This window comes from Gracilinanus agilis, chromosome 3 (genome assembly GCF_016433145.1).
Source record: "Gracilinanus agilis isolate LMUSP501 chromosome 3, AgileGrace, whole genome shotgun sequence".
Taxonomy (NCBI): Eukaryota; Metazoa; Chordata; class Mammalia; order Didelphimorphia; family Didelphidae; genus Gracilinanus; species Gracilinanus agilis.
Window position 1 is genome coordinate 494,491,475 of NC_058132.1, and position 123,895 is coordinate 494,615,369.

Below are 123,895 nucleotides of genomic sequence, written 5' to 3' on the forward strand. Positions count from 1 at the left end.
ATAGGGAAGGTCAGGGAGATCCAGAGGAATTAGCTAAGCTACAAATCTTAAGAGAAAAGCTGTAGAATCAAGGGCAGGTTTTCAGCCCCAAAGATCTAGCTCAGTTGACACTTCTACTCTCACTGAGCCTCCAGGATCAACTGCCTCTAGTCAGGGCTCTAAACCCTTTTCAACTATCAGAAATTCTGCAGTAAGGCTTTGCAGGGTTGATTTGCACTTTCTGCACCACAATATATATATGTAGTATTCAATAGTAAAACAAGTTTTAAGCTTGTAGTAACAGTTGCTTAGTTGCAATGCACAATCGTAGTTGTTAAATGTTATTGACTTATGTTTGCAAATGTGTTATTGTTACAATGCATGTCCCTGTTATGTAAAACCCCACCTTTCCCCAAATGTTTCTTTCCTTTTTCCCTGCCTTAGACAGAATAGAAAGTAGATTAGTTAGGGCATAGAAAGTGATAGATTTATTATTTTGTGGAGGGGGGTAGACATAGATAGGAAAACATAATTCATAGTTAGCATAGAATTAGAGTAAGTAGATATACACATAGGAAATTTTTAGGTTAAAAATTCCCAGAGACAAAATGGGCATTATTAATGTAAGTTAAGTTTTGCAAGGATTTGCAAGAAGCCATGCCTGTGGGCAGGGTTTCCAATTGGACACTTGGAATCTTGGGAGATTCCTGATGCCATCCTCGGGCATGAGACCAATCATCGCTTGGGCTGTGCCCTATATAAGGGAGGGAGAGACCGGACCCTTGGACTCATTCTGGAGCCAGGGATCCAGGGTGGTTGGGGTCAAACCTTTCTCTCCTCATTTTATTGGTCTAGTCGAATATCAACCAGCATACCTGAAGGTTACAGAATTAATACTGAGCTTTAGGTTCAATTAACATTATTCAATAAATTGTTACAGAAGATCTATCCATCTATTTATCTTCAATCAAGCTGCCATCTAATTTGTCCTTAGGCAGGCAGTGTCCGGTAAAGAGGGCCAGATCCATCGGTGACCTGACTGGGCCAGTGGGCCTGGTTAGTTCAGCTATCAACATTCTGAAGCTCTTAGATTTAGTACTTAGAGCTAAGATCATACTTCATTTAGGGATTCCTGAAACCCTCTTCCCTTCTATCAGTTTCCCTTATTGTTTGATTGCCTCAAGTAAAAGTTTTGTTTATAAAAACATCAAAGCAGCTACTGACCTTTTGTTAGTTGACTTGGCAATAGGACAGCCTCAAGGAAATTCTAGGGCAATTTGAAGGGACAGAGTAGGATCCAGTCTTACTCCCTGAAGTTGAGTTTAACTACCATCATTACTATTAATTAGTCAGATGCATTATTGATCATCATTGTTATTTTAATAATATTGATTTAGTTAAACGGTAGTGAAACATCAGTTGATGCCAGAAGGCTGGTCTTCCTGAAGAAATATGTTGTGATTGGTTGAGGGAATTCTACAGGAAGTTTAGTTGTATTATTTGATTTCCTATTTATACCTAAGGTGGGTTTAAAGTTCCTTTACCATCCAGGGTTTTCTGCTTTACCTTTCTTAATAATTACACTGTTTCAATCAGGTCCCCCAAACATCATAACACTTTGTGACTGAGATATCCCTTTGTAATACTAACCACCTTCCTCCCATTGCTTAGTTCCTTTTAAGACATCCATTTTGGTGATAAGTCCAGGATAACTATCATTCCCCTTCTGGCTATGCTTTTTTAAAAACCCTTACCTTTTGTCTTGGAGTCAATACTGTGTATAGGCTCCAAGGCAGAAGAGTGGTAAGGGTGGGCAATGGAGGTTAAGTGACTTGCCCAGGGTCACATAGCTGGGAAGTGTCTGAGGCCAGATTTGAACTTAGGCCCTCCCATCACTAGGCCTGGCTCTCCATCCACTGAACCACCCAGCTGCCCCCCTGGCTATGCTTTTGATTCTATGAACTTTGCTGCCATGACTCAACAGTCCTCTCACCCTCAAAATTGTCTCTGTTTTTTTTTTTTCTCACTGTTATTTCCCTATGCTATGTTGGTATCCTCCTTCCACTAATAAGTACCTTTGGGGGTTCCAGTTTTAAAGTAGGGGTTGTCAGCTATGCTTCATTTTGAACTCAGCTTTGCTTTTGTCTCAAAGGACTTTGCCAACATACTCTACACTCAGTGGATACTATTATCCCCTCCCTTTCATTTTTCTTTTATGTATTATCTTTCCCCATTACAATGGAAACTGAAAACTGAGACTATCTTCTTGTTTATATTTGTATCCCTAGCACTTGGGCCCAGCACCCGGCACATATTATGTGCTTAATAAATGCTTTTTATCTGCTGACCTCTAGGAGACTTCAATGATTCTTTTGTTGCAGGTAAGCTCCAGGAATTGGTGATAATAATGAAAATGGCAATATACAGTATTTATATAATCCTTGTATCAGAGACTCATGACAAATAGGATCAAAGCGTACCTTCAGGAGTTTTCATACTCTCTTGTTTTATAATCCTTGCCCTGGAAACCTGGGAAAACATAGTTGTGCCCAGGCTGTTGCTGATCAGTCATATCTGAGTCTCTGTGATCCCATGGACCGTGGTTATGCATGAGGGTTTTTGGCAAGGAAAATGGAGTGGTTTGTCATTTCCTTCGGAGGATCATTTTGTCCTGCAATTAAATAACTTGGTGAGGATCACACATCTAGGAAGTATCTGAGACTGAATTTGAACTCAGGTCTTCTTGCCTCCAAACCTAGCATTCTATCCACTGAACCATCCAGCAGCCTTCCATGTGTGCCCCACTGCTGACATATTGAGATTATTCCTTCTGAAAGCACATGATGATAATAAGGAAAGGATAGATTGATTAAAAGGTTAGAGACAACAAAACTCTTTCTATAGAGCTCTTAGAAAAAGAAGAGACCCCCCCCGGATGAACAGTTCATTTCCCAGATTCTTTCTTCCCTTAGTCAACTGCAAGCAAAAGTAGGTAGCTTCAGCAGCTTCAGATTTAGTTGTTATTTCCCATGCTGGCTCCTGCAGACCCGAGCAGTTCCCAGCAGGTGGCACCAGGTGTCAATCCCAGACACAACCAAGTTGTCTTTCTCAGCACATCAGTGCTGCCAGCTGCCTCTAATATTCCCTTTCTTGTGGATGATACAGGTCTCCAGGTATTCTAGCAGACTAGCATTCTCATTTTTCAGATCCTTTTTTAGGACCCCATACAAACTCCTGCCAGAGAGCAGAACCGTTGCCATTCTTAATTCCAAAACAATCCCAGTCACCAACATCAAGTTTGGATATGTAAACTACAAATGTCAGCATACCTTCTCCCTAAAAATAACCTCTTTCCTCTTAAATATTTCTCTTAAATCCCATAAAATATGAGGAAATTAGGCTGAATTATCCAAATCATGTAGGCTATTATTACACAGTCCTAAGGTGGAGAGACTACAGACCACCACATTTACAAAATAACTCTAGAAAGTGTTTCTTATAAAGGCATTGGGCATTTTAGATGCAAAATTCAACCATAAGGAAATTACCTCTACCTATTTGCTTTCTGTTTCCTTTTTTCTCCCACAAATTAAACTGATTTGAGTAAAATTCAATTCTCTCAAAATACTTTTATTATAGCTTAGTCCCCAAGAAGGTCCCCTTTAGCTCTTTTATTTAAGTGAATCTTAAATTACCTCCTCAGTTACCAGACTTTGACCCTCCAGACATTCAGGGCTTTTAACAATGAGAAAAGGATTTTAAACAACATAAATTTTCAACATATTTTACAGATCTCAGACAAGTAGTGTTATTTATTGAAGCAAATGGAATTCTTTGATTTCTACATTTTAAAGAGTAAAATTTCAGTCCCTTGAAACTAAGCAATTATGCTAGACTTTGAGACATTTTACTCTGAATTTTTAAATTTTGGTTTACAACCCAAAACCATGAATCTGCTTTAAAAAAAAAAAGAATGAGAAGCAGGAACTCTCTTTAAAACCTTAAACAATTTGTAAAAATTCATCATGTGATGGTTCATGTAACTAATTTGCTGCTGTTGGATTCCTATCCCATAATGATAATAGATTCATTTTTAGAATTTTATCCTGATTTCCAAAAAGTTAAGAACTAGTTGCATAATCTTACTAAAAGCAAAGTATAGTAGGAACAAAAGAGTAAGTCCACCATTACCTATCTGCTCATTAAATTATCACTTAAATAAACTATTACAATGGAAGGTTTTTGCTAATATAATACTTTGTCAGAAAAGATGAAAATAATATTTTTTAATTTGAAAAATTTTATTTAATAAATTTAGAATATTTTTTATTGATTACATGATTCATGTTCTTTCCCTCCCCTCCTTCCATCCCCCTCCCTTACCCAATGAGCAAATCCACTGAGTTTTACTTATGTCATTGATCAAGACCTATTTCCATATTATTAATATTTGCATTAGGGTGATTGCTTAGAGGCTACATCCCCAATCATATCCCCATCGACTCATGTGATCAAGCAGTTGTTTTTCTTCTGTGTTTCTACTCCCACAGTTCTTTCTCTGGATGTGGATACCGTTCTTTCTCATAAGTCCCTCAGAATTGTCCTGGATCATTGCATTGCTGCTAGTAGAGGAGTCCATTACATTCATTTGTGCTGCAGTGTATCAGTCTCTGTGTATAAGGTTCTCCTGGTTCTGCTTCTTTCACTCTGCATCAGTTGCTGGAGGTTGTTCCAGTTCACATAGAATTCCTCCAGATGAACAGAATATTTCATATTATCCACTAGTTTCATTTGGAGCCAGCATCCCATTCTCCTTTCCCTTTTCCTCCTTTTTGTCTTCCCCCTTCCTCATTCTCACTTCCTTCTGTGATTTCATAAGCATTAGGATCTCTCTATGTGAAAACTCCTTCAGCAGATGTAAGGCTATGAAGTGTTCAGGAAGGAATAGCACTTCTGGTATAAGGGCTTCCTGAGCTTTTTTTTAGGGCTGCTCATTCCTCTTTGGTGTCCACTTTTCATTTAGTCTGTAGCTCCAAGAAGCTGTACCATGCTCAGTGGCTATATCTTAGTTGGTTATTATCTTCCTACTGGAATAGGACCAAAATGAGATCAATTGGTGATGTCTTTTGACTCAAGAATAAATTGGATTTTCAGAATGGCAATAAAAAAGTCCAGTAGTTATACAAAAGTCAGGATGACTGGGGATGAAGCAGATAACCCATCTGCACAGTTCATGCTATAGCTTCTTAGAGTCACATGTGAGAATTGGGTAAAAGGTAGATACCAAAGGTGAATGAGCAGCCCTAAAAAGGATTCAGCAAGCTCTCACACTAGAAGTACTAGTCTTCTTTGAACCTCCCCAATGCCTAGTCACATGCTAAGAAACCTATCTTGGTAGACAGGCTAAGTCTGGCTGGGGTAACTGATAAGCCTCAAACCAATTGATGAGTTGAGAGTGTTTACTCCAAGGATTTGAAGGCTTTCCCAGATGGAATGGACAGATAAGAACAGTTTGTTCCAAGAGCCATGAAGGAGGCTGAAGCAGGCACTGTAGAACTCTCAGAGTTTGGCCAAATATTGAAGATACTAAACAAGGTCATCCACTGCATTCTAGACCACTGCCAGTCACCTTAACTTTTGTCTTGCTACTATACTTGGATAACTCTGGAAGAGCTAATGAGGCTGACAACTTTGTACAGTGCTGCCTCATTTAAATCCATTCTCATGATGTCATTGGTATAATTCAAAAATGGACAGACAAAAACAGTGTGGTTTTGGGTGTTGCCTTGGTGAGGTGGGGTGGTGGCTGCCAAGAGGTTAAGTGATTTGCCTAAGGTCTCTCCTCTACTGTGTGTCAAAGGCAATACTGAATCCAAGAGTTTCAGATTTCAAGGTCAGCCCTAAAAACACTATTCCTCTGGCTCTCTTTTTCTTCCCTTTTCTTCCTTGTAAATCTCCCATTGTTGAGTTCTTCCCAGAAAATATATTTTAAGAAAATACCCAACCTGGTCATCTTTCATTTTCTAGACTTTACCTCAATTACTCTTTGAGGGTATTTCTCTCTTGCTTTTCACTTTTTAGCTCCCTTTTATGTATTTTTCCCCATTAGAAAGTAAGCTCTTGGAAGGCAGGGACTGTCTTTTAATACTTGCTTTCATATCCCTAGATCCAAACACATTACCCAAAACATAGCAAGCATTTAATAAATGCTTGTTGACTTATCAAGGAGATTTTATTCTTCCTTGGAAGGTAAGAGAAATGTTCCTGGAGTATATGTCATTTTTTTTAATGTTGTGGTTCATTCAGTAAAAATTCACTGTTTTACCTCCCCCTCCACCAACTGAGAACAAAAGAAAAATAAAGCCTATTACAGACATGTATGGTCAACCGAAATATATTTTCATATTGGCCATGTCCAAAAAATATTTGTCTCAATCTCTGTTTTGAGTCCTTTACCTCCCTTTCAGGAGATAGCTAGCTTGTTTCCATTTTAGGCCTCTGGAATCCTGGCTGATCATTTCAAAGATTGGAGTTTGTAGTTAAACTTCTTTCTCCTTTCACTGATGTGTTCAAATGATCTCTAAACACACCTCATCTTGGGATATTTTAAATGATTTACATANGAGAGAGAGAGAGAGAGAGAGAGTGTGTGTGTGTGTGTGTGTGTGTGTATGAGAGAAAGGGGTGGGAGAGGGTTATTTACTCCTCTCTTTCTTGTAAGGGCTGTTTGTTGACTGAACAAACAAATGATGGTATGACGCCATTGGATTTATGAAGATTCTCATATGAGATGAGGAGGAAGTTTTCATCTAATCCAACCAAGTTTGTTGTTGTCAAGGTTCATTAACTAGTGCTCTAATTTTAAGGGGGTTAATCCTCCAAGTATATGCTTAAATTTAAGTAGACCTGCAGGGATGTGAAGGAGAACAAAGTGGAGCAGAACGAAGGGATTGCCAGTCAAGCTACAGTGGCTAAGCCAGCAGCTGTGCAGTGAATGGCTTCCCTAGAGTAGGACAGTTAGATACAATCTCACTTTAAAAAGATCACATTTATTTCCTTTTCATAGATGCCTAATTTGTATGTGATACTGAAGAACATTGGGTTTAGAATCAGAAGTATTCTATCATTTTTCAGTCCTATTCCTAATGATCCCAGGTGGAGTTTTCTTAGGAGAGATACTGGAGTGGTTTGCCATTTTCTTCAGCAGATCATTTTACAGATGAGGGGTCTAAGGAAAACAGGGTTATATGACTTGCCCAGGGTCATACAGTTAATAAATGTCAGAGGCTAGATTTGAACTCAAGAAAATGAGTCTAGGCTCAGGACTCTATCTACTCTAACTACTAGGTACCTAGGATCAGAAAACCTGGTTCATATGATCATACATCCAGAATTAAAAGGAATGTTTTAGATAATTAAATCAAATGCTTTCTTTCTACAGATGAGAATTTTGAAGCCTAGAAAGGTAAAGTGATGTACCTAGAAATATATAGCTATTATATATCTAATTTAGCCTTAAAATCTAGGTCTTCCTGACTCCAACTTTAGCATTTCATTCACTGAAAAGTACCATATTACCTCTTTATTTTCACAATTTTTTGTTGTGATTTTTAAACAAGCAAATTTCACATGACCAGGTGACCTTGAAAGGTCTGAGGAATATTTAAATACTGCTTTGGCTCTTTACTACCTGTATGATCTTGAGCATATCATTTATCTTTTCTGGAACTTACTTTCCTCATCTGTAAAATAAGGAATTTGAATTGGACTTCTAAATTCCTTTCCAGTTCATAATCTGTGTTTCTAATTAACATAAACTGGTCTGTCTCCCTTGTAGGGATGCTTAATACTTAATGCATCTGTTACACAGATGCATAGGATGAACTGAATTGGAAAGGAATGGGTTGAACCAAAAGAGGCCAGAGGTGATTAGGGGGTGGGGGAGGGAAGAGATGATTTTATTATAGAGAAACTGAAATTTTCAACCCAGATGCAGAAGGAATCAATACAACAATTGCTCAATGCTGCAGAAACAAATATCAGTTTAAATTACATGCCAAAATTAAATTATATGCAAGTTACATTAAAAAAAGGAAAAGAAACCTATTTATGACTTAGAAGCTCAAGCACAGAATCTTTTTATTCACCAATTTTCAAATGTGAATCATTTGACTTTTCTACTCAGGAAGGAACCCTTGTTGAACCATTTATGCTAAACACTTCCTTGCATTATGTGGAAACTTAAGAATAAATAAAATCAAAATTATAACCATTCATAATATATTAATATATAGGTGTGCTTCCCTTAATTCAATAACTGCATTTCTATAAGCGATTTGCCATGTAGTTTCTCATTTCCTAAATCCAATTATTTTTCTCTTGGACCTCCCTATCACAATCTCTGCAATGTTTTATCTTTTGATTGCCTTAACTAGAAGTGACTGAAGGCATTAAGTTCAAGATATTTAGTCTATATTTTCAAGTAAAATGATGATAAGTAAAGAGAAACAAGCAAACAAACAAACAATAGGAGTATGGGGTATAGGATATATTTTATCCTGGCAGGCAAGTGTATAATAACTGGTCCTAAAAAAGCAGGAATCACTTAAAAGATTAATCTGCATTATTAACATTTTCTCCTTTACTTTTTTAAGTCTAGACAAACAATAAAACAATAAATCCATCCTTGATTTATATTTTGCTGATTTCCAAGCATTTGCTCATATTTAAACTTAGCAATTTCCAAGCATTCCATGCTTGTATTTAACCTTAACAATCAACTCTAGCATTCTATTGGATCCTAGAACTGGACTTGTTTGTAGCCATAGTCAAGGTCAAAGCTCACCTGAGACATTTGCTTGACCCTGAACAAACCATTAAACCTCTTTGAACTTTGGATTTCTCTGTTTATAAAAAGGGACTGTAGAAAGATCATGAAGGATGCATACTGAAGAACTATTGGACATTGAGTTTGATTTCAGATTACTGACAAAATTCTAAATTCTAGAATGGATTACTTAAAAGAAGGAGATACATCTTTAAAAAGGAAATCATTGATAACCAAGTTTCATTGTGGATTCAGGGTATAGCACAGTGTTTGGCATATTGTACACACTTAATGAATGCTTATTGAATGATAAATTATTGATCAATTATAAGTCTTGGTAGACCAATTGCATTTCTCTTTTTTTTTTGATGAGGTCACTATACTAGCAGATGAGTGCATTTCTTTAAATATGATTTACCAAGTTATTATCAAAGTATTTGGTAAAATCTCTCATATTATTATTATTATTATTTTAAACCCTTGTACTTCGGTGTATTGTCTCATAGGTGGAAGATTGGTAAGGGTGGGCAATGGAGGTCAAGTGACTTGCCCAGGGTCACACAGCTGGGAAGTGGCTGAGGCCGGGTTTGAACCTAGGACCTCCTGTCTCTAGGCCTGACTCTCATTCCACTAAGCTATCCAGCTGCCCCCTCTCATATTATTATTATAGAAAATATGGGGAGGTGAGTTGGATCATTTGGTTTTTTTTTTGTTTGTTTTCTTTTTGCTTTAGCTTTTGGTAATCTTCCCCTCTTATTTTCAAAATTTCTATTTTGTTCTTTATTTGGGAACTTTTAGTTTATTGATTTGGGGGAGTAGATTTTTAGTTCAATTCAAAACTGATTGATTTGCTTTTTGTTTCTTTGATCGACTACAACAGTTAGAAATTAAAAAAAAATAAATGTAGCTGTAGTACTTGAAGTTTAAGGTCCCCTGCAGCTGTAAATGTGTCATCCTGTAAAGTTTTTTGGTAATGCAAATTTTTCATGATATAACTAGTCTCTCTTTATGGCTCACTCCCACCTTTTCAGATATTTTAGATTAAAGATATTTCTTTTGAGCTTAAAGGTTACTGTAATGCTATAATAAGGCTAAGCTAATGTAAAAGGTATATGTACAGATATATTTATTTGTTCAATTTTATCAGGGCTTAGTTTATAGAACTATGCATTTAAATTAATCTAGAGTCTAGTTACTTTGACATATAACTTATATAGTCATTCATTTAAATCAAGTAATACAATTGATGGTGATTTAACATTAAATGCTTAAAAATATAGATTAGAAATTTTACTTTTTAAAAGTAAGGCCCAAGATAACAATACTTTTAAATCCTGCCTGTGGCCACCAGATGTCACTGTTACGGAGAGGATTTCTTGTTCTATTTGAATGTCAGAATATAATATTATAGAAATATAGCATTTAAATCTGGAAGGTCAATGAATAGGTTTCAGGAGGGCCATGAACTTAGATGGGGAAAAATATGTCTCCATTTCAATATGATAGGTTTCCTTTGTAAATATCTTGCTTTTATAAAATTTAAGACATTATTCTAAGGAGGGGCCCATAGGCATCACCAGATTACCAAATATATCCATGATACAAAAAAAAAAAAAGCTTGAGAATTTTAGGTTTAAAGGGATCTTGAGGAAACTTCTCTAATTCCTTCCTTAAGTACCTACTTGAGAATACAGTACTGTGCTACAACTTAAAGCTAAGCTTTTCTCAAGGCTTAATGGTTGTAGATAATAAAATAGATAAATTTATAAAAGATATGTAGTTATAATAGAAAATAGATATAATAGATAATAAAATAGCTAAAATAGATTTTAAAAAGTAGATGATAAAAGAGATAACATTGAATTTACCTGGATTTTTACAGTTAAAAAAATAGTTTTCTCGTGTGAACTAAGGTAGCATAAGTATTATTTATTTTACCCATTTTACAGAAGGTAAAACTGCGATGTTGAGCACCTCAAAGACAAATGTAGCAGAACTACAAGCTGAATCCATGTTTCTAATCAGAGAGCCTTCAGCTATCTTTCTACTTCACAATGTTGCTCTTGAATAACCTTCAAAGGAGACTTTATTTTCTTAATCTTTCTACTCAGAATATTGATTACAGTTGTCCCTTGTTATATTGTGGTTCACTTATCATGACTTCATTGTATCATGTTTTTTTTTTTTTTAAATCGAATTCTGTATTTCAGAGTTTTCACTATAACATGGGATTTTGTGAATGAATACCATACTATACACAATGGAAATGCAGTATGCCCCTACCCCTAGGGGAAATTTGGCAATGTGAGACTGTACACGGCACACTATTGGCTGAAAGGTGGCCAACCATAGGACTGTGTTCTGTATCCTTGGTGCTGATTGGCTCAGTGTTTATAAGAGTGTGGGAAAGATTATAGGAGAGTGAGAAGGGTTTATAAAGCCTTAAAAAAATACACACACACACACACACACACACACACACACACACACACACAAACAATGCTACTTTGCAGATTTTCACCTATCGCGGGGATCTCTGGAACATAATTCTCACAGTCAGTGAGGGATCACTGTCCCAGTGTTTCCAGAGTTTTGACTCTTTAATGCTATTTAATTCCCCAGCTCTTCTTCCTTGTTTCTTCCTCTGAGGAGGCTAGTTGAAGACTAAGTTGTTGCTGTTTGTCCTTTGTTTTCAAAGAAGACGAATGACATCTGAGGTGATGACTTGTGAATGAAATGGATTTAAGTGAGGCAGCATTGCACAAAGTTGTCAGCCTCACTCTCTCTTCAGAAGTCATCGAAGTCCAGTGACAAGGCAGAAGTCAAAATTGCTAGAGATGGCCCGAGATGACCAGGGCGTTTTCGATGTCTGACCAAGTTCTAAGCATTCCACAGCACTTGCTTCAGCCCCCTTCCTGGCCACTGGAACAAATTGTTTTCATTCGCCCATTCTGTGGGCTGAGGTCTTAACATGCTTGGAGACTGAGCACATGTGGCACATATATTTTTACAATAAAAATAAAATAAAATCAACTTTGTCCTGAAAACCTCATGACATGGTATGAGATAGTTATATGGTAGAAATTTTTAACACCGGGAGTGTTTTAATTGTTTTATTTTGGCTCTATAACCCTATAACCTAAAGTTTTTAAGGCTTGTGCAAAGTTTCACCAATATCGGTGTAATCAAGAATTGACTCAGTCATCAGATAGAAGCTGGACTTCATACATATCCACTCTGTTCAGAGTAAAACAAAATGACTTACGTTATTTCCTCTAACTGCTTAATTTTGATTACCATTATCATAAAGTTATAGATTGATAAAAATTTTTCTTGTTTGAGAGTAATTTTAGGATAAGAAACTTGCTACCTCCCTGAATCAAGAAAGTGAACTTTTTGGAGAAGGCGTTATAAAGAAGCCTGAAGAAACCACACACTGTGCCAAAAGATCCAGAATGAACTTTGGGATGTAGTAAAATTGAACTGTGGGGGGTTGAATGCATTTATTTTGAATGTATGCTCTTCTGCCAAAGGGGAGTGCCCCCTAATTGGATTTTCGTCAATGCGCCTAACAATCATTGGTTCTGTTTTCTTTCTCTTTTATTTTCCTCTTATCCCCAAATTATTGTAATTTCCTCTTAGAAACTGCAATATTATACATACCTCCAGTTAAAGATCTTTAGAGATATAAGTTGGTTATGTGTATTGGTTCTTTGGGGAAACTAGGCAGGTAAATCTGGGAGATTTCTACATGCTCATTTTCCAATGGAATCACAGTGGGGTTTGCATAATTAGATTTTTCTCCCCAGGACTCTAAATCCCAACTTCCCATGTTCCTTCTCACATTATGTGCTAATGTAGGGAGGATATAAGTTTTGTGTGACCCTGCCCCTCTCTCTCTTATCCCCTGATTGAGCTGGGAAAGCAGACTTTATGCCAGGCAGGAGAATCTACACAGATGGATTTACTTTTTGTTAGATAATCAGGTTTGAACTATTTCTTTTAGTTTATTTTCTTTCTACTTCAAGTGATTATTAATAAACTTTATAAAATATAATACTTGGAGTTATTGGATATTAATTTAAATCTTACACCACACACTAGTTCCCTTTATGTATTAGATCAGTAATCCCTTAGATCTGAGTATCCCTTTCAATGAGGAAGATCTCAATTTCGCTATGCCTTTCCATCCCATGTAATAATTATCTGTATATTTCCATAAAACCTCTGTAAAGCATCTGCCCAACATCCTGGAGACCTTCCTTTGGCTCTTTTTTTTAAACCCTTACTTTTTATTTTAGAACCAATACTAAATATCAGTTCCAAGGCAGAGAGAGGTAAAGGCTAGGCCGTTGGGATTAAGTAATTTACAGAGGTTCACACATCCAGGAAACGTCTGAGGTTAGATTTGAATCCAGGTCCTTTAGGTCTTTCCATCTCTAGACCTGGCTTTTTATTCACTAAGCCTTGTAACTATCCCAATGATGAATGCTTTGATTCTTTTATTATATCAGGAATGTCTGTGTTGCACTGAGAAAGTGCATCTTCTGTCTTTTATGAATGGCTTGTTTACCTTCTTTTTATACCTGTCTTTGATAAGGAGAGATAGCATGAAGTTTTGGATAGCCAGTCATTAAAGAGCGACTCTAAAAAGTTGTAGCAAGCATGCTGGCCACACTTCGGTAAAAATGGTCTTGGCAGATGGGCTAAACCCAAATATGACTTCCCCCCAATGGAATGGATGGATGAAAACAATTTAGTCCAATTCATTTACCATGAAGGTGGCCAAAGCAGGTCCTGTGCAGCACCTCGAGCTTGGTCAGACATCAAAGAAGCCAAGGTCATCCTGACTTTTGTTTTGCCATTGGACTTCAGTGATTCTGGAAGGAAGAGAGAAACTGACAAATTTGTGTAATTCTCTTAAATACAACTCAAGACTTCAGCACCCACTATTATACTGCAGTATCATGATGTCATTGGTCCACTTTGAAAATGAAGACTGAACAACAACAACAATAATAACATTCAATATTAAGTGTCTGCTATGTGCCAAGTATTATGCTAAGTGGTGGGGGTGGTAGGGAAGGTAAGAGATAGCTCCCTAATTCAAAGAACTCATAATCTGATGGAGGAGACAATATACAAACAAGCTGTATTCAGGATAAATTAGAAATAATCAACAGAGGGGAGGCACTGTAATTAAAGGAAGTAAGGAAAGACTTCTTGGGATAACATGTTAGACTTGGAGTCAGAAAGATCGGACAAAGATGGGGACAATTTATATGAATGAACAGTGGTGAGAGACTGGAGGACCCTCTAAGGGAATAGTTAATTTTCTAATTCAGTTAGAATATAGAGAGTATGAAGTTTGAAAACAACATGAAATTGAACTAGAGATTTGGGTTGGAAGGGCAGAAGCTTTAAATGCTCTGCTAAAGAATATTTTAACTAAAGGTAATCAGGTGCCATAAGAAATGATGAACAGGCAGCATTCAGAAAAAATCTGGAAAGACTTATATGAACTGATGCAAAATGAAGTGAGCAGAACCAGAACAATGTATATAGTAATAGAAATATTGTACAATGTTCAGGTGTGAAGAATTAAACTATTATTGCCAAAACAAGATTCCAAGATAACCCCAAGTGACTCATGATTTAAAAAAAAAAAAAAACTACTACCCACAGCCAAAGAAGGAATTGTTGGAATCTGATTGCAGATCAAAACATGTTATCTTTCATATTATTTCCTTCATGAGTTTTCTGTTGTGATGTGTGATATGTGCCTTTAGTCAGAACATAGGGAATATGAAACTACCCATTGCATGAAAGTACCAGTATAACTTATATCAGACTATTTACCATGTAAGGGGTTGGAGGAAAAGGGAAGAGAGGGAGAGAGTTTGATTTGTGAAATGTCTGAAAACATTTGTCAAAAATCATTTCTAGGGGACAGCTGGGTAGCTCAGTGGATTGAGAGCCAGGCCTAGAGATGGGAGGTCCTAGGTTCAAATCTGGCCTCAGAAACTTCCCAGCTGTGTGACCCTGGGCAAGTCACTTGACCCCCATTGCCTAGCCCTTACCACTCTTCTGCCTTGGAGCCAGTACTGTGTATTGGCTCCAAGACAGAAGGTAAGGGTTTAAAAAAATTAAAAAAAACTCATTTCTACTTGTAATTGAAAAAATAATATCCCAATTTTAAAAAGCCATCAGGAGCCACTGCTTTTAAAAGCAGATAACAACATGGAATATTATTTTTGCAGCTATGTGAGTGGACCAGAGAGGGGAGAGGCTAGGTAGTGGGACTAGTAAGGAGATTCTTCTAAGAGTGCTGGCAAGAGGTGATGAGAATTCCAAGCAGGGTGATAACAATGAATGTGGAGGAGAGGTGGTGGATGTGAGAAATATGGGGTAGGAAGAATCAGTGGAAATTTATTACTGATTATATACAAAAGGTGAGAAAGTAGCAAAAGCCAAAGATGACTCCAAGGTTTTAAATCTGGGTGATAATAGTCTGTTTGGTGGCACAGTGGAAATGCCAGGCCTAGAGTCAGGGAGATTCATCTCTTTGAGTCAATCCACTGAGCTACATAGCTGCCTATTACTTTCATGCATTCCAACAATTAGATATCTGGTGATAGTTTAATGATTTGTTTCGGACAGATTAGAAGCTAATAGTCACACATATGGTCAACAGAATTGATTATACATCATCAAGTAACAGCCATTAATTTGATCTTTTAAAAACATCATCTGTAGCTTTCCCCCCACCCCCTAGGTAATGATATGGTCATTTCTTGTCTTTCTTGATTTATGTTTGTCCTTGTAATTATTCTATGGTTATGCTACAATAGATATGGAGCTTACTCCCTAAGAAAAGCCGCAACTAAGGAAGCAAAGCTTGGGTCATTAGCTTCAACTTCTGTCCCAAGTGATGGGATATATTTCCCAAGTTTTTGGAAATTCCTTGCATACTTCATGATTGGGAAGCCTAGGGCACAGAGTGTCTGTGTGTCTGGTAGCTTGAATGCCTATCTATCTTTTCTTTACTCTTTCCATTAAATAGTTCCAGCTTTGCCATTAATGTGTCGAATAATTCGTTTTACCAAATGATGAAAGACCATGATCATCTCACTTGAAACACAGTGAGAGAGTATGAAATCACCAAGGAACAGAGTATAAAGAGACAATGTGAGAAGAGAGGGGAAAAGAGGGGAGGAAAGGGGAGGAGAAGAGAAAGGGAAAGGGAAGGGAGAGTATAGACTTGGGGTCTATCTATTTACACTTAGTATTGAGAGGCAGCAGAGTAATAGGCTGAACTGTCCTTCCCCTTCCCCAAAAGGTCTTGTTGCAATAAGCATTATGTTCCAGGAGTGCAAAGTGGTCCTCTTTCTTTTTTGCCCTGAATGTCTACCCTTTGGCAAATCTCTTCTGGCATAGAGAATATCACTCCACCTTAGTTAAATTCTAGTCTTAAGTTGGCAATGGGGATGATAACTTTTTGAATCACCTTAGCTCCTGAAGACCCCTCTTACCTTTCCAGTTTTCTCATACTTTAGTCTCAGACACAATCTTTGACACGTATTCTTTGATCCAGTAAGACTGGCTTTTGTACTGTTTCACGAACAAGATATTTCATCTATTGGCTTTTGGGCATTCTCTCTGGCAGTCCTCCATACTTAGGATATTTCCTTTTCCTGCCTTTTAATCCCATCTAAAATCTGATCTTCTAGAGAAAGCCTTCTTCAGCCCTCCTTACTTCCGGTGCCTTTCTTCTTTTTATCATCTCCTATTGATTCTGTACATAACTTGTTTTCTATATATTTGTTTGCCTGTTGTCTCCCTCATTAGTCTGTAAGTTCTTCGAGGGTGGAGACTGTCTTTTGACTCCTTTTGTATTCCCAGTGCTTAATCCAGTGTCTGACACATAGTAGGCACTTAAATGTTGGTTGATTGATTTACTGAATTATAGAGCTGTGATTGTTGTGGGAGAGCTTTAAGGTAAAATCTTGGAGTTGGACAGGTTGCCCTTATCAAGAATGACAGACTCGAATAGCTAGTTTAAAAAAAGAGAGATCTATTAATTTGAAAGTAAATCAAATGGGATTACTGGGGGAGGCAGAGTAGGTGGAAAGCTGCCTCCTAGCAGAGATGTGTTCTGGATTTTTTAAACCATTTCATCAACAGGGCCAAGACTAGAGATGGAATAATGATAGTATATTTCTGGGTCTCTGGAAGCCAAGATGGGTCATGTGGTTATGTCCTATATCTCAAAGTCAAAAGGAAGTGAACTGTCCAGTTTAGAGGATAATCAGATATTTAGGATATAAAATAGATACTTATCAGGAGCAAACTGTAAGGTGCCTATTTGTGCTCATCAAGAATGAGGGGAGAGGCCAGTCACCTTCCCTAGCACTGCAAGAATGCAAGGAAAAATGAATCTTTTATGTACCCTTGACCTGGGACACTTACTGGGGTTTTGGGGTATCTAGGGGAAGCCTGTACCCCCATATCACAATCAGTTTCATTGGATCACGGTGTATTTTCTAGGCCTTTCCCCCTCACCCCCAAACAAGAGCTCCTTTCAGAAGCCAATCACCTTAATTTCTGGTACTTTTTTCTAGACAACTCTAACTAGACTCTTGCAAATAATTTTCAAAAACTCTTAGCTAGTAACAACTCTAAGACAGAAGGGCAAGTGCTAGGAAATGAGTTTAAATAACTTGCCCAGTGTACCCCAAAGAGATAATAGGGAAAAATACACAAACAAAAATATTCATAGCCATGCTCTTTGTGGTGGCAAAAAACTGGAAAATGAAGGGATGTCCATCGATTGGGAAACAGTTGAACAAATTGTGCTATCTATTGGTGATGGAATACTATTTGCTGAAAGGAATAATGAACTGGGGGAATTCCATGTGAACTTGAAAGACCTCCAGGAAGTGATGCAGAGCAAAAGGAGCAGGACCAGGAGAACATTGTACACAAAAACTGATATACAATGGCATAATCAAACATAATGGACTTCTCTACTAGCAGCAGTGCAATGACCTAGGACAATCCAGAGGGATTTATGAGAAAGAATGCTGTCCACATCCAGAGACAGAACTGTGGGAGTAGAAATGCAGAAGAAAAACATATGATTGATCACATGGTTTAGTAGGTACAGGATTTGGGGATTTGGGCTTTAAATGATCACTCTATTGCAAATATTAATAATATGGAAATAGATTTTGAACTATGAGACACATAAAACCCAGTGGAATTAGCAACAGCTCTGGGAGGGGGAGGGGAAAAGGGAGGGAAAGAACATGAATCATGTAACCATGGAAAAATATTCTAAATTAATTAAATAAAAAAAGGGAAAATGAAAAAAAAAAAAAAGACTTGCCTAGGGTCACACACCTAGGAAGTATCTGAGATCAGATTTGAACCCAGATCCTCCTGACTCTAGGCTTGGCTCTCTATCCACTCTGCCACCCTGCTGCCCCTTTGTAAGTAATTTAAAAGCCATGCCTCTTTTCAAATTAGAAAACTCTCCTGCCTTACATAGAGTTTTTACTTTTAAGATAGATATCTGAACATATATTGAGCATATCTAAATATCTACAAAATAACCAGTGGTATTTGTTTTAGAATCATCTGCTGAGTAAATACTTTTCATAAGAAAGGATGTCTCTAAATAAGTAAGAAATTAATTATAAGTTATTTTAAAGGTCAGATCATGCGTACCAGGAGAGGTCTTTGCAGTTTGTTTGTAACTGTGATTTATCCATCTTCGATGAACTTCTCAAATGTCTTCTGGGCTACCATTCAGTTCGTAGTGACTATTTTAAAATGAGAAAGGCTTGTTGAGTAAAGATTTTTTTTTTCTTTAAAAGACAGTCACACCTTTTGCTTTGCTCCCATTTCTTCTTCTTTCCATGCTTTATGGATGAATCAATTCCAATAATGATAATCTGAGATAGTGCCTGACACTAGATAGTCAGGGCAAGGTCAACTATTTTTGATCACTTACGATCCTCACTATCCCCCCTCCTTCCCCCGAGATGCTCCTCAATTAATGTCTTAAAATAGCTGGTCATTCTCAGCTGCCAGACTGGAGTCTGCCCAGAGGAGAGGAAAAAGTCAACTGAGAGTATAGGAGAAAAGTGACCAAAGACAAGAAAAGAGACACTCCTCAAGTAGATTGTGCTTCCTTGGGGGGAAAAATACCTCTTTCTTCTCCACTAGTGTATTGCTCCTGTCTTATTGGGCATCAGTATACAATTCTTATTGTAAAGGACTTTTAAAAACTTTTTAAAAAACTGAAACCAGTGGCTTAACAATGAAACGGAATATTGCAATCTTTTTTGGAGCTCTTTTTGGTGCTCTAGGAGTTTTGCTTTTTTTGGTGGCTTTTGGTTCAGATTATTGGCTGCTTGTGACTGAAGTTGGGAAATGTTCAGGTGAACATAATGTGCGTTTTCTTCTTCAGAATAATGATTTATTCTGTAGTCTCTAATATATCTTTCCCCTACTCTTATGAGTGAACAATCCATGGAAATCAGAGAATAGTGGGTCTAATGCTTGAATTCCTACATTGAAGAGATGATGTGATGATATAAATATAAGTTTATCAGTCAGCAATAGAAATATTTTTTTCTTTTTCCTAATGACTGAATGTGACTGTGTTGGTTACCCTAACCAATAATATGTTTTCTTGTGTTTTGGGCAGATAGAGAATGTCACTTTCCACCATGAAGGTTTCTTTTGGAGATGTTGGTTTAGTGGTGTTGCTGAGGAAAACACAGCCAACATTTGGAAATTCTGGTACAGTAAGTGAGATTTAATTTTATCTTTTTTCTATTATTTAAAAAATTGAACACCTTTTATGTGGAGCTATGTAAACATTTCACAGAGTTATTATAGCTTCTCAAGTAGTTGCATTTCCAGTACTTTTAGGGGATAATTTCTTTGGGAAGTACAATTTTTTGGAAAATGATTACTTAGGGGGGTGCATATATGTGTGTTTGGTGGTAGTGATGTATGTGTCAAAGTGGGCTGTTAGTAAGTACTTAAAGTGATACTTAATACCTTGGAGTTACCATCCAACCAAAGGCAATTTAGCTTTCTTCTCCCTGCCACCATCTGAAGTATCTGTTATTAGCATTATCTTGAAAATCAGTCTACTTTAAATCTTTAAAACCTTTTAACTATGGAAATTCTAGAAGGGAGCTTCTAATTTTTTTCATCCAGATCTCTGAAATTTTTGGTTATGTATATGTGGTAAACCATATAAAGAGAATAATAGTAGAAACGTGAAAATTTTTTTGAACTTATGTTGTATATACAGATGGACACATTTCCTTTTATGTAAGCATAGTTTTGAAATGTACATAGGATATTTTCTTGGTCCTACAGTTAGGTAGACTACCATTAATAAGACTTTTCCCCTAATGTATTTCATGTAATTTATATGAACTCAGAAATAAACTTACATTAAAGATAGTTGGCATCAAAGTAAAAATAGTCACTTAAAGAATGTTCATTTTTCCTGATTATGATTGAGAACTTCTCTTGCCGTATCTACAATAATAAATCTTTTGAAGCATGACAAGGGAAGTTATGTCCATACCAAGCAAACTTGTGGAATTTGTAATTAAGGCTAGAATCACTGAACACTTTAGCATCTTAATTTATTGGAGGGAAAGGCAAAATGGTTTTCATAAGATTGCAAACAAATAAGTAAGTTTAAATAAAAAAAGAGTGAAGTTGACTTTAAGAGACTTTATGAAAATTTTGAGATAGTAATATGGATGAAGGTAAATTGGTTAGCATGCTATATTTGGACTTCCACAAGGCCTTTGACAAAGATGAGTTGAATTTGGAGGGAGCTTTACTGTCTTGTACTTAAGAGACAAAAATAGAATTATATTTTATATTGATAATATGGGGAATGAAGTATAGATGATGGTATTTCCCTTAGTAGTAAATGTTGGCCCTATCATATTTTTAGAGGAAATCTTTAGTGAAATCTTTAGGTTTTCAGATCATAAATTCTTCCTTGTTGTCTTTATAAACAAGCAAATAATAAACATTCAATAGGTGATTTTTTTCAATATCATCATTTCTCTACAAATGGAGACCAAAAAAGTTATATAAAGTGAAAGTTCCATTAGTCGAATTCTGGATAGTTAAGGTTTTTCTATAATGTTGACGATAATAGAAGGATCTGTCTCCATTTTGAAGAATATGTCCAGTGGAACAATTGCCTAGTTGATTGCAATAGTAATTCATCTAACATTTAAGGAAATAGTAATCTATCTAGCATGCCTACTATGTACCAGGTTCTTTGCTAAGCACTCAGCATATGAAGAAAAAAAACCCAAAACAATCCCTCAGCCCAAGAAGCACAGTCTAATAGAAATGGCAACAGGTAAACAGCTATGTACAAACAAGATATAATCAGGATAAATGGGGGGGGGGGCGTGATCTCAAGAGGGAAGGCATTAACATTAAAGAAGATTGGGAAAGATTTCTTGGAGAAAATGGGATTTTAGTTGTGACTTGAAGGGAGCCAGAGAAACATAGAAAAGGAGGGACATCATTCTAGATATGACTGATAATAAGAGGAAATTCTCAGAGTTAGGAGATTGAGTGTCATATGGGAGGAACAGCAAGAAATCGAGTGTCATGGAAGGGAGTAAGAAAAAATAAGACTGGAAAGGTAGGAATGAACTATGAGTATGAAGGGTATTGAAAGCCAAATAGAGGATTTTAAATTTGTCCCTGGAAGTAAGAGGGAGAATTATAGATTCTACAAGTTTGCCTTCAATAAATTATGTGTATGACCTGGATATACCTGCATTTTAGGAAAATCAATCTGACAGTTTAGTGGAGGATATATCGAACTGGAGAAGGATTGAGATCTACCGGCAGGGTATTATGGGAGGCATAAAGTGAGGAGGGCCAGCTCCAGGGGGAAGGCAGAGTCAGAAAGAAGAAGTCTGAAGTATAAGAGATGTTATCAAGATGAAACCAAAGGGTCTTGACAATTTACTGGACTTGGGGGGGGATGCGGGATTGGAGAGAGAGAGGGGAGCTGAAGATGAGGCCCAGGTTCATTCTAGGTGACTAGGCAGATGGTGGTACCCTTGACAGTAAAAGGAAAGTTAAAAAAAAGTGAGGGTTTGAGGGAAAAGATGTTTAGATTTGGACATAGTGAATTTAAGATTTTTAAGAATTTAAGATTTAAGATAACAGTGAGCAAATAATGCTGAAATCTAGATGAAACATTATTCCATCTCCCTTTCCTCCCCTCCAAACCAAATAGTAGTAGCTCTGTGTGTGTGTGTGTGTGTGTGTTTGTGTGTGTGTGTGTGTATGTCTAGAATTTCCTGGATAATTGCTTTAATTGTCTCCTTTGTGTAATCCCAATTCTTATGTACCCTAAAAGCACTCTTTAAAAAAAAACAAGAACATCTCATCTTCTAAATAACAAAGATTTTTTTTAATTTTGATTCATTTCTAGCCAATCAGTCACCATCTAAGAACTGTACACATGCTTACCTCTCCCCATATCCCTTCTTGAGAGATGAACACAATTCGACCTCCTATGACTCTGCTGTCAGTAAGTACTTCACTTTCTCAAAATGCTTGCTTTAAAGAATAATTACCTAGACCTGGATGGCAAAGATTGTGGTTCATTTTTTAAAATCACTAAATGATTTGAAGTTAAGCATTTTCTTCCTCCAGAGAGAAATCACAAACTTAGAAATACAAGAAGCCCCCATTTCTATGAGAGATACATCCCAAGACCTACTGTGAATACCTGCTGACTCCCATGTATCTGTGCTCTCTCTCTCTCTCTCTCTCTCCCTGCTCCTGCCCCCTTGCTGGGTGCTCCATGACCTCCTAACCACACAACCCCACTCCCCAGATCTAGAAAAAAAAGTAAAAGGAGAAGTAGAAGTGATGGCAGATGCTATTATAGGCAGACTTCCAGAGTTTCATACTGACCCTAGATAACCGAAACCACAGAAAGCCAAACCTTGGAAAGCAAAAATCACAGGTAAGGGTCTTCTTGTATAGCTATGCGATGATATTTAACAGATTTTTTTTATCTTCTGATATTCTGTGGAAAGAATTAGGTTATAGAAAAAGAGAACCTTGGCTCAAATATTCCCTGCCATTTACTACATGAGTGACCTCAGACAAAATACATCACCTTGATGAGCCTCATTTCCTCATCCTTAAATAAGGAAGTTAGAATGATCTCTGAGGTCTCCTCTAGCTCTAACGCTGTGATCCTATGACTTTAAAGCTAATAGTATCCTTCCTTCCTTTTTTTCCTCCTTTTTTTCTTCCTTCCTTCCTTTTCTTTCTTCTCTCCTTTTCCTTTTCTCCTTCCTTCCTTCCTTCCTTCCTTCCTTCCTTCTTTTTGCCCTCCCTACCTCCCTCTCTCTTTCTTATATTTAGTATAATTTTCTAATATCAAAATTCTTTTAAAATACTTTAATGGTAGGAAAAATGGCTTCTCTAAAAGAATACAGTTTTAAGGACAACCTAAAACTCTTCCCAAAATTAAGAAGACTCATTTAATAAAAAAATGTCATTTTAAAATTTATTTTACAATTGGTTATTTGACTACTCATGAAAATGATGTTTTTCTGTTTTGTCTGCAAGATTGGTACAAGCAGCATAATTTTTCCAACTAGATTCTCAGAATAATTAACTAGAAGACATACTTATGTAACTTACTTTGTGTCTACTTAATCTCATTTGGTGAGTTTTAGAGAAAGCATAGAAACTTCATAGGTCTCTTACACTGTCAGCCTGATTGAACCAATACATAAATCAAGGGTGGTCATTCTGACCAAGGGTAAGAGTCAGAATTCACCAATGTCATCAATAAAGGCCACAATATTTTTATTTTCAAAATTTTAATGCCTAATTCATTTTTAAATTGAATAGACTTGACAAATGTTTATATTATCTATCCATTTATTCATTTGTATGTAAAATTGGTTTTGTTTCCATACTATAATATCACTTTAGGCCTTTTAAAGGAGGTAATATTGCATTTAATGACAGCATCAATACAATACTTAATGACAGTTCTTTTTTTTTCTCATACTTGCTTCAAGAGTTGCACACAAAGTTTTGAAGAATATAAGCCATTTACCACTGGCATAAATTAATCTCTGGGTAGGCCAAAATAGCAATAGTAACTCATCTAAGCAGGTTTTGGAACCTGACTCATTTGGGTAATTGCATAAAGGCCTGAATAGAAAGTAAGACATTTGAAGGTACAGCTCTCCAAGGCCACTACATTAAGTAGTCATGTTGTACATGTGGATGGATTTATTAAAGTTGTTTTTTTGCTATGCCACACTAGTTAATGAATGTAGATAATTGTACAGATAACTCTTGTCTCAATGGAAAACTGATAAATCCGTGGCTTAAAAGTTCAGGGAGAGAAACAGTTTATACCCAGGGAACATGAATTATAAGGTTAATGTGATCGCTAGTAAAATAAGGACTCATAGAGCTGGCAAGTCCCCTGTTATGGAAAACAGATGAATTAAAAAAAATTAGAACCTCATCTTTCCTTTACCCCCTTTCCATATTATATTTTTTACCCTTGAACAAAAAGGCATCTCTGTCTTGCTCCAGGCCTGCCAGAATAGTATATTTCTATAAATTAGGTTATGGTAGGGAATGAAGGTCTGGAACAACAGGGAGATGGATTGAGAGATGGAAGGGAACAAGAGGTCATTTAGTTCAACTCCTTCATTTTACTAATGAGGAAATTGAGAGCCTGGGGCTTACGTGACTTACCTCAGGTCATATAATCAGTCAACAATCATTTTATCAAGTGTTTTCTATGTGATCGGCACTATGCAAAGTTCTGTGAACAAAAAGAAAGGTAACATTAGTCCCTGCCCTCAAATAGTTCATATTATAATGCAGAAGAGAAAAACATAGAGAAATAACTAAAACATATAGAAATAACTAACTAGGTATATATAACATATGTGTGTATGTACATATATGTATGTATTTATAAACACATAGTAAATAGAAGGTGTTGTCAGAGAAGAATTCACTAGAACTAAAAGGTAAAGGTCTTTTGCAAAAGGTCAAATTTGATCTTAGAATTTAAGGAAGCCAGGGAAACTAAGAAGTGAAGATAAGGCGAGAGAGCAGGCTAGGTCTGGGGAACCTGTCAGTGCAAAGGCAGAGAGTAGATGGAGTGGTGTGAAAAGTGACAAATAGGTCAGCATAGTTAGATTCTATGAGTTTGTGGCGGGGAGTAGAGCTGAAAAAGATAGTAAAGGTTGAAAGAAATCAGGCTGTGTAGAGTTTTAAATGATAAACAGCATTTTTATTTGATCCTGATGGCAAAGTTACTAAAGGTTATTGAATGAGGGAGGATGGTGGTGTTGCTGCTGAATGATGAGTAGAGAATAAACTGGAGTGGGGAAGAGACTTGGGGAAAAGAAACCAAACTGAATTTGTTTTATTAGTCTAGGATAAAGGTGCCTGAATGAGGATGATGGCTATGTGAATAGAGGCAGGAAAATATATAAGAAATGTTGTGGAAGTATAAATAACACAAGTAAAAAAAAGTGTCCTGGCCAAGATTTGAACCCAGGTGCTCTAACCACTATTCATTCCAGTTCACTTTCCCCTGGATCATGCCAACTTTTCTTTATCCCCACCTTGTCTTTCCAGAAAGCCACAGAAAGCTCCTGAAAGCATTTCTAGGTATCAGAACAACTTACCCAAAGTCATACATCTATGAACATCTATAAATTGTTCTATGGAATAATGAGGATGACTTATAGTTCTCAAGGCAACTAGGTGGCACAGTGAATAGAGCATTAGACTTGGACTCAAAGTGACTTGTCTCCATGAGTTCAAATACGGCCTCAGACACTTACTTTTGTCTGATGTATGATCCTGGGCAAGTCACTTGACCCTGATTGCCTTAGTTTCCTCATCTGTCAAATGAGCTGGAGGCAGAAATGGCAAACCACCCTGGTATATTTGCCAAGAAAATGTCGAATGAGCTAGAGAAGGAAATGGCAAACCATTCTAATATCTTGCCAAGAAAACCCAAAAAGAGGTCACCAAAAGGGGTCATGAGGAGTTGGACATGACTGAAATGACTGAATAACAACAACAATGAACAGCTCTCTACCACTACGTGGTTTCATATACAAGATTTCATTTGATTACCACAACAATCCTTGTAAGATAGTCAGGGCAGATCTTGTTTCACAGTCAAGGATACTGTGGCTCATATATTAAACGATTTGCTAAAATGTCACATAATTACTGAATCTTAACATTCAGTGCTAGTGCTCTTTTTAATCTATCTATCTATCTATCTATCTATCTATCTATCTATCTATCTATCTATCTATCTATCTGTCTGTCTACCTATTTGTCTGTCTATCTGTCTACCTACCTATCTTTCTATCTATCTATCTGTCTGTCTAAGTTCTTAATGCCATCCAACATTTTTTCCCTACTATATTAGTTCCTCTCCTTAATGAGTATGAAAATTTCTCTCCCAGATAGATAGATATTCTCTGTTATCATATTACCACAATTTAGCCCATTTGGGATTTTCTTGGCAAAGATACTGGAATGGTTTCCTTCTCATGTTCATTTGACAGATGAGGAAATTGAGGTAAAGAGGGTGAAGTGATTTGCCCATGGTTGGAACAGTCACACAGCCAGTGTCTGAGGCCAGATTTGAACTTAGGAAGATGAGTCTTCCTGACTCTAGCTCTGGCATTCTATCCATAACACCACCTAGGTGTCCAATGTAGTTATAATTATAAGAACAGACTAAAAGGGGGAAAGAAAGTGATGTATAAAGTTTGGGAGCTCTATTTTTCTGCCTAATCACAGAATTCTGTATTTTTTTCTTTTCCTTCCTCTGTAGCCTTAGTATGAGGAGCTATTCATACCTGCTATTCAACTATATGGAGGTTGATTCCCCACCCTATTGTGAGAGGACACGAAATTTCCTCACATACCCTAATTAGAACCTACTTCTATGAACGTAGTTTTGGTGTGAACTCTCTTGCTAATGAGGGGAAGAATGTCTTGGGGAAGAATAGGGCAAATGCTTTTCTATTATTAAAAAAAAAAGATACCACTTGCTTGTCAGTCTTCTTTTTATAAGTGAACTCTAACATAATGAAGGGTTGTAACTCCAAGGGAGTTGGCTATGCATGCTATTATTATTTTTATTATGATTATTAATATTATAATTAATTTGTTGAGGTCTATATACAGGAGAGGTATTGTGTGGAGTTTACAGTCAGAATAAAAGTCTCTATATTGGGGGGGGGTCTTTACCTAAAAGAAATAGTGGAGAGTGTGAAAAACAAGGTAACATAATCCATGCATAATAATTATAGTGTAGATGGATAGTAAATACATGTCAGAAGAAATTGCACTGCAATTATACTTAGAATTATTATGTAGCTCCACGTATAATTACTATGTCATTTTTTGGATCTAATGACAAAACTATATTCCACATTTTTTATAATCAGACCCATCTCTGGCACACACGTAAGTAACTCCTTCATCACTTACAGCAACTTCATCAAATCCATATTCAGAACTCTCAGGAGTGCTGAGAAGGCTGAAGAACACTTTGTTGTGACAACAGAACCCTACCTGGAAAATAATTGCAGCGGTTGACTTTATTCTTTTTGCCATCACGTACCCAGACATCTGACCTTAAGTTTTGGTTGTGTTTGATTTGTTTTTCACTTTAGCTGCAAAGGACATCTAAAACTGTGCTGTCTAATTGGAATTAAATATTGTTCTGTGATTCTTGTTACTCTTAAATAATGTCACAACACGAATAATCTTGCACTGTATTACTTAGGTACATATTCACTCTATGAGTTGTATGTTCCCTTTTGAGAACATTATGTATGGGCTGACTTATTGGCAAAGAGAAAGGGATTATTTGCAAAAATGAGAGTACATAAGCATGGCAAATTATTTGCAGAATGCCATTGTGTCCTCCGTAGTTTGTGCAAATAATATGCTTCAGTTCGCTAGTATTGAAACAGGCTAAAAATAACAGTATCCTACTCTATTCTGGAACAATTATTTTGGAATGAATCATAGCATTTTAGAACTGGAAGGTATATTAGAGATCTAGTCCAATTTCCTCTTTTTACAGAGGAGGAGACTGAGGCTGGAAAAAAGTTAAGTTAAACACTGTGTGGCAGTTTATAAGTGGCAAAGCCAGTGGTAGAAACCAACTCTTTTTTTTTTTAGTTATATCATGCCTCTTCTCTCTCAGCTTCTCTACTTCTCCCTCTCCTTCTTTCCCTCTTCTTCCCTTCCTCTCCCTTTCCTCTCTCTCTCTTTCTCTCTCTCTCTCTCTCTCTCTCTCTCTCTCTCTCTCCCTCCCCTACCTCCTACAGTCACTCTTTCTCCCTCTCTTTATATATGTTTTTCTCTACATTCTCTTTCTCTTCTTCTCCTTGTGTTTGTTCCAGTCACTCTTTCTCTCTCACCCTCCCTCTTTTTTTCCTCTCTCACCTCTTTCCTTTTATGTTTTTCTTCAACAACATACTGTTTTCTCCACTCACTTTCACTCTTCCTCTCTTTATGTTTTCTTCTCTCTGTTTTTCTTCACCTACTTTTCTCTCCTCTGTTTTTCTTTACCTACTCTTTGCCTCCCTCCCTCCCCCTTTCTCTCTGTTTATATCTCTGTTTTCCTCTACCTGTTTTCTCTCTCTCTGTGTTGCTCTACCATCCTTTCTGTCTCTCAATTCTGAACCTAGTAATTTATTTACATGCTTTTACATTAGAACATAAACTTCTTGAGGGCAGGAATTATTTTTTCTTCTTATCTTAAAAGTGCTTTGTACTTAGTAAGCATTTAATAAGTGCTTGTTGACTGATTACAAATACAAGATGGGAATGATGTGTCTCCTTATGGTATAGTAGAAAGAGAATTAAACTTCATTCCACAGGATATAATTTCAACATGTAGCTCTGTCCTATATGACTACAGGTAAGGTTTTAAACTGCTTTTTAGTTGCAGGGCAAAGTGGATAGAGTGCTGGGCCTGGAGTTATTAAGACTTGAATTTAAGTTGGGCCTCAGACACTTAATAGCTTTAATAAGTCACTTAACCTCTGTTTGTCTCAGTTTCCTCAACTATAAAATGGGGATAATAATAACACCTCACAGGGTTGTTGTGAAGATTAAAAAGGAAAACATTTGTAAAGAGCTTAGCATGGGGCCTGGTACCTAGTAGGTGTTATATAAATGCTAACTATAATCTTATTACTGTTATATTCAGTTATCATTATTATTGTGGGAATTATAATTTTGGGCTTACAGGTATAGAGAAGTATTGCTCAACATATAAGGAGGAGCTTCTTGACAATCAGAACTATTTTAAAGTTGAATGGGTTACTTTTAGAGATAATGATTTCCTTAACTTTAAAGAAGTAACTGATTTCTCCTTAGGAATGCTCAAGGAAGGATTTATGCTTTAAAAAGGGAACAGACTAGGTGATCTTTAAGGTCTCTTCTAACTCTTTAAGAATATGTTCAATAACTAAAATAGTTACCCAAAAAACAACTTTTTTCCTACCAATTAAAGAAAGTCAAGCAAGATATTATGTGTTGGGAGAAGCACCAAAGCATTAAATTTAATTTGATTCTAAATGTAATGCATTTTAAGTTAAGTGACTAACAGTGGTATCTGTGGATTAGTGGATAGAAGGTCAGCATATTTTATGAATGAGGAAGTCGTGGGTTCAAGTCTCACCTCAGAAACCTACATTTTCTTTTCAAAACCCTAACCTTCTGTTTTGAATGAATACAAGTATTAGTTCCAATGCAGAAGAGCAGTAAGGACTAGGAAATTGGGGTTAAGTGACTTGCCCAGGGTAACACAACTGGGAAGTATTTGAGGTTAGATTTAAGCCTAGGCCTCCTGACTTCAGGCCTGGCATTCTATCCATTGATCCACCTAGATGCCCCTGATAGATACTTGTTGTGTGACTCAGGTTAAGTCACTTAATTTTTCAGTGCTTCAGGCTCTTTTAAAACTAAAAGTTGCTGAACTGCATTCATGAAGACAACTCACCATACCAATCCAATCACAAGTCCAATCCAAATAGAAAGTGACACATCAGAGAATTGCATAGGATTGCATCAGAGTGTTGGTGAACTTAGAGTTGTCTTCATGGGCAAACCAGAAATCTTTGGGAAAAGCTGGTTTTTATTTATGAAGATTATCTGTGGATGCATACTGAATTCAATGTGTACATTCCTTAAATTCACAAGACATTTCAGCAACCTTTTGTTATGCTTTGACTGTAGAAACAAATTGTGTATACACAACACTGAAATGTTCAGATAGAAAGTGAAAAATTCAGTCACTCATCCAGATGTTTTGTTTACAGAACATCAAATATCTGGGTGGTTAGAAACATCTGGATGATTGACTGAACTGTTTGCTGTTTATCCAGATGTTTGGCATTATATAGATGTTGTCATACTTACAGGCTTATACAACAGCAGTATCAGTCCTTGGTTGTTCACTGGCTTGTTATATGTGTTTCTAGCCTGGGCTTAATTTCAGTGTTCAATTTTGTGTGTCACTCACAGAGTGGCATTCTAAGTTTTCTCACATCATCACTCATGCTGGCGTGATCAACTTTTTACAGTTATAGGTTGCAGCTTCAAAACTGTAATTTTATAAAATCCTCTTTACAGTTGCTGTTATTTTATGTTCTCTGCACGTTCATTCTTGAAAGCACCATGTGCCTCTCAGGATTGATTGGCAGTTTACAATAACAGTGCCTGCTAATGGTAGGCAAATGCTTCCTGTGAAAGAGAGTGGTGTGTGACTCTTCTTACTGGTTTCAAGAGGATTTTCTCTGTATATAGGAGACTCAAAGAACTAGCAGGGCAACTAAAAGGCACAGTGTGTGTAGCACTGGGGCTGAAGTCAGGAAGACTCATCTTCTTGAGTTCAAATCCAGCCTCAGACACTTACTAGTTGTATGACTTTGGGTAAGTCACTTAACCCTGATTGCCTCAATTTTATCAACTGTAAAATGAACTGGAGAAGGAAATGGCAAACTATTTCAGTATATTTGCCAAGAAAATCTCAAATGGGGTCACAAAGAGTAGGACAAGACTGAAATAATTGAACAACAAACCAGAACTGAGAGAACCAGGAAGCCAAGTATTGCTAGCTCAAAAACTGTCATGAACATTTTTTTAGGCCATTTTATTCGAGTGACATGATAAACAAATAGTAGCTTGTTAATAAATGGTATAAAAGTAGTTTAAATGTTGCAGCTGCAGTTCAAAAAGTGGAGAGGGTGTTGGTACTGGGGGTGAGCATCACAACCAATGGAAGATGGACGTCTGAGTGATAAAAATTTACCAGTGACTGAAGATAGGAAATCTGAACCTCCCCTGGCAGAAGGGTACATCCTATATTCTCATCATATTTATCCCCTTGCCCTCTTTTTAAACTTTATCCATACAATATACACTCTTTTGTACCATTTTTGACATGCTACTTTTTTTATCATGTTACTTTGGAAGAAAATGTCCTTGACACCTATTTTTTGATCAAGTGACACTTGGCTTTCTAGCTCTTTTCACAAGCAAGACATTTCATCTCTTGACTCTGGGTATTCTCTGGCTGTCCCCCATGCTTGAAATGCTTTCCCTTCTCCATTACACTCACTGCTCTCCCTAGCTTCCTTTGAGTCCCAACTAAAATGTTACCTTCCATGGGAAGCCTTCTCCCACCTCTCTTAATTCTAGTACCTTCCCTCGGTAATCATTTCCTATTTATCCCTTTCTTTGTATATATTTGTTTGCATGTTGTCTCCCTTGTTGGGTGGTAAGCTTCTTGGGGGTAGGGACAGTCTTTTGCCTGCTTTTGTATGTCCAGTGCTTAGCATAGTACCTTTATAAATATTTATTGTAGTAAAGGTTAATACATTTTTATTGATTGATTAAATACAAGGAATGAATTCCTTTGAATAAGTCTTTGAAGATGAATTTGGGAGATTATGCAGGGTCATGCAAAGAGCACAGTACTGTTCTTAGAGTCAAGTATGTCCTTGGGTACCTAGTATGACCTTGGGTAAGTTCCAAGTGGAAGTAGGAGTGATAAAACCTACCATTGACTGTGAAGCCAGGAAATGTGTACCTCTACTGGCAGAAGGGTACATCCTATATTCTCATGGTATTCATCTCCTTGTCCTCCTTTCTAATTGTACCTACAAGGTATACACTTTTTTATACCATTTATTGACAGACTACTATTTGTTTATTATATCACTTTGGAATAATTTAACCTCCTAATTCCTAATCTCGACTTCAATTTCCTCATTTCTAAAATGAGAGATTTGGGCTAAATTGTCCCTGAGGTTCTTTCCAGCAAAGTATAAGTCAGGGCTAGCTGCCTGATTTTCATATCTGTAAAATATAATCCCATACCTAGAATTGGAAGGACCTCAGAGGCCATTTAGTCCATCCATTCCTTTATTTTAAAGATTAGGTAACTAGGATTAAATGTTAGAAAAGTTAATTCATTTGCCCAAGGTCATAGAGTCATCAAGTATAAGAAGTAGGATTTGAATCCAGGTCCTCCAACTCTTAATTTTTTTAATGTTAAACCCTTATCTTTTGTCTTATAATTGATAGTAAATATCAGTTCCAGAGCAGAAGAGAAGTAAGGGCTTGCCCACAGTCAAGTGTCTGAGGTCTGATTTGAATCCATGTCCTTCCATCTCTGGCTCTCTATCTGCTGAAGCATCTAGCTGTCCGCAGTGGTCTTCAAACTTTAAAGCTATTTAATAATAAATTTACTACTTGTCTCATGAGGTTGTTGAGGATACTTTATAAAACCTTAAAATACTGCAAATTTTGAATTATTAAAAGACAAAGTGTTCTCCAACTTTTCCATTTAGATCAATAGAATTGAAATAATGTGTGAGACATGATGAGGATGGGGATGATATTGTAATATTCAACCAATACATAATATTGGGGTCCCCAAGTAATAGGTAATTTACAAATGGATATTTGTGCACTTCCTTGTCTTTCAACCTATCTTTTAATATCTTTGCCTTCATCAAAAGGCAAAGCAATGCGACTGAGAGAATTGCCTAGTCCAGTACCTTTTCCTTGCCAAATCCCTCTTGCCACCTCTCATCCCAAGAAAATCATGAATATGCTTCACTTTCAGCTTTGTCTCTATGCTGATCCTTTACTTCAGGCAATCTTTCTCACTAATGGGAGAGAGACAGAGAGGGGGGAGAGAGAGAGAGAGAGAGAGAGAGAGAGAGAGAGAGAGAGAGAGAGAGAGAGAGAGAGAGGCAGAAAGACAGACAGACCGAGACAGAGAGAGACAGAGAGAGACAGAGACAGAGAGAGACAGAGACAGAGACAGAGACAGACAGACAGACAGACAGAGAGAAAGAGAGACAAGGAGAGAGACAGAGACAGATAGACAGACAGAGAGAGAAACAGAGAGAGGGAAAGAGGGAGAGAGGAGAGAGATTTTTCCTGAAATCATTGACCAGGAATGGAAGTTTTAAGGGAAAAAAAGAAGAGGTTTAAATTTCACCTTTTCAATCTGTGAGTCCTAAAAGTGACCTTGGTCAAAACTTAAAAGCATAAAAGAATATCATGCTATTGTTATCTCAAAGAAGGAAAGGAAAAGCTATACATTTTGACAAGATAGCAGACATAATAAGAACTGGTATCATCTACTTTTAAAATCCTTGAAAATGCCCCAAATATAATACCCCTAAGAAGCTCTACACAAAACTTCATCTTCCTTCTTATTTCATCCTATTTAAACTAGCTTTTGACCAAATATTGGCATTACAACAGAGGTTAGACAAAGCATTTATTAAGCTTTACTATTTACCAGGTCTAGTGCTAAGTTCTGGGAATACAAATACAATTTAAAAGAAAGTCAGTCCCTGCTCTCAAGGAGTTTACTTCTTAATGGATGAAGACTGTAGGAAATGAAAAATGCTTGGGGGTGGGGTAGGGGAGGGTGGATGGATGAATAAGAAGCCAAAGTGTAAAGAGCTCAACCAGCTAAGAAGTTAACAAGGCTGGTATAGGCATTTCCTGAAATGGAGGTAGCAAAAGGAGATTCATGAAACAAAAGGAAGACCACAAGAATGAGGCATCTCCAGCATGAGAAGGGCTCTGGGAACAAGCTAGAGAAACCCAGAGAATCAGTGGTTGACCCAAATCCTCAAACAATCATTATTTCTTCATTTTATTTTCAATCTTTTTTAATACCTATTTGTTGCAGTTGCATCTTTTGCTGCTATTTTAATGCAAAAGCCCAGAGTTTCAGCAGCATTTTGGATTACCCTGGAAACCCAACCACCTTTTATAATGGAGACATTCTGAATACAAAATAAACATTTGTGAAAGGGAAAAAGCATAATATGGCATAAAGCATAATGGTGTTGGACTTATAGGATCTAGATTTGATTCCCATCTTTGTAGTTTATTGCCTGTGTGACCTAGGCCTGGTCATTTAACCTTCCTTAGCTTTTTAGTTCCCTCATTTGTAATTTGTAATATGAGAAGATTGGATTGGATAACCTTAAAGGTTGATTCTAACTCTAAATCAATGATCCTATGAGCTTTTAGAAAGTTCCTGTTTATAAATTGTATATTGTTTCATACCACATTATTTTTCAGATCAGGTCTTGTTTACACAGGAAATAAGCAAAAAATTATTTGACCAGCAGTTCTAACCTGGGTTTAAATTTGGCAGACACTTCCCAGCTGTGAAATCTTGGGCAAGTCACTTAACCATGTTTGCCTAGCCCTTGCCTTTCTGTTTTAGAGTTGTTACTAAGACAGGAAGTAAGAGTTTTTTTAAAAAATCATTTGATCTACATATTTAAATAATTTCCCACTTCTTGATTTCCCTTTGTTTTGTCAAGGTCTGGTATTAGGAGGGACTCTTTTAACTCTAGGCAGCCAGGTAGCAGAGTGGATAGAATGCTGGACAGTTAAAACTGGCCTCAGATATTTATAAGCTTTGTGACCCTAATTTTTCACTGCCTCAGTTTCCTCAACTGTAAAATGGAGATTATTATACCATCTACTTCCCTGGGTTGACGTGAGGAGAAAATAAGATAATATTTCTAAAGGACTCTAATAAATACTATTATTATAAAACGTAAAGTGTTAGAAACTTATAATTGGTTATCTTAGACAATTTATCTAATGCTGAAGTTTAAATTGTTTTCTTCTATGCTTGATCAATATAAAAAAGTTTGATCCTCTAAATATTTATGAAATGGCATTTGAGGGACCGTGAGGTGGCACAGTGGATAGAGTGCCCGGCTTGGTGCCAGGAGAACTTGGGTTCAAATGTGACCTCAGACACTTCCTACTTATGTGACCCTGGACAAGTCACTTAACCTCAATTACCTATCCCTTACCACTCTTCTGACTTAGTACTGATACGAAAACAGAAGGTGAGTGTTTTTTTAAAATGGCATTTGAGTGAATTCAATCTTTTCACTCTATAAATTCCATTCACAAAGATACATAAATCATCCAACAATCACAATACCTTCTCCTGGCATAAAACTGAAACAGAGACTACTTGACGAAGTCCCATTTTATTAGAGAAATCAAAATGAAAGAAGTTAGGAATTTATGAGTGGCATGAAGTCTAGGCTATGAGATAAATAAACTTTTATTATGGAAAGCATGGAGTTAACTTATTTCCAGAGCAACAGCTGTTGTTATATAATATAGAGACATATTTACACTCAACAGCTTGCATGTATCTAGTAAAGGGAAGTCTTCCAACTCTTCACCCTCGCCTCACAAAATACACTAAATGAAGGAATGTATCAGCTATGGATATATTGTATTTCCTCCCATGCAAAGATTTTGAGTTAGGAAATGTTAATTCCCAGCAATGGGTGGAATTGAGCTCATCATTCTGGCTCCTTGAGCCCCAAATTGTCATCAGTTTTTAAATCCAAGGAGGCTATATCCTACATGGGAAAGATGGAGGATGATCCTTCAGCATTCCTGGGATTTTATGCAGAAGAGATTTATAAGAGAAGTTTCAGAAGAAATATTTAAATTTTACACAAAGGGAGCTAGTGGATAGAAGGCTAGGCCTGGAGTTGAGAGAACCTGGGTTCAAATTTGGCCTCAGATACTTCTTTTTTAGCTATGTGACTCTGGGCAAATCACTTAAGACCAGTTGCCTAGCCCTCACCGTACCATGCTTGGCTCTCAATCTCCTTTGCTACCTAGTTGCTCTTCTCTACTCATTTTCATAAAAATGAATACTAATACTTCACATCCCCAAGAGATACTAGAATGACTTAACTATTGCACTTAATAGAACATAATTTTGAATATAGCAAAGATAATGTTTTCTGAAAAGTGCAGAAAATGTTACTGTTCAGTCTGCCATGGACTCTTCACAGTCAAGGAAAGTGCCTAGAGGTATTCTCCAGCGTGAGGAGGAATGTTTGCCTCGCCAGACTTTCCTGCTATGCCCTCAGCTATCTTGTCTGTCCCTGAGAGATACTCATCTTACAGCATCTGAGCTATGTACTTACTGCTTTTGCACGTGATGCAGATCCTAAATTACGCAGGTCCTAGATTCCTGACAAGCAAAGTATTTCTCAAGTCATTTGCAACATCAACTCCTTTGCCCTCTCCTTTGACAACACACACACACACACACACACACACACACACGCACTCACATATACAGACATACATAAATATTCCCCATCATCTAATAGGTGCTCTCAGTTCTGTGTCTTTCTTAGTTCTGTGTCTCTCATAACTCAGCAGAAACCTTGGAATTAAATTTGTGGGATTTGGTCTGTTAGTTTATTTCTCCATCTCAAAGATAGTCCTATGTTTGAATCTGGCCTCAAACAATTACTAGCTTTGTGGCCCTGGGCAAGTCACTTAACCCATTTTGCTTCCATTTCCTCAGCTGTAACATGGTCTGGAGAAGGACATGGCAAACCACTCCAGTATCTTTGCCAAGAGAACCTCAAACAGGGGTAGCTAATTAGCACAGTGGATAATTAGCCAGGCATGAATTCAAGTTTGGTTTTAGACACTCCTACACCTGGGGCAAGCCACTTAACCCCAACTGCCTCGCCCTTACATGTCTTCTGCCTTGAAATCCATATGGTTAAGTATTTCCCATGGTGTCTCAGAGTTCGACACAACTGAATAATAATTCTTTGAATTATTGGGAACTATAATAAAATTGAGGACTGTAATAAAACTGACCAAGCATCTTTTTAACTCCTTAAAAACCATGTTGGATGGTAGCTATCACAAATATTATCATCCTCACTTTATGGATGAAGAAGCAGATGATCGGAGAAATGCCTAATCTGTGGTTGCACTTCTAGAAAGGGTATTTACTGGCTCAAATCCAAAGAGATCTTGTAACTCTGAAAGTGCTTCTCAATGTATTATGATATATCTCTTCCAATGTAATAATAAGATGTGTGTGCTCCCTCTATAAAATACTTATGTCTTTGTGAGATAGATAGGTAACTCAAGGGGAAGCATTGATGGATATCTCTGGAATCTTGCCTCTTCTCTTCAGGGAATATTGATACTATTCCCTTGAAGGGAGTAGGAAAGGGGGCAATGAGGTTAGCTGCTCTGTTTTTCTTTGGAAGAGAGCTAATGGACTAGACTTATATCAGTCTGCCCCCTAAATATTGCTGGTCTAGGGATATGAGATTGATTCAGAGCAAAAAGGTCTTTTTGGTTACTCTCTCTTAAATTTATATGTATTTGCTTGCCTCCTTCCCACCCAGTTCTGGTTACACAAAAGACTGTTAACAGATAGTGAATGGCAAGTAAGCCTATCTATCCAACCAAACAGCAAACAGAAATCAGAGAAATTCTATAGATTAAATATATCAGTAAGGGAGAATGAGTTCCTTAAATGTGAGTGAGAGGAGATTTCCAATCAACCAAGAGAAGGGGACAGATAACATCTGAAGTATCACTTAAAGTCTATACAGAGGCAATCATGGACTTGAGATGACTTCACATCCCTAAGAGATACCAGAATGCCTTAACTATTGCACTTAATAGAACATAATTTTGAATATAGAAAGATAATGTCTTTTTTTTTAAACCCTTACCTTCTGTCTTGGAGACAATACTGTGTATTGGTTCTAAGGCAGAAGAGTGGTAAGGGTAGGCAATGGGGGTCAAGTGACTTGCCCAGGGTCACACAGCTAGGAAGTATCTGAGGTCAGATTCGAACCTAGGGCCTTCTGTCTCTAGGCCTGGCTCTCAATCCACTGAGCTACCCAGCTGCCCCCCCCCACCATATGTCTTAAGACATTCTTTTTCTTTCCCTTTCCTGAAGTTGGTCCCAAAGAATCTGTAGCTACATCTCTCTCTGTCTCTATTTTTTCTGTCTCTTTGTGTATTTCTCTCTATATCTCTATCTCTAAATCTGTGTATCTCTCTCTGTCAGGGCTGAACAATGTCTTCCCTTTTTAAAGCTCTTATACCAACTCTACCATTTATACAAACAGACAGTGTTTTCCAGACAGTAATTTCTCTAACATTTCCTAGGGTCTCATATAAAATGCTCCAGGCTTGTCTAGAAACCTAGGTTACCTGATCTTTTCATTTCTTTTTGTATCTTCCTTTTTTGGTATGATGCAACTTAAGGAAGAAAAAAATAGATGTAGGCAACACAAAGGGCTGCAAAGAAGGGAATGCCTTCTGTGGTGTTTAAAAATTATTTTAATAAAAAGCAGATTTCATAGGATCATAAGACATAGCCACTTCATTTTGGACAGCTCTTTAATGATTAGTGGTTATTGACAGGATGAGGCTATGTTTTGACACAGGGCCAGTTTTGTTCAGATATTTTATTAAATTTTTCTAAATGTTTACAATGAAAAATCCATATGTGTACTGGCTTTAGTAAATATCTGTTAAGTCTTTCCTTAAAGCTCCCATAATATCTTTAGAAAGTGGAATTTTCCAGTATCTATCACTTCCTTTGTTGCATTCTTAGTCAGAATGTATATCTTTCTTGTTGTCCCTTTTTGAATTTCGATTCAGAAAGGAACGAAACTCTGTTTTACTCTTCACTTCCCTGAAAGGAAGATCAATGAACCTAGGGAGGAAATAGAACATTAAAAAAGTATGTACAAATCATGAAAGATATGTTTTTTAGGAAAGGGGGAATTATAGTGGTGCATTGCTTGAAGGGATATGTAAATAGAATCCTAAAGGTGTAGGTGTAGACACAACCAGTTAAAGAAAACATTTGCTGCAGTTGCATTCTATTTTCTGGGCAATAGAAAATTATAAAGGGAAAGATTTCATGTATTAACAGTAATGCATAGAAAAGAATATTATTCTTGTTTCATTGAGAATGGCAATAATAAAAATAATCGTCAGAATAGCTGATATTTATGTAACATGTTAAGGTTTACAAAGTGCTTTCCATTTATCACTTCTCTTCGTAGAAAAAGCATGTAAAATTCAGGGAAGGTAAAAGAGTGTATGAAAAAGTGTCTCTATACACTCAAATACTGCAGAAAGGAATCTGACAAGTGATAAGTCTATACAACCTGTGGACTCTGGTCTTAACTGTAGTTTTATTTTTATGTGGTAGATGGATAGTTAGCTAGAATGGCAAATAATATGATAAACTCAGAAGAAAAGAGAATTATAGTAATGCTTAAGAGCTAATATTCTAAGGAATATTTGAATATTTACTCTGTTGCTACTCAAATACTCTTCATAGTATTTGAAGGAATGTTATATGGAAAATGGGGCAGCTGATGGTGCAATATATAGAGCACTGGAGCCATCTTCCTGAGTTCAGAGGATGACCCTGACCAAGTCACTTACCCTTGTTTACACGTAGTTCCTCATTTTTAAAATGAACTAGAGAAGGAAATGGCAAACCATATCTTTGCCAAAAAAACTCCCAAATGGGATCATGAAGAGTAGGATGCAACTGTAATGACTGAACAACAACAAAACACATCAGAGTAGATTCTTGTTTTGGCCCCAGGGACAAAAGTAGGAACAATGGCTGAAAAGAGGTATGTTTAGGGTAGATGTCAGAAGAAGAACTTCCTAAGCATTAGACCAGTCCAAAACTGGGTGGACTCTCAAAGAGAAGTTGGGTGAGATCTTCAAAGAAAGACTGGATGAGAACTTACCGTTTTTGTTTTAGAAGAGTCTGATTTTCAGAGATGGTCCAGATTGGGAGGCCTTTGAGTTCCTTTCCAAAGCCAGAATTCTGTGATTCCTCTTATTTCATTCCTGGACTCTATTCTTCATCCTTTAGTTGCCCATTAGTAGTGATTTGATCCTTCGAGAGGTCATCAGGGAAATGATTTTATAGTTGTGATTTTGATAACTTCAGTTGTCACATAGTTCATAGCTTCACTGTGTTCTATTGCTCCAGACTGAACACTAATATCACCCCAAATTGTTTTACAAATGTATTCAAGGAAACTAAATGGCAAAAATATAGGTGACTTATTTTCAACATATAACTATCATTAGTAGAAAAACAAATCAAAAGTCATGGCCTATTAATAATGGCTAAGCAGAATAATTTTGTTATTAGTCCCATTTATTATTGATATTTGTAGGAGGAGGAAGACAAAGAAGAAGAGCTAGAGGAGATAGAGCAGTGTGTTTGGAATCAGGAAGACTCATCTTCCTAAGTTCAAATTTGGCTTCAGACATTTTCTTATCTGTGTGACCCTGGGCAAGTCACTTGACCCTGTTTGCCTCAGTTTCCTCATCTGTAAAATGAGCTAGAATAGGAAATGGCAAACCATTCCTATATCTTTGCCAAGAAAACCCTAAATCGAGTCACATAGACATGACTGAAATGACTGAACAACAACATAAACTTACTGAAAAGATTTAGCCTCATCTAGCAAGAATATTATAAAAAACACACAGTCCTTCAATTTGCCTCAGTTCCTCATTTGTAAAATGAGCTGGAAAAGAAAATAGCAAAGCTATTCTAGTATCTTTGTCAAGAGAACCCCAAATAGAGTCACAAAGAGTTGGGTGTGACTAAAAAATGACTGAACAGCAAAAGTAGTAGTATCCAAAACTCAGATTTATATTGCATTTTATGATTTACAGAGTATTATTTACTCATAATAGTTTTGAGACCAAGTATTATCTCCATGTCACAGATGAGTAAACTAAGGCTCAGAGAGCTAGAAAAGGGAAGAGCTAAGAGACATATCAGAATCTAGTGCAATTTTTTAAAAAATTATACATCATAGGGCTTAGAGTCAAAAAGATGTGAGTTGAAATCCCACCTCAGGCACTTAATAGCTGTGTGACCACAGGAAAGTCACTTAATCTTTTTCATCTTCATTTTCCTACTGTATAAAATAAGGGAATTGGACTTAATGGCCCCTAAGTCCTCAACAATCTCTAAAACTGTATTTCAAAAGACTTCATTTTAAGGTAGTATAATAACTTTTTTAGACTTCTAAATGTTCATTTCTTGATCTGGATTTTTAAAAAAATTGAATCTCTTAAGCCCCCAACAGATCACCAGAGAGTGACTTTAACACCAGGGAGAATTTGGCTCACTCTTTGAATAACTGTAGAACTCAGAAGCTGACATACTGTACAGCCTGTCCTTCTGTTTTGATCCAGGCATTACTGTATTTTTAGGTTCTCATGACATTGCCAAGACAAGTGGTATACTGAGATGAAGGGAAAGCTTGCTGGCCTGCGTAACAGACATGTTCTGTTTAAAGCGATTGCAACATATGCTGATGGCTGTGATTTGGGGGACCGTTGGGGGGGTTGTTTTGTTTTGGCTCAATTTAGAACGTTTTATAGCATACTTCACACTCGACATGCTTAGGAATGTGTTGAAACATAGGCCTAGATTTCTGAACTAGCTTGAGAGTTGTCTAAAGCAATTTAGAGAAAAAAATTGAAATAGATAACCTTTACATTTGTTTTTCCATTGAATTAGAAATAAAATATTTACTCAAGTTAATTATGTAACAAAAAATTTTAAATTTCAATGTTATTAATTTAGAACCTATTTTTATTGGGATTGAAGTTCACTCTTCAGTATTTATGAAAGGATGACTTACTATGTAAATTGTACAGATGAGCTTAAAGGGAAGTATTTGACCTTCCTAAGGGATTAGACTAAAGTAAGTCTGATAAAACGCTATATAGTAGATCTTTGTTAGTAGGGAATTGGAGTTAAGGTCTATGTATCTGCAAATGTCTTTAATCTGAATTAATTTTAAAAAATATTCCAATTTAGATTGTTTATGGAGTTGACTTTCATGTTCCCAAGTTAACCCAAATCGATGAGGTTTTACTGAATTGTAATTGTTTTCTTCCTGAGAAATAAAATAACAATGGTAATGCATGAGATTTATAGAGTGAGAGTGTGTGTGTGTGTGTGTGTGTGTGTATGTATGTTTCCCAAACTGGAATTTAGAAGAGATATAGTTTCCCTTATTAGCATCCTGCTCTACACTACAACAGAAGAGCACTAATAGTAGGAGAGTAACAAAAATATTCATGTAGGTATAAGCATCTTCTACGTATTCATCAATGCGATTACAGTTCAACTTTAACAATTAATAAAGAATGCTAAACACTTATTGACAAAAGAAGAGAAAGAACAGGATCAATGAATTGAAAATGAAATGAAAAACTGTAGAAAGCTCACAAATTTTTAAAATCCTAATTAAAAATTAAAATTTAAATATCAAAATTTAAAGATGAAATTAACAAATAATTTAACAAATAATAAATTAACAAATAAAATAAATAAATAAAATGTAACAAATAATAAAATAGCAAATAAAAAAACCACATTGACTAAAACAGGAACTATTTTTCTCCAAAAAGAAAATAAAACAATAACATAGATAAACCATTAGCTAAATTGAACAAAAGGAACAAAGATGAAACCCATATTACCAAAATCCAAAGCATAAAAGGGCAATTAATAATGTTAGGAAAAAAATAAAGGATGCTATTAGATAATTTTTGTCCATTTTTAAATGACAAGAAGCCAAAAATTTAAATGAAATACTTGGATTTTATAGAAACATAAAATACTCAAAATAACAGAACAGGGAATGGATAATTTTTAAAAACCTACTTTCAGAAAAAGAAATTAAACAAGTCATAAATGAATTTCCTGATGGGAGGAAAATTCAGAACTAAATAAATTTACATTGAATTCTATAAAACATTCAAAGAATAATTAATTCCAATATTACAGAAATAGCTTGCACAAATTGTAAGAAAAGTGATCCTGCCAAATTCTTTCTATGACAAAGATAGAGACCTGGTATAAAAGACAGGAAGAGTCAAAAGAGAAAAAAAAAACCTCACTGCATAACAAGATAAGGTCAAAATGGGTACATGATTTAGAAATGAAGAGCAATACTATAAGCAACTTAGAGCATTGTCAAATTGTTTATTTGTCAGACTTGACAGGATAAGGGAAGAATTTAGGGCCAAACAAGAGATAAAAAGCATTATGGAATAAAACAGATAATTTTGATTACATTGAATTAAAAAGGGTTTGCATAGACATAACCAATAAAGCAAAGATTAAAGGAAAAACAGAAAACTGGGGAAATATTTATAGCAAGTTTCTCTAATAAAGGCCTCATTTCTCAAATATGTAGAAAACTGAGTCAAACTTATAAGAACCAAGTCATTCCCAATTGATAAATGGCCAAAGGATATGAATAGGAAGTTTTCAGATGAAGAGATCAAAGCTATCTAAAATCATAAGAAAAAAAATGTTCTTTCACTATTAGAGAAATGCAAGTTAAATAACTCTGAGATACCACCTCATACCTATCAGATTAGCTAATATGTCAGAAAAGAAAAATGACAAGTGTTGAGGGAAATGTGGTAAAATGAGGACATTAATGCTTCTGTTGGTAGAGTTATGAACTGATTCAACCATTCTAAAGAACAATTTGGAATTTTTAAAAGGTTATAAAACTATGCATGCCCCTTGACCTAGCAATACCACTACAAGGTCTATATCACAGAGAAATAAATTTAAGATAAAGGAAAAGGACATATGTACAACAATACTTATAGCAACTTTTTTTTCCATTTGGAAATTGTGGGGATGCCCATAAATTGGGGAATGACTGAACAAGTTGTCATATATGATTGTGATGGAATAGTATCGTGTTATAAGAAATGGTGAGCAGGATGCTTTCAGAAAAACCTGGAAAGAGTTATATGAACTGATTCAAAGTAAAGTGAGCAGAAATAGGAGAACATTATACACAACAATAATATTATATGATCAACTGTGAATGACAACTATTATTAGCAATATAATGATTTAAGATAATTGTGAAGAACTCATGAGAAATACTACTTCCAGAGAAATAACTGCTATAGTCTAAATATAGGTCAAAGCATATTTTTTAAACTTTTTACTTCCTTCCTTCCTCCCTTCCTTCCTTCCTTCCTTCCTTCCTTCCTTTCTTTCCTTTTTTTCTCCTTTTTTCTTTCTTTCTCTTTCTTTTTTTCCTTTGTTAATTTCTTTGTTTCTTCCTTTCTTCCTTCTCCTTCTCCTTTTCCTCTGTGTTTTCTCTCATAACAGGACCAATATGGAAATATGTTTTGAATTACTACACATATATAACCTATATCACACTACTTGCCTTGAGACTGAGGGGCAAGAAGAGGAAAAGGGAATTGGAACTAAAAGTTAAAAAATTGTTTTTACATGTAATTGTGAAAAAATAAAATATTTTTAAAAGAGAAAAAGAAATTACAAACCAATTTTCCTGTTAAACCTAGATGCAAAATAACTTAAATAATTTGAATTTTGTTAAGGAGACTAAAACAGTGTCTCACAAATATTATACTTTATGACCAGGTTAGAGGTATATTAAGAATGCAAAGTATGGGGGCAGCTGGGTAGCTCAGTGGAGTGAGAGTCAGGCCTAGAGACAGGAAGTCCTAGGTTCAAACCCGGCCTCAGCCACTTCCCAACTGTGTGACCCTGGGCAAGTCACTTGACCCCCAATGCCCACCCTTACCAATCTTCCACCTATGAGACAATACACCGAAGTACAAGGGTTTAAAAAAAAAAGAATGCAAAGTTGATTTAATATTAGCAAAACTTAATTACATTGTTAACAAAATCAACAAAAATTATACGTGATGCAGAAAAAACTTTTGATGAAATGTAATACATTCTGTCAACACTAGAAAACATACTAATTAATGAACCTTTCCTTAAAATAAGTAGTATATATCTAAAATAAAAATCTATCATTATATGTAATAGAATCCTTTCTGTTAATTTCAAGGATGAAAAGGATGTCCATTGTCACCACTTTTTTTGGCATAGTCCTAGGAATTCTGTTTATAGCAATTATACTATGCAAAGAAATTGAGGAAATTACCATATTTAAAGAAGAAACAAAATGATCACTTTTCCCAAATGATATAACTTAGAAAATTCATGTACTTAGAGAACCCTAAAGAGTCAACTAAAAAACTAACTGGAGTTATTAACTTTAGCATGCTTGTGAGATATAAAATAAATTCCACATAAGTCATCCACATTTCTGCATAATCCCAATAAAACCCAGTAGGAAGATATAGAAAGAGAAATTCCATTTAAAATCACTACTAAATGTATAAAATACTTAGGATACTACCTTCCAAGTACATAAGAACTATAAAAATGCAACTACAAACAACTTTTCCTAAATAAAGAGGGAATTAATCAATTGGAAAAATATAAATTGCTCATTCACAGGATAAACCAGTATGAAAATGAAAGTACTTCTTAGTTAGGCTAATTTACTCACTAAATGCTGTATCAATTAAGATTCAATTTAATGTAGTCATTTATTAAGCACACACCATGTACTAGACATTGCACTATTTGCTGGGCATACAAAGGAAAACAACAAGAAACTCACTCCCTGTCCTTAAGGAGCTTACAATTTATTGGAATAAGAACTCACCCTTAAAAAAGAAATATAAGGTTTTTTGAGCACTTTCCTCAAAACAACCCTATGAAATAGCTTTGCAAGTGTTATCCCCATTTTATAATGAGGAACATGAAGTTAGGAGAGATTTTGACTTAAATGCGTGTGGGAGTTAGAGTTAAAGGGAACCATAGAAATGAGATGATAGTTCCAGAATTGGAAGGAACTTTGGAGGCCATCTACTCCAACTTCCAAATTGAGACCTTAAGTGATTTGCTCAAGCCACACCGATAGTAATTGACAAAGAGGAAATTTGAATTTAGGTCTTCTGAGAACAGAGCCAATCATCCTTTGCTGTTACACTATTTGTGTAACTTGACCCCTGATTTGAACAGATAAGGAAATAGGAAAGTTCTTATAGATAGTATGTGGCAAAGCTGTAATGCTCCTTGAATACAGGGATAGATCTATTTTCCTATTCCCCAATCTCTGGAATTCTGCCTTTGACTGTGTTTTATTATTTTTTGACGGGGAGGAAGGTATGGAGTCTGGACCTGTGATTTTATGTCTGAATAACCCCAGGTGCAAAAATTCCCTCTAATGACGTAGATTGGCAACAATTTTGCAGAAAGACGTTAAGTAATGTGTCTTTGGACATTTTACCTGTATGTTGCGTAAGTGGGATTAGAACCCAAGTCTTGCTGATTCAGAAGATGGCTCTCTGTCTTTATGCTACACTGCTGCTACCTCTCCCAAATGTTTTCTCCTGCCTTTTTTAGGGAGTTCAAATAAGAACAGTAATTTCAAAGGGACTTTAGCATCTAGATAGGTCAATATAGATAAATGAATTTAGGAGATAATTATCAAACATTAACAATGTAAACTTAGATCCTCTAATGAATGCCCAGTCTTTAAAAATGGTCACACAGCTTGGCAAATAAATTTTTATTCTATCATTCAAAATGCATGTCACTAAGTGCCATATACTGTGTTAGATGCTGGGCATAACAAAACAAAAACAAAATCTCTACTCCAATGGAGATTATAATCTATTTGTGGGAGGAATAGGAAACACTGTGTACCTAAATAGATACAGAATATTTTTGGGGGGTTGTATGTGTCTAGAGTAGTATTCTAACACCAAGTCCATTACTCATTTTTCCTTACTATGCTTCTGTCATTCCTTTGCCTTGTGTTTCAGAATGGTTTTTTTTAAACCTTTGATATTGCATTAGCTGTCAGTTTTGCAGTTTGCTTACCTGGAAAATTCATAACAGATGGCTTCCCATCCACACTTAAAAAAAATACTTTGAGATTTGACCTCTTAAAAAATACGAACGATTTTGCGTTTTATTTGTGTTTGAATCTGAACATTCTATTTGCATAGTCTTGACATCAGGCACTTTCCAGTGAATAAAACTAGGAAATAGGGAATCACAGAAAGTTTTTCATTACCAATGTGCTGTTAGAACCAACAAATGCAGAAGACTGGAAAATGAAACAGGAAAGTGACATAAGGTAGTTCAATAAAATTTTATTAGTTCTGCCTTCCCAAATTCAGAATTTGTAATACTACAAACAGGTCTTGGGCTGAAGTTTACTTATCTTCTCTCCATGAGAAAAGGCCCTGTTAAGGCAAATTAGTCATATGAACAAAATTGCTGGGAGGCTTAACAGCTTTTCCCCAAGTACTTCAGAAGAACCAAACTATTTATATACAAACTATTAATATGTTGATCCAAATTCATTCGAACCACCAAATCACAGAATGTTAAGACTGGAAGGGACAGAGAAAGAAGGTGAAGAGATTTGCCCAAGGTCATTCAGCTAGTTAGATGCAAAATCAGTAATAGAACCCTGGTCCCCTGGTCACTCTCTAGTAAAGAAAATACGAGATTCAAAGAATCCCAATCTGGCTACATTTTCTTAGTTCATGAAAATATTTTTATAATCACATTCCTCTAATAATATTATTAAGTAAAATATTTCACAAATTCAAATAACCTTTTCATGCAACCAATATTAATTTGTGAAGTTTGTTTAAGTTGTATTATAAATCTATATATGAAGTTCTAATGAGCCATATTGTAAATCTTGCTTCATGTTTGAAGGCTTAATAGGAGTTCAACTTTTATTTTATTGTAATATATTGAGTTAAATCATATAATACAAACTGATTTTAATAATATATTTGAATTTTATTTTCTTCATGAATTTCTCTCTGATGTAAGCGAGATATGTTTTCTTTCACAACATAAGGAACATGGAAATTTGCATTTCATGATAGCACATGTACAACCTATATAATTTTCCCTGCCATCTTGGGGAGAGGTAGGAAGGAGGAAGAGAACATGGATCACAAAATGTCAGAAAAGGATTTTTAAAAATTATATTTGCATGTAATTTGGGAAAATTAAAAATAAACAACATATTTGCATTTAGTATGATACTATATAATAAGATTTACATATGTCATTCTATATACTGAATGTACAGTTAGCTGTCAAGAATACTATTTTAAATATGAGAATACATTGTATGCATTAAAACAGGGAATATTAACATTATTGCTGTCCTGGACTACTTTTATAGTCTTGAGAAGCCTATGGATCCCTCCCCACCCAACCCACTTGAATAATGTTTTTCAAATGATGGAAATATTAAATTTCAGTTAGAGACTAGTTAAAAATAAGGATGTAAATATTTTCCCACCCAAATTCATAGACCCCTCCTGTAATCTCTCTATGAACTATATCCTAGGTTAAGAAGCTTGAAGTGTTTATGTTTAATAGATTCCAACAAATAAAGAGAAGTGAAGCCTGAAATACAGACTGAGTTTCATAGTAAATACATTTTCCTAAGTCATTTTTCTTAATGGAGAAACAAAAACCCCAAAATAATGGATTTTAATGATGGAAAGAATCTCAGACAAAAATTTGTTTTAGCCTCATGACAGGGAAAATATTACATCTATGTTACAGATGAGGAACTGAGGCCTCAAAAAGCTAGAGGACTTGGTTCATATCACAAAGCTAGTAAATGGTAGAAATGGAAATAGTCCCAGGGTATCTATATCATATGTATGTTTAATTGGCTGTTGTATATCCAACTCAGAATTGCTGCTTTATATGGATATACACATTTTGCCAAGAAATTGTGCATAAAGAAGACATTTAACCTATTTGGAGTGCCTGTGTGAGGTGGTCATGACAACCAAGTTTCTTCAGTGGTTAAAAAATAAAAGCTAAATTAAAGAAAAATTATTCAGTTCATTTTGGGAGCTTGATTTTGAAGAATGACCTTCTTAAATATAAAAAAAAAACACAAAAAATCAAACTTTTACTTCCTCCCATAGGATGCCCAATTTTTGACCTTTTCTTTCAAAGAACAAAGGATCTCTGTTTGATTCCTCACAAAAATCTTGTTGATGTTCTCTACAGTTCTTTTATACTGGGGTGAGGGAAGGGAAGGAGAGAGCATAGGTCAATCAATCAACAAACATTTATTTAGCTCTTACTTTTTGCCAGACACTGTACAAAAATGGGAATATAAAAAAAAATAAGACAGACTGTTCCCTCCTCTTGAGGAACTTAAACTCTATTGGAAGAGGTAATATGCCAACAAATTATGTACATATAAAATATATATTGAGTAGAATGAAAATAATCTCAGAAGGAAGGCACTAATAGTATGAATGGAGGTGGTGCTAGAGTGGGAGGGGAATCATGAAAAGCCTCCTGAAGATGGTAGAAATTGAACTGGGAGAACTAAGGAAGCTGGGATACTGGGTCATGTGAGGAGGAGGAAGAGCATTCTAGGCATAAAGGACAGTCAATGCAAAGGGGTTGAGTTTGGAGATAGAGCATTGTGTGTAAGGAAGAACAAGAAGGCAATTGCTGCTAGAATCATAAGATACATGAAGGGAGAACAGAAAGGTATAAGAAGGTTAGAAAAGTGGGAAGGGATTAGGTCATAAAGGAATTAAAATGCCCCCCCAAATTTTTTTGTTTCGTTAGATCCTGGAAATAATGGAGAACCACTGCAACTTTTTAGGGATTTGTGTGTGCATATGTGCTTATATGAGTGTGTGAGATAGACAGACCTATATTTTAAGAATATCTCTTTCACAGTTAAGTAGATATATTTGAGTAGAGAGTGATTTGAGGCAGAGACCAACCAGAAAGGTATTTATACAGTAAATCGGGGGTGAGGCATTGGTAGTAGAAGGAGAATAGGGGACTTCTAAAATAAGACTTGTCAAGAAATTGGGCCTGTTGAATGATTTTATTAGATTGCCAGCCTGAGAGACTGGGAAGATAGTGGTGCATAAGGAATAACAGGGAAATTAAGAAGATAGTTGTATTTGGTGGCAAAAGGTGACATGTTGAGTTTGAGATGTGTATGAGACATCTAATTTGATTTGTCCAAAAGGCTATTGGTGATGTGAGACTAGAGATAAGGAGAGAAGTTAGAGCAAGATCTATACATCAGGAGTCATCTACAAAAGGAATATAATTGAACTCCTGGGGACTGAAGAAATCATTTGGTACATGAACCACTAATGGAACCATTTTTCTAACCCCACCTCACACTCCCAAGTACATACATGTAAACTCCTTGGGGGAAAGGGGAAGACAGGGACTGTTTTTGTCTCTGTTTTCACTGCACCTGGCACAGTGACTTGTCAGAAAGTAGGTGCTTAATATATGATTGCTGAATTGAAATAATTTGAATGAATAGCCATCAGGGAGGCTGATCCAGTGAGTTGGAGGACTTATTCTAGTTCTTTTAGCAATTAGTACCAGTGCAATTCCCATTTCTCCGAATTTTTCTCTTCCCCCAGAAATCTCCCTTTACCCAATATATTTTGTCTTTCCTTTTCCCCTTTACTAGGGAATTCCACAAAGGGTGTGGATTTTGAAGATATTAAAGAATTCATACTGGTCAGTATAGCTAGCCAGATTTATCAGATAATTGAGTGTATGAGATGTTCAGGACAATTAACACTTCTGGTGAAGAGGGCTTGCAGAGTCCTTTTCAGTACTGCTTACTCACCTTTGATGTCTACTTCTCACCAAGCTCTTATCTGTGGTACCAAGAAGCTGCAGCACGCAAATATTACAACCTGGTAAAACTATCTCTGCAGATGGGCTAAGCCAACTGTCCTGAAATCTGTCAGTGAGTTAGGGGAATGCCTGATTCCCCAAGCATGTGAAGACTTCTTCCAGCAGAATGGGTAGATGAGAACAATTTGTTCCAATAGCCACGAAGGTGGCTGAAGCAGGCACTGTGGAGTACAGAGCTTGGTCAGATATTGAAGAAGATGCCAAGGTCATCTACAGCATCCCAGGCCATCACTAATCATCTTGACTTTTATCTGACCACTGGACTTTGATGACTGTGGAAGAGAGAGTGAGACTGACAATACTATGCCTCATTTAAATCAGACTCATTGGATAGTCAAGACATCACTCATGCTAATGTCAGTGGTCTTCTTTAAAAACCAAGGACAAACAATAATGGGATAATTACTAGACTGTATTAGAACTTTGGCCCGGAGTAATAATGATTAGCATAAAGTGGGATAAAAGTAGAGACTTCAAATTGTCTCAGTCCTGCCCATATATAAATCACTTAACTGTGTGGAAAAGGGATCCTCCATTGAAATAATTCCCTTTCTCTGAGTTTTGAGCATGACACAGAATAGTTTATGGTAGTAGTGCTGATTTGTTCCAAATGACAAACAAATAAATGGCAAACTTGTCATTTTATTGGTACAGGGAACTCCTGATAGAATTGGTAACTCCTTTTCCCAAAGCAAATAGTCATCTTCTCTACAACACATAGTTTTAAGTCATTTGCCTGAGGCACTTTGAAGTTAACTAATTTGTCTAGGATCCCAGTAAGTATGTATCAAAGTCTTGGGTTCAAAGCTGATATCAGATACTTCTTAGCTATGTGACCCTGGGCAAGTCACTTAACCCCAGTTACCTAGTCCTTTGCCTCTCTTTTGTATTAGAATTGATGCTGACAGAATGTAAAGGTTTTTTTTTAATTATATATCAAAGAAAGGCTTGAACTCATATCTTCTTGATATCAAGTCTAGCTTGATCCCCTATGCCAAGCTGACTGTCATTCACTAATATTAAGATAAGTAATTTATTGAAATTCTTGTTTTGAAGCATTAGGTTTAATCATTCTTATGTCAATTTTAAATGATGACCCATTGTCCTATGATTATAGGTGATGCAGAAAGTTAAGCTAGGTAATTTGGGCCAAGGTTTTAGAGTCTTAAATCATTGAACGTATATCCACACTACTCTGCTTGTTGATTGATTGACTGATTATTTTAGCTGCAGTACCATAAGCAATGTCACTTCTCTGCTCTTTTACACTCCCCCCCTACACCCCCTTCCCCCACAACTACCCCTCTCATTTCATAAGATTCCATTTGATTGACATATTTCAGCTTTGCCAGGTGGACCTTTTAAAAAGATTTTTGCCTCCTTTCTTTCTGCAGTTAATGTTTTCCTATTCTGCAACACATTGCATAAGAACTCATAATTTGGCTAATAGGTTCCATTGAGGGCCCCCTACTTAAATTTACAAGAAGAATTTATTTCAGTGTTTTAGCCTTTGGAAAGTGATGAATTTGTTTAATAGATGTGCAATTAACCAGCTCAAAAATGATCATTAGAAACCCTTTTTATTTGGCTACTATATGTCGCCAAACCCTCAGTCCATTTATCACCAGCTGCATCCATTAATTCAGTATTGCTTGTCCTTGACTAAGAGCCTTCTGAAACTTCACATTTTGAATTTAACAAAGTACAAATATTAGGACAGAATTTTTCTGCCTGAATGTATCTGATTTTAAAGCTCAATTATGCTTGGAAAACATTGTTTTGAGTTTTTCTTGTCATTTTTGTTGCTTTACAATATATGTATTTTTAAAAAGATGGGCAATCCATACAGTAGGACTGCAGTTGGTGGGTATTACCAGCTTTCAAGTAGTTTGCTTTGCTGTTTAAAAAAAAGGAAAGAAAGAAAAAGAAAAGAAATTATTCTATCAGGGTTGGGCTGGGGTGTGTGTGTATGTGATTTTTTTGAGGCCTAGTGCTAAGAATTTCAATGTCTTTTTATGTTTTTTCTACATTTGGGGTGGAACACATATCTGATCCAGCTGGGCAGTCATTCAAAAGAATACTGCCTGCAGCTTTTGGTACTCCAACTTCTAAAATGTAAAATCTGGTTGGGGAAAATTAACTCCCTAAGTATATTAAGTATGTGTGCGGTACAAATACCAAGGATCCAGGTTTGATTGTAGTCTACTATCATTTATTCCATGGCTGTAAGATAAGATCTGAGGTTCAAGTCTAATTCAATACACATGGTACACACTATATCCTAGGATCAGTCATAGAAGGGCTGCTATTTTTGCAATTAGAAAAATGAAAACAAGAAGGAAACTTCATTGTCTGATGATTTAAATTTTTAATTTTTTTTCTCTTCCTTTCTGATTTCCTTTCTTCTTGGTTTCCAGTTTATCGTGGTTTCTGGGCAGTGTTCCTTCTCTTGGGTGTCGTGGCTGCAATAATTGCCACCTTCTTCATCATCTGCGCTGCTCCCTTTGCCAGCCATATTCTGTTTAAAGCAGCAGGAGGAACCTTTATCGCTGCTGGTAGGTATAGTAGTACCTTGTGCATGGTTTTCAGCCCAGTGTTTTCATCATTTTAAAAAATTTCTGTTTTGGGGAGGTCTAGACTTGACTCCTAGCTGGACCACTGACTCTCCATATGGTCTTGGACAAGTATCTGTCCAATCTATCCAATCATGAGTTTTTCCATCTGTAAAAGTGAGGAAATAATACCTTCTCTTCCTTAATGCACCAGGCTTCCAAGTGGATATATCTCAAACCACAGATATAACAACATTTTGAACAAAGATATTTTATTAATCTATTTTTATAATATTGATAGTTTAACAGTGGATACTTTTACTGAAATGGCATTTTCCATTCTTAATATATTTTAAGAATGGGTGAAAAAAATTGAGAGCCAAAGAATTGAAGAGCTAGAAGGACTCTCAAAATTCTTCTAGTTAAACATTGATCAGCAGGAACACCTTCTTGAAGGGCATCATGACATAGTGACTAGGCTCAGAGGAAGAGAGAAGGTCTGAAACATGAAGTCTGTGACACTAGTAAGTGACTAGTTCACTACTAGCTCACTAGTAAGAGATACTAGCACCATATAGAGCCATTTTTCTCCTCTGCAAAGAGGAAATAAATAATATTTGCAGAACCTATATCACAGAGCTTGTGTAAGAATTCAAAGTAGCACATTTCAAATAATTTGTAAGCCTTAAAACAATAAGCACTTGTCAGAGACAAGACTGGAACTGATATCTTCCTAGTACTAAGGCTGATTCTCTAAACACTATATTAAGCTGTTTCTATTATTAAATTGTCTATCTGTCTATCTTTCTGTCTATCTTTCTGTCTGTCTGTCTATCTATCTATCTATCTATCTATCTATCTATCTATCTATCCAACTGTCTGTGTTTGCCTGTCTATCTGCCTGCCTACCTGTCTGCCTATTTATCTATTTATCTCACTCTCTATGTCCTATACTGCATATATATATATATAAATCTATAAATGCAATTTATTATATGATTTACAGTTATATATTACATATCACATATAGGTTTTATACAAATATAAGTTAAATTAGGCAGCTATCTGTACAGAAGATAAAGTGTTAGGTCTAGAGTCAGGAAGATTCATCTTCCTGACTTCAAACCCAGTCTCAGACACTTACAAGCTGTGTGAACTTGGGAAAGTCACTTAACTTTGTTTGCTGCAGTTTCTTCATGTATAAAATGAGTTGGGGAAGGAAATGACAAATCACTTTAGTATCTCTGCCAATAAAACCCCATATGGGGTTGAAAAAATGTTGGACAACTAAACAACAGTTAATAAATTAAAATGTTCCATAAATGTTAACAATGACAATATTCATGACAAGGTGTCATGTAGCCTCTGCTTTGACCTCCCAGGACAGAGAATTCCTTCCTTTCCAAGGGAGCCCATTCCATTTTTGGATAATCCTATTAAAAAGTCTAACCTCTTTTTGAGCTGATATATCTGTCTTCCTGTAACTTTACCCTTCAGCTTCTAATGCTGTTCTTCCAGGCAAAGTAAAACAATTTTTACTCAGTCTTCCACCTGACATGACCGTGCTTCAAGTACTTGAAGAGAGCTCTTGCTGCTCTTAAATCTTGTCTCCTCCAGACTAAATATCCCCACTTACTTAATGTTGATCTTTACATGGCATGGCTTCAAGTTCCTTCATCATCCAGGGTACTCTCTTGTGGACATGTTACAGCTTATTAGATGCCTCTGCAAAGTTCTTGTTGAGTTTTCCCAACTGGAGATCCAGGGCTGTACTCCTAATTGTTTAACCTGCATTTAAAATTAGTGGGAATGTAATCCTCATTTGTGATTAACTCCTACTAAATTCTTCAAAGCACCTCTGGGACATGTGATTAGTAGGACGACAACCTTCAATATTTCATTTTGATCTTTTTTTCATTTAATCAGGCAATGGTATTGAATCATACCTAAGGGAATATCAGTCTGAAAAAAATTTTATTTTCAAGTATTAGCTATTCTTTTGGTCTGGAGAAAGTCATAACAACTCCAGAAATTTGCTGACCTCATTGTACCTATTGACTTTCTTATGGTGTCTGATGAGCAGTAGAAAATTAACCCAAGTTAAAATATCATGGGTGTATATGATGGCGACAGCTAGGTGGTAGAGTGGATCTAGAGCATTAGGACTGGAATTACGAAGACTCATTTTCCCCGAGTTCCAGTCTGACCTTCAGACCCTGGGCTTCATCCTGTTTGCCTTAGCTTCCCCCTCCATAAAATGAACTGGAGAAGGAAATGGCAAACCACTGTAGTATCTTGCCAGGAAGACCCAAATGGAGTCACCAGGAGTCAGACACAACTAAACATTAACAACAAGCCTCTTAGAATTATAATGTATTGGGGGCAGCTGGGTGGCTCAGTGGATTGAGAGCCAGGCCTAGAGATAGGAGGTCCTAGGTTCAAATCTGACCTCAGACACTTTCTATCTGTGTGACCCTGGGCAAGTCACTTAACCCCCATTGCCTACCCTTACCACTCTTTTGCCTTGGAGCCAATAAACAGTATTGACTACAAGAAGGAAGGTAAGGGTTTTTATAAAAAAATAATAAAAAAAGAATTATAATCTATTACTTTGTGCTTACTTATTTAAAGAGTTGGACATGACTGAAATGACTGAGCAGCAAACTCATTGATACATATCTAAAATTTAACCCCAAGTGGAGTCACAGCCAATTGGACTTGACCTGACTGAAAACAACTGAACAACAACAGCAAAATATCATGTACATATTGCCTATGAGTGAGTTCAGCCATGGTATTCTATTAGGTAGTGTTATAACGAAGAGTGGACAGCAGTGAGTATAGATGACTTTATTAACTTTAAAATCAGGGTTTATATTCCATTTTCTTTTGCGTTTTCCCGTCTCCCAGGTAGAATAGCTCAAACTTAGAGCTGTCTACCAGCATATATCATTCTTCCTTTGACCATATTTGAATACATTGCTGGGCATGTGACATTAAGTGACATTTTGGAAATATATTCTCCTCATTGTTGATATTATTTTTCTAATTAAAGAACAGTTTCAATGGAGAAATCCTAAGCCTCAAAGCTAGTTTCCTTGGAAAAATTTTTGAATCCTTCCTAATTTGTATTGTCAAAATTCTACTGATTTTTTCCTTAAAAGTTTCTCTTGAGAATTTACCTCACTTCACGTAAGTGCCATTTTTTTATTTATGCCATTTTTTGGCCAAGAATTAGATGGTATTGTTCATCTTTCTTAATGATGACACATGAACAGAAGCAGTATGTTACTGGCATGTGTATGTGTGTGTACATATATATTGCAATTTATGTACACATACTCATATGTGGGGGCAGCTGGGTGGTCCAGTCTCAGGAAAACTCATCTTCCTGAGCTCTAATCTGGCCTCCAGTACTTCCTAGCCTCATGACCCTGGGTAAGTCACTTTATTAGACTCAAGTTTCCTCATCCGGAAAATGAGTTGGAGAAGGAAATGGCAAACTACTCCCATATTTTTGCCAAGAAAACTCCAGATAAAGTCACCAGGAGTCAGATACAACTGAACAATAACAACAGATTTCTTAGAATTATAATCTAATACTTTGTGCTTATTTATATAAATACTTTATATTTATAATGAGTTGGACATGCCTGAAAATGGCTTGGCAACAAACTCCTCTGTGCAAATGTAAAGTTTATATATGCATATATAATTAATAATATATGCATGTATATATAATTTATATGTGCATATATACAGTTTATTCATGAATATTGTTTTATGTGATATATGATATAGAAAAATATAATTTGTAGAAGACTATGATTATATATGGAATTTATAAATAAAAACAGTCTAGCAGGATGGATAGAGAGCCAGGGAAATGAGTTCAAGTCCTGCCTCTAACATATTCTTATTGCCTATCCCAGTCAACTCCCTAAAGACTTTGAGATGCACAGAAGGTATAGATGCGTATAGATAGAGGGAGTTTCCTTATGGGGGAAGGACCCTATCTTATTGAATTCCCAGGTCTCATCTCTATCCTGATGATTTTCTTAAAATATTTAATTTTTTTCCCTCTGATCCCTAATAATTGCCTCAGGTATTCAAATATGCATCCATGAGTTGTTTGCTTTATCAGATACCCAAATAAGACTTAATGATCTGATAGCAAGAAGATGATAAGAGGAATATAAAAGAAGCATAGGAGAGAAGAGGGAAGCATTTATATAGCAGCACCATATGCAAAGCACCATGCTACATAAGCAATTTAGAAATACTGTTTCATCTGATCCTTACAACAACCCTACGATGTAGATGCAATTGTTATCCCTATGTTACAGATGAGGAAACAAGCAAATAGAGGATTAGTGACTTGTTCAGGGTGACAACGATGGTAAGCGTCAGAGGCTGGATTTGTACTCAGTTCTTCCCAACTGCAGCCACAGGACTCTATCCATGATGTCACCGAACAGCTTAGGTGATTATTCCTGATTTCAAAGAAATTAAAATTTAAGTGGAGAGACATGACTAATAATTCCTAACTAAATGACTTTTCAGTTGTTCTTTTTTGCATATTAGATCAAACATCCCTCTGTGCCTAGTATTGATTTTTTTTATTTTTATTTTTTAGAAAAATTTTCCATGGTTACATGATTCATGTTCTTACTTTCCCCTTCACCCCCCCACCAAACCCCTTTCCCATAGCCAACATGCAAACCCTGTGCCTAGTATTTAAAGACTTCTCTCTTGGACCTCATTTTTATCAGAAAAGAAAATACTTGACCTGCTACAAAGATTGGGAAGAATTCAAGCACAAGCTACCTTAGGTAAACCTGAGGTGAATTTAGCACCATTTGATGATTGCAAATGATTCATAATTTTCCCCTGTTGATTCCCACAAGCTACTAAATCAGGGTTTTTTTATCTTTTTTTTTTGAGTCATGATCCTTTTGGCAATCTGATGAAGCCATTGGATTCCTCAGTATAATATTTTTAAATGCACAGCATAAACATAGGCTTACAAAAGAAATAACATATTGAAATATAGTTTATACACACATATAACTTATATTTTCACATGTCATATGTGTACAGACATATATACACGTATGATTACATTGTGTATGTACACACATTCACAGATTCCAGATTAAGAACCTCTTCACTAAAGGAAAGGGTGTTCCTTTAAGAATCCCATTTCCCCCAAGGAACATGTAGGTGAGGACACACAGAGAATCAACAACAGTTAAAGTCCAGGCCAATAATAAATTTCTCTGTCTCTTCAGATTTCTTCTAGAATAATTTTCTACTATGTGCTGAGGCATGTATAACAGAAGGGCTAGGGCTAATTTTGAGGTAACTTCAAGGCAGTGTTTTGTATCTTTATTTTATTTTTTGGTGGTAAATTGAATATTGCCTTTTTCTTCCTTTCGTTTTCCTTCTTCCTGAGGCAGAAGACTTAGACAGCAAGGGATTATGAAGCAACATGGGTGTAGCACCAAATACTTGGACTTCCTGATTATCCCAGAGTGACTGCAGGATTGTAGAATATATGAATAGATAAAGCAAGCTCAGCTGGGGCAAATTTTTTAATTGGCTGGGTGCCTCAGGGAGGAAGATACCATTCTGGCCTGGGCTCAAGAGGAAAAGGTTTTGGCTTAGGAAGAAACTAGAAGTAGGAAAATATAGTTAGACAGAATAGTATGGAAGTTAAATCATTTTATCATCTGGGACCAGATAGCTTTATTCACAATTCTAATTACCTTACCCTGGTGTATTTCCCTCAAAATTTATATACTTTACTTGGGGCAAGTAGGTAGTACAGAGGATAGAGTGCTGGACCTAAAATGAGTAAGACTTTGTGAATTCAAATGTCAGATGATAAAACTTACTCCATTTGCCTTAGTTCCTCCTTGGTCAAATCAGCTGGAAGGAGAAATGGCAAGTCACTACAGTATCCTTGCCAAGAAAACCCCAAAGGGGGTCACATAGGGTCAGACAGAGCTGAAATGACTGAGCAACAACAGCTCTTTATTCTTAAGCCTTAGAAAATATATTATTGTAGTCTACAGTAAGGAGTGAAAGGGTACCCAGACCCCAAGAAAAAGGATGAAAGAGGTGGGTGAGGTCATTTGGATCAAGTGAAACAGATAGGAGCCCAAGGAAACAAGTCAGCAATACAATTAAGACAGTGAAACCAAGACCACACTGTAGCATTGAAACTCTAGTTACACCTTGATAACATTATTTCTATGGAATTAATTACTCATTGTAACTCTATTTCACCTGAAGATGTATTTTGATAGAACTGATGAGAGATCCTAGGTAAAATGTGTGTGTATGTATGTATGTATTTATTTATTTCACTATATACATATATATTTCACTAATATATTTCATGTATATATATATATAAATATAAATATATACAAATATATTTCACTAAAAGTATGAATTCCTTTGGTAGGAGCTCAATTCATTGGCTTTTTTCACTATCTCCTATACCCACTAGGGATTGTTCTTGCACATGGTAGTTACTCATTAAATACTGACTGAATTGATTAAAATCGAGAAGTTAGTGTCTTTGGAAAGATATTCAAATTATTACCTATTCATGCTAGCGAAATGTAAAAAAACAATAGGACTCAAACTAAATTTTTTACCTATATATAACAAATGCACACAAATACTTGACAAGTTCTTTAAGCTATAGATTTAGCTTGCATTTGTAAAAGAATGGATATTGTCTTTAGAGTCATGAAGGCCTGGGTCATGTCCCAGTTCTGCTCCTAATTTCTTATGTGAGCTTGGACAAATCCAGGTTAATCTCTCTGTATTTCAGTTTCTTTATTCATGTGTGATTCTTCATGATCCCATTTGGGATTTTCTTGGCAAAGACACTAGAGTGGTTTGCCATTTCCTTCTCCAGCTTGTTTGACAGATGAGGAAACTGAAGCAAACAAGGTTAAGTGACTTGCCCAGAGTCACACAGCTAGTGTCTGAGGCCAGATTTGAACTGAAGAAGATGTCTTCCTAACTTAAGTCTGGTACTTTATCCATTGTACCACCTAGCTGACTTAAGATTCTTTGAGATGATCTCTAACATCCCTTCTGATTCTTGCCAATCTCTTGAGTCTGAGTTCATATATTTGAGGGTTTGGGATTTTTTTTAGTTGCTATACCCTATAAATACTAGCTTCTTTTCATTCCTCTACATTTTCCCCCTCTTTTCTTCAATATTGACAAATATTGGGAGAAAGTAGCAATAGCTCTTCAGTAATTAAACATTATAGCAGATAGACCCTACTTTTATTTTTTTTAAACCTTCACCTTCTATCTGATTTTTTTTTACTAAGTGTCTGTTATAAGCTATAAAGGCTAGGCAATTGGGGTTATGTGTCTTTTCCAGGGTAACACAGCTAGGAAGTGTCTGAGGTCACATTTGAACCCAGGACCTCCTAGGCAACACTTTTAAATTCAGAAATTATCCTGGCTATTCACTCATACTGGATTTTTTCATTTTAAGATTTTTTCCTCTTTTTTATTTGTGTACAATGTATGTCTTGGTGAATAAAAAAAATCTCCCAAACATTCTCAAACTGAAAACATTTTTCACCTTTTTATTATTTTGGAGTCTTATTGTGGATTATATATTTTGGCAGAGAACTTGGTGGGGAGAAAAAACAGCTGTTACCAATTCACATGCCACCAACAGGTGGTTAGGGCTTTATGTAAGAATCTTGTACTGACAGGGCCCCAGAAATAATTATGAGACAGATACAAATGTATGGAGGGGAACTTGAAGCTGGGACCTGGGTATCCTGGAATGGAGACATGCTTCCAAATGTCCCAGTGTTGTTATATCCCTGCTGTTGGCATCTGTTTAAGATATGCAAAATGTATCTACAAAAAAGTTGAGGGTAAATATTTATGGAATGGCATAATTAAAAACAACAACAACATTCTTTTTTTTAGTTATCATTTATTTTAATTTTATATACATATAAAATAATGTCTAATTTAATAGCATAATGCATATGCTTTATTATAATTATGTAATAAATTATATTAAATATGCTTGTCCAAGAGAAATAAATATTCACATTATTTATGTCCAAAAATCTATATCTCATCCTGTTTTTGTTTTCTTCCTCCCTCCCATGCCTCCCTCTCCCCAAGAAGGCAGGTAATTATGATATAGGTTGTACACATTATCATATAACACATATTTTTCTCTTTGTCATGTTATAAAATAAGACATCACTATTCTAAAAAACTATCAAGGCACTTACCTCTATTGCTTCATTTGTAAAAAATGAAGAGATTGGACAGATGAATCAAAGAATGAAATGCATGGTGTAGTGGATCAGGCATTGTGATGGAATTAGGAAAACCTTAGTGCAAATCTTACAGTGGGCATTAATTATTAATGTGACACATAGGCAAGTCGTTCCCTCTGTGTTCCCATTTCTTCATCTATAAAATGAGAGGCCCACACTTAATGATCTTGAAGGTTTTTTCCAGCTCTAAATCTATGACTCTATGAATAATTTTGAAAAATTTAAGCACTTAATCTATACCACTTAATCTAGCCAATCTATGTGCTAACTGCTGAGGTTACAAATTAAAAAATGAGACTGCTCTTGCTTTCAAGAAGCTACTGTTGTAATAAAGGAAAAAAACGTATCTGAAAGAGGGTAGAATCAAGGTAAATGGCAAGTCCTGATGGTTCTTGAGGTTCTGAAACAGTTCAGATCGCAAATCCTAAGAGTATAAAGGGCAAAGCAACAGGAGAGATGGCAAAGCCAGGGGAGATGAAGAAGAGAGGTACAACACTGGGTCTGGAAAGTAGAAGAAGGGCAGGTAGAAAGACCTGGGAAATGGTACAGGTGGCTTTATGAACTCTGTCCTTTTGCAATGACAGGAGCTTCAGAAGGCATTGGTTTCCACCTCCTTTATTTAACCTGATGTACAATAGATGCTTTCTTAATTTCTTTTCAGCTTAAAAATGGATTTTTCCCCTTTTTGGTAAATAATCCCATTGAAAACTTTTCAGCATATGATATCTCTCACATGAGTTTTTTGGAGTCTTAACAAAAGTCTTCCTTATGAAGGAGGTAGATGCTAACTATTGTTATCCTCGTTTTGAGAATATATAGAACATATGGGGGAATAAAGTAATTCCTTCAAGGATAACCTAATAACTTTGTCTTCCCTTCCTAGACTGATATATCCTTCCTTGCTCTTCATTCCCTTCCTGAAAGCAAATTATATAATCCTAGAAGTAGAATGGAGTAGCTAGGTGGTAGAGTGGATAGAATGGTAGATCTGGAATCAGAAAGACTCGCCTTTGTTGGTTCAAATTCAACCTCAGACACTTAAATAGTTGTGTGGCCCTGAGTAAATAACTTAACTCTGTTTGCCTCAGTTTCCTCATCAGTAAAATGAGCTGGAGAAGGAAATGGCAAACCACTCCACTACCTCTGCCAAGAAAACTCCAAGTGGGGTCATGAAGAATCAGACATGACTAAAAAATGACTGACAACAGCAGCAAGAGGTAAATGCCATAAAAAAGATTGAGCCCAACCCATGCATGAATCAGTGCCTCCTTTAAGACATTCTGGACAAGTATCCACCCAGCTTTTCCTTAAAATCCATTTTTGTGCCATGAAATGAATCACTTGACATCCCATCACATGTTTTGCTAGAAAAATATTTCAGCCAGGGTGTGTAGTAGGTGGATAGATATTGAAAGGAGAGCATGGTAAATCAAAGGACACAGAGAAATTCCTCGTTTCAAGTTTTTGTTGAGGGTTTGCTCTGAGCAAAGTCTGTACTTAGATGATAATACAATAGTAATTTTTAACATAAAGTATGATGTTATATAAAAACTAGCTGAAGGAGCCAGGAGTGTTTAGCCTGGAGAAGGGAAGATTTAGGGAAAACATGACAGTAGGTCATAAATTATTTAGAGAGCAAGAACAGATTAGACTTATTCTGCTTTGTCTTATCAAGAAGAGCTAGAAGTAGCTCAAGTTATTGACTCAGACTTAGATGATATAAAGAAAAACTCAATACTTAGTTATTTAAAACTGAAATGGATACAATAGAGATCCTTAAGTAAAAGACTGGATGCATACTTGATAGAGTTGTTTTTATAAAAATTATTGGTTAGGTATGTGTTAGACTATGTAGTCTCTGAATTTCCTTCACAGTCTGAAATTCTGTGGTTCTGTGTGACCAAGGGATGAGAATAATGAAGATTCATATTTAAGCTGCATAAAAGGACAGTATTGAAATAAATGATCTCATCCCAAATGAAATGGTTTGCTTTGGTAGATCATAAGTTCCTGTCACTGAAAGTGTTCAGTTTGAGGTTGGTTGGCTAACTCATCACCATTTTAGGTGCAGGTTTGACTAGATGACTTCTAAGATTTATGCCCTTCCAAGAGCCTACAATTTTCAAAGTCTTCTTGAAACATTAATGAAGACTTCAATCATGAATGAATGAATGAAAAAAAAACATTTATTAAGTACTTTCTCAGTGCTATACAATGTGCTAAGTTCTGGGGATACAAACAGAAAAACCTAGACAGTCCCTGCTCCCAAGAACTTCCCAAGAAGAAACTAGGGCCCATAAAAGCAACATGATTTGCCAAAATCATGCAGCTAGAAATTAGTGTAGTCTTAGATCTGTAACCTAGGGTTTCTGACTCCAAGTTCAGCATTTTTTAGAATGCCACATAAATAGTTGCATTCTAAGATTTATTTTCAACATTTATCTGTCTGTGTATTTTCTCACTTTCAATAGATGTATCCTGGTTTTTCTTAGAGCATGACAGTGGAAAGTTATTGTAAGAGGGTCAAATCTTGGCTCTTTTTTTTTGTTTGTTTGTCTTTCCACTCCACTGGTGAAAAAATCACTTAAACTTTCTTGGCCCAGTTTCCTCATCTGAATATTTTTATTAGATTTATCCAACAAATATTTATTAATAAGTTATTATTAATTATTATTATGGATGAGTCTTTGTGCTAGGTGCTAAGGGTACAAGGGAAAATAAAGACAAATAGTCCTAGATTTTAAGAAGCTTGCATTCTATTAGAGATAAACATGTATGGCATAAATTTAACTCAAATATAAAGAAAGAGGATATGGAGTCATTTCAGAGGGAAGTCACTAGAAACTAGGGTAAAAGAGGAGCATCTTGGTATATACCAAATAAAATCAATCTGGCCATAACCATAAGGTAGATTGTGTGAAAGATGGTGTCTAATTAGCCTGATGAATTAGGCTGGAGCCAGTCCATAAATCAATTTAAATTCCTCTAAAAATCACTTATTGGGGGCAGCTAGGTGGTTCAGTGGATTGAGAGCCAGGCTTAGAGATAAGAGGTCTTGGATTCAGATTTGGCTACAGACACTAACTCTGGGCAAGTCACTTCATCCTTATTGCCTTACCCTTACAACTTTTGAAGCCTTGGAACCAATACACAGTATTTATTCTAAGACAAGGTTAGGTTAGGTTTTGTTGTTGTTGTTTTAATCACTTCTATTTTATCCTAAAGACAAGAGGAAGCTACTATAGTTTCTTGAGGAAATGAGTGACATGGTCAGACCTGTGCTTTAGAAATATTAATTACCAACTATGTGGAGGATCATTGGGAGAGGAAAGGGACTAGATTAGGCTCTATAAAAAATCTCATTCAACAGGGATAAGGGTCTGAACATAAGGTATTGGTTTTATGAGTGGAGGGAAATCAACAAATGCAAGTTATATTTTAGAGACAGAAAAAAGACATGGCACCTGGATATGAAAGGTAAGGAAGAAGGGGGAGTTAAGGATGATTCTGAGATTGAATCCTTGAAGAGTAGAAAGATGGTAGCATGTTAGGGTGAAGGAATTATTTAGGGGAAAGAAATATTAAGTTCTGTTTTACATGTTGAGTGTGTGTTGGCTTTGGGACATCCAGTTGGAGACAAGTGTGGGAGAGAGAATGGGTCTGGGTATATCTATAGGTAGAGGTCTCTATCCATAGAGCTATATCTTAAATATATCTGTTTCTATATCTGGGAATCACCATCAGAGATGATGATCAATAAATAACAATAATATTTATTTAGAATATAATATTTATTAATAAATAACAATAATATTTATTAATACATAATAATAAATCAAAAGAGTAAAAATTATTGTTATGCAATGGCAAGGGCCCAGTTAAGATTATATAAAAATTTGTAATGCATTCTCCAGTATGGTTGTGTGACTTGTCCCATGTGAGCAGATCAGACCAATAGTAGGTATAATTATTATTGCATTTGGAAAAGGACAAGTGACAATAGGAAAAGAGGACTGATGACTTCAGGGTAGATGATAGTGGAAAGATCATGATTTCGAAGGTGATCTCAGAGGAATACTCTATTTCTAAATCAGTGATGACCTTGGCTTAAGTCTTGACTTAAAAGTTAATTGGCTCTGTGATCCTGGGTTTTGGGGGTTGTAGGGGGAGCATAAGTTCTCTGAATCTTAGTTTTCTGATCTGTAAAATTAGAATAAGACTTTTATTTCCTACCTCACAGAGTTGTTTGTGAGAAAAGTGCTTTGTAATCTTTAAAATGCTACATGCACATAACTATTATTATTGTCATATATGAATCTATGGTTTTACATTCATCTAGATTAATTTCTGTCATATACCTACCCAAAATGATCCCTTAGAGCAGGTTCTGCTGAGACTTAATGTGGTTCATTTCTAACTTACTAATTATGTATGCAGAGTTTAATTCCCTCCTTCCTGAGATAATACTAAACTATAAAAGGGCAGAACTTGGCTCTCCATTGTTGCATGAGAACATCTACCATGTAATGTCAGTGGAAAGTGGTGCCTGACATTTCTCCCATAGCAGAGGTATACTGATGTCATACCTGTTTGTCCTGAGCAAAGGATGGAGCCAGTAGGGTTTTGGCTCTCTTTACTAGACAAGCTTTTTCCATGATCTACCATTAATTTTTCTATCTAAGTGGATAGAACAATAGGTCAAGCATAATGGAAGAATGTCTAAATGTTCCCTGGAGAAGTCCAACTCTGGCAATAAGGTCAGTTAGCCCATTAAGATACTTTAATAGTTTATGAGATTCCATAACTTGATCAGTGTACATATTCTCATAAGAAATGCTGACCATATTAATCTTTCCTTACCTTTGTGGATAGTCTGTATGATTTGTCGTGTCCCTAAATATTTATCCCCTAGTCGCCAACTTTCTAAGGTATGGGTGTCTTTTACCTTAGTGAGGTCAGTCCTCAAATGATAGATATAATTTGCTCATATGCAAAATTATTTCAATTTATGACCTGCTAGAATATCCTACTGGCCCGTAGTAATATCCATACCATGCTGAGTTATCAGAGTAGAACTTTATTATTATTTATTTATTTCTATAAACCCTTATATTTCATCTTAGTTTCAATATTGCATATTGATTCTAAGACAGAAAAGTGGTAAGGGCTAGGCAATGGGGATTAAGTGACTTGCCCAGGATCACAAACTAGAAAGTGTCTGAGAATAGAATTGAACCCAGGACCTCCTGTCTCTGGGCCTGACAGAGTAGAACATTCTCTAGCCCCAAATTAATTAAATTCCAAATTTCATATAGAAAAGGCAGTTGTAATTGTTGAACAAGGGTCAGTCATCTTTGAAAGAACATAGAGAATAGGGATGTACAATAGAACTGGAGGAAAAAACAAAATTTTGAATATTCAAAAAAGTTTTAAAAAGAGGCATCTGAAAACGAAATATCAGTTAATTTTGATTTTGATGCTGGATAAAATTCTCCGTTATTAAAGGTATGATTAGTAAATATATGAAAAAGGAAGCAGTGATCACAAAGACCTAAAACGGTTTCAGCAAGAAGAGATCATTCCAGATCAATATTATTTCCCTTTTTGCTTAAGTTATTGACTAATCAGGTAGAACAGAGAAGTATTGTAGATGTGGTTAATCTAGATTTCAGCAAAATATATTATTTATTATTTCTTATGCTATCTTTTTTAGCAAGATGCTATGATGTGGATAAGACAATAGTGAAGTTAGATGGTTTCAGAATTAGATGACTAGCTAGATCCAAAGCATAGTAACAAGATTTGCAGGGAGTTCCTCTGCAGAGGAAAGGTCTCTTTCTTTGCAGAAAGAGAGTTCTAATGGAGGGCTCTAGAAATCTATCTGGTTTTGTGCTTTTTGTTAATGAAAATATAATACAGATATTATGCTTATCGGGTTTGCAGATGACAGAAAACTAGAAGGAATGATTTATACTTTGGATTCAGTTTGATTCATCAAACATTTAAAAGTTCCTGCTATGTGCCACACATGATGGTAGGTTTTAGGAATGCAAAGACAAAAATGAAAACAGTCCCTGCCCTCAAAGGACTTATATACTACTGGGAGACTAATAAGTATGGAGATAATATATTTTTTAAAGGAGTAGTTACTTCGAGGGGAAGAGCAAGTAAATGGGAAAAAATGAGATGACATTTGTAAAGCACTTAAAATAGTACCTGGCACATAGTAGGCACAATAGAAATTGTTCATTATTATCATCACTATCATCATCATTTTTATTATCATCATTAACATCATCTTATCATCATCACCATAATCACCTTCATCATTATCATCAGCTATTATCATTATTTTGGAGAAGGGCATCGTGGAAGAGGAGTAGATGAACTAACCTTGAGTGGAACTAGGGATTTCAAGAGGGAGGTGAGAAAGGAAAACATTCTAGGCATAGGGGACAGACAGCTTGTGTTAAAGGATAGATGTGGGAGACAGACTGTCATGCATAGGGAACAACAAGTAGACCAGTTTGGCTAGGAGAAGAATGTAAAATAAATCTGTAAAGAAGTTGGTGCCATCTTATGAGGGGGTTTAAATGCCAAATGGATAGAGGATAGAGTCAGAATCCAAAAAGATCTCAACAGGCTAGGACACAGCCAAATGTAAACAGTTAACAGTATGGTATGGCAATTATATAGTAAATCTGATTTTAGACTGCATGAAGAGAGGTATCATGTCTAGAACTAGGGAGGTGATAATCCTCTATGCCGCCTTTATTAGAACATCATATGTGAGATATTGCATTCAGATCAGGGCAACATATTTTGGGAAAGATTTTGATAAGCTAGAAGATGTCCAGAGGATATCTAGAAGCGAGAAAACTGGGAGGAGACCTCCAGATGATTCCATATAAGGATTGGTTGAAAGAATTGGAAATATTTAACCTGGAGAAGATACAGGGGGAATATTATTATGGATTTCTCAAGGAATGGCATTTAGAAAGATTATACTTTTTCTCTTTGGCCCTTGATATTAGAACTTGGACCCTTGAGTAAAAGTTGCAGAATGTCAACTTTAGACTAGTAATGTTAAGGAAACAATACATAATTCTTAGAGTTTTTTAAAGTTTGGATATACTTCCTCAAGAGGGTAAGGGTGCTTTCTCACTACAGATCTTTAAGCCAAGACTGAGTGAATTCTTTTTGGTTATGAATCAATTCTTAATCTGTTTTAGATTATGTAGTTACTTTAAACCATATAGAATTGGATCATATAACTTATGTTGTTCCTTCCAATTCAGATTCTATGATTCTAGTTATGGGAAAAAGTCAATATTCATAAGAAATTTCTTAACCCAGACAATTTAAATGATCATTTTATCAACATCACTCTCCAATTGTGTATGAAATCAGCTTTTTTTCCTTGAAAATTGTCAGAATTATATTTGTATACATAAAATAGATATTGATATTAATTGGATAATCATTTTTCCTAGTGGAACCAGCCTGAGTAGATGTGGCTTCTGTTATTAACAATTCCAATATAATATTATCATGTAAATGTTTAGTAGATGTGGTGTGTCATTTTTTTTTCCTTGTTACATACTGGTGCTAGCAAAAGGGGACCTATTTAGGTTTTTCAGTGCAATTTTAACATTTTCCCATTTATTAGAATATGGAGCTAATGAAGTTAAGGTTAGGGGTTACATCACTGAAGGGCCAGTTAACTTTACTTTTTTCAACTATTCTCTTAACTGTGTACAGCTGTCATAAATGCATGCTGTTAATGCATTTGAATCAGGAGGGATGGTGTGGTTTGAAACAGCATAAATCCATTATCACTTCTAGAATAAAAAAACTATTGACAGTACTTCACTGGCAGTGTCTCTGCATTTGAAGGATAAGATACTTTAATCCACTTTTGTGTAAGCTAGAGGAGCAAAGGAAGAATGATACAAAGGTGATACAAAAATCCACATAATTATCAAATAATAAATACATGAGTTAGAAATAAAAGGGATTTCAGAAGTGATTTCTCATATCCTTTTTCTTGAAGATGCAAGCAAGAGTAGGGAGAATTGATTTTGTGACATGAATTGATCCTATAAGGAGTTGTCGGTTAATAACACATGACTCCTACCCATGGGATTTTAGTTAGAAGAAGGATATTTTCACACAGGTTAAATTCATTGCATTAAAACTAGAAAAAAGTGTCATGAGAACTGAAGGACATATTTCACAATTGCTTTTCTTTGTTGAAGAAGACACACATGTATAAAGAGGTAGCTGTTCTCAGTTTCTGGTACTCTCATTATCCCCTTTCAGATAAAGTAGCCTCTCAGAGTGTTGAGTACAAGGAAAATATATGGAAAAAAATAGAGGGATCAAAACAAAGAAAGAACTTATGGAAGAGTTGATGACTTGATGGGAGGAAACAAACATTTATTAAGCACTTACTATGTGCCGAGCTCAGGCATTCTAAACTCACAGGCATGCGCGCGCGCACACACACACACACACACACACACACACACACACACACACACGGCTCACATCACTCTTTTGCACCTGCTGTCTTCATGTCTGTATGGTGAAAGATTCAGGCTATAAACAGCCATCCACAATTGACAAGTGAAAGGCACTGCCGGCTGGGAAGAATATGACTTGAAAGGCTTGTAGCCTGCTTTATGAATTTAGAAGAATTTTTAAAGGTCCTATATTCTTTTTTCAATATTCAAGAGGCAGGCATTTGAGAGGAATCAAAAGAATAATTGCTCAATGCAGAAGAGAGTGACCTTAGGAAAATACATGTCTTATCACTTTGCACAAGACCCTGGAGCAGACTGAGGTTCTTGAGGGGCAGGGAGCATGGAATAAAGAAGAAGAATACTTGAATATTTTTTGTTGTTGGTCACTAGATACATTTCATATTGGAAAATTAGGTTTTTTTTAACCTTTTGTGCTTTATGGGAGAGTATTTTTATTTCTCCTTGTCATGCTCCCTAAAATGTCCATGACACCTGGACCCACATTCTAAGAGGCAATACAAGATCTAGTTAGTCTTATGTTTCTAAAGTCATTGACTTTGTGAATTGTCCCAGGTTCTGTTTCTTTGGTTTAGGTCTGGCTAGAAAACATGTCTGTAGGGAGGTAGTAACACTTACTAAATAGTTTGAAGAGATTTCTTCTGATTGTTTAAGTGATGAGACCCATCAAAAATCTTTCTGTCTCTCTTTTCTATTATATTTTACAATATATTTTACAAATATATTCTAATATATTTTATACTATTTCATTATTTTGATTGCCTTAATTACATAAGTCTTTGAATGTCTCCCCCCTAATTATTTTTAGTGGAAACAGATAGTGTTTTCTTTCCAAAGCAGTAAATAACTTAGGAAACAGAATTTGGAGTTATATTTATAGGAGGCTACAGCAAATAAATGGTTAAACCCATATTGAAACTAGTTTTCTCTTGCCTATGAATCCATTGTACTGTCTAAGAGATTGTGTTTTCTTCTTTTATCTTAAAGAGTTTAATGAAAGAAATAGTTACTTAGGATAGGATTTCCTTTCTCATTTGAATAATCTCTTCCACGGTGCACATTGATTTTTCTTTTAGGTAATTAATAAATACTTATTGGTTGAGTTTTGAATGGGACAGAACCAGGTGACAAGTTACCTTAATCATTTTTATTGATAGGTGATATTTTTATTAATACTCTAAAAGTCCCCTAATCCACTGTAGAAGGGAATAGCAAACTACTCCTGGATCTTTGCTAAGAAAAACCCCAAGGATATTATGGTCCATAGGGTCACATAATGGACACAAGAAGAAAAAATCTCTACCTTGAAAATATATATTCACTTATGTAAATACATTTGTCTTGGCCTTTTCAAAAGAACCACTATCATGATATCTGTCTAGCAATTACATTAGCTCCATTCATTCATTTAAAAATACTTATTGAGTACCTACTATATGCGTACTACTATAAAGGTTACAATAAGTATAAACTACTCCTGGGGAATTTAACTATTGTGATTATGGATGAAAGATAAAACTCTTCTGCCCTATTCATAAAGTTTTTCAATTAAAAAATCAGTGGGTGTTAAAAGCCTAATAAATATTAATTTTCCACTAAATGATGTATGTCCCTCCTCCCTCCCTTTTTTGGAAAATGTAGATGGGGAAAACATGGTTAAACAGCAGTTCTTATGAAAAGATCTGGGATTTTTGTTTATTGCCAACTCAATAGACATTAATCAGTCCGGGGACAGGGTAGCCAAAAAAAGCTAATATGAGCTTAGAATGAATGAATGAAACAGTGTCTAGGAACAGAGAATTGATAGTCATACTTTATTTTGCCCTGGTTAGAAATCTAGGTGCAGAAGATAGTATTCAGTTCTCAACACCATCTTTTAGGAAAGACATTGATAAGATGGAAGGTATCCAATTGAATTCAATTCAATTAATATTTATTAAGTGCCTACTATGTACCAAACACTGTGCTAAATTTTGGAGATTCAAATAAGAAAAAGAAGGACAAAGGTCTTGTTACCCTCAAGGAAAATTCAATCTACTAGAAGTTAATGCACAAAAGGAAGCCAATAAAAAGGGAGGGAGGGAAACCAGGGGTTCAGGGAGATAAAAGTAGAGTTGCTGATGGAAAATGGAGAATTACCTGGAGATTTCTGAGCCCTTTATAAAGGAAAGTTTAGGAAGGAGTATTGCTCTGCCCTCCCACCCTCCAATCACAGGGATGGAGTAGTTGAGGAAATTGAAAAGGGGAAAAAAACTCAGTCAATCTGCATAGTGATGAGATTTCAGGTGATCAGCTTCTCCTGGGGGAAGTGTGATGTTTCCTAAACTGGAAACCAAGCAAAGCTGCAGATGGATAATTGAGAGAAGAGTGGTGTCAAGGATGGTAAAGACCAATTGGAGAGATGTTTTGCTTGGAGAAGATAAAATTTAGAGTAAGAATGGCAGCTGTCTTCAAGCAATTCGTTTTGCTTGGCATCAGAGAGCAGAGCTAGGAGAAATGACTAGAAGTTGCAGAGAGGCACAGTAAGCCTTGCTGTTAGGAAAATTTCTTTTACAGTTAGAACTTCCATAAGTATATAATGACCTCAAGAGGCAATGGGTTCACCTATATTGGACATATTCAAGAAAAGGGAAATTGTCACTTGTTAGATATTGATATAGAGGACATAGGTTCAAATAGAGGCTGTACAATTCTGATATTTTATATTTCAATTCATGGAAAGAAAATATATTAAAATGATTCAGTTGCTTATGCTAAATAGATGTTATATATAATCTACATTTCTCATGCATTTTCCACATCAGTATAGCTTGGGCAAAACATTAAAATGTGAAAATATCCTTCAGTATAATGGTGTGACAAATTAAGGGATTCTAATTTGATCCCTACCCAAATGTTCAATAATATAAATATAAGATTGCTGATGCCACCTTGTGGATGACACCAATAAAGACTCACTAGAAATAAATAAGCTTAAATAAGCCAAACCACCAGCACAGTTTACACCTGTAAATCCCATTTCTTTCATAGAATTTAGGACTGGACATGAAGTTGAAAAGTCAGCTGTTCTCTTCCCCTGACATTCTATGACAAAAGTGAAGCCACATCAGAGTCTATATGATTTTTGAAAACTTTAGAGACCATTCCCTATCAGGAACCCATTAAACTGAGGAATTATTGCTCTCTGGAAAATAAAAATTTAATCTAAATCATTATTCTTTACTCTGAAACCACAATCACTTTTCCTTTCAGTAGAGATGGCAAATGCCTGATGACCATATTGTATAAAATGTAAATTTTAGGACTGAGAATAGAAATAGAGTAGAGATATAAAAAAATAAAAAATATTGGATACTTAACTAATGAAGGATATAGACAAAAGGAACAGGAGTTCCTAACTTTTACATATGTGCCAAGCATTCCTTTAGAAACCTAATAAATAAAATCCTTTATCAGATTAACTGTTTTTTCGGGTATCGTTGTTGTTGAATGAATAAAATATATAGAATTTCAAAAGAAATCAATTATTTTGAAATAGTGATATAACTTCCCTCCATCCAAATCCATAGACCTCCTTAATGATTTGGAGACTCTAGTTAAGATTTCTTGGTATATAGAGAACTTGTGTATAAAACTATGGTAATCAAAATTAAGGGAGGAAAGAAGAAGCAATGAATATTTGGGAAATTAAAGTAATTATGATACATGTGCAAGACTGAATATCTTAAATAAGGTAGAATTAATGATATATTTGTTTTTCAATTGATTGTGGAATTAAGAATGTTAAAAAGGAAGAAAAAATGTAAGAATATGGAAGAAAAACTCAGCAGGCACTTATTAAGGATTTACAAGAAAAAAGAAAGATAGTCCTTGTCTTCAAGGAGCTTATGCTCTTTTTTTAAAAAAAAACCTTTACCTTCTGTCTTAGAATTGATACCAAGTATTGGTTCCAAGGCAAAAGAGTGGTAAAGGCTAGGTAATTAGACCTAAATGATTTGTTCAGGGTCACATGGCTAGTGTTACGAATAAAATTGATATAAACCCCACATTTCCACTAACACACTAGGAAGTATCTAAGATCAGATTTGAACCTAGGATTTCTGATCTCAGGCTATCCAGTGAGCCACCTAGATGCTCCTAAGGAAAGTATATTCTAATGATGAAGATAGAGAGCTGTAAATGTAGGGGTGGAGTGGGAGGTACCCCCATAATAGCATAGTAGAGAAATTCTGAGAATGAAGAAACTGTCTAGAGGAGGGTAATGGCCTGGAAGTAAAACATGGAGTGAAAGTAGGAATAATTATGTTGAAGATTATACTTTTATAGATAACAGTTACTAAAGTATATGTATATATAGAACTTGGCATTTTGTTGAAAGGAAAAATAATAACTTGGTAATGTAGTGAGAAATGAGTAGATTATTACAAACAGTGACATTTAAAATGTTTTTCTTAAGAACTCCCAATTAATCTGTCATTTGAGAGAAATATTTTGTATTAAAAGATGAAATGAGGTAAGAGATTATAAAATCATTTTGAGAGTAAAGTTGTTGATATATAACTATAAGGTATTGTTGTCTGGAAAATATGGGAGTAGGGAAGTCTTTTCCCTTTTCCTAAAAATGTAAAGATGGTTGTGTTGTTGGTGGTGTTTTATAATACACCAAGAAAAGACGGGTGAAGTCAAAATAAGCCCATGGCTTCAGTTTTCAGTATGACATCCACAGAATTTGAAAAGTTAGAGAATAATATCATTTTGTAGTCTTGAGGAAGCCTTCTGATCAGCCTTTGTACATTTATCACAGTAGAGAACTTGTCAGAGGAACTTATGGTGCATAAAACGGTCCAAGTATGTAGTTTCCATCTGGACCATGACCAGGACTTCTTGGTGAGGAAAAAAAAGGCTAATAAAAAAATCCCTTTTTTACTGAGGCCCTACCATTTTATCTCAGAACGACTACCTCAGGGGAGAACATGCCTTTCTATATGTTTGGTAATATCTCTTTTAACTGAAACTCTCCATTTGCAAAACCAATCCTTACTAGGAAAATGATAAAGCATTAACACCAGTGTTTTCAATGTCTAGGCCATTACTAGAAATAGAGAAAATGGTCAAGTTGAAACATTTCAATAGACTTCTTTAGTACAGAAATTTCACACCCTATTTAATTTCATAATTCCATTCAGCCTTAGGGAAAGAATGATCTTTTGTTGAGTTTTAAGTTTTAGTACCATAGGCATAAAAATGGATACCATGGACAGAATATACTTCACTCAAGAAAATTTAGCGATTAAGACAGAGGTAGGGAGGTATAGAACTCTTTCAAGAGAGCATGATCAAAAGCAAAATTACTCTTGTCCAGTGTGCATTCTTGTTGGTCTTGCCAATAGTGGTAGTAGTCTGAGACCAAATTGGCAGCTGTCACTACAGATACGTGATAGTATAGGATAGGTACTAAACCTGTGATCTTAAATCCATTAATATAATAAGGATATTATTCTTTCTATCAGTGTAGGTTGGGGCCTTCCTCTTCCTCTGGCACAGAAGTCTTCATGGCTTGAGGGTCAGCTCTCCATCTACCACACCATTTTAATTCTCTAGTTGAGAATGCATCACTAGCTTTCTAAATTTTAGACCAAACGTGCAAAAAAGACAATTGCTATTACCATTTAATTTTGCTTTCCCAGTATCCCTCTCAAAATACAAGGACTTTTGGCACAGCTCTGCAGTTCTGAGTGTTGTATAGATGAAACTGGGAATGAAAGGGGAATCTAAAAACTCAGGTTCAAATTTTAACCCAACTCCTTCCCATCTCTGTGACTTTGAGTACAATAATTGTAATTTGTTTAGTTGTTTCAATTGTGTCCAACTCTTTGTGACTTGATTTTGCATTTTCTTGGCAAAGTTTACTGGAGTGGTTTGCTATTTCTTTCTCCATCTCATTTTACAAATGAGGAAACTATGGCAAATTGGGTTAGGTGACTTGCCCACAGTCACCCAGCTAGTGTCTGAGGCCAAATTTGAATTCAGGAAGGAGTCTTCCTGACTCCAAACTTCCCACTTTATGCACTGTTCTAGCTAGCTTCCCCAATAATAATAATGGCTCACATTTATTTAGCACCTTAAAGTTTGCAAAGCACTTTATAATGTGATCTTATTTAATTCTCACAATAATACTGTGAGGTAGATACTATTGCTGGCACTCATTTTTATAGATGAGAAAAATTAAGGTTAAGAGAAATAGTTACTAAACAACTGAGGAAAGATTTGAACTAAGGTCTTTGTGGTTCTACATCTAACTCTTCCCACTATACCACCTCTGAGAGATATTTTTTCATCTATAATCAGAGGGGATTGGGCTAAATTATAGTTAAGGTCCTTTCTAGCTCTAAATCCTATCATCTATCTAGTCTGACAGAAGGTCACAAATGAGAATTAATGTATTAGCAATTTCAAGTTTGCTCATTGCCAACATTCACTATAGAAATGAAGTATTGCCAGCTATTTAGGCAGGGTCATGTTGGACTTTTGAAGCATGAAGAATCCAAAGTAATGGATGATCCACAAGACTAAAGCTTTAAATTTTCAATCTTGAGGCCACAGTAAGTTTTTTTTTCCTTTTAAAACTTGGAGAATGGGATACTTTTTGAATATAATGAATTGTTATCTTAAAGGAGCCTTTCAGAATCACATTATCAGCAGATATTTATTAAGCACTTGTTATATGCCAGGCAGATTGTATGACACTTTCAAGCAGAACCAGCACCTCCAGGGTGAGGGCTTGCCAACCCCTTTGTAGGGCCACTCATCTACCTTTGGTGTCTGCCTTTTACTTAACTCTTACCTGGGCTTCCAAAAAGCTGTAACATGCAATGGCTACACTTTGGTAAAACTGTCTTAGCAGTCAGACTAAATAAGGTTGTGAGGGGGCTAAATCAGGGTTGACGGTAACATGCCACTTGCACGTGAAGACAATTCATGACATGAGAACAATTTGTTCCAGTGCCCATGAAGGCAGCAGGCACTGTGGAATGCTTAAAGCTTGGTCAGACATCTAAGATGCCAGGGTCATCCATTGCATCCTGGACCATCGTCAGTCATCCTAACTTTTATCCCATCACTGGACTTTGATAACTGGGGAAAAGAGTAAGACTAATGAATTTGTGTAACTCTGCCTCAGTTAAATCCATTTTATGAGCAAATGAAGATATCACCCTGTGATGTCATTGGTCTTCTTTGAAGATGAAGAATGAACAACAATATGCCAGACACAGGGGATACAAAATCATAAATGAAAGAATCTTTGCCTTCAAGAAGAAGAAAAAATGTGCACATATTTGTATTTATGAGATAAATACAAGTACAAGATAAATATGTTCTTTTTTGATGGGAGAAAGACACAAGCAGCTGGGAGGATCAAGAAAAGGATTATATGGGGAGTGTATTGATCTAATGATATTCCTTGAGGTTCTGTAACTCTAAAGTTCTTTATTGCTAATATGCTCTACCTTCCCTATGTCCACATATTCTGAACTGACCTTTGAGTGATTCACAACTTTAATTCTTCAGAGATTGTGGTATTCTATGACTTATAGTAATATAATATCTTATAAGAAAATTGACAATAAGCAGATATTTGGGATCATTAATATCATCATATAAATTCTCAAAGTTAATTGAAACTATTCTATTAAATTTTATATCTCTCTCCTATCCATCTTCATCAGTATATGTTTAAGTATACGTATTGATGGATCAGCTCTATGGACTGAACATTCAATTGCACACAATAAACTGGATGATAAGCATTAATTTATCCAATTGATCTTTCTGGTGTTGATATTCAGACTGAATCCTTTTGATTGATCACAGTTCTCACTTAGGAGAGTCTCTAGTGTACCAGATAGTGATACAAATTAGGATAACGTTATTTATAAGTAGGAACATCTGGAGAATCTCACCTTCTTTAGACAATCCCTTTTCCATTTAGAATTTCTTTAGACAATCCCTTTTCCACATGTTTGATAGACACATAACTGACTGTTTTATGTATCAATTGATAATAATTTAGAGGGTCAACAGATAATTCATTGTTATATCTTTTAAGGAATTTTGCATTATTTTTACATAGGACCTGACAAATGTTTGCTTGGAAGATAAATTTTAAGGTGATTTTTTTCCCTCCTGCTAGATCTGATACTATTATTGTTATAGCCAACAAACAATGGGAACAATAGGATTTTGAATTTAAAATTTTTTTAATCATGTAACTTTAAAAATGCAGCCTACTGAAGCATATAATTCAATAATAATACATATGATTGATGTAATATTTTAAGTTTTGTAAAGCAATTAACACATGTTATCTCAAATTATCTTCACAATAACCCTGTGAGGTAGATGTTATTATTAGTCCTATTTTATAGAAGAGGATGCTGAGGATGAATGAGGTTAAGTGACTTACCCAGAGTCACATTTCTAGTAACTATCTAAAACAGAATTCAAATTCAGACCTTCCTGACTTTAAATTTTGTATTTTCTTTGCTCTAATTAGCTTATTTTTTAAAAACTTTACCAGTCCCTAGCTCATAACTCCCTCAAAGATACATTTAATATATGCATAGATTTTCTTTTTTTTTCCTTTTTTAAGAATTAAAACCCTTACCTTCTGTCTTAGATTCAATACTGTGTATTGAATCCAAGGCAGAAGAGTGGTAAGGGCTAGGCAATGGGGGTTAAGTGACTTGCCCAGGGTCACACAGCTGGGGCCAGATTTGAACCTAGGACCTCCTGTCTCTAGGCCTGGCTCACACTCCACTGAGCTACCCAGCTGCCTCTGTGTAGATTTTCTTATAAAAATTCTATAGAAATGATTGTTTCTTTAAATGTATAACTACCATATGAATTAATGGCTATGTATATTTTCTTGGTCAGCTATTTTTGGTAAATATTATGAGTTTTTCTCCCCAATGCCAATTTTGATTACTTCTTATCTTGCAGATACAAAAAAAATGACATTAAAAAAAAAACATGTATTGCTTCCAGGACAGAACACTTCCAAGAATTTTGTTTTTATTGTTGTTACTTTCAGTTTTGTTTGAGTCTTCAAGACCCCATTTGGGGTTTTCTTGCAAAGGTACTAGAATGATTTGCCATTTTGTTCTCTAGTTCATTTTACAGAAGAGGAAATTGAGACAAATAGGGGTAGGCAATTTATATAACTAGTAAGTGTCTGAAGCATGATTTGAACTCGGGAAAATGAGTCTTCCTCACTCTAGACCCAGCACTCTATATATAGTACCACCAAGCTGTATATACCTTTTCTATGCTAGAAGTACTTTCCGTTTTTTTTTTCTTGAACTATATTTTCACTTTCACTTAGCCTACAAAGAATACTGTAGTATTAGAATCTGAATGCAGTGACCTCATTGAAATTGATGGCAGAAAGAGTTTGTTATAGATATCTTTACACTTTTTTTTCTATTTTTCATCTATTGATCCTCCTTCTAGTTTTATCCTATAATTTACTCAGAATGCTTTTGCAACTGGGGCTAACAAGCTTTCATTGACTTTAATTTCCCTTTCACAGCTTTTGGATATTTTTAATGACATGATACTGTACTTAATCTTCCATCTTGCTCTTTTTCATAGTTTTTACAAATAAGGTTATATTATAAACTGATGTTATCCTTAAATGTCATTTCCCCCATCCCCATTTATCAACAAAATAAAATCTTTGCTGGATAAGGTGTTTTCTAGACTCATGATCATTTTGGTGATAGATTTATAGCACTTAGAGTTGATGATAATTTGATTTTCATTTCTTTTTGTTTCCTTTTGTTGGCATCAATAGTTGTGTAAGTAATAAAAATTGAAAGTTTTATTGCATACCATTTCTCCTAACTTTTATTCTTTCTCATACTTTCATATTAATTTTCATCTTTGCTGTAACAAGACCAAAGTTTGCTATTCAAAGACAGTTAATTTAAAAATGATTTCTACTTTATAATCCAAAAATTTCCAGCTGTTCTGTTTGCATGTTTATGTTATTTGATGTTCACATTACCTAGTTCTTCACAAGTTTTCTAGAAAGTATTCATGATACATATGAATGACATTTTTGTGTCTTTGATTTCCCTAGTTTTGTACTCCTGAGCTATATTTTCTGGCACATTTTTTTTGCCCATCTACTTTTCTTCAACTTAGCTTTGAAGCTATCAAGTATTAAAGTACATGTTGATGGGCAGCTAGGTGGCTCAGTGGATGGAGACAGAAGGTTCTAAGTTCAAATCTGACCTAATTTACTTTCTAGTTCTGTGACTCTGGGCAAGTCCCTTACCTGAATATTCCTAGCCTTTGCTGCTCTCCTGCCTTTGAACTGATACTTGGCATCAATTCTGATAGATGGTAAGGGTTTTAAAAAATAAAATGAAGTATATGTTGTTTCAACTTGAAAAGTCTTATTGGATTGTTGGGTTTCTTTATTTCTTCACCGTTTCCAACAGATGATGCAAAAACTCCATTGTTTTACCTAGTAATCTTTTTTGTAGAAGCTTTTCAGGACTGTGCTGTATAATGAGATGACCAGTTGCCCAGTTATGTTTTTTATTGCTTCCTTTGAACTGTGAGATAAAACCAACCACAGTCTCATCTCTCCTCTCCTCTCCTCTCCTCTCCTCTCCTCTCCTCTCCTCTTCTCTTCTCTCTCTGTCTTTGATTCTCTCTATATATCTGACTCTCTCTGGTTCTCTGTTTCTCTTTCTCCCTCTCCCCTTTTCTCTGGAGAGATTCAGAGATGCATTGTTATTTTGAGCTGTAACTTCCTTTTCTTCTTTTAAAACTATCATAATCTACAAATTTTCAGTTTCTCAGAAAAACTAAAGTCCTGAGTTTTTATCTCTACACCTCGAGTCTTTGTACTTGTGGAAAAGGCACCAAACAAGTTCAATTAAATATTTTTTAAAAAATCTTGTTTGAACCATTAACTATAAAATTTATTTTGCAAATATACTAGTCAGCACTTATTAGAAACTAGTACTATTCAAATCTGTAAGAAGTTCTAACATTAGAAGCAAAATTTGTAAGCTACATGGCTCAGAAACTCTTAAATAGGATAACAGACTTTAAATGTACGTAGTGGGAAATGACCTCAGAGAAACAGGAAAGACCATCCTTTTTCTCATGAAGAAACTCAGAAACAGAGAGAATATTAAAATATCTTGCCCCAGATTATGCAAGCACATTACATTCTCTTTCTCATGCATTTATCACCTTCTAATTTTGTGTCAGTGTTATTTGTGTAAATGCATTATCTCCCTATTAAACTATCATCTTGTTAAGGGCAGGGACTGTTGTTTTTCATCTTTATATATCTCTATGGCCTAGTAAGTTCCTTTCCTAAAATAGGTAATTAATAAAATATTTGTTGAGCTGAATAATTGTGTTTAAAAAAGTTGGCTGCATATCAAATATTACTTTCCCATTAACTTGGATTAGAAATTAGAGCTATATTTTATAGCAAGAATTCTCCATAAGACTTAGTTGGCACTTTGGTTAAAAAATATTAAAATGATGGACATGACTATTATATGGAAAATATCTCCTTGCAACTAAATTATAGTGAATTTTATTATTGCTAGCAATTTTATAGGATCTGAGATTTGAGAAAGAGCAATGTTCCAGTTTAGGGCAAGGGAATTAGCCAGTGAAAATCACTTTACAGAAGCCAAGAAGAAGTCCAGAAATGATATAATCACTAATCCTTTCATTCCAGGGCACATCTTCTATGAAAGATTTCTTTCTTTCTTTCTTTCTTTCTTTCTTTCTTTCTTTCTTTCTTTCCAAATTAAAAAAAAATATTTATTTCTTCATTCATTACATTAAAGTTTCCAGGCAATTCCTTCCTTTGCTGCCCAACCTGCATTAAAGAAGGCATCATTTGACAACAAGATATATGTATATGTAAAACTTAGGTCTTAATTATTTTTATTTATCAATTCTTTCTCAAGAGTTCATTCTTCAAATAATATTTCTGTTGCTATTTATAATGTTCTCTTGGTTTTGCTCATTTTACTCTTCATGATTTCATGTACATCTTTCCATGTTTTTTCCCTTCCCATGTTTTTCTTAAAAAAAAAAACACAACAAAACTAACCTGCTTCTCATTTCTTATGGTGCAGTATTAACCCATCAGAATCCTATGCCAAAACTTATTCAGCCATTCCCCAGGTGATGAAGGCATCCCTTCAATTTCCAGTTCTTTGCCACTACAAAAGAGAGCTGCTATAAATATTTTAGAATATATAGGTTGTTTTCCTTTTCCCCCAATCACCTTAGGAAAAAAAAATTACAAGTGTTATTGCTGGGTCAAAAGGTATACATATGAATATTCTACTCTTTCGAAATTGTTAGTGGTATGGTAATAAGTAAAGCTTGAAAATAGTCATTGTTTTTCAAGGGGGTACAGTATAGCATATGTTGTATATAATCTTTAGGCTGACTTGATTTTTTCCCTTAAATTTTACTTAGACTCGGGTAACTTGGACTACAAAAAAGGGGAGTTGACATAGTATGCACATTATCTAGAACAAATTCCATAAAGGTCACTGAGGCTTTATGACTTATACAAGATTAGCACCTGTTCCTTCCCTGTTCTCTGTCATGTTCATGTGGCATACAAGTTGATCATGATTGTGTTGAAACAGCTGACCCAAAGTAGAGTATGAATCTATAACTATGAATAGTATTGCCTCAAAGTTAATGTCTTATGATAAATTTTCAATTTCAGCATTATGTATCTTAATAATTAATTCTTAATGTTTTAGAGTTCCAGAGGTGTTTAATTTAACCAAAATAGTTTAGGTAATGACCATATGCAAAGTATTATTCTAAGTATTGAGGTTACAATGAATAAAGATGACACAGTTTTGCTTTTAAGGATTTTTTTAATCTTTGGGGAAGAAGAGATAGTTACAGAAGTAATTATAATACAAATTAGAAAAGGATTGGATATAGAGCATGAGGTATCAGAAAGAGATCTGGATTTTGAATTAGTGAACTTAGGTCCCTTTTGACAATAAATTTGACTTTAAACAAAACTTATCTTGTTGAGCCTCAAGTTCCTCAGGAGTTATTTGGATTTAACTTCTAAAGTTCTTTCTACTTCTAAATATTATGAGATTATGAGAGATCAAAGAGGTGGCCTTAGAGATTCAAGTTTGAGGGGATCAGATGGAGGAAGGAATCCAAGACAAATTTCATGGAGCTTGACCTTGAACAGATTTTTGAGGAAAGAAAAAGATGACAACAGAGATATGACAGAATGTGGTTGAAAATGGAAGGATGATATGCAAATTCCTAGAGGAAAGAGAAGGCAAGATAAGAACATGGAAGAGTGAATAGACCAATTTTAGTAGAACATAGTGAAAGGAAGTCATATAAAATAAGACTGGAAAGGTAGGTTTAAGCTGGGTCTTGGAGGACTTGGAATACGAAGTTTAGTAGTTTATTTAGAAGAAAATCTTAGAACCAATACTGAATATTGGTTGTAATGGTTGTAGTTAGTTGCGTAAAAAGATATTAGAGTGGAAAGATATAGGCAATTGGGATTACGTGACTTGCTCAGGATCACACAGCTAGGAAGTTGTCTGAGGTCAGATTTGAACGTAGGAGCTACCATCTGCAGGCCTGACTTTTATCCACTGAGCTACCTAACTTCCCCAAGTCACTTAATTTATATTAGCCTCATATATTTCAACTATAAAATGAGGGAATTTCACTCTGGTCCCTTCTAACTCAAAATCAATGATTTTTAGAATCAATTACCCATGCTTTGTTATTAACAAATTGCCATTTATTTTAGCTCTGTGCCCTCTCCCTCCAAAATTACTTGTATATATAATAAGGTATGAGAATTGACTGACTCTATGCATAGCCCAAGTGAGGTGGTTAAGTCTTATTTTAATATCTATTTGCTCATTTCCTTATTAACTTTTATCCCAGATTCTAAGACATTCAAGAGATATGCCTTGATATTTCCTAATAAACTAATAGGAATGAATCCTCTTTTCCATTAAGTAATCATTTTACTCTGAGACCTTATCCTAGTTTTTAAAGAAATCTGAGAATCTTTTATTACTGAAGTTCTCTTTTCTCAAGTCTCCCAGTCTTAAATATCTATGTTTTTTAATTCATAATTTACTAATAGCATTATACATAATAAGGAAATATTTACATATTTCACCACTGTTTCATGGTGAGAAAATTCATAGCCAATGTCACTACCAACAAGTGCAATTGCTGGCTTCTTTTCATTTCTGGAAATATAGTCCCACTATCTAAGTCTTTCAGGATGGCAGTCTCTTAAGAAATCTCTTTGGAATACCTTATCCACAACATAAGATTTATATACTAAGTTCTCTTAGGATGTCTCTTATGTCTTTCTCAAAGATGACATTTAGTACCCTCAGTCCCTCAGGAAAGAAGTTCACTTAGTCCTTTTTCTCTGCACCTCAGTCTGTCTCTTGTCATGACAGATAGCTTTTTCTAAATGGCAATTAAACTTCATCTCTCCTTAGACTTATTGCCTCTTAAAAATATAGCAGCACTCATGCCTTATTGGCAGAGATGTCAACTGCTCTAACCACTCTGGAAAGCAATTTGGAAAAATGTGAAGAGAGTAACTAAAATGGTCTTGTCTCAGAGTTCCTACTGTTAGAATTATACTCCCAAAAGGTTGATGATAAAAAGAAAGGCTCCATATACATAAAAATATTTATAACAGTACTTTTTGTGGTAACAAAGAACTAGAACCAAGTAGATTACCATTTGGGGAATGGGTAAGTAAAATGTACAGGAATTAATGAAATATTATTGTTCTATAAGAAATAATTAGTATGATACTTGCAGAGAAAAATGGAAAGACATGAAGAAATGAAGTAATCAGAACCTGGAAAGTAAGGTATACAATAACAACAAAGATGTAAATGAGAAAAACAATAACAACAAGTCAATCAAAACCAAATATAGAATTAAAATGAGCCAGCTTGTCCCCAAAAAAGAAATGAGAAGACATCTACTGCTACTTTTTTGTAGAGGTAGGGGATCATGATATGGAAGTCTTCATATAAGTCTTATTATTTTATCTATATTCATATGATATCCCCCTTTTTGTGGAAATTGTTTTTCTTTCTTTAAATTTTTCTTTATTATAGGAGATAACTCTTTGGGTAGGAGGAAGGATAAAATTGTAAATGTAGGTGATATAAAACAAAGAATAAATAAAAATGTATTTTTTAAAAACTACAATAACACTATCAATAGTCTCTATTGAATGACATTATTGACTCTGAGAATACATGTATATTTGACATTTATTCACTAATCTTCTATGTTGTTTTATTCAAGAATGTAAGGGCTCCTTCAGGGCAAGAGTTCTTTCCTTTTACTTTATATTTCTATTACCTGGCATATATAGTAGACACAATAAAGTCTGGCTGAATTTAAGTATAAATGATAAATGTAAGCCAGTTTTCAAGTTTTAAGTCTAGTCTGAATGTTAATTATTAAAACTAAAATATCTATGGTTCTCTTAGCCTTCCTTTATCCAATTTCCAAGTCTGAGTTATTGAATATGAGGTTAAATAAAGAAAAGCATTATTGTTGCCTAGGGCTAAGAGGAATTCATTCATCTTTAGTTTCCTTATCTATAAAATGGAGATAATATTATCCATATTGCCTGTCATAAGCATTGTCATAGAAGAGAGATTGGTTTGTTTTGCTTGGTATCAGAGAGCAGAACTAGAAAAAATATGTGGAATTTACAGACAGGGAAATTTTTTTAAAGGGATGGGGTATGTTTGTAGGAGAACTTAAATAGCTGGAGGTCTGTGCAGGTAGAGGCTGGATAACTTATTTGGAATTCTTTAGAGGGAATTCCTCTTGAGCTAAAGGTTGGCCTAGATTAGGTCTCTTAGGTTCCTTCTAAGTATGAGAGTTTACATCAGAAAGGGGTTTTTGTGAGGAAAGTATTTTTTAAAACATGATATAAATATGGAAACATTTCAATGTGGTGTATGTAAGTGTGTGGGCTTCAGAGCCCACACAAAGTGTATCAAGTGTATAAAGACAATTGATGATCAAAGTTATGTTCAGGACCATCTTACAATTCTGTCTCTAACTGGTACTAGCTGAGCTTGGTGTGGCCAGGTGGAAAGAGTACCAAAAACCTGGAAGATCAGAGTTTGAATGTTGCTTTTGACATAGAGTAATTCTGATACCAGGAGAACTAACTTAACCCTTCAGGCAATTGACTCCAAGTTACAGATAATTGCTGAGGAGTATCTGAATTTCTTTTAAATATATCAAATCATATAGAAAAACCAAAAAAAGTAAGCTATGTCATACTTTTTCTTATACCTCTCCTAAAATCCAGGTTTCCTCTTATTCTTATATACTTGCCTCTATAGTGATAGTTCTTGTGGAATTCCAGCGGTAGGATTCCATTTGCAATTAATTTTCTTTTTTCAGGCTTATTTCTGCTGCCCTTGGCAGCAGCTGCTATATCTTTCTGATCTAGACTGTGTGAACTCCTGTAGGAGGCAAAACAACCAGATTTCTAAGTAATATACAATTCATATTTCATTTTCACTTTGATCTATTCACTTCTTTAAGGATAGACAGCTGTGAAGTTTCCGTACATCCAAAGGCCCTCCAAGGAGGACCAAAGGAATTGGTTCAAAAGATGATTTGGAACTAAAGATGCCTTCAAATAATCTGAAATTTAAGAAAGCCTTCCCTAAGTTACTGAATTGACTGAAGCCAACAAGTTACAAAAAATATGCTTCAGAATTTTAGTGTACATTTTCAAATGTATATAAATATTTTCCTCAGCTAGACTATTTAAGTTCAGGTCAGTTTTTGAGAAAAGGTTTTTATTTCCAAGACATATATGTTTGCTCCAGAAAAGTTTCAGTCTAGTTTTTCTCCAAGCACTAAAGAAGGTTACGTCTAACTTTTTAAAGAATATCTTTCAATTGTGTTTCAGTGGGCTATAGAGAGCTTGCAATTTGATTTCTCAGTATGTTCATCTGCCCCTGGGATGATCCTTCTATTTGCTATTGTTTCAATACTATTAGTAATTGGCTACCTAATGACATTTTTGTGACTAAATGCAGATAAAACTTTATGTGACATTTGTTTCAGGCAAAATGCTTTTGAAATTGAATCTGCATTATTTGGAGTTCAAGGTTTGGGGCTATGTGAGAATACCAAGTACTCATAAGACTGGGAGTCTGGATGAATTTCCCACTCATTGGTAACACAGAGTCCTGTCACACATTGTGATACTCAGCTGTCTTTTATTCAGACTGATTGAAATCACAAAAAAAATCTCAGGGATTCTGAACCTTGTTTGATTGTATCTTGGGTTATCCCCTTGTAGCTTCTTTTTGATTAATTTCAAAATCTACTGCTCCCAACTTTAATCAATAAATTAATCAACTAGCATTTATTAGATGTCCAGTGTTGGCCCAGTACTCTGCTAAATGATGGGGATACAAAAATAAAAATGAAATAATTTCTATCTTCAAGCGGCTTATACTTTACAGGGAAGACAACATGAACTTATATATATATATGTATATATATATACATATATATGTACACATAATTTATAACAAAATTAATGCATTGTGCTTTTAAAAGGGAGGTTATAAACTTCCTGCTTCCAGATGTAACTAGTAACAAAATTAAGTGCCTTTTAATTCATCTCCAGGGGAATGTCAGTCATGCTAGGGTGAGAAATAATTATTAGAGTCTAACTTGTAGAATCATAGACTCTCAGAATTGGAAGGGAATTCAGTCTGATGAAAATTGTAAAAAAATGGTAGGGATTCTGAGCCTTGCTTTGATCCTTTCTTAGATTATCCACTTTCAGCTTATTTTTGAGGAATTTCAAAATTTGCTGTTCATAACTTTAATCAACAAGTTAAATTAAGCCAGGTGAATTAGTTAAACCCATAGTAGAATAAGAATCCCCTTTATAGCAGCCTGGCCAAGAGAGCATTCAGCCTTTGCTAGAAAACCACCTAAAAGGGGAACTTGCTATCTCCTGAAATAGCTCATTGCACTCAGAATATCTCTAAGGGTTAATAAATTGTCCTTCTTCAAAGCCCAAATTTGTCTTTTTTGCAACCCTTGTCTAAGTTCTAGTTTTGATTTTGGAGCCTAGCAGAGTAACTCTTAAATTTTTCTCCAAATGATAGCTTTTCAAATATTTGAGGACAACCTGAAATCTATAGGATTTCTTCACGCAACTCTTAGATGACATGTTCTTGTGGCCCTTCACTATCCTGGCCACCATCCTTCAGTCAATCTATTTATCAATGTTCTTTCTCAAATATGCACTTTAGAATTGAATATTCTAAGGATGGTCTGATCTGGACAGACTATAGTGGAATTTACATCTCAATAGTCCTGGTTACAAAGTCTCCTAACAAAGGCTAAGGGCCCAGTAGTTTTTTGCCTGTGAAGTTACACAGTTAACTCATATTGAGCTTATGTTCTGCTAAATCTACCAGAACTTATCACATTTTGCATCTGTAGCCTCCATGTATATTAAAAAGTATCAAATATATTTTTTCTTTCCCTCCTTTCCTTTATCCTATTGAAAATAAAACAAGTATCTTATAACAAGTAAGCATATTAAAGCAAAACTGATTCTTTCAATAGCTGAAGACCAAAATACATATTTCTTATTCTGTACTAAAATCCATTGTATCTCTGTCAGGGGACAGATGACATATTTCATTGTCAGTTTTCTGGTAATATGGTTGATCCTTTCATTAGCCATAGTACTCATAGCTTTCAAAGCTGCTTGTCTTTATAGTTGCTATTCTGTACAGTTGTTATTCTAGAAATTACTTTCTAGGTTCTGCCCATTTTATTCTTCTTCCATCTTACCCCAAGGGGTTCTTACTTATTTTTTCCCCTTTGGATCATGGAACCATTGGCAATCTGGCAAAGTCTTTGGACATTTTCTCAGTATAATATTTTTAAATGCCCAAAATAAATTACATAGAAATTACAAAGAACCAATTATACTGAAATTACCAAAAATTATCAAAAATATATATTATCAAAATGTCATTTAGAAAAAGTTCATGGATTCCAGGTTAAGAATTCCCTGATCTAACTACACCTCCCCATATTATACTTTTCAAAGTTCATTTCTTTAATACATATATAAGATTTTTACTTTTATCCTGTTATGTTCCATCTCACTAGATTTGGACCAATATTCTAGCTTGTCAATGCATTTTTGGATCCTGACCCTGCCAGTGAATGTATTAGCTATCCATAGTTTTGTGTCATCTGCAAATTTGATAAGCATGCCAGCTCTGCTATTATCCTCATCCCTGATCAAAATTTTAAATAGTACCAGACTGAAGTAAGATATAGTCTAACTCCCCTAGAGACAGCCTTCCACTTGGTTCTTAGTGAAACCAGTTTTTGCTAAAGTCCTTGATAGTCTCAAAAATCCCTTCCTTTTCAAGATCTTATGGCCCTTACTAACAACTGTATAAATGTCTTTAGGAAAAATTTCAGTAAACATATTTCCAAAACATTGTCTTAGAAGCTGGGCTGGAACATTATATCTCAGTGACTGCATGAGATCTCACCAAAGGATGAAAAAAAGGAAAGGACTCCTGAGTTTGAATCCTAGATCTGTCATTTATTCTCTGCAAGACTTTGGGCAGTTTTTTGGGTTTCATTTTTCTCTTTTGTAAATGAGGGAGCTGGGCTGGATTGTATGACATCTGAGGTCTCCATGCAGCTTACAACCAATGATACTATAACTCATAAATAGGGCCATAAATAATAGGTCCATAAATAAGTAGTCACACTATGAAGACATGACCTAAGAGAGCATGTTGCAATGAAGAGATGAGTATTGAGATGGCCTCAAGGTTTCTCTGAGATAGAAAGCAATGTTGTAGGGGTGCTATTTGGTGAGATAATGACATTTTAGTCTCCTTGATTTTATCATTTTCTATAAAGTAGACTTCATGTATTAAATGTGAGAGAGAGGAAGCTCAATATAAAATATCCTTTTGAAAGGTATTAACTTTTATTTAGGGTAATTGCCTTGCTGGATCAGTAGCCTAGTTCAAGAGGGAGGACATTAGAAATTTGTGGAAGAAGGGAAGAATTTTGGAGACTAGGGCATATGTGGCAATGTTAAAGAACAAATATTTTTGGAAGGATAGTATGTGACATCTTCATACTCTTCAAATGGGTCCTCACACACCCTTTAGGGGCAGACCACATTCGGATCTTGGGAAAACATTATGCCAAGAAGTCCTTAGCAGAAGATGGACCACATGTTAGGAGGGTCATAGAGGTTTCATGCTTCAGATGGATATGACAGAGTGACCTCTGAAGTGTCTTCCAACACTGAACCTTTTTTTTAAGCCTTTATCTTCTGTATCAGTTCTAAGGCAGAAGAGTGGTAAAGGCTATACAGTTAGGGTTAAGTGACTTGCTCAGGCTTACACGTCTAGGAAATATCTGAAGTTAGATTTGAGCCCAGGACTAATACTGTGTCTAGTCCTGACTCTCTATCCCCTGAGCCACCTAGTTTCCCCAACACTGAATTTTAGACCTGGAATGAATTCTAGTGATCGTAGCATCATAAGATTTAGAGCTAGAAGCAGATAGAAATAGAAATCAAGGGCAGCTAGTTGACTCAGTGGATTGAGAGCCAGGCTTAGAAATGTTAGATCCCAGGTTCAAGTCTTGCCTCAGACACTTCCTTGTTGTGTGACCATGAGCAAGTCACTTAACCTCTATTGCTTAGCCCTTATTGCTGTTTTGCCTTGGAAGCAATACATAGAACTGATTCTAAGACAGAAGATAAGAATTTTTTAAAAATAAAAATCATTTAGACTGACAGTCTCATGTTATATCTGAGAAATTTCTGAGTTACAGAAGAGCGACTTGCTGTTAGTCATATAACAAGCTAGTAAATGGCATACCCTGGACTCAAAACCAGAACTTCTGACTTCTAATCCATTAAGGCCAATGCTACTGAATGATTATATTCCCAGTTGATAAACAAGTTAAATGTTGTCATGAGGATGGCAAACATATCCCTAATGGAGTTCTCTCAGGAAATAATTCCTCTTTAAATAGTGCTAATATTTACATCAGAGATTATTTTATCATGGATGATGTTACATGCTACTATGGTGTTAAGAAGACACCTGGGAACATGATTTATGGTCCTGGCCACACTAGTATCATGGACTATGATCCCTATTTTAAATATATTTAAGGAGAGAAATGGGTTTCTGCAAATTTTGATGAATAGAATGATGAATAGAAGTCTATTGATTATTTACAAAGGCAATTTTCTTTTGTCATAAATAATGTGAAAGGACTCTATATTTTTCAGCAAAAAAGATAAGAACCATTATCAACAAAGCAGAGGCTTTGAAAGGTCTTTGTATGAGGTAAATGATATTATATAAATTGCTAAGTATGGCCTTTATATTAGCAGAGCAATACTGCCCATATATTTGCCACATAGATTTAAATGCATTGCCTTGCTGTACAACACGTGGTGTTGCCATATTGTTGTCACTCTCTGAGGTATGGCTTTGTGAAGGGTTTGTTCCTCAGCTATGGCTTTGTTATTTCTTTGTGATAGAGCTATTGCTCACTGGTTTGCATTGTTTTCTTCTGAGTGCTGGTGGTTGGTTCCTGAAATGACAATTAGCATTTACATGAAATGATAGAGAGAGCAATGTTTTTTATTAGTAAGGTGACTATATTTATTCTGTCTTGCTTCTTAGTCTCTATCATGGATATATGAATTGGTAAGTTTTAATGAACTTCATTTGTTATTTTTCTTTTCTATCCATCAGGAAATTCATGAAGCAAGACAGAGAGGGTGGCATCTCTTCTTCAAGTGGGGAGGGACACAAAGTTTTAATAGAAAAAATGTTTTACTCATGAAATTCAAAGATTAGTTTGATATTAATGTGGACTCATTTGATGGAAGAGGGAGGAAAGATAGGAAAAATGTTAGGGACTATAACAATAGTTCAGTTGAGTGCAAGTCATGATTTCTACTTGACTGATGGCAATTAGAATAGAGGGTACAGAATAGAGATGAAGTTCCTCATCTCTGGTTTTCCTGGCTTCCTTCAGAACCAAGCTCAAATTCTATGTCCTTCTACAAAAGGAATGTCAAGATTTTTCACAATGACTCCTTTTCCCCTTGAGATTATTTTCCAATTATACTGTGCAGTGCATTTGGTTATTTTTCGGTTGTATATATATATTATTGAGGAGTTCAGAAAAGACTAGCACCTCTGCTGTGTAGGGCTTGAAGAACCATTTTCAGGGCTGCTCATCTACCTTTGATGTTCACCTGTCCCCCAACTTTCACCTGTGACTCCAAGAAACTGTTGCATGTATAGTGATCACATCCTGGAATTAGTAGGATTTAGTCACTGACTGCATATATGAGATCCAGAAATAGGGAAGTGTCGAAGCTGACATGAGAGTTTTAAGTATGAGAGATTAAGTGAATGGTTGTCTGGCTAATAGTAGCAGTGAAATTAGAGAAAATATATTTTGGAATAAAAGTAGTAAAAAATGGTTTTAGACAAATTGAGCTTGAATTATGTATATCCTATCTCTCCGATGCTTACTGTCCCTGTGGATGGACCTTAACAAGGCATTCAATCTCTCTGATTCTCAGTTTGCAAGTCTGGAATAATCTCTGAGTTCTCTTCCAGCTTTAAATCTATATTCCCATGATCCTAAGTGGTCCTATAAACAAATAGATATATGAAACTACAGTTATGACAATAAGTAGGATTGAATAATGGTAGTGTAGGAGTGAAAAATTGAGGCTGTAGTTATGAATGGTATTGCCAGGGGAAAAGACAAAGAAAGAAAAGAGAGCCCAGAGGGAACCTTGGAGAATGTTCTTGTTAGTGGACAGGAGAAGGATGAATAAACAGCAAACAAGATAGAGAAGGAACAATTAGGAATGCAGTATGAGAAACAGGAGAGTTAGGTATTTCAAAATACCAGGAAGGAGTGAGTCACCAGAAGGGAAGAGTGTTCAGTAGAATCAAATGCTGCAAAGAGATCAAGAAAATGAAGACTTAAAATAAGCTACTGAATTTCTTTTGTTGTTGTTGTTGTTGTTGTTTTGTTTTGTTTTGTTTTGTTTCAAAACTTTACCTTCTGTCTTAGTATCAGTTTTAAGACAGAAGAGTGGCAAAGACTAGGCAAATGGAGTTAATTAGGGTCATACAGATAATAAGTGTATGAGATTAGATTTGAACCCAGGTCCTCCAGACTCTAAACCTGGTTCTTTATCCACTGTGCTAATTTACTGCCTTAATACTAAATGGCAAAGGTAACTTTTGAGGGGGCTTTTTCAGTAGATAATTTTAACAAAAGAGTAAAAGTATTAAGTGTATATAGCTCTTCCACCCTTCTAAGAAATTGTCCATAAATAGAAGAGGTGGAAGAAGGAAAAGAGCTAGATTGGATAAAAAAGATTGCTGAAAAATTTCCAGTTTATGCTCAAGGAGACTAGCACATTTTGTTGTCACTTGAGGGGAAAATGGAATGCCATGGGGCTGGCAGTGAAAGATGCAGAAAACATCTAAAGCTATTGATGGCCTGCTCTCCTGGGGTATTTCTGCCTCAAAGGCTACAGTGAAATGCTAAAGTAAGTTGTGGTTATTTTAATTGACTTCTGCCAGGAAGACTTCTCATGGGAGGCAAATAATGGAAAGGAGATGGTGAAGCCCTTTCCTGGGGGTCTAACATTGTTTTGAGGCAGGGTTCTTGATTAGGCTTGGTTACTTTATAATAAATCAGGCATGATTTACTTACACATGCTGTGGTTTTGATGCTACATATGTGTCAGGGTGTGAGTTTATTGCTTACTCTTCCCCTGGACCTCCCACGCCTCCTTTCCCCATCCCTTATTCAGTAAACTCCAGAGGCTTCCTGATACCTTCAGAATCAGAAGATGTCTTTTGTTTCGCATTTAAGTTCTTAGCAACCCGGTCAATTCGTACCTTTCTAGTTTTAAACTTAACTCAGTTCCATGCAATTATCTACCTACCACATACTTGATGACTTAGTTTCCTGACCTACTCACTATTACTTGCACATCACTCCACTGCCCTACTCTGACTAGCCCCCGTGTTTGGAATGTTCTTCCTCCCTCTTGCTTCTTGTTTCTCCTGGTTCATTTGTTTTACCTGGAACTCAGCTGAAATCTCATCTTCTGTTATAAGCTTTTCTCAGTCCCACTAGCTATTAATGCATTCCTTTGAAAATTACCTTTCATCTAATTTTTTGTAATTATTTTACATTACATGTAGTATCACATTATTTATTTGTAATTGTATTATAAAGTAACTTCTTGGAGGCAGTTGGTGGCTTAAGAGTCGGGAAGACCTGAGTTCAAATCCAGCCTCAAGTACTTCCTAGCTACAGGATCCTGGACAAATCACTTAACTTCTGATTGTCTGACAAAAGAATCCATTGGATCCACTGGAGAACAAAATAGCAAACCACTCCATCATCTTGGACAAGAAATCCCATGGATGACTATGGTCCACAGTATCAGAAATTATCTGACAGGACTGAATTACTAAATAATAATAAAAAACCTTTTTTTGTTTACTTTCTTTGTATTTTCCACTCAGCAGAGGGCATGGCATGTAATATATGCTTAATAAATATTATAGACTAGATGCGAATGAACAAATGAAAAACTATCTATTGAGTGTTTGATACATACCAGACAATGCTTCTGCCAACTGAGAGCCATTTTAGACTGGAAGGAAGTGATGATAATAGAAAATTTTAAGGAGCTACAAGCTCCATTAATTGACTACCCCATTCCAGAAAATGGGGCAGGTCTTTTGGAAATGCACACTCTATTCATACACAGACCAGTGTCACTGACCCCAGAAGAGGAGAGTTTCCACATTTAGCACCTATAGCTGTCTAATGGACAGTTAGATAAGCAACAGAGAATCTTGAGGCCAGGCATCTAGGAGTCAGCAGTCAGTTGTGGGCTTCTCAGGGCTGTGTTATGAAAGTAGGCATACCATATCCTGTATGTTATAGCTGTGCCGTCCCTGGTCACTGGTCCAGTACTATGGGTGATTATGGCTCAGAATGGGAAAAGTAACCCCTTGAAAGGCAAGAAAGACTTGGAAGGAAGCCAGTAGGGATTAGCTGAAAATCTCAGTCCATGCTTTCTCCTTTGTCTTTGGGGTATCCATACTGGGCCTGCTAGGCTCATATTTTTAAAGCAGCAGCATAGGATAGTGAGGGTGGGAGAACAAAGCAATTAATCTTTTCTGAGACAGAGAGAAAAGAGAATAAGAGAGAGACAGAGGAACAGAGAAATAGAAACAGAGGCAGAGATAGAGACTGAGACAGACACAGAGAAACTGAATCAGAGAGACAGAGACAGAGAGAGAAAGGAGAGTTTGAGACCTTTCCTACAATTCCACTGTTGCAGCATGAGTAAAATTCCATGGTTACGATAGAAGTTGTAGGAACTGAGATGAAATTCTCAATGTAGGATAAAACAAACCTTAACTCTTGGCTACCAAAAAAAAAAAAAGTTAGCTTATAAGCGATTTGTGGGCAAGTGTGTTACTTTGCCTTCGAATCCTCACCGGTATAGTTTCTAACATAGAAAGGACACTTAATAAATGCTTGTTGACTGATTAACTGATTGTTAGAGGTGGTGATGGGGATAAGAAGATATTTGGGTAGCTTGGGTTCATAAGATCTTTAATTTTAGGCTTTCATCTCAAGTGGTGAAGCTCAGCACAATTGGGGAGCAGAGGTGCAGGAACTATTTAATGACCTTTGTTGGTAAAGTTGTGAGGGTAGGAAGAGGCGGAGAGAATGAGCAGATTATATTAACCCAATCCTCAGAGAAAAAGACAGGAGAGAAAAAGTCTAAAGAAGAAGGTTAAGAGAAGGCCAGACTTCAGAAGAAGGGGAAGGGATGGTCTTGCATGGCAACTATTCTGATAGGATGCTTCTTGTCATGGCTGTGGAAAAGGAACTAGACTGTTCTTGGACTGTTTACCTCAGGTTCCCCTGTTATCTTCACCATGGTAGATGTGGGTGGGTGTCATTTTGGAGTCATGGATTTTGCTGCTATAATCTCAGAACTTTCCCCACTCCTATCCATCTTTTATTCACCTGACAAAGTAATTTTCTTAAAATGCAAGTCTGATCCTAAGTAATAAATTTCAGTGATTACACTATTGCCTCTAGAATCAAATATAAGCTTCTCTTTTTGGTAGTTAAAGGCCTTTGCAGCATGGCTCCTTCCTAGTTCCTGACCTTGAGTTTTTACCCACTGTTCCCCATGCTTGGAATGCTATTCTACCTCATCTTTGACTTGTGTTCCTGGGTTCCTTCAAGACCTAGCTCAAATTCTCCCTCCTTCTACAAGATTTTCAAGGTTTTTCACATTTTCCTCCTTAAGATTATTTTCCATTTATACTGTGCAAATATTTTATGTATTTAATTATTTTTATATTGGGTCCCTGGGTATAATATGAGAAGTTCAGAGAGAACTAGCTCCTCTGATGTAAGGACTTGAAGAATCCTTTTCTGGGTTGCTCATCTACCTTTGGTGTCTACCTGCCCCCTAGCTTTCCCCTGTGATTCGAAGAAACTGTAGCATGTGTAGTGACCACAGCCTAGTAAAATCATCTTGGCAGATGGACTGAACCGGTCTGAGGGTAACCAACAAGCCTCAAACCCATTGGTGAGTTAGGAGGATGTCTATACCAGGCAAGTGAAGACTTCGCCCTCTGCTAATTGGGTAGATGAGAATAATTTGTTTCAAAGGCCATGAAGGCAGTTAATGCAGCCACTGTGGAGTGCTGAGAGCTTGGGCAGACATTGAACTCTTCCTGACTTCCAAGTCCAGAATCTAATATTCCACCCAGAGCTTTTGGACCTTGGAAGCTATCTAATCCACACTTCTCTCAATTTATGGACAAAAGAGCTGGGACCAAGAGAGGGTAACTAACATTAATAATTGTCTGAGGCTAGGATTCTGGAACTCAAGTGCTGATTCTGTCTGGTATTCTACATCCATATTTTATTCTAGAACTGGAGAAGTAAGTGATGGTGAAAGCTATGTTAAGATTCTTCCAACAATTGTTTATCTAGATACTAGTTAAAGCTTGTTAAAAGTGTCCCATTCCTAAAGGTGGGTAAAAGGTGTTTGGACATAAAAGATTGAAACATTTTTTTGGCAAATGGAAAGGAAGTGGCAAGAAACAAATTTCAGACAGCTGAGAGAGATGGGGTAGTTGCTGGAGGAATATATCTGGAATTGAAGAAAGAACAGAGATGAAGGGATCAGCTTGAGCAGTTATAGGAATACAAAGACAAAAAGGAAGAGGGAGAGGATAGGGAATTATACTGAAATCTTTTGGGAAATCAAGAAGTGGAATTTGAGGAACTCCTTTGCTATAGCCTCAGTTTATTCAGTGAAGTAGAAGGCTCAGCCATTTTCTGAATGGGGGCGGGGGTATAATTTAGGACTTGAAAATGAAGGAAAATGTTTAATACTTTCTTTGGAAAATGAGATAGAGGATTATTTAGTAGCAAAGATAGTTTGCCAAAGAAGGGTGTGGACCCAGCTGAGGTTACACTCTCTAAAAATTGGTATTTGGCAAAATCAGCTCAATTTTGTTTTATTCTCCAGTAATATCCAGTGCTATGTGGTTAGGAATAGAGAAATAGGACAGTGAGTAATGAAGAGGAATTAAGCTTTTAGCTACTCGTATACCCTTGACAAAAGACCTGTACACCTCTATCAGGGAAGGTTGTCCTCTTCGACCTATTGCGCAGCTTTGGGAGGGACGTACATGGAGTGGTGAGGAAGGAAGGGGACACTTGCCTAGCCTGCCAGATCAGCCAAATCAACCCTGGCGATCAATGGGATGACAGATGTCACCAGATCACTCTCACATCCAGGAATTAGGTTTTAGGAAATTGGGAATAGTAATCAATCATTCACTTATGATTTATTAAGTGTTTACTTTGGGGTGTATGGGGTATTCAGGAAATATTAGTATCTCTGGTGTGAGGGCTATTATTAATAATATTGTCAATATTATTAATTAAATTGATATTTAATTATTAGCAATAATTAAGCATTGGTATCTCTGGTGTGAGGCCTATTATTAATAACATTAATATTATTAATTAAATTAACATTTAATTATTAACAACCAGTGACCAACCATTTAATTATTTAATTATTAGCAGGGCTTTATTATTAATTTTTAATTATTAACAATTTTTAATTATTAACAATAATTAAATATTAGTATCTCTGATATGAGCCTTTTTAAGGCCCATCCACCTTTGGTATCTGCCTTTCTCTCAACTCTCACCTGTGGCTCCAAGAACTTGTAGCATGTAGCAGTCACATCATGGTAAACCAAATGGAAAAGGACATTCAGACCTCAAGCCCCATTGGCGAGGTAGAGGGTTGTCAGCCCCAAGCATGTGAAGACTTTTCCTGGTAGAATGGGCAGATAGAAGAATTTGTTCCAGTGCCATGAAGGCAGCTGAAGCAGGCACTGTGACATACTTAGATCTTGATCAGACATCTAAGAAACCAAGGTCACTTACTGCATCCTGCATCATGGCCAGAAGTCTTGACTTTTGTCTTGTCTCTGGAAAAGAGTCTCTGGATGTCTCTGGAAGAAAGAGTGAGTACTGATGCCTGTGAAATTCTGCCTCATTTATATCAAATTCATGAGCAAGTCAGGACGTCATCCCTGATGTCATTGGTCCTCTTCAAAAACAAGGGATGAACAACAACAGCTTCAGGTCTAGGCATAAAGAATACAAAAACAAAATGAGAGTCCTTGCCTTCAAGATATTTTACATCTTACCGTTAAAGGATTCTAGGAAGGTAGCTGGTAAGCAAAGATTAAAGCGAAGAGTAGATGATCAGTCCAAATGTAACTTGATTTGTAGTTTCAAGAGGGTATTTCTTAAAACAGTGAAAATCTAAGTAGCAGAGCTGAGATTTAAAACCAGTTCCCCTGTCCCCATTCAAACCCTTTTGGCCATGAGCCGTTCTGCTTTCCTACTGAACTGAATGGAATTGAATCTGTGCTGAAACTCTCTATGATCAGTATAGCTTAAGTACAAAGAATCATTACTATATTACTATATGTTTGTATACCATTTGACAACTTTATTTTCTATTCTGCAGCATACCATGAAACTGATTCTGCAGGTGTAGGTGATTTGTATGAGTGGGGAAGAGTACCCTCGTGGAAAAAAAAATGATTGCTACTTCAAGTATTTATTTTTATAATATTAGTTTTCAAAACTATATTTATGTCTTTTTGTCTTTTCTTAATGAAGCCTTTAATATTCTTCTTGAGAGCAGGGGAAGCATTAGAAGGCATCATGAAATCTCTTACCTGTATGACCTTGGGCAAGTCACTTAACCTCAGTTTCTTCATCTATTAAAGGAGATGTTTGGATTAGATGGCTGCTGAGGCTTCTTCTATCTCCAAGCCTATGCTTCCATTATTGTATTTTCTTGTCTTTCTTTCTTCAGGTTAAATACAATTATTAGTTGATTATGTCTCAACTTACAAATTTGTTGTTGTGTTTCAGTCATTTTCAGTCATGTCTGACTCCTTGTGACCCCATCTGGGATTTTCTTGGCAAAGATACTGGAGTGGGTTTCCATTTCCTTCTCCAGTGCATTTTACAGATGAGGAAACTGAGGCAAATGGGGTCAGGTGACTTGCCCAGCTCACACATCTAGTGTCCGAGGACATATTTGAACCCAGGAATAGCCCCTCTAAAACTCTTCACCAGCACCTTTTGAATATTAGTTTCTGGGTATCAGTGTGATGTGTGTAGAATCACTGTGCTTCCAAAATGGGTAAAGCTGTTCTAATGTGTCTTTTTTAGGTATCCTGTTCTCCCTGGTGGTGGTGTTATATGTCATCTGGGTCCAGGCTGTGGCAGACATGGAAAGCTACACGAACATGAAGAGGAAAGATTGCTCAGAATTTACACCCTATGTGGTGTATGGCTGGTCATTTCTGCTGGCCCCAGCCGGGATCTTTTTCTCTCTGTTGTCTGGATTACTGTTCCTCCTTGTGGGGAGACATATTCACATACACTCCTAGTCATCTTTCTGCCACCAATGGGGAATATCACAATTTTGTTGAAATGTTTTAAGTGGAATGTAATCTTTACATGGTGTTTCAATTATCCCAGTGTACAGTTGTTTGGTGTAACTCTAGAGGTGTTTTAAATGAATCATTTTATTTGTAATTTCCTTCTGACAAGAAGGCACCCAGATCCCTCCTGAAAGTAAAAACCTCTCAATCTTATCCAGATACAATTATGGATTTTCAGTTATTTTAGAAACCTTCTCTCTTGTGGGTCTCTCTTTTTTTTTTTAAATAGCACTGGGAGAGTGTTAGGTCTCATGTCAATTCTGGGGAACTGATAACAACCAAACATCACATGGGTCAAATAAGGATTTTTTGTTGTTGTTTAAACTGCCTCTTGGCATTAGCTTTTTTTTTTTGCTGTTAGAAAAGAAAAAGGTCTTTGGAGAATGCTTAAGAATGGCAAACAAATGTTGATAGAGTAACTCAATCCTTCTCCCCCAACACAGGCATACATATCTGCATACACGCTCATTGGATCCAATGAACAAATTCTTTATTGTTTAAAAATAGACACCAGTTGTTCCTAATGTACTGGCCATAAAAATTCATCAGTAAAATGTAACAGGAAGCAGGGACAGTGCTAATGTGTACATATACCGCTTGGAATGGATACATATTAATTTTTATAAACCTCATTATCTTCATTCAAATTTTGCATGTTTATGTAAATGTTAATATATACTAAGAGATGGTAAAGACAGATACCAAAGTTAATGTACCTAATGTTGAATGAATTAAAAAAAAAACTAGTACTGAATCAAATCAATAAAATATTCCATGTAAAGAAGTTGAAAATTTCATGGAAGTCAAAAGCCTTAGCTTGAGGTATAATTCTATCTAATATTTTAAAATTTCCATTTTAAAAGTATATTGCTCTGATGATTCTCAGTGTGAAAGATTTATTTAAGGGAATATGCTTTTAATATTCAAAAGCCATAAACATTCAAAATAACTCTATCTGAGTATCATACCAGGGTTGCTTTGTTAAATCAGGTAATAAATTAACTTTCCTAACTCTCCTTATGTGCCCTTGAACTCTTTCACAGCACTGGGAATCCTTTAATTATTGTACTTCAGTTTCTCTGTCTGGAAAATGGACCTTTTAACATTTTCATGTTTTTAATCACCTTTGACACCCCGAGGGGGAAAGGGCCCTCTGGGAAAGTAAGTCTGTGATTTAGCAGCCTGGGCGTTTCTAATATCCAAGAGATTAGTTTCATTTGGCCCCAGTTTGGATGAAAATCAAATCCATCTGAGATGCATAGGTATCATTTGCATATGGAAAGCCACCATCAAGTAGTTTGGTATTAGAGTAGGGAAAACAGAGACAGACTGTTGGCTTTGTTCAATTCAAAGTACTTCATTCCACAGCTGTTATAAATACTGAAGGCATTGCTAAGAGACAAGGGAAGAGTGACCACCTAGAAGATGCAGTGGGATAGATTGAAGGTTGCTTCCCATCCAACTGCCTTTGTAATTGAAAGACTGCCAGGGTCTTCTCTGCTATTCATTTACTTTTCCATTAAGGCCTATTTCTGCAGTTCAGTGTGAAAAGGGTAGGGAAGAATAACAAGAGTTTGAGATAGCAAGCAGATCACGAGAGCATTTTAGTGACAGCTAAGGGCATGCCCACAATCAAAGAAGTCTCAGTGGCTTAAAAGGTCTCTCAAGTCATTTCAATTATGTTGATAAAAAAATTTTTTTTTGGTTGTTGAGAGTTCTGGGTTTTTTCTTTTAATTTTCTTACTGTTTTATTTCCTTCTTGACTTTTGACATGGTTATTAGAAAATTAATTATAGGTTCTGCTATACATATTGACTGCAATATTAAGTTACGGCATGCTATTAAGTCTTCCAGACGAAGCTAGATGCATTTGATTAGGATACGTCATCTGTAAATACAATTTCTTTTTGTAGAACTCTGGAATCTAGCCTTTCTCTGATGTAGTGTATGTCATTTAAATCTCATCTACAATCTGCTTTTAGTAAAGGTTTGAATATTTATAACTTTCAGATGGTTATCCTCACTTTCTAGAACACTTATGCTGGTACCATACATTCATTTCAAAGCAATTGGCTGAATGTTTGATATGTATGACACTTTCCCACAGGCCCACACTTTGGAAATATTTTACAGTTGTAATGCATCAATCACATTAATTTCAAACACATTTCCTAATCTAGTGGCAATGCCCAGAAGAAGCAATGGTAAGTAACCTTTGCTAAGTAAATGAATAAATGCTGCCATATTTTCCCCTAGTTAGTTCAATCAACTTCAGTTGGCTCCATCCTGCAGCTTGTTCCTGGAGCATTGTACCTATTTCAGTATGGCCTTCATCTAACTTAATGAAATTATCTATGTTCAGACTCCAAGAAGAGTGCTAAAGTTCCTAGTAAAATTAGGGGAGGTTATTCTTATGCTAGGAACTTCTAGTCGAATAAGTTAGACTTTTCTTCAATACCAAGATAAAGTAGTTCATAAAGAAAGTGCAGCAAATCCACTCATTGTCTTTGGTGAAGCTTTTCCCAAATCTCTCCTGACTTTTGCACAAACAATTGGTTTAATTATATTTGGCCACGAGCAATTATACAGATTACAGATTATTGGGAAACACAACACCAACAACAACAACAACAACAACAACAACAACAACTTAATAAGACTTTCAGGTATGAATATTGAAGGGAATGGGAAAGGCTTGAGGGATAGATAGATAGTACCTGTGGTTCACTGATGTAGGGAATTTTTTGGAGAGGAAACTTCTCCACAAGTGCTAGTTGGTATCCTTTTGATTTTGGGCAGCTAGGTGGCATAGTGGTGAGAGTGCTGGGCCTGGAATCAAGAATACTCATCTTTTTGAGTTCAAATCTGGTCTCAGACAGTTAGTAGCCAGCTGACTAGGAAAGTCACTTGACCCTGTTTGCCTCAGTTTTCTCATCTGCAAAATAAGCTGGAGAAGAAAATGACAACTCATTCCAGTATCTTCACCAAGAAAACCCTAAGATATTTAATCTAAATGATCATCCTAGTGCAAATATCAATAATATGGAAATAGGTCTTGATCAATGACTCATATAAAACCCAGTGAAATTGCCTTTTGGCTATGGGAGGAGTTGGGGAGAGGGGAGGGAAAGAACATGAATCTTGTAACCATGTAAAAATATTCTAAATTAATTAATTAAATAAAAATTTCCAAATTAAAAAAACAAACAAACCCAAAAGTGGTCATAAAGAGTCAGAAATGAATAAAAATGACTAAACAGCAACATTTCTAAGATTTATAGTTTAGAGTTGCCTAAAGCATTAAGAGGGTAAATAACTTGCCTGAGGTCATAAAGCCACCTATATTCTGAGTATGAATTTGAATTCTGTTCTTTCTTGCCCCAAAACCAACTCTCTCTCCACTATGCCTTCCTTATTCAGAGGAATATATTTGAAAAAAATATGGTAGAAGCTAGCATTAGCTTTGCTCTTAAGCATTTTCAAAAATTATTAACAGAAAAATAAATTCTTAAAATTGGATGACATTAAATATAAAGTTATAATGAACGATTAATAATAATTAGCATTTATCTCATAAGATTTTAAGGCACGATACAAATATTATCTCTTCTAATCATCACAGCAGCCCTATGATATAATGCTACTATTTATCCTCATTTTATAGTTGAGGAAATTAAAGTCAAAAGGGCTAAAATGACTTACCTAGGCTCACACAGTTACTACATGTCTGAGACAGTATTTAAATATAGGTCTTCCTGGCTCTAAGTTCGGTACTCTATCCACTGTACCACCAAGGCTGCCTACCAAGGTGTAGTAGTAACAGAACTTCTATAAATGGATCTAACATGCTTAAAACTTTTAAAATTTTGAATAAGAAAGAATAATCCATCTTCAAGTTTTTGAAGAACTATGATGTGAAAGAGGGAATTAGACTTGTTCAGTTAGATTCAAGATTTACCTGATACTTTTGCTGAATTTACCAAACTGATCAGCTGCTTAAGCATAACCTAGAGACTAACACTGATGACTAAAGAATCTATGAATGGTCATAAACCAAATATAGATATGAAATTTGTAGTATGATACAGGATTGAAATGAAAAATTGTCATTAGATTGAAGGCAAACCCAATTCCCCAACTCCTTCCAAAATAATCTCATTTCAAAGGAACAGGAAGAACAGGAGAGACCTTTGTTTATTTGACCTTGGTTAGACCCTTTAAATGTTGCCTACAGTGTAGGGTACCCATGCAAGAATAAAAAGGTCAAAGATGAGGAAATTAAGGACTTAATTTCTGATGAGTGAGTGAAGGTGCTAAATATATTAGGGGCATGGCTGAGTGATGATTAAGTCTGGGAAGGAGAGGAGGAGAGAAACCTGACAAAATTCTCTAATACAGAATGTGAAAAATGCTAAGCACTAGAGAGGGAGGGGAAATATTTAACATAGTACAGAGTATACCAAGATGATGAAACTAGGAGAGTAACATTTAGTTTGAATCACAGTAAAAACATCCTGTTAGAGTTTATGGTTTCTGAAATAGGAGAACTTGTACATGCAAGAGAAGCTCCATTCCTCGGACCCTCTAAAATTAGCCTGGACAGTGTCATCATGTAGGGAAGTACGTGAGGGAACAACCCCAAAAAGCTATGGAGATGGACTTGATGGTCTGCTATGCCTTTATTTTCATTCGAATAGCAACGACTGTATCATGAAAAGCAGACTTGTCTTTGGAGGATTCTCCATTTGCAAAGACTATATATTATCTTTAATCACTATACAATAGTTTAATTTTATGCCTTTATACATTTTTATGTACATTATTATTCAGATTTTCCTGTTACTATAAGAGATTATGAATTCTATGAGTAATGATGATTTGAATACATTATGTAGGTGACAGTAATCTAAATTTCCTGTTTGGTGATAGAGTAGTTGGAGTAACTCATATTTGGAAAAATGGTGAATGATACACCGGTAATATACAAAAGGACAAAATATTTAGCATCTAAATATAGTCCATTTGCCACAAAATAGTCTATATATATCCTCACTAAGTAGGTTTCCAATAGTTACTGCAATATCATTTACTGAAGATATAGACACCTCTCCATCAATGTTCCAAATTCTCCTCTTTTATTTTTCCTTAGTTTTTCCTTTCACTGCTGCTAAAAGTGGACTTCTGCTAATATGGAACATTTATCATTTGCAGAAACTATCACTAATGATAATTACCTAAGGGAAAATTTTGGCATCTCCCAAGGTGGGATTCTACTGACTCTTCATTTACACTTCTTAGAATTCAAGGTTCAACTCAGGTGTCAACTCCTAAGTGAAGACTTTGTTGCTATTCCCCAAATATAAGTGTTCTGTCTCCTGATATTATCTGGTATTTACTTACTAGTGTTCTTATGATTTGTGCTCAGGGGGAGGATTTGGACTTTAAATTTTGGAACTTGGCACTATAACACATAGAGATTAAGCTAAACTGTAAATGTAACCTCCTTTCCAGAGCAGGAAGGAAAAGGAGATTTACTCCCAAGTGTTGGGAAGGGGGGGATATATTTATTCTTAGTCTTGATATAACTTTGGGATGACAGAAGACACTTATCACACATACAATAAAAAAACTCATGAAAAAAATAAGGAGGAAGATGTATGCTTTGATCTGCAATATTCCTTTGTAAAACGTAATCCCATTGTTATGTGGTTAGATGGAAAGCTAGAGCAAATGACAGAGTCTGGATATTTCCCAAGTCCCAATGGATCCAAAGTATCCATTTTAACACAGAAAAGTAGTAAGACCTAGGCAGTTGGGGTGAAATGATTTACCCAGGGACACACGGCATGGTGCTGGGTTTGGGACATAAAATACAAAGTATGAACTGAAACCTATTTACAATGAGCTTATATTCTAATGAGGGAAATAACACATACATAGCATATGCAGGTATTTATGCAAACACGTATACACACATATATTCATATATAAAATATCCAAAGAATTAAAATAAAGTTAATTAGTACAGCTATATATAAAGCTGTCCAATATAAGATAGTTTGGTGGGAAATGAATTAGCAATTGGGTGATCAATAAAGTCTTTTTAAAATACTTATTTGTTTATTTTTTCAGTTACATGTAGAAACAATTTTTGATAATTGTTTTCTGACATTTTAAGATTCAGATTATCTCCTTCCCTTCCTTCTGTTCTTCCCTGAGGTGATAAATAATCTGATATAAGGTATACAAGTGTTTCCATGCAATACACATTTCCATATTGCTCATGCCAATGACAGAAGACACTTATCACACATACAATAAAAAACTCATGAAAAAAATAAGGAGAAAGATGTATGCTTTGATCTGCAATCAGACTCCAACAGGTCTTTCTTCAGCTGTGGATAGCTTGGGAACTTGCTTTGCCAATAGTAGTTTAAGTGATTTTAGTTACTCTGTACATCATTCTTCTTGTTCTGCTTACTTTATTTTGCATTGGTTCATATAAATCTTTGCAGGTTCTTCTGAACTCATTCTGTTCTTCATTTTTTATGGTGCAATAGTATTTTATTACAACCGTATACCACAACTTGTTTATTCATTCCCCAAGTGAAGAAGAACCTCTTGGTTTCCAACTCTTTGCCTCTACAAAAAGAACCACTAAAAATATTTTGATACAAATAGGTCCTTTTCCATTATCTCTGATCTCTTTGGGTTACAGACCCAGTAGTTGTATTGCTGGGTCAAAGGGGATGAATAGTGTTATGGTCCTTTGAGGCTGGTTCCATATTGCTTTCCACAATGATTTTATCAGTTCACAGTTCCATTAGCAGTCAGTGTATTAGTATCCCTATTTTTCCCATATGCTCATTTTCCTTTTTGATCATGTTAGTCAATCTGATAGGCATGAAGTAGTATCTCAGAATTGTTTTATTTTGCATTTTTCTAATTGATAGTAATTTGGAGCATTTTTTCATGTGACTAAAATATTTTAAGTTCTTCCTTTGAGAATTGCCTTTTCAACTCCTTTGACCATTTTTCAACTGGAGAATGTTTTGTATTCTTACAAATTTATGTCGGCTTTTTGTATATTTGAGAAATGAGGCCTTTGTCAGAGATAACTTGCTATAAAGTTTCCCCCCAAATTGTTTCCCTACTAATCTTAGTTGCATTGGTTTTCTTTGTAGAAAACATTTTAAATTTAATGAAATAAAAATTATCCATTTCATTTTTCATAATGTCCTCTATTTCATGTTTGAATTATTCCCTTATTTGTAAGTCTGAAAGGTAAACTTTTCCATGTTCCCCTACTTTGTCTATGGTACTACCCTTTTATTTGTAAATCAATTATCCATTTTGACTTTATTCTGGCATATGGAGTGAAATGTTACTCTATGCCTAATTTCTGCTGTTTCCCAGTTTTTGTCAAATAGCAAATTCTTTCTCCCCAAACTTGGATCTTTGGTTTTAGTGAATACTAAGTTGCTGTGGACATTACCATTTATCAAAATAAAGTCTTCATGTATTGAATGGAGGAAATGGAGGTGATAGCTCCATTATGTTGTCCCCTCAGAACACAACTAGAGTGTTTTCAATTTTTGGTGCCAAATTTTAGGCAAAATATTCATTTAGCTCAGGTGCATTTAGAAAGATATTGCCAGAAAATTGGGAAATGAATGCATTGCTGGTAGAATTGTGAATTGATCCAACTCTTCTGGAAGGTAATTTGTAATTATGCCCAGAGGGCTTTAAAAGACTGCATGCCCTTTGATCCAGCAATACCACTATTGGGTTTGTACCCGAAAGAGATAAAAATGTTTCTACAAATATATTTATAGCTTTGCTTTTTGTAGTGACAAAAAATGGGAAATGGGTGGGGTGTCCCTCGATTGGGGAATGGCTGAACAAATTATGATATATGATGGTGATGGAATACTATTGTATTAAAAGGAATGATGAATTGCTTGATTTCTAAATGAACTGGAAAGACCTCCATGAACTGATGCAGAGTGAAATGAGCAGAACCAGGAGAACATTATACACAGAAAGTGAAACATTACAGAATGATCAAATGTAATAGACTCTGCTAGTAATAGCAGTGCAATGATCAAGAATAATCCTGAGGAACTTATGAAAAAGAATGCTATCCACATCTAGAGAAAGAACTATGGGAGTAGAAATGCAAAAGAAAAAACATATGGCATCACTAGGTTATATAGGTATATGATTTGGGGTTGTGGCTTTTAAAAGATTAGTGTATTATAAATATAAATAATATGGAAATAGGTTTTTAATAATAATACATGTATAATCAATGGAATTACTTGTCAGCTCTTGGAGGAGGGAGGAAAGAGGGGAGGAATTATGTAACCATGGAAAAATATTCTAAAAAAATAATAATAATGTGGGGGATAAAAAAGAAATATATGGCCAGGGTGGTGTTAGGACTTAAAGGAATGTCAAATAAGAACTTGGTTGAAATGGTTGAAAAATTTTCCTGATGCTTATTTGGAGAAGAATATACCAAGAAGAAATCAAATTGCTGTCTCCAAATATCTGGAAGGTTACTTATCATGTACAAGAGAGATTAAATATATTCTGTTCTTCCCCAGAGATAACATATGTTAATATCATTGTAAAGCAATTGATCAATGTTACTGTTAATTCAGAGAATCCATATTTCATTATTTATAATAATTAAGACCAATAGGTGGAAACTATAAGAAAGCAGGTTTCAGTTGAATATAGAGAAGAACTTTCTAACAAAAAGAACTGCTGAAGAAAAATAGAATGAGGCAACTCATCATTATTACAGGTATGATTATAGGTAATTAGTATAGGTATTATTCCTGTTTCGCAGATGAAAAATTGAGGTGCCATTGTCTTTTTTAATTCTTTTTTTCTTTTGTACCTCTTCCTCGGTAGGTCGAGGAATTGGGATTGTTACAAAATCAGATAATATCTAGTGGAATATTTAGCTCTTTTCTTATGGGAGATAGAAACATGGAAATTCAATTCAAGAAATACTTATTGTATACTTATTCTATTTCAAGTTACCATGTCATACTGAGAACACAAGTTAAAAATGATACAATATCCTGCTTTAAGGAATTTATAGTCTATTAAAAGAGATTCAACCAATGGTGTCAACCATATAGAAATGGATCCACTAAGTACATGAGAATCCCTTCAGGCCATATATGAACTTAGAAAAAATACATGTTAACATTATCTCTATTTGTTTTTATTTTTAATTCGTTAAATATTTCCCAATCACATTTTAATCTGATTCTGGGGCACTTAGGAATGTTGCCAGAGCTACAGGACACATGTTTGACACCTCTGATAAGCTCAATTAAACATATCTCAGGAAAACTATTTAGCTTCCATCTCTTGACCTATGACTGTTATTTTGATTTACCAGATTTGATGTTAGAAGAACCTTTATAAGTTCAAGGCTAAGTATAATTGATGAAAAGAGGGATAAAAAGACAAACTTTACTGGATTACTCTGGGACTTGAGCTTCTTAGAGATCTTTTAGGTGTTTATTATTATATTAATAAAAATTAGAAAAGTAATTTTCTTAGGGGAAAAAAGCAAAATAAACTCACATCTAATACTTGACTAGTTGGTTATCTAATGTTGGCCAAATCATAGCATAAACTTCGTAAAGTAGCAAATTACTGGTAGTGCATAAACTCATCAAGGACAGGAGCTGTGTCCCCTGTTTTCCTTGTAATTCCCTTTAGATTGTAACACCTCATTAACTGTAAATTCCTCAAGAGTAGGGACTGCCTTTTGCCTATTTTTGTATTCACAGTGCTTAGCATAGTACTTCACACATAATAGACACAATCTATTTTTGACAATCAATCATTTGATTGATTCCTATAATGAGAGCCGTAACCAGCAACATGGGGCACATAACCAGAAAGCCTGGGCCAAAATAACTTGAAAAGTGATGTTAAATAATTTTTTTAGGCAAATTCAAAGTTATAGGTAGTATTAGATCTTATAGAATACATGATCCTGATGAGACAGAGAATCCAGGAGCCAGCTTCGTGGAGGACAAGCAAGGAACCTAGGATACACTCTGAGGGAAATACTCTGCTATTTGCCTTTTTGAATTTGATAACTCATGACAGAATGCCAGTTTTCTACCCCAGGTACTGCTCTTTCTATTGCACTTGCCATATAGTAGCTAAGTGGTAAATAATTTTTGATAGATGATGTCTTCCTTCCCTAAATAGATCTAACACTTTCAAAATTTCAAGGGAAGCATTACTTCCCTATTAATTTAATTTGATGTCTTAATAAAATAAAATACATTTAAAGGTTATAAAAACCACAGTTTAAAATTAATCTACCTGCCAAATGCTTCTTCCAGGCAATTACTTCTCATCTCCGGTTCAAATAGATTTGAAACAAAGATGATAACTCACTGTGTGTCCATGGTTGAATCACTTCATCTTTCTAATCTCCAACTTCCCCATCTGTAAAATAAAGAAATTCTTCTGCAATAAGGAAATGGGATTCTAGGATCTAGGATCCTCAGTCCACTATTTTAATATTGTGGTTCTAGAAGCTTTACATTGCTTCAGAAGTTGTGAGTAGATTATATCTTTCTATCTTGAAGAATTCTGTGAACAGGCTTTTCCATGGAGAACCTTGGTTTCATAAGAACAATGGAACTATTTTTACTAATTGTTGCAATCCATTACTACAAATATTTTATCTCTTCTTTAGAACACTCCAGTTGACCTGACCTTCCTCTCTAACTTCTGGACCTCAGTGATTCTAATATATATATATATATATATCCATTAATTTGTTTGTGATCTTTTGCTGTTTTTTTTCCTTTGAAAAAGTATGAAAATATTCACTCTTGTGTGCTCAGAGGAGAAGTTTCTCTAAGGTATACTTTCTGTGTTGAAAAGTTCTCTTCCTTGTGGATGTAAGAAGAATGTTATGCTGAAAATTTCTATGATCAGGGTTCAGCATGTTAAGTTTGTTAATTACTACTTCTAAAGTTGAAATGCTATGATTCTATGATATTGACTTTCTTGACCATAAGAAACTCATTTGTAAAATGGGAGTAATGATATCTGAACTACGTTCCTCATAGGATGACTATGGGAAGTCTTTATAAAATATAAATTACTTAACATAAATATAATCTATCATTATTTTATAACATTATCTAACAAAATCTCCTGGTTTCCCAGTTGAATGGTAGAATCATTGGACAAGAAGTCTACAAGTTAAGGAGACCATAGAGAAAATCTAGTCCAACCCTCTAAATTTACAGAAAAAGAAATGTAGACCTTATTCTTCAAGGTTGCCTCTTTCCATCCCCAAAGGCAATAGAACAACAGCAAAAAAAGGAGTGGCGTAGAGAGGGAAGGATCTTGCTCTCTGACATTGGGAAAATCCATTAACCTCCCCAGGTATGAGCTTCTTTAAGTATGAAATCTGAGGTAATTTAGATAAGTATCAGACTGCATGGTTTGCAAGGCTCCTTCCAGCTTTCCTCTTCTTTATTTCTTCCTAAATGCTATATTCTCAACTGGTTTTTCATGATGATAGTCAAAATATCATCGCACAGCTCAAAGGGTAATATAAATGTGCCATCATAGACTAAACTCTGTTTCCTAGCTGTGTCATCCTGGACAAGTCACTTAACCCCTGTTGCCTAGCTTCTGCCTTGGGTCCAATATACATTATTGATCCTAAGACTGAAGGCAAGGGTTTTAAAAAGAAAGGCAGAACTTCCAGATTTTCCATGTTCGTCATTGTTTACAGCTTTTAAAAGGAGAGTCAATAATAACCTATTTTGCACTGCCAATCAGTTAATATACATTTATAAAGTACCTACTATATGCTTAGCTATGTTCAAAAGATTCAAAGACTTGTATTCTTTTAGAAGAGGTGACATGTACAGCTCAGTTTTATGAAAATTTATATTATAAATAAATAGGAAGAAGTTTTTTTGAGAGGAGATATTAGCAGCTTGGATTAGGAAAGACCTCATGTTACAGGAAGTGGTAAGTGAGCTGAGCCTTGCAGGAATGGAAATATCATTTCCTTTTATCCTCTGATAAAAGGACAAAGCATTTTTGGTGCCTGGAAGGTATAGTGGAAAAATTTCAAATGCCATCTAAACACTCAGCAAAGCATGATAGTAAAGGGGAAAAAATATTTTGAACATTTGACTGGAACAGAAAGAAATCCTGATATGTTGGTTGGCACTACATTCATAAGGTAAATCCCAACATTACAAAACAATAAGGGCTCCTCATTCTTCATTTTGTCATTGTCTGTGATATTGTAGCAAAATGCATCTAAAATGATCAAGTCAGATTTACTGATTTCAAAATCTTCCATTAACAATACCTGTATGACCTTGGGCAAGTCATTAAATCTTGGCCCTATTTTCTTCATTGGTAAAATGAGAGCTTTAGATTACATGACCCCTACCAGCTCTAATTCTATTATCCTGTAATTCAAATCAGGAAAAAATTGATATTTCCTTTTTTTAAGAATTAAATACTTGGTATTTTTTTAAAAAAATCTTTTATTGTTTTGGAAATCACTGCTTCACCATGCTTATGGTAGTAATCAATAATAATCATCATAGCTTAAAAGAGATATAACCTTTTTATCTGTCCAAAGAAGTTTCTTCCTTTGGATTTCTTAACTGTTAATCCCAGTAGCATTTTTCTTCTTGTTCCTTCTCCCATACAAATATGGAAGACATCACATTGTTTCCTATCAATTTTATGTGTATTAAGAGCAGAAAATGGCATTTGGGAAAGACAGGGCTCTAGGAATTAGAAGCACTGAGTTCATATTCCAGTTCTATTACTAGGGCTTTGTCACCTTGTTCTAGTGACCGTTAAACTCTATAAATGTCAATTTCTCTATCTGCAAAATTAGATTTGCATGACCTACTTTATGGGACAACAAGATAGAATATGTAAAAACATTATATAGCCATAATGCACCAGATACATTTGAGTTACTATTGTTACTCCAGCATTCCCTACATATTGGAAAGTCTGGAGTAATTAGAAAGATTAGGATTAAGACATTTTCTGCTACATGGTTCAAGACCTTGAAGAAAATACAGGAGTGAGGGAGCATGGCTGTATACTTTATGCCCACTTTAGCAAGAACAGACCACCTAGGAACACGAGTCTCTTCAGAAATATGTTGGGTGGGTTCTGAAACACAGGCAAGCCAAGAAAAATATCCAAATTAAATTAGCATCGTTTTATAATAGAGAAATGATTTAAATATAAAAAAGGGAAAACATAGAGATAATGAAAACCGGTTTCCCCTCTACATCGGCTCTGTGAATGTGGCTTTATTTTGAAAGAGATCACTTTCATTGCAACACGTATGATGCTGCCAGCCCGGCATGGTTATTTGGCAGCTATTTAAAGCACAGATCATATTACTCTGTCTCACTGTTAGGCACTCATATTCCAAATGGTATACAACAGATCTAAACAGAAATCAGCTTCAGGTTTTATTCCCTGAAATTGCATTTGATGGCACGATCCCTATAAGTCTTTTTCTTTCTTTCTTTCTTTCTTTCTTTCTTTCTTTCTTTCTTTCTTTCTTTCTTTCTTTCTTTCTTTCTTTCTTTCTTTCTTTCTTTTCTTTCTTTCTTTCTCTCTCTCTTCCTCTCTCTGTCTCTGTCTCTGTCTCTGTCTCTGTCTCTGTCTCTCTCTCTCTCTCTCTCTCTTCCTACAAGTCAATTGAAATCTAAGAATAGGTGGCTACCATTCTCCTCTCGGTTGTCCAGGAAAAGCCAGTCATGCTTTTAGAATGAATGGCAACATTTTTATGACTTGAGGATGATATGCCACAGGAATATTGGAGAGGGTATAATGAATGTGATGATCTTTAAGTGTTTCCTGGGAATTTATATTATTTTTCTAGTATTAATCATTAAGAAAGTACTAGAGACAGAATTATCTAGTAGAAAAAAACCACAGGACTTTTTGAAACTAAAAACTAAAGACGTAGATGGATATCTACCCAGTGAGTCATTTCCCATATGTCTGTGGGCACCACCTCTTTCTGAACCTCAGTTTCCTCATTTATAAAATGGGCAAAATAAACTGACTTCCTCATAGTGTTATGGTGATAATAAAAGAGTACTGTATTTAAAAGTTTTATAATACTAAAGTTTTATATAAATGAGTTATTAATATAAATTATATAAAATATATATAATTTTATATATTAATTCACATAATTTAATATGTAATTACATACTAATGTTATATAGAATATTTTAAATATATTATATAACACGAGTTATTAATTTATATAATAATGAGATTCAAGCAAGTTTTCTCTAGATAAACCATCATAGTTACACTGGTGGAGAGATATTCAAGCAACAAATTATAGCTGATAACAGCAACAATAGGACCAATATTAGTAAGTCAATGTAATTATGTTTTTTCAGAACCAATTTGATTCAACAAACATTTATGANTTCTTCTTCCTCTTCTCCTCCTCCTTCTCCCCCTCCTTCTCTTCCTCCTTCTCTTCCTCTTCCTCCTCCTTCTCCCTCTCCTTCTCTTCCTCCTCCTCGTTTTCCTTCTCCTCCTCCTCCTCCTTCTTCTCCTTCTCCTTCTCCTTCTCCTTCTTCTTCTCCTTCTCCTTCTCCTTCTCCTTCTTCCTGTGTTATAATTATTTTTGGAACAGTGCTTTGTCAACAACAAAGGGGAAATTTAACTAGGCTGTCAGTCTAATATTCTGCATTATCGGCTATATAAGCTTTTTTCTCCTTTTACATTTGTTTAAGAGCTTATAAACCACAGAGAATAAAAAGTGCTAAATAGAATAAAATGACCTGTCAAGGGTAGATACAGTACTTGTGAATTACTTTAAAAAATCTTCATTTGGCATGAGTTTTTCTTCTATCTTGAAGCCTAGTCTCTTTCCGCTTTACTTTTTGCCATTAAGACCAGCCCTTCCAACTAAAGTACTTTGGGCAGCAAGGGTTTTTTTAAGAATGTTCCTTGAAAGAAAACCATTTTGTCTTTGTCAATGAAACTCAGTACTAGATTTAGAAACACAAGTGAGTGAACAGTAGCTGAAAAACAGATTAGAATCTCATATCTAGTATCTTCTCTAATGTGAAAAAAAATGACACAGTGCTCTGCAAACTAGTTTTTTAAAAAATATTTAATTTATGTATTTGTTTGTTACATTAAAATTTCCAAGTGTCTTCCTCTTTCCTTTCTCTTTCTGTACTAGAGAAGGCGTCATTTGACAAAAAGATACACACACACACACACACACACACACACACACACACACACAAACACGCAACTATTTCTTGCTTGTTTCTATTCATCATTTCTTTCTCTAGAGCTTGACATAAAAAAGTTATTCATTTTTTTTAACCTTTACCTTCCGTCTTAGAATCAATACTGTGTATTGGTTCTAAGGCAGAAGAATGATAAGGGCTAGGCAATGGGGGTTAAATGATTTTCCCAGGGTGACCAGCTGGGAAGTATCTGAGGCTAGATTCGAACCTAGGACCTCCCATCTCTAGGCCTGGCTCTCGATCCACTGAGCTACCCAGCTGCCCCCAAAACTATTCTTTAAACAATATTTCTGTTGCTATATATAGTGTTCTCTTGGATCTGCTCATTTCATTATTCATAATTTCATGTAGGCTTTTGCATATTTAAAAAAATAACCTGCTTGTTATTTTTTTCTTTTTTTACCCTTACTTTCTATTTTAGAATCAATAACAAATATTGATTCCAAGGCAGAAGAGTGATAAGAGCTAGGCAGTTAGGGTTAAGTGATTTGCCCAGGGTCACACAGCTAGGAAGTGTCTGATACCATCTGTAGGCCTAGCTCTCTGTCCACAGAACCACTTAGCTGCCCTCTTGGTCATTTCTTGCTACTCTGTAGTTTTCCATCAGAATCATATATTATAACTATTTTAGCAAATATATGCCCATATGTCATTCAAACTGTTAGGTCCCCAGTGTGTTTTTTAAGATCTTAAGTTACAGGGGCAGTGTAAGATTAAAATCAATATCCAATAACTCCAAGTATTTTATTTTGTAAGATTTATTAATAATCACTTGAAGTAGAAGAAATAAAGTACAAAAATATAAAAGCCTAAGAAAATAATACGTGAGTAAAATTCTCCCGCCTGGCACTCATCCAACCTCCTCAAACTGTGTCCTGGGAAAGAACAAGAGGGGCGGGTCACATAAAACTATATACATAAGCAGGAAAATGGAATGCTGGGAGAGAGAGTCCTGGGGTTCAAAATTCTAATTACATAACAGTTAGGTATCTCAGTGGATAGAGCATCCAGGTCTGGATATGGGAGGTTTTGGGTTCAAATTTGACATCAGATACTTCATAGCTGTATGACCCTGGACAAGTCACTTAACTCAAAATTCGCCAAAAAAACTGAGCATAACTCGGGGTGGGGAGTGTCACTTTGAGAAAAAAACTATAATTTCATGATATTTACAGTTTAAATAACAAAAATTTATAATTGTAATATATAACTGTATTTAATATACCAAAATAAGTAAATTAATATAGTTAGAATTGTGATCTATAGTGCACAGAGTGTCTACACTACACTTACAGCAAATGCTTTATCCTTCATATGCGGTCCCATACTTCTCTGTATGTGGCTGCATGCAGCCCCATGTCATCGAAAATGGCTATGCATGTCAGTGATGATACCTGTGTCATAGGTTTGCCATCACTGACTTAGCCCTTACTGCTCTTCTGTTTTGGAACCAATACTTTTTATCAATTCTAAGACAGAAGGTAAGGGTTTAAAAAATTCTAAGTTACAGACAGGTTGTTGATTTTCATCAATGAAGGGAGGGTGTTTCCACACATGGGATTCCTCCTCCCAGTAAAAACATAGGACTGTGCCAAAGAAAAGGTCATTTTACTATGATCCAGGCTTGAATCTCACAGAATTTTTAATAAAGCTAAAATGAGAAACTTCCAAGAATTAACATATGTATTTTAAATCGCAGTGGAATTGTGGTCCCAGCAGCATAGAATAAAATTTTCTGGATACTGCATGATTATGACAGCTTTGCTTTTTATCACTGTTAATTATAGAAAACAAATCGAATTGCTGAGTTATGAGTGGTCAAAAACCATTAAGCAACAGTTGCGAAGCATGTAACACCTTTACTCCTAATTGAACCAACTTAATTAAAATGTACATATTTATGGAAAGGTGATGTTGTACATAATTCATTGTGGAGCTGAGTGAAGGATAGAGTTGTGGATTTCTACCCTTACATTCTCCACTCTTGTAATGGGTATTATCCAACCCTAGAGTGACCTTTGGAGGAGCTTCCTTGCCCTCTGTATCTATGGTTTTTAGGATAGTTGGCAGCCTTTTACCTTTTGGCTCTACCTTTTCATGACTGGTGTTTGGTTTTTTTGACAGTTAAGCATCTCCAGAAATTCTTGAAAGAACAAGTCTTCCCAGAAAGTCTAGCTATCTGGATCTGTAGGCAAAATTTATAGTAGTGCCTGATGGTCTTTCTTTACCAAGAGCCAGGTGATCCTTAATCTTCTTGATCTTCCAGTGAAATTTCATGGTTCATTTGTGTCCCTCCCCAACTTCTTAACCATTCGTATTTATCCTTTACCAAAGTGTTTTATCTAAAATCTCCTGGTTCAAATTCATAGTGTAATACTTAACTAGCCTACGTGACCTTGGGAAAGGCATGCATTCCCTGATCCTCACATTCCTTATCTATAAATGAGAAGATAGAACTAAAATGCCTTCCATATTCTCTTCTACATTTAATCAATGTCCCATGGAGGAAGAACAGGTGGTATGGCATAGTGTCCTGCACTGTGCCTGTCCCTTGGGCTGTATGGGAGGGGCATGAGTACTACAGCTATTAAATGTATCCCATGAAGCATAAACAATTTTACTCTTAATAGGATAAACCTAATTGGAAATGTGAATATTTATGGAAAGAAAGGTAATGTTTTACATGATATAGAGAGGAAAATGGTGGGAGGAGTAGGGAATTTTGCCTTCTACTCTTAGTTTTCACTTATATAATTCTAGGATTCTTGGGAAAGACATTTCCCTGTTCTTTCACTTATTTGCTCAATCCATGATCATTTAGGCATCTTGAAAAAGCATAGGCAACAGCTTACTGATCAAGACCGACCTTCTCTTTTTGGAGTACAGAAGAGTTGGAAATAATTTTGAAGGCTTTTGGGTAAGAAGATAACTATTAGGCACTATAAAACTTCTGAGAGTCCCTTAGACAGCAAGGAGTTCAAAAAAACCTATATTCAAGAAACACACTGAAAATGAGAGACAAACATAGGGGTTGGAGCAGAATATACTATCCCTTTGCTGAACCAGAGAAGGCAGGAATAGTAGCCAGGATCTCTGACACAGTCGGGGCTAAACTGGATGAATAGGGTGACTATATTATCTTAGGGTGGTACTTTGGATAATGAAGTATTATCAACGTTGGACTTGTATGCATCAGGTATTATAACACCCAGTTTTTAAATGAAAAACTAAATGAGATACAGATGGAAGTAGATTACAGAATATTAACAGTGGACTTTAATTTTCCCCTCTCAGAACTTAAATAAATTTAAGCAAACATAAATAAGAAAGAAGGTAAAGAGAATAGGATCTAAAATAAGTTAAATAAGATAGATATTTGGAGAGCCTTCACACACGTAAATGGAGTTAGTAGTAGATTTAAGCCAGAGCATACACATAATCCAAACAGTTTCTGGTGGTCCAAAAATGGCTTAGCAAGTATAACTTATTCTGCAAAATTCTTACTTCAACACTCATACAATGCTGTGGAGGTTATCCTTCATCCCTGAGGGGTTGGGGCATTGGTACAAAAGTTTCACTGGGTATGACCAAGCTGGAAAGACTTGATTTGGAAAGAGTATGATCCTGGCAACAGATTGTGTCTGCTGTCTAAGGTTCAATTTAGCAAAATATGGTCCTGATTACATATGTTAACTGAGAACCAGATGGGCTAAAATAATTAAATTAACTGTTGGTAGGAACATGGAGAAACATATCTAATAATGCATTGCTAGAGCAGCTGTGACATTTTTTTTAAAACATGATGGAAAAATATACCTTAAGAGCTGTAAAAATGCTCATGCTCATTGACCTAGAGAACCCATTACTCAGGTTAGGCCTTAAAGACATTATTGAGAAGTTAAAAAGCTATGTATGTATGAAAATATTCATGGAAGCTTTGTTTGCTATGACAAAATAATTAGAAATAACACAAATGCAATGAAAGGGAGAAATGGCTGAATAGCTTATGATATTTGAATGTAATGAATTTTATTATGTTGTTAGAAATAACAAATATTGGAAATATAAAGAAAATAAGGGAAATTGAAGAGATGAAAAAAGAAAAGAGAATAAGAATAACACATACCATGATTACATTGAAAAAATAACAGCCACAAAAATCAAGAGAAAATGTATAAATAAAAAGAAATCCAAAGGGAACTCAAAAAAGATATGTCTATAATAACATACACATATAATTTACATATATTTAAACAGATTGTAAACAATGTGGAGTTTGTGGTTTTACACATAATTTTTTATGCATTTTCTAGTTAAATACTTTTGGTGGTGGTTAATATGTTTATATATACATATCCATATTTGAAGAATATATATCCATATATTAAATATATGTATATAATATAAATATACATATTTATATATGTACTATATAAATATATATTATATATAAATACATATCTAATATTTGAAGAAATTAATTCAAGCTATTCACTGGAAGGTCAAATACTGACACTTAAGCTTAAAGACCTTGATCACATAATGGGAAGACAGGGCTCAATGGAAAAGAACCTGATGTTGGGAAAGATTGAAAGCAAAAAGGGAAGGGAATCACAGAGGTTGAAATGGATAGATAATGTCATAGAAATAGCAGACATGAGCTGAGACAGACTTTGAGAGATAGTGGAAGATGGAAGGGCTTGATCTTGACATGCTCAGCTCAATGGGAGCACACAGAGTTGGACCCAATCAAATGACTAAACAACATCAACAACATTAAGTATTATGCTAAACTCTTTCTAACAACAGTTTCCTGACCACCATCCCTGCTTCTACCCTATTCCTTCCCTTTACCCTCTCACCCTGCCACCTTCCCTCCTCAAATTATGGTCTGGATAAGCCTTACCAGGATATATGGTAGGATTAATTTTGAATAGATTGAACCATTTCCATGGGATACATAGATTTATGTAAAATGTAGATGTGTCATCAAGACACTTGTATAAAGCCTAGTGATCTGATACATTTGGATATGATTTGAGGGAAAAGGCATATGCATGCCAAAGCATTAGAGAATGAGTAGAACACAATCTTTTGTATATGTGGGATAGCTACCTGCTATGTGGCTAATGGGGTTAAATGTAGCCAAGACTTCTTTTCCCAGGAGCTTCCTAAGCTTCCTAATATTTCCAACTATGGAGAGCTCAAGGTAGAATAGCAGTCAATTTCTTGTCTGCTACTTGACTCTGATTTTTGTAAAGATGAATACTTTCAATGTATTTGAGCTTTCTGGCTTAAGCGGACCTTAAAAGGAGAATGGAAAAGGTACAAGAGAAGCCTAATTAAAAAAAATACTTCTAGTATCAGTTTAACTGATTAAGTCCTATGTTTACTAAAAATTTAATAGATGAAGGTGCAAATGAATTATGTTTAAATTGCACACAACTTATTGAGGGATTACCATTGGAATCAATCAGTTACTTCACATGCATTTATTGATTATTTATTATTACTTTGTGTATCTAAAATTGTATAATATAGCTGAAGATAAGCTATGTTGTTTGTAATCCTCTTACAAATATTCCATCTTCTTTTGTATCACTTTTCTTCTAGTCTAGGTCTATGAGTTCTTTGTACCTTAGTGTATGTTTAATTTCTATAAAGTTACTATACAGAGCTGAAAAGTTACATTCTTTAATATTTTCATACAATAATTGTCAAAGATCTATCATATTTTTTAAAATATTCTCATTTAATCTCAATATTTATTAGCTCTCATAATTAGAACTGATTATAGGTCATAGGGTTTAGAGTTAAGAGGGTCTTAGGTGACCATCTAGTTCAACCTTAAATTATTATTTGCCCAAAGTTATAGAGTTAGCAAATTGCATACCTTAAATGTGAACAGAGATCCCATGGGACCAATTCTCCTTTTCTTTCTAATACATGGTCCTCTGCAATGGTGGTTAGTCATTTTTGTTGATCAAAATTCCTAAGGCTTTCAAAGTTCTCTGCCTTTATATTATTATTATACTTGCTTTTGTGGTGGTTGTTGTCCTGGTTTTAAGCACTTCACATTGTATCAGTTCACAAAATCTTCTCAGGTTTTTCAGAAACAATCAATTTTATTATTTCTTATAATATAACATTTTCCCATCACATTTATATATAACTTGTTTAGTTGTTTCCTAATTTATAGACACTTCCACAATTTTCAAATTATTTGCTAAAAGGGCTGCTATAAATATTATTGTACATCCTTCATTTAAGTTTCTTTTGCTTAGGCCTAATATGTTCCTTAATCTACCCTCTTTTTTATTTACCCTTGCTCCTTTCTCTCCTTTTTCCCTTTTGAATGATCAAAATTTGACTGCTTTCCTATTTGTATGAACTCTGCAAGTTCCTGATCAGAGTTTGACTCTGAACGACAGATCTATGGGCTTTTCCCTGTTTGGAGTTACAGTAGACTGCTGCTGCCCACAGCCATCATTAGCCAAGTGAAAAGCACTGTAATTTAGGGTGACTGAACTACAGGCTCCCCAATGGTTTGGGATTTATTTCCTGGTTCTCCTGCTATAAATTTCAGATAGCGCTGAAAGTTGCAACAGACCCCTAATCTGTTTTGTTTGCTTTTGATGTCCAAGCTGCAACTGCTGCTTGGTTCTCATTTTGCTTCTTACTTGGTACTTATTCTTTATACCTTGATCACACCTTATCCCAGGTATAAGTTCCTTAGTCAGTCCATAGTGAATCTTTAAATGGTACTAGGTAGCAAGCAACAGAAATTGCCAGTGGGCAGATCTTCTTGTGCAGAACATAAATTTAGATCTTTCTTTGTTGGAGTTGGCCACTCTTGTTGCCCTTGTACATGGACTTTCCTTGGGCCAACATAGTCATGTCAGGCCATTCCTTTCTACATCTTATCCTTAGTGCTAACAGACTTCTTTGTTTTGTTGGGCTCACCTACACTTGAAAAATGATATACTTTGATTTTTTCTTCTTGGATTTTTAGCTCAGGACTTAATCTTGTGCATTTTCTATGTCGTTGTTGGGGATTTGAGGTAGAAGTTTGGTTCTTTGCCTTCTTTTTACTCTATCACCCTAGTCCTGATTAGCCATCATTGAAGATGTTCTGCATATCTTTCTATAAAAGTTAAAGAATTGATCCATCTCTATCCCAGTTGACCTTCTTCTAATTCTTTTAATAATTGAGTATACCAAGGCAGTACTGGTTATCGATCTATTTTATTTTATTTATTGATGTATTTATTTTAAACCCTTAATTTCCATCTTAGAATCAATAGTATGTGTTGGTTCCAAGGCAGAAGAACAGTAAGGGCTAGGCAATGGAGATTAAGTAACTTGCCTAGCATCACATAGCCAGGGAGAGTCAGAGGTCAAATTTGAACCCAGGACCTCAAATCTCTAGCCTGACTCTCAGTCCATTGAGTCACCTAGCTGCTTCCTTTATGTTTTGTTTTTGAGACATACCAAATATACCTCCATCTTGCCTCTGATATTTATTCCCTTTGTTACTTTGGGCAAGTTACTTAAAATCCATGGATCTCAGTTTCCTCATTTGTAAAAGGAGGCATTGCATGATAACTGACGACCTTTCCAGCTTTCAGGCACCTACTCCAAAGGGCTGTTGTGGGGATCAAATGAAATAATATTTGTATAGCACTAGTACAGTGCCTGGCAATTAGTTGGTTCTTAATAAATGCTTGTTTCTTCCTTTCCTTCCTTCCTTCCTTCCTTCCTTCCTTCCTTCCTTCCTTCCTTCCTTCCTTCCTTCCTTCCTTCCTTCCTT

The 123,895-nt window shown here is 35.5% G+C and overlaps 1 protein-coding gene across 1 annotated transcript; it reads left to right on the plus strand.

Moving 5' to 3' along the window:
* Positions 1–18,955: 18,955 nt before the first annotated feature.
* On the plus strand, positions 18,956–102,742 carry TMEM182 (transmembrane protein 182). The gene is made up of 5 exons (XM_044670468.1): positions 18,956–19,262; positions 19,521–19,620; positions 22,317–22,415; positions 53,399–53,536; positions 100,461–102,742. The coding sequence occupies exons 1-5, from the start codon at positions 19,131–19,133 to the stop codon at positions 100,679–100,681; spliced, it is 690 nt and encodes a 229-aa protein (XP_044526403.1). The 5' UTR covers positions 18,956–19,130; the 3' UTR covers positions 100,682–102,742.
* Positions 102,743–123,895: the final 21,153 nt, after the last annotated feature.

Bases quoted from the DNA above. Each gene is read 5' to 3' on its own strand.
- TMEM182 (XM_044670468.1), top strand. From the start codon at position 19,131: ATGAAACGGAATATTGCAATCTTTTTTGGAGCTCTTTTTGGTGCTCTA. The intron at 19,263-19,520 runs GTGCGTTTTCTT...TGTTTTGGGCAG, and splicing joins AATGTTCAGGTGAACATAAT to ATAGAGAATGTCACTTTCCA. The intron at 53,537-100,460 runs GTAGGTATAGTA...TGTCTTTTTTAG, and splicing joins AGGAACCTTTATCGCTGCTG to GTATCCTGTTCTCCCTGGTG.